Raw genomic sequence first — 144,179 nt, forward strand, 5'->3', positions numbered from 1 at the left:
TTGTACCCAAACGGCCTTCAGTGCCCAACACAGGCCTTCATCAACACATTACTGGACATGATCCACCCAGAGGGAAAGGAGTCATTGGAGATGGTGCAGAAAAAACCGAGCATCGCATGCAAAGCCCTACATGTGGGAATACAGATGCCACCCCAACCTGCGGAGGTTAGGCTGAGCTTAGAAGAGCAATGGAATTACCTACTACTGGCCGGCCTAACCCCACAAGAATTGGATGCACTAGGCTTTGAAGAAGGAGTGCAACTAGAAGACCGGCAAGGGGAGGAGGTTGACCTTGAATTTGTTATGGGGAGAATCAAAGAAGAGGTAATCCCACAACCCCCCTCGCTGCATATCCAAGAATAGCAACAGATTGATCCATCCATGGAAAGACAAGCCGCACTAAGGGAGAGACAGAGAAAATTAGTTGAAGAAACCAAGAAGCAGTTAAGAGCCAAACCGGTCGTGCTGCCATCTGCACCCCTCCCGCCGTGCCTCGATGACCTCCCTATTGGATTCCACGTGGAGCTGGTGATTTGGAAACAGCAAGAAAAAGAAAAAGACCCATTCACCTTCAGCTTCCTCTTGCCTAACAGCCTGCGAAGGGTCCTACCGATCAAGGTGATGGAGGAGGTAATCGCGACTAGCGGCCAACTGGGATAGAAATGGCTGGAAGAAAGGGAGAGGACCCCCACTTTGTGGGGAAGGGAAGAAGCAGAGTTTTGGCAAGACAAGGTGTTCGAAATACCACATACTATACAAGGCTACAACTGCCAACCCCTATGGAGGAGGTGAGTGTGCGACATTAGCATGCTCGCCTAGATGGCTTTTTGTAACACCATGCCCTATGAGAGGAACGACCCCACATTCATGGTGTATCCTCGTAGGGTAGGTGTGGATTTTGTTGCCACTCTCCATGGGCGTCATGATTTTCCCATCATCTACAACTCCAATGCTGCCTCCTTCGAACATGCCCTCCTTTTTGACTCGGGACGCCTAAATGATTCCATGACGTGTTTTCTCACGGAATTCTCTTCATGCCCTAATCTAGCCTTTATATCTACCTGTAATTATCTTAGGTTACTTAAGCTCCTACTCAAGCAGGACCCGACCCCACAAGAGCGTGGCTTGCCTCCCCTCTTTTTTGACCCTAATGCCATTGATAGCTGTGCCATGGCGCGTTTAATGATGAGAGCTAGCCTTCTCCCCTCCTTTTTCCTAGCTCTCCGAGAGGATATGAATGACAGGTAGTTCACTAGGTGCAACCATCCCTTCCTCTCCACCACCTCCCTCCACGTCCGCATGAAAAGGAAAGGGTACATGCAAAGCCATCAATTTTTTAGCAAATCCATCCGACCCCCTTCTCTGCCTAAATCAGACAAGGAAGATTAGGTACAAGCTATCATTCTACTAGTGTAATACTATTCCCAAAAAAAAAAAGAGAAGAACAGAGAAAAAGAAAAAGAAAATGCATCCAAGGAAGAGCAAGCAGAACATTACACATGGAATGGACAAAACAACTCACTTACAGAAGCACTTAGCACCACGTAAAGCACGATCACTGCACCTAGGGGTCCTCAAGTTAGGTGTGCCTGGTGGCTTCGATCGGCCGGCTCCGCTCCTAACCCTCTAGCCCTTTTTGCTCCCCCACTTTACGCTTAGGGCCCATCAAGGGCATGCCATACCTAGGGAGGTCACACTCGCCTATGGTTAGACCTGTCACCCTAAGCTACTTGCACTGCATCTCTTGCACGAATGGGACCCCCAAGCGTGGGATATCACCCACGCTAGCCTGTGGTTAGACCCAACTCCCCATTCCACCGGCGGGAGCACAATGCACTACACAATAGGGTAAACACCCCCCTTAGGTAGAGCACCGCACCCTTTCCTTCCAAGCATCACAAAGGTGACCAACCACCAACTTTGGAGGCCCCCGTCAACCTCTTGCTATCCATTTGGCTTCTCCAATAAACCTTATTACCATGCTTCCATGAGCACCCGAGTCTACACGTGGCCTGCCCTTACACGACTACTTCGCCAACGGCCTCTTAAACCCCAACAATCGCCAAGACTGCCACGGGACTGGCACCCGTCTCGGAAGGGGGTAATGTTAACCCCAAGCCGAGAAGGCGGAAGAATGAATGAAAAAGTGGGAAGAAGATGGAAAAGAAGCAAAGACACGCAAGCGGCCTCTAAAGCTAAGTCGGAGCCAAAAGCGTGATTTTATATAAAAGGCGCCTCAAAAACTCCAAAAACTCTTGTAAAAGAGTGCCAGGCTCCCTCCTGTGCCACTTGTAAAAGAATAGATGGGTATAGGCTTAGGGCATGAAGCAAGAAGAGAGAATTAGAAAAAGGGACCTTGCCACAATGACCGATCATGTAAAAAGGGATGGGCATCCATGGGGTTTTAGGGTTTGTATATATAAAGTTCAAAAAGTGAATGGAAGCTCATTCTTTGGTGTGTGGCTAACAAGAGCTCTTCTCTTCTTCTCCTCTTCTTGCTTGTGTGTGCTCTTGAGAGAGGGAGTGTGAGAGTGTGAGGGAGTAAGTGTGTGAGAGTGAGGGATCAAGAGGGTGAAGCTCTTCACCATCTCCTCTTCTCTTCTTATCTTCCCTTCTCTTGTGCATGTGGCTATGGTGGATGGATCTTGGAGATGGAGGAGGCTTGAGGATGCTTGAGCTAGCATCTAGGATCGTGGAGCTACCGGGGTGTGCGAGAGAGAAGGCAACTCATGTCGGCATCAAGGTAAGCTCACTATACTCGTAGGATAGACGGCGCATCGACTATGTGAGAGGTAGCCATTAGAGCTCGCTTGGAACACTTGAAACAATAAGTGGTTCGTGGGTCTTGGCAGTTGAGCGAAAGCTCCCACAATTAGGCCAACCTTATGAAATTTTTGTAGCTCCTCAAATAGTCTGTTCCTTAGCTCAAAAGGCATATGACTCACTTTTTGTCGAATAGGATGGCTACCTTCCTTCATGGGAACATTATGCACAACCAAAGACTAGGAGGAATACCCCTCGGCTCTAGGCAAAAATATCACAAAATTCTTGGATCAAGGACACATAGTCCTTCCTCTTTGTTGAATCGAGCATGGATCCTAATTTAATCTGTCATGGCTCATCCAAGATACTGAGATAATTGGTCTACCACGTGACTCCTAATTTAATTGGTCTTGAGCTTCTGTATCATATCATAAAGAGTCACGTGGTAGATATCTCCTATAGTGGACTCCTCTCTTGATTCATTGCTTAACCAAGTCTCACTACTAGAAGGATCCTCTAATGTGTCTAATTTTTATCGAAGATAAGGGTTCTCTCTCGCTTTGAGGAGATTTAGGATATGCATCCACTACTACGCATCTGGCACCTCTACCAAAAATCAAACGACCATCGGGCATATCAACTTAACAGTTAGATTCCAAGATCCATGGCCTTCCTAATAATACTTGATAGCTTGGCTGCACTACAAATCTAATAACCATAAAGTCCAAAATACATTCCACATTAGCAATAGTCATGCGGATTTTGGTAATGCAACCTTTCGGTTATCTTACACTGTCATTAGCCATTTGGAGAATTATGAAGACATCCTTTTTTATTTCCAATTCCAATCTTCCCATCAATTCTGAACTCATAATGTCGATAGAGGATCCTAAATCCGCTTGGGCAATGCTTTTCAGCATGTTCAAACCATTCATCTCCCACATGAGCTATTCCCAAGGGTTTGATGATATATCTAGTGCAAAGGATCTTTTTAAACTCTTTATGCACTCCTGGAGATAACTTGATCAGCTGCACGGGAGATTCACATCAGGCTTTACCTCACAAAGATAATTGGCTAAGCCATATTCATGATAATTAGCAATGATTCTCTTTTTGTGCCACACCATTCTTTCTCTTGGTTATGCTGAATAGACTTAGGTGTCTCTTTCTTGGCTTTTACCTTCTTTGGCATCTCCTTATTAGAGTCGACTTTGCCATCATCAGCAACTTTTAGAGGACCGGCTTCCACATTAGGGTTAAGGTCTGGCATCCCCTTATCATCCATCCTATTTAGCATTTGCCTCAATAGGTTTTACATTATCCTTATTGCCTTCTTTAACCTTTTGTCTTGATATAATGGCTCGTAAATTGGAAGCCTCAACAGTGTTGACATGCACAGCTTTGATAAGGTTGACACCACTACCATTAGGTAGTTCTTCTATGATAGCTTTGCTCCCTCATTTTGCTAAAGGTTATTCCCTTATGCTCAATGATTAATTAGACTTGGCTGCTTACTCCCTTGCTAAAGAGAGCTGATCTTACTCCAGAAAGTACTATCTAGATGGTCGGACTTCCCACATATGTTGCATTTGACATTAGGGAAGTTTCTTGGAAATTATTGACCACCACACTACTTACAACTAGATCTTGATGGACCACCCTCTTTAGGATGTTGACTTCCTATCAAGTTTTCCTTCTTCTTTAGGAAATTAACATCTATAGTTATTTATCTATATTCTTTCGTTATCATATTATATAATGCTTCATCATGCCCTTAACTTTGCCAGGAAAATTTGATGCACTAGACTCATAGCTGTGATTATCCACTTGCCATTCAGTTGGCCTAACCAGCTGGTTAGGGATCGACTGCTGATTAGTTGGCATGACATTGGGGTTTGTCATTTGGCTTCCATTATTTAGTGGGGTCATTTGGCTAGCCATCGGCATAGAACCATTAGGAGGAGATGTCAACACGGGCACATTCTGCATTATGCTTCATCTTCCATTTGAATTGGTCATAGGTATACTAGTAGCACCTTGACTTCCACTAATCAATGCCAAATTATTTCTAGGACCTAGAATAAAATTAAGGTTTGCCCTAAATGTGTAGGCCACACTTGTAAGTGCGACTCTACCTTCTTTACTAGTATAATAGTAGTGTCTATATTAGCAAGAGCAATGCTAGTCAACTACACTTGGACATTGAAGTCTAATCCATGTAAAAAGTACTGCAGTTGGGTAATAGGTGGAATAGGAATAGAGTTTTGCAATTTGCGAAATACTTCTTTCAATTTCTTGTCATACGCTTGAGCATTCTCATGGGGCTCTTGACATATCACATTCAAAGCATGCATTCAATACTCACCACCTCTCTTAGGGGAAAACTCACTTTAGAAGGCTGTAAAGAATAAGTTGATCATGGTTATGGTCCTAGCTTCCAAGCCATGATACCACATTGCAGCTCTTCCTTTCAGAGTTATGTTGAAAAACATCATGAGATGTCCTTCATCCTGAATTCGATAATTGAACGTTAATTTCTAGAACTCACTAATGTGGAGCTCTGCATTTTCCTCTGCTAACCCATTAAAGATGGGTAGAGGAAAACCTAGGGCTGGAAAATCCGGTGTTCCTATAGGTATTGCAATAGGTTACGCCATCATGATGACCAAGTTTTCTCTAGGAGTTTATACTAAAGGGATTATACGCCCACTTAAAGTACATTGACTTTTCAGGGAAAGGGGAATGCTAGAGCTTCCTCCCCCCTAACGAATAGACTAGGATATTAATTGGGTCAACAAGACCTCTCTTTCTAAAGGATATCAAACTACTATACTTAGGAGAATGCCTCCTAATGATCTTAGCTCACTTTCATCTATTTTCTTGACGTTCTTCGCTTGTTGATGGTGTCTATTAAAAAAAAAAGGATCTATTTCAATGCTCTTTGGCATACACTGAACAACTAGTCCTACTAACCAAGATTCAAAGACTACCACTTATTAGCAGCTTCTTTCAGCAAAAACACACCACCTGGCATGACCAAAAATGGGCGTGATACTAGCTCTAGGGCTCGCGAGCTTCCTATGCTCACCAAACCACCTTTATGCCCTTGCAGCCAAGAGCATCTGGAGGCTATACACTAATCTAGCTAGAGCATGCATCTATATTGATTTGTACTCCAATGACTTTTTCCCTTTCCAACTCCAAAAAAGGGAGTATTTCACACATACAGGTGATCAACACCTTGTTATTCACACATATAGAGCACCTCCTAGCCAATCATTGTGGCTCATATGGCTCTTCTACACCTCGGGGATTGGCCCAAGGATGCACCATCTAAACATAAAACACAATCATAACATTGTTCACTCTTTTGATAAAGCATTCCAAGATATATTTTTGTTTCCTCACTTAATTAGCCCCTTCAAAGAAAATTGTACTATCCTATAGCTCAGGGATCCTCACATTCTCTCATTGTTGATCAACACTTTTAGCAACCAATTGCAATGCATCTAGGAGACTTCTTCTTTCTTGATACCATGTATAAGAATGTAAATGCAAGGTGTAATACCATATAGTGTTTAAACAAATTAACCACAAATCAACTAATGTATAGTGTAAAAAATGTTCTTTCAATGACTTCCTTTCTAACATATTGCTTCATTGCTAAAAGAAAACATTGAACTAATCCCTGTTATTGTCTCTTTAAAAATACGAAATGAACCCTATATGCTTCATTTCAATGCACAAGTACTTATATTTTCATATAAAATTTCTAACATTTTCACTTCTTTATGTATTCATTTATTATGTAGAGTGTTTTCTATGTTTGATGATATCTTTTCCATAAAAGCACCCTTAAATGACCACTTTAACACACAAATGGGTGTAATTTGAGGCCAACATCATGCTCTATAACCATTATATACTCATGAACCTTTCTCAAATTTTCAGTAAATTCTCTTAAACTTAAACTAAATTTATATTTATTTATTTATTTATTTATTATTTAATTTAATAATAATTTTTTCCTATTTTTAAAATTTATAAAGCTTATGTGGATTGTGATTCAGTATTATATTCAATATAACTCCATAGAAACACCATTTGAACCATAAAAACCCATAAAATTGTCATTTTTTAAACTTAATCTCATATTACGGGTTTAAGGTTTCGATTTTCATTATGTGAATTTTTGAAAATTACTCATTATTTTATAATTTCAAATATATTCAAACATATTCAACCATGATTATTTTTCATCATAAGAATGAAAGATTTATCGTAAAAATTCAATACAAGATGCTTACACTATAATTTGCATACGCACAAATCATATTTCAAAAACCAGAAGCTACTAATGCTCTTTTATAGCCACTAATGCCTCCTTTATGCTTTCTTGATCCATCTCTCGTGTCTCGTTACGAACCGGTACCCATTCCTCCTCATCCTCTCAGCCCATATAAACTATGTTTTCATTTGATACGTCAAATTGCATGTGGTCTAGAGCTAATTGAAGCATGCAAAATCAACATATTAGCCCTTGGAGGAGGAAAGATGATTTGAACACTTGTAAAAATTAAATTTTTTGATGGATTGAGAGGCTGCCAAAAAAATGCCCCCCTTCCCTCTCCCCCCCCCCCCCTTTCATCATGTTTCTTCATTGCATGCTTTTTTTAATCAAGCTTAAGCTCTTAACTTGCAAAAAAGCCAGTTCACCCTCGTGCATTCACACTCTCTTATAAGTGGTTTTGGGCCAAACAGAACCGCAAATGACCTCAGATTTGCGATCTGACTAGAAGAATAGCTTTTGGCATCAAAAACTATTACCCTAGCATTTGTCACTTGCTTTTTGGCTTTTGGATTAGGTAGCTACTTCAAAACACCAAACCTTGCAGCAATTAAATGTGGGGTCAAATGGGCTCTGATCGAACACTTGCATTGGATTCCTGTGGCACCAAAATGCATTTAGGAAAAGTCTAGCTCTTTGATTCGTGATCAACACATTTTTCACCAAAAACACCTCTTTTGTAGCTCCCAAGCTACTTTTGTGCTTTAAATTTTTTCTCTAAAATTCAGCTCTCACAAGGATGTATGCAAATGAGCTTGTGAGTTCAAATAAATTAGTGCAAATGAATTAGTGTGTACGAATGAATGGATGTTAATGAGCTATGTGTGTGTGTTGTTGTAAAACATGTGTCAATTGAGATCAAAGAAAATAACAAGAGCCAAAAGCAATTTCCTTCCTTCACTACACAAACTACCAAACAACTATGATTATACAAAGATGATGCATTTTCAATCCACAATAGTGTGACACAAATCATTGAAGTAAAAAAAGTTTGAGTCTTGAGTTTTTGCCTTGCCTTTTGTGTTTTGTGTTTTGAGTTTTAAGTTTTGTGTATTTTTAGTTTTACTTACTCTTCTTCCTTCAATGCTCACACTACCAATCATCCATAATAAGAAAGTTGCATCTACAATCTTGATACATGGATTGTTCAAGTAAGAAGAGTTGAGTTTTCAGGTTTGAGTCTTGCGTTTTGTGTTTTGTGTTTTTGTGTTCTTTTCACTTCAATACACACACAACCCAATAAGCATAACAAGCATGATGTATCTTCAATCTAGAATAGTATCATATGGTTTGTTTAAGGAAGAAAATTTAAGTTTTGAGTTTTGCATTTTGTATTTTCTTATTGTTTTGTGAGTTTCATTGTATTTTTGAGTTTGACTTTTTTATTTTTATCTAGTCTAACAAATCTAATATTTCTAATCTCAATTTAATGAATTGGTTCCTCTAGATTCGACCTTCTTAGACTAGCCACATTCATTTCAAAGTATGCAATTCACAAGTATGGATGATTGATACACCATCAATTCCATCCAACCAAGCAGACAAGCCTCTTATTCCACCACATGGTAGGAGTATGAGAACCTTGGTGATTGCACCATCCTTGGTCCTGTGACAACAGAATCAAAATGTTGAGCTCAATGTATAACATTGAGACATTGTGTACGAACTTCTATTATTTTAGAAGTTACAATTCGCTTCGTCGATCATCTCTCACCTTATATCTCAAAACTCCGCTCTAACTAACCAATCATCCTCCTCTCTATCCCAAGAAGGCAATAGCATGAGACTAGCATTGAGGTATAATGAACTCATCTATCTTACCTTCCTTCGTTGTAGTTTGAAAGCTTGAAGGCTCAAAAATGGTTTCACGACCCAAGAAACACAATCCAATAGTTGCTCTATTGTATCCACCATTGAGCATATCAACAAGTCAAAAAGCTAATAGATAAGAGAAAAAAGAAAGAAGATGATAAAGAGCTTCACCTTCCCTTAATCCCTCACTCAAAACACCTCTCATTTGCTCTCTCTTAGTATTGTGATAACCCGACATCCCGACCTTATTTTTCAATCTTATCGACTTCTCGCAAAATGGACTTAAAGAACTCTTGAATCATTAAAAAGAGAAGATCTTGAGCAAAATGACCCAAGTATCATAACCTAACATTTTCCCAGATTGACAAGGATCGTAGCCATTCGTCACGAAAGTTACGTGTGAATGAGAGTTGTGAGCCATAAGTCGAATTTGACCAAATAAATTTTAAACTTGGCAAGTAAAATAAATCACAAAGCTTTAAGCTTTAAAGCTTAAAAAGCTTGAAAATAAAGAAGAAGGAGAAGAAGAGGTCGTGAATAGGTCATAGCCCCCCCACCCCTATCAATGTGGCATTATCTAAATGCATCAAGATGTCAAGCCAAGTAGCTGGGAGCACCCAATATGTAGTAGGCATAACCAAACTAGAAGCAAAATTGCTTCAGCCTTGCTTATTCTAGCAGTAAATAACCTCTATAAATTGAGCAAATTAGTGCTCAAACCAGGCTCAAATTGATAGCCAAACCATAGGCATACATTCCCTGACATATAGGCATCATCCGGGGATAATCGGGCATCAAAAAACGTCACATGTACATGTAAAGATCAATGACATGGTGTTGCCCTATTTATGATAAGCGTGGGACTGTTTAAACAATCCATGGTTAAGCTAAATCAGCTCCAATCTCAATGCCAACCATAAATATCAGTGCGCCCAAACCCAAAGCCAAGTGTCGGGAGGCTTCAAAAAGCCATAACCAAGTGCCAGATAAAGTAAATGAGCTGGGGGCTACTGTAAATGTCTAGGAGATGCTAAAATCAAGCCTGCTAATGTTTATATAACCAAGAGGAGCTCAAGATGAAATCCCCAAGTCATGTGCAAGCTTCAATAGGTTTCATAGATCATTGCCTCCATCTGGGACAAGTAGATAAGCCACTTAAATTGATTGTATGTAATGTGCATACCAAGCATGTGTGAGGCATGTCCCATATCCTTCATCTCAAAGCTCTTCTTGAGTGAGTCTTTAAACCATCCATTTGAGCATAAGCACTCGCAACTATAAGCATATCATCAACATAAAGCACCGAGATCATAAGGCTACCATCTCATGAGCCTTCTTGGTGTATAGATGTGGATCCATATCACTACATGAATATCCTTGTGAATGCATAAAACCATCAAAATTATGACACCACTCCCTAGGTGCCTACTTAAGCCCATAAAGACTCCTCTTCAATTGGCATACTAGGTGTTTCCTTGTCTTTCCACAAACTTAGACTCTTGCATATAAATGTTCTCATGCAAGTCCCCATGTAGAAAAGGCATCTTAACATCCATCTTATAAAAATCCAAATTCAACTGAGCAACAAAGGCCAAGACCAAGCATAGGATAGTCATCTTGACCATAGGAGAGAAGATCTCATCAAAATCAACTCCCTTTTCCTACTTAAATCCCTTAGCAACCAATCTAGCCTTAGCATGGTAATGGGGCTCTCAATAGAAGACTTGAGAATGATGGGAATACTAGTAGCTAAAGAATTGATTCCAACCACTAAAAAACAACTACCCTCACCTCCATTGTTCAAGGTGAAAGAATGGGATTCAATGGATACTATAGCATCAATGCCTCAAAAGATAATACACACTACAAGTGCTTAAATGAACCTGATCCCTTGGAAGTAATGATAGATGCTGAGAAAAAAAGAAAGAAAATGTAGAAATAATCAAGAGAAAATTTGCTACATCATTCCAACAAGAGCTAGACATTCTATTTCCACAAAAGAGGGAATACAAACCTATCAGTTGGGATAGTGAGATCTTAACACTAGAACAATGGGAGTTACAAGATTTTGCTATGCAACTTATATTTTATTTTCCACAAGGATATGAGAAGTTACTCTCTCTTAATGTGGTGCAAGAAATATTTAGAGTGGGCATATTGCTAGCAAGAGCCAGCTGACTATGTAATATCCCCGTGCCCCCATAGGAACCCCCCCCCCCCTTTTCTTATTTTTTTCGAATTTTTTTCCCTCTCCCTCCCCCCGACAGTACATCGGGGAGAGAGAAAGAGGGAGTGAAGTGGGAGAGGGGGGCATGCAGCACAGGTGGCGGTGGACCGCTATGCCCCCCCTCTATAAAGACCACCCCCCCTCCCACTCGTCAGGCACAGGTTCCCCCCCCCCCCCCCAATTGTTGTAGGCTCCACCCCCTGCAGTCATCCTGTCCAGCGGCCCCCTCCAGCATCCTCAGGCCCCTCCCCTTTCAATAACGACAGACGATGCCCCCCCTATGATCATTGTTAAAAAGAAGAGGAGAGGGAGTGAGGAAGGAAGGGGAAGAGAGAGGAGAAGAAGAAGGAGAAGGAGAGGAAGAGAGAGGAGAGGAAGAAGGAGAAGAAGAAGGGAAAGGAGGAGGAGAAGAAGGAAGAGGGAGAGAGAAGAGAAGACGAAGGAGAAGAAGTGGGAGAGAGAGAAGGAGGAGAAGAGGGAGAGAGAGAAGGAGAGAAGAAGAAGGATGGGAGAGAGAAGAGGGAGAAGAGGGAGAGAAGGAGAAGGAGAGAAGGAGTGGGAGAGAGAAGAGAAGAGAGAGAGAGAGAGAGGGAGAGAGAAGAAGTGGGAGAGAAGAGAAGAGAAGAGGAGAAGAAGTGGGAGAGAAGGAGAAGAAGTGGGAGAGAAGAGAAGGAGAAGAAGAAGAGAAGAAGTAGAGGACAAGGAGAGGGAGAGAGAAGAGAGAGAAGAGAAGAAGAGGGAGAGAAGGAGAAGAAGAAGAGAAGTAGAGGATAGAGAGAGAGAGAGAGAGAGAGAGAGAGAGGGGTGAAAGTTAGAGATTATCTCTAGCCAAGGCAATTTTCCAAGTCACGAACACTATCAGACTTTCATCTCCCTCAATCGGTTTGGTGACCACTTGCAATCCGCCCTTGAAAAAAGCCACCACATCAAGGACCCAGGGTGAAGGATTGTGTATGCAAGATGGCTCCAAAGAGGAAGCTTACTAAGAGTACTAGCGTGAAAGCCGCGGTTGAAGATAGAAATGCCAGTGGAGTCGCAACCAACCGTAATATCTCGTCACCCTCTCTCCACATCCAGGTGACCCGGAAAACTCGAAAGGAACTTCTGTCCTCCATTATATGTATAATTAAATCTATAAGCATGATTTATCACATGAAATGGAAGGAATTTCTAATCTATTCCCGCATAGGATGCAAACTTATTAAGGCTTAGTACGAGTCATATAATGTTCAGTTGAGGTTATGACATAGTTTGCATCCTAAATAAGTTTATAATCAATATCAAAACTGCTCTCTTAAACATCTAAGTTGTCCTACACTATGATATATCCATTTAGGAATCTAATACATACTTAAGAAATTTCCTATGACACAATAGTTGTTGTGATATATGTTTACCTTTGCAAACACCCGCACAAGGTGGATATACTAGGGTCTAGAGGTTATCAATGCATGAACTTCTCATTGCATATCACTTTAATGGGGCTAATAGAGTGGAAAGGTGATAAGAGTGGCTATTGCATTGGTATGCTCCAGGCGCATGAGGAGTGAATGTGACTAGAAAAATTCTACATAGTATCACACTTGAAGATGGAAGGTTAGATGATGTTGCATTTACTTAAAGTTGATGTCCAAGTAATGACCAACAAGGAAGGTTTATTGCCATACCTTGAAAACTTAAGAACCCAACTCCAAGGACTTAGTCGTTCTTTTCCAACAAAGGGTTGTCCATCAAAGGCTCTATGGTTGTGAAACTCAATGAACTAGACAGACTGTCAAGTAAGTCGCAACCATTGAGGGCCGCGCAAGACGAAAGGACCTAGAAGAAACTTGTTAAATCGACCCTGTGAAGCCCTAACCCAAGGGGGAGAGAGAACTTTAGGATAGTTGATTCATGCTAAGCATGTTGCTCGAAACTGTTGAAATGGTTTTAACGAAGGTTGGTCTTGTTAAAGATGGATTGTTGATCCAAGTTATGCTTGGTTGTTTGGAAAGGTTATAAAAGTTTTTTGGTACATCCAAGTTAAATTCTGGTTGTGCATGCAATGGGATTGCGATGCCTTGAAGTAAGAGGTTGTGCATTGATGTGGTTTTGGATGCTAATCCAAGTTGTTTGTGATTGATGATTGCATGGCTAGGTCTGAGATGACAGATTGCCATGGAAATAAAAGGGATGTTTTCCCTAGTAATTGTTATTAAGCTAGGTGCTTCAGTTGTGGTTGATTTCCTAAAGGGATAATTAAGGAAGGATGGCGCTAGCTACCCCTCACGAACCACCAAACCCTAACCAAGGGGGTTGTGAATCCGCACAGGGAATGTGGACCAAACCTGCCACGAGAGGTCTCTCTGTGAAAATTACATGGCATAGGAGGACGCTTGGGTGCTAGTGGGGGCTCTAACCGTAAATCCCAATGGCTCCAGGCCCTACACAAGTGTTGTATGTGACCCGAGATGGGATCTCAAGGCCTTGATACTAGTTACAAGGTGAAATCTTGGTAGGATAAACCTTTTGGTTTTATTCCCGGAAGACGGAATGATTTTTTTATGCGGAGGCAGAAAGGAACACTTAATTCTCCTGTATGGGCAGGAGACACACATTAATTTGAAGATAAGTTAAGGAAGTGTTTGATCTTGTTTTATCTTGTCTTCGTGTCTATTCCCTAAATTATGTAAAGGAACCTATGACTAACGGGTTAATTAAGGAAGCTGCCTTTATATGTCAAACATGATGTGGTAGGTAATTAGATAACTAAAACAACCCTCGAGGAAAGCGTGGTGGATGTGACCAATGGGTCTATCCTACGGCACGGTGGTCTCAGTTAGCCGAGAGCTTTCCTCAAAGGAAATGTTAACGAGAAATGTTAGAAAAAAGTCAGTCTATGACCTTAGACAATGTTGGCTAGGAACCCGGACTTCAGGTCGATCCTAGTGGGAACGGCCAGATAAGTTCCGTTGCAGGGACAGACTCGAGAGACCCCAGTTGGCAAACCCCCTGTCATTCCTTGTGAGTGTCGGGCGGCATCTTCTAGTTATATCTCTCGATGGACTGCTAGGACGTGTCCCGCGATTTGAGGAGCAAGCACATTACAGACTACTAGCATAACAAGGTGTTTGAAGTGCCCAAGTTAATATAAGGCTATGAGTCTCACCAAAATGGACATGAAATATCATAGCTATCAGTATGGATGAATGGAACACATTTTGTAGCACCTTACCCCTTGAAAGAGGAGATTCCACCTACATGCCGTATCCACAAAGTCATGGGGTGGATTATGGCCTTGAAAACATGGGAGGTATGAACCCCTAATCTTCAACGTCAATGCCCATAGAGAGGAAGACAACCTCAATTTCCAAAAAAAAAAAGATTTGGTGCCCTCCTTTAAGAGGTTTGGATTATGATCTTCAAATTACCCGGATCCACCCTTTGTCACTACATGCAACTACTCCTCACATTATTTAACCAAAGGAAAGTAGTAGAAAAAGAGGGTTTGCATGCAATCTTTTTCGATGTAAATGCACGTATTTAAGATATGTTATGGCAAAAATATTCATTTGAGCAATCATGTTATCAACCTATTGTTGTCTTGAGCTACTTGAGGATATAAATGCTAGCCTTTAACCCCCAATAAGTAAATATAGGTGGCTAGGCATAGGAGGCCTTTAGTCCCCAACAACCTCCCACTTAAAGGTGAATGTGCCTTAGTGAGGAGTGAAAATGTAAAGAAGCAAAAAGTACAACATACATAGAGTACAATAGGATGAGGAAAGATATCATATCATCCTATGCCCATGAACTTCCTAAGGCATACCATTCCACTAGGAGATGTCTAGTGAGTAGATTTGCAAGATTCATATGCATAGGGATCTTAATAAGCTCAATCGACCTATCATCTATCACCTCTTGATGAAGTGATAGCACACCTCAATGTCCTCTGTCTTCACATGGAAGACTGGATTACGGGCCAACTAAATGGCACTGATCAAATCGAATATAGTGTAGGAGTCATAGTCATACCAAGAGCTATAACCAAACAACCATAGGGCCTCCTTGCAAGCCTCAATGGTTACAATATACTCATCCTTAATAGTATATAAGGACATTAAAGAGGCCCATTTAATGGTGGGTTCAAATCTTAACAAAAATGAGCTACTTGCTACATCATAGTAATCTTCAGGGCACATTTTAAGAGTATAAGAAAGCGGGACTAATAATATTCCATTTTTCATCATTGTTGCCTCAAGTTGAAGAATTTATCCTTCTTCTAGATTTGGTAAGATGTGGTTAAGTATCTATCTTGGACTACCACTTTAATCTGCTCCCAAGTACGGGAGGTTTTGATGACGACCTTGTTACAATACCATTGTTTCCACCACAGACAAGCTCTAGTGGGACAAAGTTGGTGATCATAGCTTGATTGGATACACTTGTCCCAATAGCAAAAAAGTAGTCATCCATTTGTTTGATCCAGGTCTTAGTGTTGGTTTCTATTATGGGACCCTCTCTATTGAAGTCTAGAGATTTTACATGTTTTAGTAGAAACTTTTTCTTCTTACTAGTCAAACAAATTGAATGGAGGTGGGAGGGTACTTGAAAAAGTTTGATAAAGTTGACACATGATTATTCACATCATAAAAAGCTCAATCTTTATTAAATAAAATATGTAAATGCTCATAGCTTTTGAAAGAGATTTTTAAAACATTGATTAGAGACTTAGACATGGAAGTTGAGGATGGATATTTCTTTATATATAGGAGGCTTCTCATAGACTCTAGAAGGTGATATTGATTGGGTTATTTTGGGAAACCTTTAATAACATAATTGTTTCATTTTGGTTTGCTCGAATGTGTTTTCCTATCATGAGGGATGATATCGATTATTTGGTCATAAATTTACTGATCTTGATAGATAATCTAATCATTTACATTTATTATAGCATTAACTCTAAATGCCTCAAACATGAATATTTTGATAAGCTTCAGCTCTTCCATCCATCAAAATCTCTTTAGATTAGTCTAGAGGTATGCTAGCCTTTCAATGTCAATGAAATAGCACACGCCATACTAAGGCCAATGCTTGTCCACATAATATTGTGTGTGGAACAGTAGAGACTTTTCAAGTTCTTCATAAAGTCTTCCCATCAAGAGAAGTCTCACAAATGCAAGGTGAATTGATACATAGTGTGAAGATTAGGAAATTATACCATAGTTTGTTTTGAATATATTTGCAACAATGTAAGTTAATTTAAATCACAATTGTTTTCAAGACAAGATTGCTCACAAAAAAAGAATATACACTAACTATATTATTCCATTATTTATCTCTCATTTATATACAAGGGCTTTACTTAGAAGCCATGTGTCTCATACAAGATCAACCATGAAATTTCCCTAAGGAAACTGTGTAATACTTAGGTGGCTCACTCACAACATGCAGGGTTGAATACTCTAAAAAGGAGATTAGGGAATCCCTCCACCTAGTATTAAAAGCTTGGAATTGGTGGGAAAATACAATGTGGTCAGGTCGAAGGACCTAGGTAACTCTCCTATAAACCTACTAAGCTCAATTCATGGCCTCACCCTCATGGTACTTGATCTAGAGGGACCAAGGTAAAAGTTAAAAATCTAGACAATGTTGAGCCTTTTGACCCAATGAATCCTCCACATCTCATACTCTATGTTGTCATCAATACATTCAATACACAAGTAGTACTTGGGAGCTATTATATACCATCCCATGCACTACATCCACTAGCATTGTGTTGAAGAACTAGTAGCAAGGTGGGATGAAGATCCAATTCATCATTTGTAAAAGGTGCTCTAGCAAGGGTAGGCTACACTACAAGCCTACTTGGTAGACTAGGGGGACCATCACATGAAATTTTTCTTGCACAAGATCTCAAAATAAGTAAAAAGTATATTTTTCCTCATTATTAGGAGATTTATAACATTTTATAAAGATTTTATTACCTTAATATTTTCCAAGGTTAACAGTCAATATATTGAGCCTTATATTTTATTTCTAACAAAAGAAATTATTTTAGTTTATAAGGATTTGAATAGCTTAAACCAGTATTTAGGAAAAATAGGAATGATAAGTTTGCTAAGCTCAATAAAATATTTGCAAAATGAGGAACTCTTTTTAAGACTGTAATGAGGTAGTCTAGGTAACTTGATATTTTTAAATAGTGTATGAAGCATTTATGAGGCTAGTTTTCAATGCACTTAGGATCCATGACATTTTGAGTCATAAGTATACATATTGATTTTAATTGGTAATGTGATCATTCAGACAAATAAGAACTAGGGGGTCTCTTATTTTGAAGAACCAAAAAATGTGAATCATGCTAAGTTTTTCAAGAATCACAAGTCTCTTTACGTCCTTCTCAATATATCTTACTTTCTCAGTATCTACTAGGTAATTTCCATTCCACAATTTCTAACTTTTAGCTTGGTTTTTTGACCATTCAAATCTAAGGATAGCCTTGAGGGTAAGCAAGGCAACATTGCATCAAAACTGGAAATTACTTAATTCACAAGATGCTTGAAACACCTCATGGCTCAAAGGTTGATCAAAGTAGCCCTCTAAGAAATCCTAACTTTAATCGACTATCCGTAATAACTTATTTTGTAAGTTAATGTGATTATTTATATTTAAAAATAATAACCACTAATTTAATACCATTTTCATCTATATACCATACTAAAATTTACAAACTGATACCACATGAAATGTACCCAACCCTAAATCATAGTGGAGTAGTTCGGTAGTTGTTTAGGGATCTGGTCCTAGTCATCATCATCCATGCTACTCATGAGCATGTGGACTTAGGTGACTAGGTATTTTGTAGATCTATCTCATAAGTGAAGCATTTGGCCTCATCCCATGAGAATTGGCTTGTAGGTTCCTATTGACACATCTATGGTCTCTACACTAGTAGTTACACACACACTCACTCACACATATCCTCTCTCTCTCTCTCTCTCTCTCTCTCTCTCTCTCTCTCTCTCTCTCTCTCTCTCTCTCTCTCTCTATATATATATATATATATATATATATATATGTGAGAAGCTTGTGGAAGCACTATAAGAGACACACAATCATACTCCGATGTAGTCCTAAGATGCACTCTTCTAGCTCCTCTTCTATGTCTTCCCTAGGGTATAATTGCATCCTATACACACAGCTAGTATTATATTAGTGCAATATAATTTCATGTTTCTGTGCAAAAAGTGAGTCTACCAATGATTTGTTGTCTTGATCTTGTAAGCAAATCCCTTGCAATAATGGAACTCTATAGGAGCTCTCCACTGATAGGTTGAACTTCAATAAAGAAAATAAAAGAGGAAATATTGGGCTTCTTAAAAGTGGAAGCAACAAGTAGCAATGGTTAGCTCTGAGATGGAATGCAATAATGGGGTGCTCAATGAATGAAAGAGATGTAGGATATGTCAATCCATGGTAGAACACTTCGAGAAATTAACCATTAGAATGGATACATGTGCTAAGAAGGAAATCTTGATAAAGCTCTTCAACGTCCTTGGTTCCATGCTATGCAATGTAAGTCAAAAGAGTTGGGAGCAATTATATTGAGAAATATTTGCAACATGTTGAATCATGTGAAGATCCCAAATTTTTTAGATAAGTTTTTTGTAAAGAAATCAATGATGTTGTGGTTGATGAATGGAGAAAGTGGGGAAAAAATCATTGATATCATTATATCTCAAGCTATCAAGCTTACGGGAATTCACAAAAGAAACTTATATATAGTCAAATATCACATAGCAATGGCAAATAAAGGTGACGCTTTATTCCTAGACTTAGTCTTTCAATTTTAGATGGATACTACAATGGTGTCTCCCAACAAAAAGGATGTTCATATATATAACATCCAATTCACCTTTTGGAGAAGCCTTACATAGTGATTTGTTTTGTGCATACCATGGTTTATTGGTGCTACAAACTAGTTTAGGTGTTTTGCATCATGCTACAATGCTAAGAAGCTTTGAAACTTTTACTATTCTAGTCTCTATTGATTCAAAAATGTAATTTCTTCAGTATATCTTTGTTTTTTAAGCAATGATGTTGGTGAATGATAAAAGCATAGGTGAAACTCTGACATGAGCATAGTGCTAGCTACCAAGCTTGTGGAGTCTATGAAAGAAACCTTTACACGACCAAATATCACTTGCAAGTATAGGGGACCAGTTATAAGTGGTGGATACCACTTGTAAATTTTAGAACTTGGCTATGACCTCTTTCTCCATTCATTAAATGAATAAAGAACTACTTTTGTATGTAAGTTACATTTTTTTAGAAAATTTAAGTATTGAGATTCTCTTTGAGATAATAAGTACTTTCAAATTCCTACTTTTAAGTGCCAAAAAGCAATGTCCTAGACATTAATTTCTAGTGCACCTATAAATGCTTTCACCCTAATCTCATTACCCTCCTCCTAGCTTGATAATAGCCAATGTTTATGAGGATAGCCATCATGCACAATAAACACCCACTTGGACTTGAATGTCCATGCCACCACAACACCATGTCAACTCCATGCTCTCCACAATGAGAGGAAGATAAGTAGCACAAGCCATGTGTCCACAAACAGATAATGAAGAGGGAAAGAAGTTAGCATGAGCGTTGTATAAGCCCATAGAAGGGGATATGTGAAAGGAAGGAAGACAAATGGCTAGTGCTATTATCATGATAAGAAAATAGAGAAAGAAAGAAAGAGAAAGTAAGATACAAATAGGGAGAAAAATAAAGATAGAGATAGAGAAGAAGAGAGAGCTATGGGCCAAGCCCATAGTGGAGATACAAGAAGATAAAAAGTGAGCCTCATTGAGCCACTTCGAGTGTATGCTAGCCTCCATTCTCTAAGAAAAAACTTGTCAAAGAATTTCTATGCATCCATTCTCTTGTTCACCCTTCTTAACTCTCATAATCATCATCGCGCTCTATGCTTTGCCTAAAGCTAATTATCCCCAATCACTCTTATCTCTATCATCCCCCATACTCCCATCCATAGCCCATTATCCTTCTCCTATCACTACTATCACAACACTTTCTTCACACAACCCTACTCTCTTTGAGAAGTGTAGCCAAAGAGCCACCACTCCACCACTTCTCTTGAGCCTCACAATCAAAGTATATATTCACTACTCTTACTAGGAACCGTTGAGCAAGCCTGATCAAAGAAATGGTGCAAGTAGTTAAAGAGTCAAAGAAGGAGATATCATGGTACCAAAGAGGAGAACAATTGGAATTGGTCATGAAGTTGCACAAACAAGTAGAGCCCGTGAGGAGTGCATCTATAAAAAATCATCTATATAACATGCACTCAAAGGGTTAAGAAATGACCACTCTTTACATGGTATAAGGCCATAAAATGACCCTCAAATGACCCCTTTTACTTAACTTATGGGGTTTTCTCAAATTATAAATTAAAAATACATTTTGTAAATATAATATTGTAAACTATACTAAATAAAATACTCTTTCCTTTGAATTCACTTGGTATCTTACATGTTTTATAAGGTAGACTCGCTAGGGTGGAGCCCTCCATCTTCAACCAACATCTAGGTGCCATGTTTTCTTTATAAATCAAAGCAAAAAGATGCACAACTTAAATATTGGATTGTAGCCATCTTGGAGTAAGAATTCCCAATGAGATCTCTTGTTTGGGAAGAGGAATGGGATATCCAAACTAACCTTTGGGAGGATTTCCACACAAGGAACATCTTCTTGTTACCGTTAGTGCATCCATGATAATAATAAATAACTTGAGTTCAAGTTATTTGTTGAAATGTAGGAAAAATTGATCATAGTTGAAATAAATTATGATCTAACTGTTGTCAAAGCTATTGCAATTCTTAGACCCCACCTTGAAAGTATGATCTTAATTCATAACTATTGTAAAGAAAGGATATCTTCAATGTACAATTCTCTATATGAAAGACTCTACTCAAAGAGACCTTTCTTAGAAGATATGCAACTACTCAAAACCTCATAAAGGGGACTATCCAAGAACATGTTTTTTATTCCATTTGGACATTCCTTAGAGTAAACCAAGGGGGAGACCCTAGCAATTGTATGCAACTAGACCAAGACTCACATCAAACCCTACCACTCAAACAAGACTATGGTTAAGTAGAGATAAAAGTAGAGCATTTTTTTCAAAGGGGCTGCTTGCCTCTCAAAATGATATGGAAACATTGTTTTTTCCTATTTGTGCTCACCAAGTAAACTTAGAAGGTTGCATCCTATGTAGACAATTTTATAAGGGACATGACTGACTCCCCCAAGTCACTTGTCAAAAACTCCCTCACTAGGAACCATGTGCACTCCACTTGCTAGGACCAATTGTGCAAGCAAGAGGTCTTTCCATAGAGTTAGATCCTATTTGGGAGGCATGTAGGGAACCAAGGGGATCTATAATAATCTCAAAGTGCACTAAGAATAAATAGGTCCCTATAAGCTTGACATGATCGTATCTTGGAAGGCCTTATATCAATCAATAGATGAGAATGGTGGACGGCCTTTGGATGGAGCTCAGATTATGAGTTAAATATGGCTAATTGTGACAAAACTATTGTGTGATCTTTTTGTAAATAAAAGAACTATTTTAAGGGAACATTTTCTCTTATATTTGTGTCAATATTCTAGGTTACATGTATGAACCTATGTCTAACAAGCATAATTAAGGAAGGTCTATTTGTGTTGGTATTCTAAGTTATGTGGATCAACCTGGGTTTAATAGGCCTCATTAAGGAAGCTATCTTTAAGTGTCAAAACTAATATGGCAGAATAATTGCATAACTAAAGGAAAACTTGCATGAGTGTGGGTGAGTGGAACGAGAGAGAATTGATTCTCGATGAGTTTGTCTTATAGCTCGATAGTCTCAATAAGTTGAGAGGCTTTTGATTGCAATGGTGGATAGGATTAATTAGAGCTAAGCATTAAACTGAGCTAGGATCTAATCTGCATGTTTTGCAATTAGCAATAGGCTTTTTTCAAGGGTTAAATCCACCCTTGGACACCCACTTGGAAGCAATGAGGCCAAGCTACCTCAAGATGATCTTATTAGGGTTAGACTACTCATAATTTTATCAAGAAAATAATGCCAAAAGTTTCAACTAGGGATAGACTAGTCAACAAAATGGATATAGGGATTTCTTGAAAAGAGGATGGCCTAAGCAACAAACCAAGGAAAAAGGGAAAGGCCAACTTTGCCAGTACCTCAAATCAAGGTGGTAAAGCTAGTTGATGCTTCAATTGTAATGAGATTTGACCATTACTTAAATTGAATGGGGTTGGAAGGCAAAGACAATTCGATAAATCAAACTCAAATAAAATTTTCACATAGGAAAGAAGAGAATGAGTTGCACCTATCCAAATCCTCAAAGAAGAAGATGAAGGACCTTCCATGGAAGATAAGATTGAGAAGGGAATAGCGCATGACACCATAGATAAGTATTGGGCCAATTGGTGATTTCTCATAATTCAAGATCATGCCAATCACCAAGGTAACTCCTTTAAAGTTCTCATTGATTGTGTAAGCACACAATTTGGTTGAACTAGCTAATGGAAAAGAAGTGCTTTCTACACACCAAACTAAGAATATTGAAATTCAATTGAGTAATGAGTCAATTAGCATAAGATTATGGGTCATGAACCTGATAGCCCATGAGTTTTTTCTAAGAGTGGATTGGCTTATCTCCAACTATAATCACATTCATTGTAGCAAGGGACAAGTCTCATTACAAAACTCAAAAGTCAACCTTTTAATAGTACAAGAGAAATCAAGCAATCCAAAGATCCAACTTGTGGAGGCTTCTAGAATTACCCAAGGAACAAGGAAAGGACTACGAGTCTATCTTATCAAACTCAACAAGGTAGTTTAAACTCAAAGCAAAGAGGAAGAACTATCATGGATGAAGGAGTATGTAGACATATTCCTTAAACAATTGGTTGAGCTTTCACCTACAAGGGAATTGAACCCTATAAAATGTATATACCTAGAAAATTGACAAAAGAAGCAAGCCAAGCAAGTACTTGATCAAGGGTATGCCCACTCAAGTAACTCTCCATGGGCTGCTCTACTTTTGATCCAAAAGAAAAAGGATGGAACTCTGACTCTACATCAAATACAAAGGCTTAACTTAGGTCACAATTTTTTTAAAAAGTATCCAATCCCCAAGATTGATGAGCTTCTAGAATGATTATATTGTGCAAAATCTTGTCAAAGATTAATATAAGGTCAAGGTACTATCATCAATGAGGAAGATATCCCCAAAACATCCTTTGACAAAAGAAACAACTACTATGCATTCATCATCATGTCTTTAGCAAAAGATATAGGTATTATATATTCATTTTGTCATTTCTTTTGGATTGACAAATGCCCCATCTAGCTTTCATTAATTGGTACATGGTTATCCTTGCTTACTCAAAGGAAAAAAAGTATCACATGCCTCACTTATAAATCATATTGGAAACCTTAAGGGCCTACAATATCCACACTAAGAAAACCAAGTGTGCATTCTTTAAGAAATAAATTAAGTATGTTGGATATAGAGTTTTGAAGAAGGAATTGTAGTTGACTTGGAAAAGGTCAATGATGCCTAAAAAAGACCATCACTACAAAGAATCAAAGAAGGAATTCCTTGGATTGGCCACTACCACAAACAATCAAACAAATCAAGGTATTTCGTAGATTAACAAGTTAAATTTCCATATTTAATAAGGGCTATGCCTTAATACTAGTTCCACCTACAAATTTACTAATGAATTAGACCTATATTATTTAAACTCCTATTGTGAGCAAGAAAACTTTGAAAAACTCTAATGCTCCTATTCTAAAGTTGCCAAATCTTGGCAAGGAGTTTGAGGTGATGAGCTATGAAGCTTCAAGCAATAAGAGAGAGTTTGGTGTGCAAAAACTCCAATAATCAAAATGTGTGACCTACCTTCCCTTATTGTATTGCCACTAAAAGAATAAAGAATAAAGTGACATCGATGGGCACCCACCACATATAGTGTACAGGTGTGTAGATAGTGTATACATGTAAATATAGGTGGCTAGGCACAAGTGGACTTTAACCCCCCAACAACCTCCCACTTAAGGGAAAATGTGCCTTAGCGAGTGAGGAGTGAAAGAAAAACAAATTGAATCCGAATGAAGTGTAGGGGTCATAGTCATATCAAGAGCTGCAACTAGATGGCCTAACCATAGTGTCTCCTTGCAAGCCTCAGTGTTTGCAATATACTCAACCTTGGTAGTAGATAAGGCCATTAATTTGTATACCCTAGAAATCCAAGAGATAGCACCTCCAACATAGATAAAGACATACCCAAAGGTGGACTTCCTACTCTCTACATGTCCTGCATAATTTGAGTTTGTGCTCAATTTGTGTAACCCACAACTCCTATATCCTGACAACCAAGCAAATGCACATATCTACATTGCCTTTAAAGTATCTCATGATACCCTTCATGACATTCCAATGGCACTTGCTAGATGTAATTATATAGTGTGTCATAACTCCCACTGTAAATGCTATTCATAGGAGAAGTGGCTATCATAGCATACATCAAACTGCCCACTACATATGCATAGGGAAACTTGGCCATTTGGCCCTCTCATCATTTGACTATGGATAATTGGCTTGATTAACCTTCACATGAGAAGGTAAAGGATAGCCAATAGGCTTACCATCCTACATATGGAATTGCTCAAGTACTCTATCTATATAGATATTCTATTAGGGCTCAGATTCCACTATATATTTGCTATTTTATACCTTAGTATTAGTATGCATGTAGTCTTTTGGATCAGCATATGTAACACAGTCCTTATACTTTATATGATGTTTCACCTGAAAGTCAGGGCGCAGGTTATAAACATCAGGTAGTTGTATTCAAGCAGCTGCTTTTTTATTAGAAATGGAATACGACTGAGTGCAACACTCAGAACTGGCAGGGCTGATGTTTGATCCCATTATCTTTTGATTGTCTCTTGAGTGTTAATGTTATTCTCTTTCAAGTCTGCAACATATATTGCTTAGGAGATCATTTTTACTAAGAGGTACAGCTCATCAATCTAAGAAGTCTTTAAAATTTAATCCTCTACCACCATTGCGGAGGTCTTATAAGCGGAACATAATGAATCCAAATCAGATTGTCAACCCAAAAGTTAGAGCCTCTAAGCTTTTAGGAAAGAAAAAAGAAGACCCTAGTGTCATATGGACCAGTTTGAGACAAGATGGACAGCCCGTGGCTTCAACCAAATGTATGGGGACCAGGTCAAAAAGCAACAACTTGCTGCCACCTTTTAGGAGAAAGCTATGGAATGGTTTGCCAGTTATGGTATGGCAGCCTTCAATTCATATGATGCTTTGAAAATAGCATTTTTAGGCAAGTTTTGTAAGGACAAAACTCTGGGAGATATTCTAAGGAAGATCAAGAAGATCAAACAAAAGGCTATGTTGGTGGAGGAGATTTGGAATCCTATTGCCAATGTAGAGATGGTTCAAAATGATACATTGGACACATTGATAAGGGCAACTGTGAGAGTGGAAAAAAGACTTGGTACCTCTAGATCTAAGAATAGTAAAGATGAGGACTCTTCGGACTCATATTCTGATGCAGATTCAAGGTCAAATTCAGACACAGATAGTGATGATGAGGATAGTGATTACAGCTCCGATTCAAATGATGATTCAAGTGACTCTGATGAGGATAACTCTAGAAAGAGGAGGGATAAGAAGAAAAACAAGAAATCAAGATCAGTCAAGACTAAAAAAAGAAAGCAAAGGACAAAGATAAGAGGAAGTCACAGGATAGCAAGTTAGATAAAATGATAAAACAGAAGCTAAAATATTTGGGTATTTTGGAAAGTAAGAAGAAGGAAAGGCATTGTGAGATATGCCAGAGAAAGGGCCATGAGACTAGGACTTGCTGGTATAATAATGTCAGGATGGCACAGCAAATGCTAGTAATGCAAGCTAGGCCAAGACCTATTCAACTAGCTATATTAAATCAAATTATTCCTGACACCATGTCACAGAGACCCTTCAGAGGACCTAGAAGAATGCAGGCTAGATAGCCTTGGGAAAATTTTTAGGCACATCAGCAAACTACCCAAATGGGAGCATGCCACTATTGTGGAGGTCAAGGCTACTTTGTTGGACCAAACTGTGAACTTTGGGCAAGGCATAGGATTGAGAGAGGAATGCCAATAGCAAGGTCCTGCAATGATGAAAGACCTACAAGAGCATCTCATCAACAGCATCCACCTGCCCCAGTTGCAACAATCCTTATAGAGTTACCTGATCAAGATGAGAAAAGGCAATCTCTTGATTGTACAAGAACTGCTAGCTGTTAGACAATTTAGCTATAAGAGAAGGTTCAAAGAGAGGCAAAGGAGTATGCATGTTCATTTTGATTGTTCTAATTGAATTGAAATAGAGGAATGTCAAGAGGAACCAATGGTTTTAGCAATAACTAGAAGTCAAGGTGGTATGAAGCTTGATTGGTAGGAACAAGAGAAGATAAGAAAAAAGGTAACAAAGCAGGTGAGAAAGATGCAAAAACTTGTTGAAAAATGTGAAGTTGATCAACTTGATGATGTAGGGAATTCACGTCTGCAGAGACCTGAATTGCAAGAGCAGTTTTCAGAGATTTAAGAGTATGCTCCTAAATAGTAGAACCAGTCGCCTGAAGATCAGGAGCACTTTCTTGATAGTATTGATGCTCAAAAATTACAGCAAGGAGGCGCGGAAGAGCTATTCCAAGCTTTAGCAAAGTGTTCTCTGCATTTAACTTTGGAGCAAATCTTAGATCTAGTACCGGGATTTAAGGAGAAGTTACTTTTGAAGATCATGCACTAAAGCAACAAGAAGTGCTTGAAAGTATAGCATTTCAGGATCAAATCATTCCTGATTGTCAAGCAATGATGCCAACCCAACAGGAAGTGGTGGATTATAAAGTACCTACCATTCAGGTTGAGTACGCAGGTAGTAAGTATGATGATGTTCTATTGGATGGAGGTTCATGAGTTAATATACTTCGTGGACATACATATTTGGCAAATAAGCAAGAAGAGTTATTGCCAGCCCCATTTCAGGTTCGGATGGCAAACCAAAGGAGGTTACAGCCTTTGGGTATTCTTAGAAATCAACGAATTCGAGTAGCTGGCCTAAAGTTTAGGGTCAGTTTTGTGGTCTTGAGAATCTTTGAAATTGGGGATTCTTATACAATGCTTTTGGGGAGGCCGTGGTATAGATTGGCTAAACTCAAGCAGGATTGGGGAAATTATTATGTCTAGATGTGTTGAACTATTAACCTTGCAGCTGAAGTAGAGGATGAGGAGGAGGAATTATATCTTCAAGCAAATCCTTCCGTAGTTCTAGTTTTGAAAATAGATGTTGATGGTATTATACAAGGGTATCAAGAGCAACCCAATATGGTTGGAGATGTATTTATGGAGCAGCAACCTATTGAAAATGCAGGTCAAAATCAGCCTGCACAGGAATCAAAAGGTTTTCTTGAAGGTTAGGAGAATCCTAAATTTCAGAACATGTCAGGGAATGAAAGGAATAAATTAATTCAAGACCGAGGCACCTAAAGTTTTGCAACACGAAATACCTGATAAACAACAAACCGGTATGGATAGTTTGATATGAGCATATAATGAGAAGATCAACAAGAGTGGTTGAAGATGAGGTTCAGGAGGTTAACATGAATGTTGAAGATGAGCTTAAACCTATCAAGATCAGTATTTTTGTGGAAGATAATTTCAAGCAATATCTAATTCAGTTGTGTAGAGAGTTTCAAGATATTTTTGATTGGGATTATACAGACATGAAGGAATTCGATCCAGTTGTGTGTCAGCACAAGGTAAACTTGAAAAAGGATGCTAAGCTTGTTGTTCAAAAGAGGTATAGAATGAATCCTAATTATGCAAAATAGGTCAAGGAAGAAAGTGACAAGCTTTTCAGAGTTGGATTTATCAAACCGGTTAATGAGGTTACTTGGTTATCTCCTATTGTGGTAGTGCCAAAGAAGAATGGGAAGATTAGAGTTTGTGTGGATTACAGGGAATTAAATGCAGCAATTCCTTTTACCGATTCTCTTCTGGATGATGTAGCAAGTCATGAGATGTATAGTTTCTTGGATGGTTTTTCAGGATATAATCATATTAGGATGCATCCAGAATATATGAATAAGATAGCTTTCATTATAGAGTGGGAAGCTTATGTTAACACAATTATGAACTTTGGGCTGAAAAATGGACTACCCGAATTTCAAGGAGCTACTCACAAAACCTTTGAACCATATTTAACAACTTTTATCAGAGTATTCATTGATGATTTTTGTGTAGCAAAACAGAGCACTTAAAACACCTTAGACTATGCTTTCAGAGATGTAGAATGTTTGATATGTCATTAAATCCTTTCAAGTCAGTGTTCACAGCCAAAAAGAGGTGTGTTGTTGGGTCATATCCTGTCTGAAGAGGATATGAGTATAGACCCTAGAAAGATTGCAATTGTGCAGAAGGCTAAGGCTCCCAGTAATGTGCAAGAAATCATGAGGTTTGTGGGGCAGGTTAAGTGGCATAGTAGATACTTAAGGTACTTGTCACGTATCTGTTCTCCTGTTACAACTCTCACAAAGAAAGGAATGAAGTTTGTTTGGAGGGAAGATTAGGAGAGAGCTTTTAGTGTTTTGTAAAAGATGTTGGTGGTGGCTCCAATTTTACAACCTCCAATATGGGATTTGCCTTTCCATATTTTTGTTCATGCATCTGATTTGGCTGTGGGAGTTGTTCTTATGCAAGATAAAGTGTCTGGGGTGTACATACCAATTTATTATGCAAGCAGGAGATTGAGTGTTGCGGAGAAGAATTATTAAGCTATGGAAAGGGAAGCACTTGGAATAGTCTTCTCGGTGCAAAAATTCAGACATTATTTATTGGGAAATCGGGTTGTTTTCCATGTGGATCATCAAAGCATTGCTTTTTTTTATTAATAAGCCCCAGACAGGTAGATTGGCTAGATGGATGTTGCTGCTGCAAGAATTTGATTTTAAGGTTATTCGTACCCCTGGAAAAGTGCATGTCATTGCTGATTATCTAAGTAGATTGCAAACTAATGAGCCTAAAGCAGGAATTCATGATCAATTACTTGATGCTGAACTTTTTGAGGTTCAGGTGCTTGACCCTAATTCCTAGATGCTGCATTTCTTGAAGTCGGGAATTATGCCTGCACATCTTTCAGTAGACTAGAGAAGAAGGTTGGCATTAAAGAGTAGATTATTTCAAGTCATTTTGAACACACTCTATAGAAGGGGAGTTGATAATGTATTGAGACAATGTGTTTCTAATTTTGAGCAACCAGCAATATTGCATGAAGCTCATTCCCGATTATCAGGAGGTCATTTTTCAAGAGGGATTACAGGCAGGAAAATTTTGCAGGCAGGTCTTTGGTGGCCTACTATGTTGAAAGATTCTCATCAATATGCCAAAGAGTGTTTGCAGTGTCTGAAGGAAGGTCAACCACTTAATAGGGATAGGATGCCAGATCATCTTGTATTACCACTTGAACCATTTCAAAAATGGGAAATTGTCTTTATCGAGCCCATCAAACTAGCAACTAAACGGATAGGTTATAGATACATTTTGGTCTACACTAACTATGCTACAAAGTGGGTAGAAGCTCATGCATTAAAGGATAATAAAGCAGCAAGTGTGGCCAAGTTTTTATACTCTAATATTATGACCAGATTTGAGTGTCCTATTGAGCTAATTAGTGATCGGGGAAAGCATTTCTTGAATCAAGTGATCAGAGAACTGACTATTAGGCATATGATTCCACACAAGAAATCTACTCCCTATCACCCTCAAGCTAATGGTCAAGCTGAAAGTTCTAACAAGATTTTACTCTGCATCTTGAAGAAAATTGTCAACGATAACAGGGAGGATTGGGATATTAAACTTGATTCAACATTATGGGCCTTCATGACAGCATATAAAGTTGCCACATGGCTTACACCTTTTAGGCTGGTTTATGGTTTGGAAGCAGTGGTTCCTATGGAATTTGTAGTTCCAAGTTTGAGACTTGTTGTTATGTATAAGATGGATCCTAAAGAATCAGTGCAACATAGACTAGAACAACTTTTGAAATTATAAGAGGACCGGATATTAGCAGCTTATACTACGGGTGTCACACAATAGAGGAGACAGGCATGGGTTAATAGGCATGTCAAGAAGAAAATTTTTCAAGAGGGAGACTGGGTTGTAGTATATAACTCTCGCCTTGGCAAGTTTCCCAGTAAGCTGAAACTCAGGTATGCAGGTCCCTTTGTTATTTTCAAGGATATGGACTAGGGTAGTTTTTTGCTGCAGGACTTGCAAGGAAAGATTTTATACCCTGAAGTGAATGGGTTTAGGCTTAAGAGGTTAGTACAACCCTATTATTCAAATGTTCATGTTATCATTCAAAATGGGACAAAGGAATCGGTTATTAGTAGTTACATGTATGAATGGTCTAAATATTATGATGTTGAGGTGACACTTAGCACAAAACAGGGTACACTGAGAGAAGACTTGGACTTTGGCATGCAAATGGAAAAGGGCATGTGTTCATTTGGGAGTTTTTCTCCTTCTCCACTCTCAACTCATTCTCAGTTTGAAACTCTCACTGTCATGGCACATACTCACCGCTCTTTAGCTTGAAAGCTATCCATGACCAAGCATGGCGGCCAAGAGGATGACGATGGTGAGCTCTATGTGGCCAGTGATGATGACACATCGGTGCAGCAAGGAGATGAAGAGGTAACACCATCGAAGGCTCCATTTTCCAGTCCTAGTGTTGTTGGAACTCCCTTCATGGACTCTTTGAATGTTGAGGCCGAGGTTCATCGGTCGTGGTTGCAAAAGATCGGATTGTATGATTATGCTCGTTTGCCATGGGATTGGTGGGCATCGAACGTGCATGCCTCCATACATATGGATATTTTGAGGCACTCAAATTGCAAAATTGCAGGTCATCTTGAGTTGACCCCTGCCATTGTCAGTCAAGTGTTTACACTTCTTATGAATGATAATCCGATTGCATATCGGTGCATGGAAGACCAGATGCATTATGTTTTCGGTGACCTAGTAGGGCCCATGAATATTTATGTGTTAAAACACATTGATGGTGTTAAGAAATTGCAGTTGCATTGGTTTATGGAATGCTTTATGATGTTCATCAAGACAGATAGCATTTCTAGAGATACGTATGGGATTATTTACTATACAGAGAATTTAGGGATGGCAAATTGGGCAGGCCTTATGTTTGGGAGGCTTATGGGCCTGACATTAAAATTTCAAAAACCAAGAAGGTTTTTCAAAAATCTCAGATGGGTTGTTTTCTAGCAGGGTTGTATGAGCATGCATGGGTTTTGTATCTAGAGCTTACGGCTGAGTATTTGTCGTTGAAAATGGATGTTACTTCTTTGGCCGAAGATGTAGTGGAAGCCGATCATAAAGTTGATGTTTCTCATGAGCTTAAAATTGTCAATGATGCTCATGATATGTTTGATGGTGATGTTGGAAAACATGTTATTTATCATGACTTGAAACAGGTTGGATATGATGAGGCATATGCCAAGTAGGTGGCTTTCGAATTTGTTAAGGGAGACCATAGAGATGCAGGTATTTAAGATGTACTTCATGTTGGTAAGCAGTATGATGGGAATGCTTCTAAAATGGATGGTAATTTTTATGCAAAGAAGAAGCATAAAATTGGGAAGATATGGTTGAGGAGTAGGTCAACATCAAAGGAGAAAAAGCAAGATACTAGTCTTGATGCTCGAAATCATATTGGCAATGACTTTGGTGATCAGCATGTGGCTGAAGGTACAGTAGAAATACCTTTAGGTTCAACTGGTTGTCAAATGTATGATGGTCAATTTGATAGTCTTTTTAATGATGTTGGAGTTATGTAGAAACTCATGGCATACTTCCAGGATTATGATAAGCAGAATGCTCAGATTGCTGTTCGGGTTACTAAATTGCAGGATCAGTTGACTTTGCCAGGCAGAAGGAAATTGAGGAGTTGAATTAGAAGCTACAATAAAAGCAATCAGAGTGTGAGGCACTAGAATTGGATCTTGGGGGTTAAAATTGCAGATATGCAGCAAATTTTGGATAAAAACAAAATGTCTACTACGCTTTTTGAAAAATGGACTAGTGAACTTAGGATGCAATGTTTGGAGGAGATGCAGTATTTTATGGGGAAATATGTTCAACTTCAGATTGATTATCAAATGCTATTGGAGAGATTTTAGCCATTGTAGGGAGTGGAAAAGAAAAATTTGAGCAGTGTTGAAGTCGAAGTGGATGCTTCAATGATATTGAAGTCTGACTTTGAGGATATTAGAAATGCATTGGTGGATGATATCAAAGTTGCATGGAAAATGGTTGCATATAGGTTTGATGGTATGATTTCTTGGCCTTATCATATGCTTAAAAATGTCTTTGTGTCAATAGATTATGAGGATCTCATGCATGAGAGAGATGCTTTGAGATTGAAAGTGGAAGAATTAGAGACAAAATGCATGGATCTAAATTCAAGATTGGAGAAGGCATTGGATGCAAAAAGAGCAAGTGAAGAGCATGTGGCTTCTTTGTTGCAGCATAGAGATTTTTGGTCTGATGAGCATGATTCTATCATTAATGAGGTGGTTCATAAAATTCATCAAGATTTTTCTATTATGGATCATGGGATAGTTCAGAATCATGATGTCAAAGCCCTTAGACTACTGAATATAAATGTCCTCATGGAAGTCCCTAGTCATCTTGACATCCATCTAATAAAGATCCAAATCTAATTGAGCAATCAAGGCCAAGACCCCTGGCTTAGGGTAGTCATCTTGACCACTAATAAAAGATCCCCTCAAAATCAACTCCCTTTTCCTGCTTAAAGTCCTTAGCAACCAATCTAGCCTTATATTGTCGGCTTAGGGTGATAAGGGGTACTCTTCAACTTATACATCCACTTGCATGGCAATGCATTCTCTTCATTAGGCAAGAAAACTAAGTCCCGTGTATAGTTCATCGACAACAAATCAAAATTAGACTACATCGTCCTCTCCTAAGAATGAGAATTACCTCTGTGCATAGCTACCTCATCATAGGTAAGTGGCTTAGCAAAGACTGTCACCACCATGATGTAATCTATAGAGGGATCATAGCAATCAAGAGAGCATAAAGCTCTAACAGAGTGTCTCAAAATTGGTTATGGGACTTGTACACCCTGTCCTCTTTGTGCAATATCATTATCCTGCACACAAACATGTAAATCCTAGGCCACTATATTCTCACTGGGACTAAATGTCTTGTGATGGGAGGCTCCTCCTAAAAGATCACCCTGTGTACCTCAATCACCTGCTCTAGTCTCATATGCATCTTACCCTCATGGAAGATAATATCATGGCTATAGATAGCCTTCTAAGCCTATGAATCCCAAAGACAATAGCCCATTTCCCCTACATCCCCATATCCAAGAAAGATGCATTTGATAGACTTAGGATCCACTATTTATGCTTGTCTTTGGGAATATGGTAGAAAGTCTCATATCCAAAGACTAGCAAGTGTGTATATGCGGGAGGTTTACCAGCCCATACCTTCTCTACAACTCTACCTCCAAGACTAGTGCATGCGGATCTATTAATGAGATGCACTATAGTAGTAACTGGCTTAACCCAAAAGTGCTACATTAAGTTTACCTGACTAATCATTTTATGGACTCTTTCTTGAATACTCATATTCATGCACTCTCTACAACACCAATCTGAGGTGGGATGCATGGGTTAGTCAACTAATGCTTAATACACCTCTTATCACATAGCTACTCAAAAGCCTTAGAGACATAGTCACCTCCATTATCAGATAGGCATTTTAGTCTATACCCAAACAAGTTCTCAACAACAACGAGAAAGCATTGAGACGTAGGCAAAACATCTAATTTCTATTTAATAGAATAGGCCCAAACCTTATGCGAATAATCATATGTGAATACAACAAAGTACTTCGCACCACATCTGAGGACTGATAGGGCATGAGGCCACAAATATCTAAATGTACAAGACTAAAGGCTCACCCACATGCATAGAACCGGACTTCTTATGCAAATTATGAGTCATCCTACCATACAAACAATGATCACATGAATCAAAACAAGAATAATTAAACAGCAAGAGATACTGCAAATAGGTTAATACTTTTATTCCTTTCAAAAACATGTGCCCAAGGTGACAATGCCATAAAAATACACGTGGAAGACAAGTCACAATCAAAACATGGTTTCAAAAACAAGCAAAGGATGGAGGTTGGGAACTTTGGCATCTCTAGCAAAAACAAAATTGCCACAAGTGATCTTCCATGAAGAATTACCAAAAGATATGTGGTACCTATCATCATGTAACTATCTACCTAAAATAAGGGTGTTCATCAAAGCCGAGACATGACATACATCATGAAGCACAAATGGAGCACTAGTATCAAACTGAAATCTAACATCACCTATGTCAATGATATCCAATGCAATGTCATCTTCCATTCTAACTAAACCGAAAATAGTACAATGGCTATGAAACCAATGGCAAGGTGAGGTAACATGAAAAGAAACCTCGAAATCAAGAAGCCAACATTGAGGGTAAGCAAAGAATGCATTAGTCAACTAAATAGCATCAAGAGATGAAGCTACAATAATGTAGTCATCATAATTGTACTCTTATGCATTTATTTCATTTATCTTCACACTGGACATAGATACATTCAATGGACTTCTGATTTTCTTGTGCTTTTCCCTTATCTTTCTCATTGTGCCTATCATAGTGCATTTTATGGCACTGTATCCTAATGTGACCTTGTTTCCTGCAATAATGACATGTCAAAGAGGACTTATAATCACGAGACTTACTATGAGATTGCCCACAAGACTAAGACTTGTCATGTTGGGTTGTATCTCTACCACAATTATTATTATCATTTCACCATTTCTACCTCTAACAGTTAGTGCATGAGAAGTGGGGGCTACATCAATATTCTTCATATTTACTTTGTTGTTAGTAGAGCGCTCTCTAGATTAGTGCATTTAAAACCACCCTCAAGAGGATAAGCACTCCATAGGAGTACAAAATGTATTGCATGACTCTAGTTGATATCCTAAGAGACAAGTTGGCCAAAAATAGAGTGGAACTCATTCAATTGAGTAGACATAGGGGTGTCCTCCTTCATACAAAGGTCCACAAGCTTCTTCAATCAATACAACTAAGATGCAGGACTCTACTTGTCATGATATCAAGGATCTTCTTCCATAAATCATATGCACCACCCTCAATAGAGATAACATTGAAATACACTTGCTCAGAAAAATATAGTATAATAGTGGACTTACATAACTCATCAAGCTCATCCTAGTCATCTCTATCCCAACCTTCTAGCTTTATATCCTTAGTTTTTAATGGCCTAACTTGATTCTTCTACATCAATACTTGCCATATTTGTGTCTTCCATTATTGGAAGTTATTATCATTTTCAATGTAGCGACGTGTTGCATGGTTCTTTGTTTTTGGATGGACAATTAGCTCATGTTGTTCAATGGTGGCCCATGAGGAACTCCAAGATGTTTTGAAGTAAGCTTGTCCCATTTGGAAGTGGTAAATTTTCCTTCACATCTTTAGCAGTTTCTTCCTTTGGTCTTGCACTCTTTGGGATAGACTTTGGTGGATTCTTACTTCCATCCTGCAATAGACATATAGCTTGCCTACTATGGGATACAAGAAAACCTTGTCCCACCAAATACATTTACTAGGCATTGTTTTAGGTGTATCTACTTAAATCACTTGATCTCACTTTGCAACCAAGATCTTGAGGGGCCACAACATTGAGTGGATTTCTAAGGTAGAGGTACCTATGCAAGGGCATGAGTCTTAGGTTTTATCTTAGCAAGAGCATGTGTCTCCTCTTGGGTTATCGAGCAAAATGGGCAAATAGATTTGCATGATGCTATGCCTAAGAGCGAGCCCATCTTAGCTATTAAGAACAAGCTCCAATGGGAAACTCCTTGAATGATTATGCTAAAGTGTATCAAGAATTCCATTGGACTCCAATGCAGGCACCCATATCCAATGTTATGTTTTTCAAAGATGAGGGAGAGGATTTTATTCTAAACCTTGATCATCTCACACACCACAAGTGGGTGTGGCCAATAAAATTACTCTTAATTATATCTTGTGGTTTAATGCTTGGGGAAGATTGCTGCTTCAAGGGGTGTTTCTCATAAGTAATAGTAGCAATATCCTTCTTGAGTTACAATCACTCGTTTGTAGACAGCCGATCTTATGGATGTCATTCATAGTAAGATGGAGAGGTTTCAAGCAAACAAGTTTGCAAATGTAAAAGGGAAAGCACTCCAGCAATAGTTTTAACTCACTTGCATATTATGAAGCTTGCATTAAGGAAATTAAAGGGTGTTTCATCCAATAGTACATAGTATAGGATGTGGATAATCTTTTTTGGAGCATTGTGTGGCCTTGCAATAGGTTGGGGAAAATTCTGATGGCTTGGCCACTTACTCTGAAGTAGTTGAAATATAGAGTTCAAGCTCTTCAAGATGAACATTATGCAAAATACAAACTATTGGCCCAACTAGATACTTTGCATGAAAACAATCGCTAAACAGATAAAAAATATGCAAGCAAAATCTTGTCAGCTTACTAGATACTTAGGGGCTATGGCTACCCAACGTCAAACCATCATGCAAATTTGTTTAGATTACTATATCACTTGGGCAAAGGTGGAGGAGGCCTTGCCCCATCTTCCACATAGGAAAAGCCACGGATGGCCTATCGAATGAGCTATGTTGATTAGCTTAAGGACCCACTAACTCAACTTTGTTAGTAAGTTTAGAGAATAGGCCAAATGCCATTTGATTGGAATATTGCAATTCTTTGATTGTTATCAAAGATTCCCTTCCATTGTAGTTCACAATAGCAGAGGCCCATTTTTATTAGGGGATAATTGTATAAAATCTTATTTGAGATCATTACAAACATGCTTTAAATTTTTTTTCCACAATTGATACCCCATGACAATATGGTTTCATTTAGGGACAGAATATTTCACATAATCTTTTGAATGTTCAATTGAGGATAGATTATGCCATAGCTTCTAGTTAGCAAGTTGTTATGATTGAAAAAGATTTTGATCATGTTAGTTGGACGATTAATTTCTTCCATGGGTTTTGGCCCTCAAATTACTTCTCTTATCAGTACAATCAGTTGTGATAGAGTGGGATGAATAACACTTAATTGGATGGGGGATTGAAGTGAAAGGTGGAACCCAAGTGGAAGCATGAGCAAGCGAAAACAAGAGAGATGCAAGCTATGGTGGATGGAGCAAGAGAGTAAGAGAGAGAGATACAATATATGGGAACTCCAATAGTCACAATGTGTGACTAGCCTTCCTTCAATAGTCACTAACATAATAAAAAATACAGTAATTGTGATAGGCACCCTCCACCTATAGTGTATAGGTGTGCGGGTACAATGTACAATGAGTAAATGTGGGTGGTTATGTACAAGTACCTTTGCCCCCAACAACCTTCCACTTAAAGGCAAATGTGTCTCGATAAGGAGCAAAAGAAAAAAAGAGAAAAGTACATGTACATAAACTACAATAGGATGAGGAAAGGCATTATCTTATTCTACACCCACCATCAATCTCCTAAGGAAGGTAAAGCGTCCACTAAGAGACTTTTAGTAAGCAGATCTATAATATTCTCATCAATCTAGATCTTAACAAGCACAACAAACTTTCCTCTACCATCTTCTTGATGATGTGATAATGCACCTCAATGTGATTTGTCTTCACATGGAAGATCAGATTCTTAGCCAACTGAATAACACTCATAGAAATCCAATCTAGTGTAGGAGTGACAGTAACACTAAGGTTTGCCACTAGATGTCCTAGACATAGGGCCTCCTTGCAAGCCTCAGTGGTTGCAATTTTCTCTACCTTAGTAATAGTAGAGGAGGTTGTGCATTTCTGTACCTTGGACATAAAAAAAAATAACACATCTAGCAAAATTAAAGATATACCCAAAGGTGGACTTCCTACTGTTTGCAACTCTTGCATAGTCGGAGTCAATGTAACCTACAATTATAGTATTCCAGCAACCATAGCAAATGCACATATATGTATTTCCTTTCAAGTACCTCACGATACCCTTCATGGAATCATAATGTCTCTTTCCAGGTTAAGCCATATAATCTGCCACAATTCCCACTACAAATGCTATGTTAGGACGAGTGGCTATCGTGGCATATATCAAACTACCCACTATGGAGGCATACAGAACCTTGGCCATCTTGACCCTCTCATCATTTGACTTCTGACTGTGGCCCTGACTAACCTTCACATGAGAAGGTAAAGAATAGCCAATAGGCTTAACATCCTACATATGGAATTGCACAAGCACCTTTTGTATGTACACCTATTGTGACGGGTAAATATGTAAGCCTACCCCATGTCCTTCATTTCCAAGCTCTTCTCGAGCTGAGTCTTCAAAGCGTCTAGCTTATCATGAGCTCTTATAGCAATCAACATGTTATCGACATAAAGCAACAAGATAATATGGCTACCATTGTGGGCCTTCATCTCAACACTCTTCTTTATCTAACTCATCATGAGCTCTTATATCAATTAGTATGTCATTAACATAACGTAACAAGATAATAAGGCTACCATTGTGTGCCTTCTTCATGTATAAACAAAGATTCATATCACTGCAAGTATATCCCTATGAATGCATAAAAGTATCAAACTTATGGTATTGTTACCTAGGTGCCTACTTAAGGCCATAAAGGCTCTTTCTCAATTTGCACTCTAAGTGTTCCCTACCATTTTCATCTCCATCTGATAACGGTCTAGATCTAACTACACAACCAAGGCCGAAACCAAGCATAGGATAGTCATCAAAGTCTTCATCAAAAAGAAAAAGACTTCATCAAAGTCAACACCATACTCCTGCTTAAAGCCCTTAGCAACCAATCTAGTTTTATATGATGGCTTGGGGCATCCGAGGGTACTCTTCAACTTATACATCCACTTACATAGCAATGGATGTTTTCCACTGGGCAAATGAACTAAATCCCATGTATGGTTTTTATACAGGGAATCAAACTTAGACTGCATGCCACATGGCTCTCTCCTAAGAGTGACTATCACGTCTATGCATAGCCTCCTTATAGGTAAGGGGCTCATTGGAATCTATCATCATAACATAGTCTATGGAGGGCTCAAGTCAATCAAGTTGACATTTATCTCTAGTAGACCATCTCAAAATAGGTTATAGGGCTTGTACATCCTATCCAACATCATGACCATGGGTCACTAGAACATTTTTCTCTTGCAAGTTCATTCTACATACCTCTGCTACTTGCTCATGCTGCTTATGTATCTTCTCCTTATGAAAAACAACATCATGCCTGCGAATAACCTTCCGAGCTTGCAGACCCCATAGGCGATAGCCCATCTTACCTACATACCCATAACCTATTGTAATTGTCCTTGGATACATGGCAAAAAGCCTCATATCCAAAGACTTTAAGATGTGCATATGAGGGAGATTTTCCAAGCCATACCTCCTCTACAACCTAATAGTAAATAGTAGTATATGGGATTTGTTTATCAAATTTGCAATAGTAGTAATTGCCTCAATCCAAAAATGTTGTCGTACACATGCATAACTAAGTATACTTTAGACTCTTTCATAAATGGTCCTATTCATGCACTCGATAATACATTCTAGAGTGGGGTATATGGGGTGGTCAACTATCACTTAATACCTCTCTCATCACAAAGTTACTAAAATGCTATGAAAACATACTCACCCCATTGTCAGACCTTAGGCACTTTAGCCTAGCTCCCAACAATAGCAAGCCAATGTTGAAAGGTAAATAAGACATCTAATTTCTATTTAATCAAATATGCCCAGACCTTATGCAAATAATTATTACTAAACATAACAAAGTACTTCATGCCACCCAATGATTGACATGGCAGGGACCACGTACATTAGAATGCACAAGAGCTAGAGGCTCACCCATGCATCTATTGCAAGATTTCTTATGAGCTACATATTTGCATGCCATAAAAGGACTCTAAGGGAAATGTGCAAACGTTCAATTCCAGGAACCGGGAACCCCTAAACTAAATTATGTTGTTTGGCACATTGGTTACCCTAACCTTGCTATATGGAACCCTAATATGAAACCCAAGTCCTTACAAAAAGACTTGAAAGAATTTTGAGAAGCCGCTAGTGTGCTACTTGGTCACCCACATGGTATGGAGTAAACCATTAGTACCCCATGAAATTGTTGAAGAGCAAAGACAGAAGTAGCACCTGTGGTTACGAAGGCCTTATTTCAATTAGTGACTTACTCAAAGGACATGGGAGCTCCCTAAGTATAGACCCCATGCTTGTCATTGACTTCCTTCAAATAACGATCATAAGAATAAAAAAATTTGTAATCAAGAGGTGGAATATACTACAACCAAGTAAGCATTTTCATCTTTTTAAAGGGCATGTGCCCAAGGCGATGATGCCATCCAGACACATCGTATACAAATAAAGGATAGAGATTGCCAACCTTGAGCAAATACAAGATTTCCACAAGTAATCTTCCATGCGCAATCACCAAAAGATACATAATAGCCTATATCATCCAACTATGGTCAAAACCTTTACATGACATACATTATGTAGAGAAAAATAGCTATTTGAGGAAAATTGCAACTTTACACCCCCAATGTTAATAATATCCAATGAAAAGTCTAGATGCACACAACCTATCATGTTGCGATATTACTAAACCAATCCCTATGTAAGGTAACATGAAAGGAAGCCCCTGAATCAAGTAGCTAACACTGAGAATATGTAGTTGAAGCATTGATCAATTGAGAAGTATCAAGAAAGGAAGTTGCCAAGATGTACTCATTATTTGACTTTGGCTGCATTGCATTTATTTGTTCAATATGTACACTAGGCTTACTAGGGAGAATGTTGTGATCATTGGACTTTCCTACACTTTGCCCTTGCCTTTATGCACCTATCATCATGTATCTTATGGCACTAGTCCCATAGTAATGACATGTCAGAGTGGACTTACGACCACATGACTTATTTGCAAGTTTGCCAATGAGACTGAGATCTCTATGAGTCTCTACCACAATGATCATTATTGCTCTTACCATCATGTTTGCCCCTAACAGTCAATGCATTAGAAGTGCAGGAAGCATCCACATTCTTTTTGTTTATCTCCTTTGTGAGTAAAGCACTTTGAACATCCTAGAGTCTCAAGCCATCCTTAGGCATATTAGCACACATGGTTATATGGAAAGTGTCCCATGATTTAGGAACTATCATAAGTAAGAATAAGGGGGGTAGATTGTCCTTGAACTCAATGGCCTACAAGTTCAATTGGTTGAAATCAAGCAATTCATTCAAATGCGCGGACATACTAGTCTCTTCCTTCATGCAAAGGTCCATAAGTTGTTTCAACCAAAACATCTGTGATGCATGAATAAACCTATTTGGACAATGATAGTATAACGGTGGATTTACATAGCTTGTCCAACTCATCTAATCATCTTGTTCAATGCCTTCTAGATTTACACTCTTGGTTTTTAACGGCCTAACTTGCTTCTTTTGGACCAATACTTGCCATATCTGCATCTTCCAACAATAAATGAAAATTGTGCCATCAAGCTTTTCAATATTGAAAATAGCACTATCGTTTGAAGAACTAGCCATAATGACAAGAAACTACTGCAAACAACAAGAGTATGAGTTGCTATAAATTACTGCAAAACAACCCCAAAACTCAGCAATAACAACTAGGAACAGGGGGAATGCAAGTGTATAGAGTTGTCCACCAATTGCAACCAAAAAAGACTACTACAATCAAGTATTGGCTCTCCAAAAGAATGTTGTAAATTGCAAGTATAGCACTGCTACAAAGTAAATCCAACTGCTTTTAGAGAGCTGAAAAATTGCAAGTACATCACAATTGTAAAGTAAATCCAACTATAGGAAATTTGATAATAGAGCAGACTCCCATTACTAGAAATATTTGGATAACAACCTGGATATGCAAAGTACAACTAGCAGTGAAGTGTTAGATTACCCAATAAGTGGAGTAACTACCTCTAATAACATCTAAAAGCATTAACATAAAGTTAAGACTTGCTCTGTCTTAGAGTGCCCAAAGCTCAAATGCATAAAGTATCCAACACACGTCCATTGAATCAAATCCAGAATGCTCAAGAGCATAATAAGCCTCAATACATCAAGATGAAAACGTATGGGAAGCCCAAGCGTATCAAGAATATATCCAAGAGCATTACATCCAATAAAGCTTCATTGCGCCTATGAGTCAGTAAAGACAAAAGCTCAATGCAGTTGACCAAAGATCCAAGTCATCAAATGTACCTCAAAACCAAGTGCCAAAGCATACCATGATCACATCTGGGTGCAAACACAAATGCCAATCATCAGCACATGTATGTGGCATACTTGAATAACATCATGGCATAATATTCATAACTTTGTAATGAAAAATGCTTACTATCTAGAAGTATACAATGGTGAAATATTGTCAAAATCTGAGCTATGCCAGTTCAATACAAGTTATAAGAACCTTAATACATCCTCATAATGATTCGAGCAACAATACACGAGTAATAGGCATCAATAGAATCAATATGCATCCAATACAAGTTGCTTTGGAGTGTTTATAGCAAGTCTGCTATGAATATACATCAATAGCAGACCAAATACCACTCCAAGAGTGATCCAATGTCAAAACTAATTGATGCCAGGAGTGATGTCAAGCCTTTGCCCAATGCCCAAGAGTGCTAGGAGTTGCAGGAGATTCCAAGTATGTTAGGGAAAGAGCCTGATATAGGAGGCACAAACAAATGTTGAACAATCCTAGGGGTTGGGGGGCTACGCTCGCCACAATGGGGAGCTCAAATAGGTAGCTTTCAATGCTAGGGAGGGAGTCAAATGAGTGCCCAATGATTGCCAATTAAACATGAGGTCAAACAATGACCAATGGGCTACTGCAAGTGCCAATGCCAGGGAAATGGCCTGAAAAACAAGTGCAATCATTGTAGGTCACATTGAGTGTAGAACTACTATAGCCTGGGTGTAATGACCATCATAGGGGAGCCTTAAGAATGCTCCAAGGGATCCCTGGAAGGTGGCAATACAGGCTAGAACAAGCTGCATATTACTATTTACATTGGATAGAAGAAACCATGATTGCCTTAAATCTTGATCTGTAGGTATCTACGAGCTAAAGCAAATCTAAAGGAGAAGCTCCTTGAACCAATGCTTTGATACCAGTTAAATGGTGGAGTTCAAGTGGAAGCACAAGCAAGGCCAAAGCAAGAGAGATGTGAGCTATGGCACGCACACACACACACACACACACACACACACACACACACACACACACACATGCGGGAACTCCAATAGTCACAATGTGTGACTAACCTTCCCTTATTCAATAGTCATGAAAGAATCCAGAATAAACTTACATTGATGGGTGCCCTCCACTTGTAGCATATAATTGTGTAGGTACAATATACAATAAGTAAATGTGGGTGGTTAGGCATAGGTGCCTTTACCCCAATATGAAGAGATTATTCTCATTTGATCCCTTCATTAGGGATGTCCCCTTAGTCCTTTCTATTGACATTGGTGACTCATTTGATGTTGTCCCTATTGGATGAGCTAGTGATTGATGGTGAAATCATTGATTTGGATCTTCCTAGTGAGGCTAGACTTTTGCAACAATCTCTTGTAATAACAAGTTTATGTATTGAAAATCTTAGGGCTTATCTCTATGTGTGTGAGACTCAAAGTTGCACCAACAATCAAGATAAGTATGAGCGGCCTATTTGTTGCCATTTCTTCCATGGATATGGAAGTCATCGTAAGAATTAGTGTAGCCCATCCATTTTATGCTATTGAAAATGTAAGGAAGTTGTTTGGGTCAAGTATGGGTCTCTTTGGAATATGCTACTATGCCAAAGTGTTTGGATGGTGCTGCCTTGTTGAATACCAAGATTCATATGAGAGCTTTATGGATGGCACTATTGTAGTCCTTATGTGTATTGCATCATTATTGGGTAGATGATGCCATGGCTTTTAACAAGAAAATCAACATCTCACATGGTCGCTCGGGCCTCTTGGTGGCATGCTTAGAATTGTGACTCAAGTAGTCACAACACCACAATCATTTCTTCTTTACACTTGATTGCCTTGTGGTAGAAGATCCTTCTCAGTACATGGCATCCCCTTGAATCTATAAAGGAGACTAATTCCTTGCATGTTGAGGTTTTGACCACATCTAGTTTGCTTAATTGGCTTGATATGCAGACGGTGCATGATAAGTTTAATAGGGTGGGATGACTAGGTCTGGAATATACGAGATACTCCTTGGTCAATCTTGGGTTTATTCTTTTCACCATATTTGTCACTATTACCTATTGGCACCTCGAGGTTATAGGTTGATTTGTTTAAACTCGGAGGAATGACTTTGGTGGCATTCTCCTTTACTTGCATTTCAACCTTCATCCCAATGGTTGGAGCAAACTTTTGTGAAACTTGATGATTTTTCAAAATGATCAACTAATCAAGTCTATCATAAATGGTTGAGGATAAGTGATGGGGGTGATTAAGGAAGTAAAAGTTTGGTTTGCTTGGGATAGTAAAGCTAAGAGGTGTGATTGGTTACTTCAATTGTGGAGGTCTAAGCTTCCTTACCATGAAAAAGTTTTTGTACGGAGGCTTCTTTTGAGGGTCTCCCTATAAGGAATATGCCACATGGTCGTTAAGATATTTTGTGGTAAATGTGTCTTCGATACTACATGTAATTAGACTCCAATTCACCTTTTTATCTCTTGCCTAGTTGTTGGATAGATCTAGGGTTCCATTTCTTGAGTATGGACTTTGGTGACACATCAATGTACTACCATCCATTCTTGGGTTTTGGACAAGATGCTATTCACAGTCACTTTACAGGAGATTTACAACCACAACATCCCTATCATTTTCATTTTTTGCATTGGATTGGTCTCTGGCACACTTGTATTTTTGATTTAGTCTCAGGTCATTGTAATGTGGGCCATGTTTGAGGATTGTTACTATGGCTAATTACTTCCATGGTTTCACTTGGTGTGATCTTTAGAGAGGTGGCTGCTCCATGGATGGATACTATTTGTACCACCCTAGTTGTACTGGCTTCAAAATTCCCTCCTTCTACTCTTGTAGCCTTGTGTTTTTTGTAGTCTTTTTGGTCCCATATGTTGTTTGTAAAATATTACACGACGCAGCGAACAGAATCTGAGAAAGAGATAGAGAGTACACAACAGATAAGAGGAGAATCAGTAAATTCTTTAACTCCAAACAACTGATACAAAGATGGCTCTGTCCACCCGTGCGCTTCCACTGTGTGAAGCTTAGATGGCGATCTAGATAGAAGATAGGTGAAGAGTTTAAGGCTAGCTGGAACAACAACTCTGACTGGGTGAAAGATGAGTGAGAGATGGCTGCGAAGAGGTTTAGCTTTTATAGCCCGCGAAGGTCGTTAGGTCGGCGTGCTGACCGACCTAGCATATGAGCCTCCACTAGTCGGCCAGGGAATATTCCAAGGAATATTCCCTTTACCATCGGGCCGGGGGCGCTGCCCCCGAACCCCCGCCAGGGGGGTTGCTGGCCCCCCTATAGGGCCCCCTTTTAACTCCCTTACCACGCAACTCAATGCAATGTGCCTCGAGTTGCCACCAGCTTAACCACTCCGTCTAACCCAAAGATTAGACTCACAACAGTCACCTTTTTGCCATCCGGTCACATAGACCTCATCTGATATACAAGTCAGGACTCAACCAATGTCCGGGCTCACATTTGGCTTCTCCTCATAATGGGGGCCTTACAACTTTGAGCACCATGGATCATTGGTAGCACCTAATGAGGGTGGGGCATTGATCATATCTAACAGCTTTCTAACTATCTTTGACTGTGCTTGATTAGCTAGAAGGCCCTTTGTAAATATTTCAATTCATTTATTCAAACTTCTTCATGGAGAGAGAGAGAGAGAGAGAGAGAGAGAGAGAGAGAGAGAGAGAGAGAAAGAGAGAGAGATTGAGTTTGAAGCCCCTTTAATAATAATTATGTTTTGAATGAATGGTAATGATGATTTGAAAGCGCTAAAATTTGGAAAAAAAAGAAAAGAAGGTAGAGGTTTGGGACAAAAAAAAGAGGTTTGGTCTATTACCTAAGCTACAATGAAATTCATATATTAAGTAGATGCATACCATGTAGGCTTGATTCTTGCCATATTAGATATGGATCAAGCTTGGTAAGGGGACTAACTATAGAACACTTAAGAGAAAATATATATTTTTGGGGGATTTCACATTTTGTAGTTTTTAAAAGATTTGAATATATGAGCATGTAGGGGGTCAAGAGGAATTGAATGAGTCTAATATTAAAATTATTGTTATAAAAATATTTTATATAATTAAAAATATAAATTTAAGAGACAAAAGTACAATTGAGGGCCAATAATGTAACACTTTTTGTCAAATCAATGAGTGATACTTAAACAAGATTCTCAATATATTCTTCTTTTTTTTAAACATCACTACCCAAAAATGTTTGCCTTTTGAGACCCGTTTTTCAATTGGCTTCATTATTCACATGGATGTCTGGTTGGCGTTGGGGGCTCGGTAGACCGTCTCGTAAGAGAATAGCTTAGGTTTCATAATTCAATCTCTAACAAGACCTTCTAAACGAGAGAGAGAGAGAGAGAGAGAGCGAGAGAGAGATGGCAGGTCGAATTGCAGCAACTCGAGGCCTGGGCCTGCTTCGCGGTTCTTCTGATTCGCTCTTTAGACAACCGCATGACCTTTTTCCTCCTCGCCTCTCTGCTCCAGGTACTCTTTTTTTTTCCCCCATGTCGGTCTTCTTCCTTCTCTGAAGGAAGTGTTTTGCCAAGTTATATCGTAAAATAACGACAGTACACTCACTAATTTTGACGAACATTAACATTGTGACCAACCAGGACTGGTAATTAGGAGATACATTGTCCTGGCTGTTGTAACAGGAATGTTCTTTAAGCTATAAGCTTTGATTGCACACATTGCAGATCGAGGTTGGGCAATATCCACCAGGCGTCAAAGGAAAGGGAACCTGATGAAGAGGGGAGTGATAATATATATATATATATATATATATATATATATATATATATATATATAGAGAGAGAGAGAGAGAGAGAGAGAGAGAGAGAGAGAGAGAGAGAGAGAGAGAGAGAGAGAGAGAGAGAGAGATGTGTCCACAACATATCCTTTTATGAGGTTTTTTGGTCCTAATGTACAAGTAAAACCTTTTAACTTAAAAAAATCTGCTAGGCCTATTTGTAAGGAGCAAAATTAGGTAGTAGTATCAATGCAAGCCTTGATTTTGGTGGCTCTAACACCCCCTTTAGTATTAGATTTATTGCTTTATTAAATTTAATAGCATGAAGCAATAAATAGAGAGTAGGAGCTCCCATTAAGAACTTTCATGTGGCAAGGGTGTTGTTAAAGAAGATCATTAGTAGTTGAGAGCGGAGCAAAATGTAGTCCATGATAGGAGTCTAAAGAAGAAGAGTAAAATAGAAACACTTGTAATCCAAGAATGTGAAGCTCCACCAAAGAGGAAAGCTAAGAAGGAGAGAAATCAAGTTGATAGTTGAAGGTGCTTGAAACTTGACCTTGAGAGAGAAGCCATGAGCTTTGTCTCCATTTTGGTATAAATATGAAGGTGTGTTTGATCTTGGGTCTTAAGAGAGGAGGCACTCCTTGTCTCCATGGCTGGACAAGATGTGGATGTGTAATTGCCAAGGGATGGTTGAAAAACCAAGGCTTTCACCTAGGTAGATTCTATGGATCTTAGGTGTTGATACCAAAACTGGTAGATGAAAAAGGTCAAGGCTTTGTGCAAAGGCACGCGAATGTCCACATGTGGAGGGAGTGAAACACATTCCTCCAATGAAGGAGGTTGTAGATCCAAAAACTCATGAATGACAACCTTTGAGTAGTTTGAAGAAGATGAAATATATTCCAAGAAAAGCCAAAGAGGATATTTGGGATTGACAGCTCTTAAGTAGGGAGCATGCAAGTATTAGAGGTGACCTTTTAGTGCCGAGTAGAAGAGGGATGGGATGGGAGGGAGGGTTATCACAAATGATCTCTCCTTAATGTCCATAGTGAAATTTGTGTCTGTGGAGTCATACAAGGGAGAAGAAATGTGCAGTTCTTGTGGAGCCATAGATAGTTGACAACCATTGTCTCACAATGAAGTGGATGATAGAGATGAGATTGCTTTACAACCTTCACTTCTCAATGGAGTGAACTGTGGAGTTGAGGGTCATGGTAGACATTGAACTTGAAGATGAGTAGAGAAAACTTTCATAGCTTGTTGCGATAGTCTCTTTATATTATATCTCAAAGTTAGGGAATAAATGAAATGCTCCATTGCCTTCGATTGTAGTATTAATGCCTCTGTGTCTTGCATATAGAGAAGCATGACTTTCACTCATCACTTTAGGCCTCAATTGCTTTGTGACACATAACTAACCATGCATTATAAGAAAGCCCATCTCAAAACACATAATACTCATGCCTTTGGACATTGCAAGGCTGAGCATAAACATTTCCAAAGTTTGAATCAGTAGCATATTATACTTTCATGGCATCATCATAAACCATAGTAATTACTGAATTTTGAGGCTTTCTAGACAATACATTAGCCACCATAATTTTTCTATATGTGCAATGTGAAAGTAAAACATAAAGAGAATGTTTGCCCATCTCATATGCTTCTCAGATAGCTTAATCTATGTAAGAAAATAGTGTAGGGTCTGATGATTTGTTTGCAGTGTGAAATTCTCCCAACAAAGATAGTGTCTCCATATAGATAGTGCATGAATTACCGAGAGCAATTCTTTCTCATAAACCTACATATTCTTCTTTGTAACATGGGAAAAATGACTATTGTAGGTAACCACATTCCCACCTTAAATCGAAACAGTCCCTATGTTGTTATCACAGGTCCACATGTATCACACTATAGAACAAATGACTTTCTGAGATCTGGCAACACAAGCACTAGATCTAAAGTTATTTGTTTCTTTAACTTGTCAAATGCTGAAATTTCCACTACTGTCCATCTAAATGATACACAGTTCTTTTGCAAAGCATGCAATGGATAAGCAATTTCAGAAAAAGTTCGAGGCAGTGATTCAAGACCGCGAAATGTTGGACAACACAAGAATCATTCTTTGAAGAGTACCAGAGCAGGGTGATGGCCATAGCTATTGGTTCAATCTTAGTAGAGTCTATACGTACACCATTAAGCGATACAATGTGCCCCAAAAGTAAATCTCATATAATAAGAATTTACTTTTCTCATGATTTATGACGAGCTGATGCTTCCTTAGCTCATTAAATACTTTGTCTAAATGTTTGCGATGCTCCTCTTCATTCCTTGAATAAACAATCGTGTCATTAAAGAATGCATCAATAAATGCTCTATCTATATATCTCAAATGTGGCCATGTGTATATTGGTTCAACCTTGGCAAGGTCTATACGTATACCATCAACCGATACAGTGTGCCCCAAAAAATAAATCTCATGCAAGAAGAATTCACTTTTCTTATGATTTATAATGAGCTGATGCTTCTTTAGCTCATTAAACACTATGTCTAAGTGTTTGCAATGCTTCTCTTCAGTCTTTGAACAAACAATTGTGTCATCAAAGCATAGTGACAGGAAACGGCCGGAACGGTCCCCCGGCACGCAGAATCGCCGTCCCCGGTATGTTTCCGGCTCGGACCGCGTTTCCCAAAAACGGAACGTTCCTTGTCACGTTTCAGATAGGGTGCTGCATTCCCTGTCTGAAACGTGACAGGGAACGCCACGTGGCAAGTGCCTGTGCCTAGTTTTCGCCCGCGCCCTGTATTATTCTTCGCGCTGTTCCATCTGCTCCCGGCTGCATTCCGTCTGCTCCCGCCTGCGTCCTGCCTGCTCCCGCCTGCACCCGCCTGGCCCATTTCTCCTGCAGCCTGCTCCCGCCTCAGCCTGGCCCAGTTCTCCTGCCCTAGGCCCAGCCACCTTCTTCCTTCTCTTCCCTCTCTTCCTTCTTCTTTTTTCTATTCTTTCTCCTCCCACCTCCAACCTCTTCCTTCTCTTCCTTCTTTTTCTTTCTCTTCTTATTCTTTCTTCTCTTCCTTCTCTTCTTCCTTCTACCTTCTCTTCTTCCTTCTAACTTCTCTTCACTTCTCCCTTCTCTTCTTCCTTCTTCCATGAATCTTCTTCTTCTTCTCCCTTCTCTCCCTTTCCCTTCTCTCTCGACTCTTGAGTGAGTCTTGACTCTTGAGCCTTCTCCCTTCTCTCGAGCCTTCAATAATCAATTTTCAGCCTTCAAATTTTCCTTCTCTCGACTCTTTAACCTAAGGCCTTCAATTTTCAGCCTGAAATCATAAATGGCTTCATCTTCCCGCCCCGCTCGTCGGGTTGGTGGTCGAGGAAGAAGGTCTGATGATTGGTCATGGTGGGAAGAAGTAAATGCTGACCGCCCTTTGAGTGGTGGAGGATCTCGACCATGGACTTGCAAGCTTTGCCCATACAAGCGAACTAGTGGAGCAAACAAGGTAATCCATTGAGCCGAGCATTTGTATTTCAAATTTTTATTGATTTTAATTTTTCAAAGTTACTTAAATATTAGAATATGGACTACCAATTGCCACTTGTTCCATTTTAAATTTTAATATTTATGCATAATCAGGTCCGAGCTCATCTCCTACATGAGCCAAATTCAGAGGTGCAGTTTTGTCCAAATGTGACCTTGGAGAAGCAAAGGGAGCTTCGTGACCGTGTAGCAGGTCAACAAGCTTATCTTGCATCTAGACCACGACGTGTTGCAGTTGACCCTGCAACTTTTGTGACACCATTCCCATCAGATGCATCTAGAGCAGGGTCAGTATCAGGAAGTGCTACCTCCACACCTACTACAGGCATTGCATCGGCCATGGCATCAACAACACCACATGTTGTACGTAGACAAAGCACACTTGATGCTAGTTGGGATCCCAAGAAGAAGGAAGAGGTGGATACATCAGTGGCACGCTTTTTTTATCATGACCACATTCAGTTTCGTGCAACCAGGTCAGAGTATTTTAAATTGATGTGCAAGAAGATTGGTGAGTATGGCCCTTCGTATGTACCTCCATCATCAGAGACCTTACGCACCACTTTGCTCGACAAGGAAAAGCGCCTTGTTGAGCAAGCAGCAGTGACTAGAAAGAGTATGTGGGCTAAAAATGGAGTTTCCTTGATTGCTGATGGTTGGAGTGATACACGCAAGCGATCCATTCATGGTATGGTTGCTTATTCTCGTGGGGAAATGTATTTTATATCTTCACATGATGCATCGGGGACAGGAAAGTCAACAGATGTACTTGCAGCAGAGTGGGTTACAGTTGTTGAGCTTATTGGCCCAGAGCATGTTGTGGGATTTGTTGCAGATGGAGAGCCTGCAAATAGGGCAGCAGGTGCTATTATTCAGGGATATTATCCACATATCACAGTTTCATATTGTATGGCTCATTGCTTGAACAACCTACTAAAGGATATTGATAACCTGTCATGGATTGCACCTGTCATAGAGCAAGGAGCTCAAATGGTTAGCTTTGTTTTGAACCACCAATTTCTTCGCCATCACTTTTCTTTGCGGTCAAAGAAGACACTTTTAAAATACTCTGATACCAGATTTGCCTTTAACTTCTTGATGCTAGGCAGGTTAAGAGAATGCAGTGGTGCCTTGAGGCAGTTATTTCTTAGTGATGAGTTTACCTCATCAACATTGGCAGATACTCCTACAGGTATCTTATGCTTGGAGAAAGCAAATAACTCCACTTTTTGGGATGATGTAAAGCTGATAGATGCTATGGTATCACCCATTGTACATTTATTGAGGGTTATGGATGCTATGTAACCTTGCATTGGCAAGGTATATGAGGCTATGGACAGGTTGAATGAAAAGTTGCAGGAGTTGACACCAAATGATAAGGCGTATGAGGAAATACACCATTTAGTTGTGACGAGGTGGAACTCCTATAGCTCACCCATGCATGCAGCTGCATTTGTTGTGGATCCTGAGTTCCAGGGCAAGGGTCAAGAGAATGACAGTGAGGTTATGGATGCATGGAGACTTATATTGTCTCGTCTAGTGCTTAATCATGGCACTAGACGAAAGATCAGAGATCAGCTTTCATGTTATAGGACCTTTCGGGGTTCTTTTGGTTGTGGGGATGCACAAGAGGATCGCTGTAAGATTGGGGCAGCTTTGTGGTGGGAGGACTATGGTTCGGATGGTCCTGAGTTGCAGCAACTAGCCATCCGTATTTTGAGTCAGTCTCAGTTAGCTCCTCTTGTTTGGAGCAATTGTGGAGTACCTACGCTCACATTGCTTCAAAGAAGAGGAACCGTCTTGGTGTGGAGAGGGCAAACGATCTAGTATTCGTTAGTGCTAATTTGAGGATGTTATGTAACAGTATGACAACAAAGCCTGATCCATTCACAGAGTGGGAGATGCAGCAAGAAGAGGAGACACATGCTGATGTTGAGGGAGATGCAGCAATTCATGGTACACATGATGATGAGGCTGGCACTTCAGGAGTGGCTAGAGCAGCCTCAGAGCCCCATCATGATCTTTGATTTAGCTTACTTATCACGAGTCTCATGATACATGACACATTTACATTATATATGATATTATGATCATTGATGACACTGTGACACTTGGGTTGTTGACAGTTGTGCCATGTCGATATTATACTTGTACTTGAGTCTTGCAGTCTTGCAGTTGCCCTTTGGGCTATTTTGGCATGCGGCATGCCGCATTTTGCTTTAGTCTAGAGATTAGACTTTATATTTGCAGTCTTTTTTGGGGCAATGAGCATGTTCTTTCAAAGATTAGACTTCAATTTCATATTTGTAATCTTTTAAGTTTTTTGGCAATGGTACCATAGGCATGTTCTTTTAGCTTAGACTTTTAAGTTTAGTTCATTGTTCATTGCTTTATCATTTATGATTTTTGGCATATGTATTATGGATTTTATTATTTATAATTGAATAGCTTACCTCTTGAGCCTTGTAAGTTGCAATTCAATTTCTAATGAGTAGTTTTAGAATAATGCATGATATCTTAAAGTTAAAACTTAAAACTTAAAATGATTTGTCCTTGTGGATTATATACCTTGGTTTTAAGTTTTAACACTCCAGACTCCCAGAGTCCACATGGATTATCAGTGAAATATTAATTTTTTTTCATGAATTTTGATTTTTTAAATGCCGTTCCCGTTCCCCCTCGTTCCCTAGGTTTGGCGTTCCCGTCTCCGTCCCCGTTCCTGTTCCCCGTTTCATGTTTCTATGCATCAAAGAATATATTAATAAATGCTCTATGTGGCCTAAAAATCTATCCATCATGCAATTGAAGGTAGTCGGAACGTTTGAGAGCCGAAATGGAAAACTTATACAAACCAGGGGAAGTGTAAAGGGCTGTCTTAGGCACATTCTCAAGCCTAATACATATTTAATGATAACCACTTTTTAAATCTATGCGGTGGAGAATGGTAGATCCTTGCAATCTATCTATGATGTCATTGATCATAGGAATTGGAAAACGATTCTTGACTATAATCTTGTTTAAGGCCTTGTTGTCATGGATATATGCCATGGATGATCCTTTTTTACACCACCAACACTAGGGAGAGAGGTGTTGGATTGAATCAACCTTTTTTCTAACAACTCATTAACTTGGTTCATAATCTCCTCCTATTGGACTCCATTCACCCTATATGGTGGCTTATTTGGGGTAGTATTGCCAAGGATCAGATTGGTCCTTAGGTCTTTCAAGTGGTAGCTGCCTTGGTAATGACTGTGAGAAACGATAATCATACTTTCTCAAAAATGCCATATGATCTTTGTCTAACTTAGATATATTACCCATAGTTTCATTATTATCTTTTCATTTGCAAATGCTAAGTAAGTTGAAATGTGATTTTTCATTACCTTGAAAATAGTAGAAGTGGACTAGTGGGAATTTCTTTAAGTTTTATATCAAAAGTACATATTTTGCCCTTATGTTGAAGAGTAACCTCTTTGTCATAGGTATTGATCACTATATGCACACGATGACATTGAGGCATACCAAGCAATACATTACAACCCTCCAAAGGTGCTGTGAGAAAGTCTTCACTATATACATAACTTTGAATGTGCAATGCAAGAGCGCGCAATGGAAGAGAATCACAAACAATGAAGGAAAGCTGAATACAATGAGGATTGATCAATCCCTATATGCAACCCAAGGGATTGGTGAGGGCACCAAGTTAGGTTGAATAATGATAATAGTATTAGAAATAGATGCAACAATGGAATCATAAACAAATTGTGTAATAAACTATTGAACACAAGGACAAAAGATAAAAAAGGGAACATTGCAAAGAAGAAAACTCAGAGGAATGCTCGGGAAATGGAATATCAAACTCGCGACAATTGTATACAATAGTGAGTCGCTGGTTGTGTGGGCACTGGCATTGGCTCCTCTCTCCATCCACCAAGGTATGCACTAGATTTGCACAAGTGATGAATGAGAGGTTGTGGAGGAGAAGCATGAATAAATAGGCCAGAAAGAATGCAAATAATGCATCAGGTCGGCTAGCAATAAATGCCCAAATATACATCATACAAGCCACAATAAAATACCTAAAATAGCTAGTAATACTAGGCATTTATTGTGGCCATACTTCTGAAGAGGTCTTGCAAGAGGTAACCACCTGCAGAACTTCTTTAGAAATACATCGAAGAAGAGGAGAATAGACACACATTATCTATATCCCATGTAAGCACAACTTCCTCTTGATTGTCCTCATCAAATGACACAATCTTCTAGAAGTGGAAAAGGACATCAAGGACGTGGAATAGCTCCACAAACAATGTATCATAATTGCTTCTCTACAAACCAGACTTTCATAACAACACTCCATGTTAGATAGACATCCACCTAACTTATTATTAGTGGAAGTGCATGGACGAGCCATATGGAGAGGATAAGAGAAAATAGAAGCATGAAGGTATGGAGAGAGAGAGTATAGCCAACCAAACAGCAAATATTGCATAATAATAGAGTTTACATGCTATATTCACACAGAATCAACTGTAGAAAAGGGAAAACAGCCAACAAACAGTCAAAAGGCAGCAAATGTGGTTGCCCCAGCCTGCAAAGGCATTAAAATGTAGTAAACAAAAAAGCTGAACATCAAAATGCAGGTTAATTAGCAATAAAATAATGCAGAAAATCAAAATGCAGCTTGCTGGACCAAAACGCAGCCAACAGAGAACAATCGCTAGGCTGTAGACAGTGTGCAGCAGTTAGGAAAAGTCAAGGATCAACAGGGGCAGACTTGTAATCAACAGCAAATAGCACTAGGAGCGGAGATCCTGAAATCTGATACCATGTCAAAAGTAGGTGTAGCAATGGAAGCATAAACAAATCCTGAAATAAATTGCTGAACACAAGGACAAAAAAGAAAAAAGAGAACATTGCAAAGAAGAGAACTCAAAGGAATGCTCGAGAAATGGAATCCATATACCAAACATGAGACAGTTGCGTACAATAGTGAGTCACTGGCTATGTGGGGATTGGCATTGGCTCCTCTCTCCACCAAGGTCTGCACTGGATCTGCAAAAGTGATGAATGAGAGACTTTGAAGGAGGAGCATGAATAAATAGGCCAAAAAGAATGCAAATAATGCATTGGGTCGGCCAACGATTAATACCTAAATATGCATTATACAAGCCACAATAAAGTGCCTAAAATAGCTAGTAATACTAGGCATGGCCTAGACTTACTCATGAGTAGATAATACTGCTAACAAATAGCACATGTTATGGTGACAAAGACGGTGATGGTGATGGAGATGGAGAGTGTATAGCTTCTTGTCCACGATAGAGACGGACAAGATTGCAGCCACCTGATGAAGCATCTCCAAAAGATAGAAAAAAGTGATCTGCCCAGCCAGTGTGATTGCTATAGATGGCAGAAAAACATAAAAACTGGCTGATTGCTTTAAATGTAGTCTGATTGCATTTAATGCACCTGCAAATGTTGACATGGCGAATTGCTTTTTGTCATGTTGAACTCTTTTCTCAAGATCTCCTGGGTTTGATCAACTTCTTGTGAGTCACTCCCTGTGAGAATCAAGTCATCCACATATAAGATGACTAGGATACACTTGTCACCCTCAACCTTATAATAAAGGTTGGGGTCATGATTTGATCAATGGAAGCCCCTTTGTAAGAATAATCAATCAATCCCCTAGTAACAAGCTCAAGGAGCTTGCTTCAAGCCATAGAGGGCCTTTTGCAACCTATGAACGTGGTCCTCCATCCCTTGCACAAGAAAACGGAAGGTTGTGAGACATAAATCTCCTTCTCTAGGACGCCATTGAGAAAGGCAAACTTTACGTCCATTTGGAAGACCGTCAGTGGTGTTGAGTTGGAAGAGCCAAGGTAGCTCGAATAGTAGACATGTGAGCTATAGGTGTGAAGATCTTGGAGTAATTCAACCTTGTTTTTTGGGCAAATCCCTTGGCAACAAGCCTAAACTTATACTTGTCCAAGGATCCATTTGCAAGGTACTTTGTCTTATAGATCCACTTTACACCAATCACCTTACGCTTCTTGAGACGTGGAACCAACTCCCAAGTTTGGTTTACTCGATAGAGGAGATTGAGTAGCCTTCGGTTCCTGCAATGCCCCTATTTGGGATCAAGACTTCCCCTCACTAGGTGAAGGTAAATCCCCCTCATCTGAAGAGGAAGGCTCCTTGTCTAATGGCTCAACACACCACCCCCCCCCCCCACCACCATAAGAAACATAAGGGGATGGGGATGTTGGTAGTTGAGTCAGCTCATGAGTGAGTTTGGGTATATATTTCAGTGGGCTGGGCATTGTAGTATTTTTTAGATATTTTTAATTGGTCATTTTTATGGTGATTTAGGCATTTATTGTTGGCTCCTTCACAATAAATCATTCATCACTTGTAGATTCTAGTGTAGGCCATGTTGGAGAGAGGGAGTTGGTGCCAATGCCCACTCAGCAAGTGCCTCATTGTTGTACGCAAGTGTCTTGTGTTTCCATTTGTTGTGTATATCTCATAGTCCTCCCTCTGTGGTGTTCTTTTGTTCTCTTTTCTTTCTTGTTTTACAGTCTATTAGAGTAGTCTTCTACGCTTCCATCACTGCACTTGTTAGTACTAACGCCAACTCATGAGTGAGTTTGGGATGTGATTTAGTGGGCAGACATTTTAGATGTTTTTTGGCATTTTTAGTGGCTATTATGGTGAGATTTATGGAATTCATTGCTAGATGACCAGCATTAAATGGTAGTCAACTTGATGCATTTATTGCATTATTTTTGGCCTATTTATTTGTCTCCCTCCTCCACAGTCTAGTGACTAGACATTCATCACTTGCAGATTTTAATGCAAACCCTATTGGAGAGAGGGAGCCGATGCAAGTGCCCACGCAGCCAATAACTCACTGTTGTATGTGGTTGTCTCGTGTTTGTTATATGGATTCAATTTCTCGAGCATATCTTTGAGTTCTCGTTTGTAGTAATTTTGTGTGTTCTCCTCTCTCTCTTTTGTATTGTGTTCAATAGTCTATTTCAACATTCTTCTATACTTCCATTGTTGCATCCACTTCTAACATGGTATCAGATTTCAGGATCTACATTCTGTTGTTGTCTACTGCTGATTACTGATCATTTGTGTCTGCTGTCTACTTTTCTTAGCTTGAGCGACATTAGTCTATAGTCAATCAGCATGTCTACTGCTCCCAATTTTGCGTTTTCATGAGCAAAACTTGTGTTTATTGCATTTAATGCTGTGGCAGCTTGCATTTTGACATTCTGCACTTGCATTTTCAGTTTTCTAATCTTTTGTAACAATCGGTGGACTAACATGTTTCTATTTGCTTTGGATACCCTTAAGCAAATGCGTCAAGGGTTCAGCAATATAAGCACAGTCTTTTATGAATTTTTGAAAAGATCCAGTAAAACCTAAAAAGGATTTTACTTGTTTTATGGTCCTCGGAATAGGCCAATTGAGCACTGTTCATACGTTTTCGGGATCAATCCGAATGCCATCGATTGAGATGACATGACCAAGGTATAACAACTCTATATGAAAAAATTCACACTTGGATAGTTTGACAAACAATTGCTCTCGCCTTAAGAGACATAAGACAATATGCAAGTGTTTTGCATGTTGCTCCAACGACTTACTATAAATAAGGATGTTGTCAAGGAAAACAACTATCCACTTTCCAAGGTATAGATAAAATAAATCATTCATCATTTGTTGGAAAGTTGAGGGAGCATTGATCAATCTAAAAGGTAGCACCAAAAATTGATAATATGAAACCAACCTTCCTTTTTGTGTAGGGTGGTAATTCTTGATCAAGCACTTTATTATTAAATAAATATAAACTGAAATGCACAATTTACCTTAATATTCTTAGACAATAGATACCCTATTGGTCATAAAATTGGGGCAACTTTCGATATTTCTTTAACTTTATTGACTAATGGATTGGGTATAAGCTGAGATTTCACAATCTTCTTAGCTAATCCAAAAGCCCCTTGTTGTAGATGCAATCAGCACACAAAATGGGTAAATTGCCCCTTGAATTTCACACATGACTTTCTCTAATTGGATCTCAAAAGGCCAAATGCTGGCCCAAATTCACAGTGGATGGCCTAGCATCTGAATTCCTTGATAATTCCACAAATTTCAGCTGCTGAATTCAATGTACAATGTCTTGTAGTGATGGCACGAATCTTGGGGTGGCTGCTCAATCCTAATTTTTGCAAAAATTTAGGGATTACAGCAGAATTCCCTTTGTTGTTTACCAAATTTGGCTAAGATTTACTTCAAATGGCTGAGATAAGTTGAGATTTTTTGAGAGTTGATTGAAGAAGGTGAGAGAATGTCAAAGAGAGAAAATTCAAAGATTTTTCGTGGAGAAACCCTCCAATTTACTTGTTGCTTACTTCAACTAGCAAGAAAAGTAGTCGCCTGTGTAGCCTGGGAGTACCAAAATTATTGTCACTAGCCAGCTGTGCTGGTGATGTTGCTAGCCCTTGATGTACCTTCTCTTGTTATGGTCTGCCTGCTGATAGCTGTAGATGGTTGTTACTTGTTGCTCATTTCCAACGCTTGGTATGATAACTAGATACGTGGGTTTTGTCTCTCCACCACTCAGTCGATATTACCCACGTGGAGTCTACTCAATCGACAAAGAAAGAGGAGCTGTTGTTTTGGAGAGATAAGCTATTGTTTTGGAGGAGGTGCTGCTGTTGCTTTCAGTATGTATGCAGTCCCGTACATAGTCTTGTATGCAACTCTGCACACATAGGCTCTCTTAACCTTGCTGGTAATATTCTCAGCCCTATCTTGCCATTTTTTGTAGATTTGAGAAAAAAAAACACAAAACCCTAATTTCCAAATTTGGGGGTTTTTGAAAATTTTTGTAATTTCTCATCCATCTAGCTCGTCTCATATCTAATTTTGAAGAAAATTTCAATTTCTCACACTTCATGTCAATAAAAGTTGGGATTTTCGGCTAACTTTTCAAATTTCTAAAATTTCTTGAAATTTCTTTAAGGAAGGTTGGGGATTTTGCTTGATTTGAGTTTTTGTGCGTGGATTTCTGTCGAAATTGCCAACATTGTGCAATTTCTTCGACATTGGTACGAGAAACTTGGGGCTTTTGAGTTTTTTGGCTTCAACACACGAGAGGCGGTTTCTGGTTGGTGGTTAATGTTGGCACACATCTCCAGGTGATATTTCTACAGAAATTCAAACTGTAAGGTATAATTTTCTTCAATTTCTTTAAAATTTTACGAAGAAATTTGGGGCTTTTGGTCGACTTGCATTCCAAGGTAGAAATTAGGCAGTATAGCAGTATTAATTTGTTGTGATAGTTAGATTTGGTAGTAAATTTTGGGAATTTTTAGACAACTTTGGTGAGACTCAACATTTAATTGCTATAAACAGTTTTCTTTTGGGCACACATTTCGAGGCAAGATGGTACAACATTGTATTGCTATTATTTTTTGGTGCTGATTTGGGTGACATTGTGTACACTTTGGCATTTGTGTGATAGTTTGGTACTTGTTTCGTAATCTCGTGAAAATGATTTGGTACTCTAAGGATTACATGCCATGCTTCAACATTGAAGTATTTGGCTGTAAATTTTTTGTCTATTATTGACAGCATGGCGCGTTAGGGGAATAATGATCAGGGTAGCATTCTTGGTGTCCTCACTCAAGAGGACAAACTTGATGGCACAAACTATCCATGGTGGAGTTTTATGGTCCGCAACCTTCTTGTTGCGAAGGACTTGTGGGACTACGTCACAGGTGATTTGTAGTGACGAGGAGGTATTGCATGTCAGACACCTTAGTATAATGCTTGAGGACAAGTTGCTAGTGGTGGTGGTGCTACCCCTTCTTCCCCTCCTATCGAGGATTAGAGAAAATGGGACTCCAAGGATGCACACATACTTTCTTTGATTGCCTTGTCAGTGAAAATGGCAATTATTCCACACATTCGGTCTTATGAGACCTCAAAATCAGCATGGGACATACTTGAGTGTATGCTTGCATTCCACAATGATTTATTGATTGCTGTAATTAAGTGCCTAATCAAGGAATTGCCATCCTCTTTGAGAAGGAGGTTGGTTTTATTAAGCTCAAATAATTTTGAAATTTTTTACATATGTTCATCGGTCACAAAACGTTTTGGAAAAACGGATTGAAAATTAGCCCAAGTCATTGGATTAGATTGTAGGCCCACTCATTAAGCCCATGTCTTCGCTTGTAACACGATTTGTATTTGCTTGATGCATTGGGCATCATCGAATTGATACAAATCAAAATATGCTATCCATTTGGCCAATCATGAATTTACGTTTGTCTCATCACATTCCTTCTTCTCCCCTTTAAAGGGATTGGGGTGAAATTGAATAGACATCGTCCTTATGGCTACGGGCACAAATGGAAAATGGGAAGTGTGAAGCTTGGCTAATTACTATTGCATTTATTTTATTTGAGCTCAGAGACTCTCCATGAGGGACAAATCTCCCTTTAGAATTTACCAATTTTATAGGCAATTCTCAATATTTTAGTTAGTTGGTTTGTAGTGGGAACACAACTACATTAATAAGTTGTTAGGTCTTACTTAAGACGTATTGTACTTTCATTCTATCATTCTAGCACTTGCATCTTTTGAGTGTTCAACCAATCATTGTCTTGTGTGTAAAGAAATACTTTGATACAGAAACTCAAATAACAAACGTACGACAAAGCATAGACTGATAAAATAACATAGTTAGGGTTAGGGTAACTTAGAGACAATGAACATAGAAAATAACTAAAGTGATATAATTGTTGAATATACAATGCTCATGCAATAAACACACTATGCAGTGAATGAATATTGAACCTTGAACTCCTGTATCTCAAGGCTCAGGGCAAGGATAATGAGCTGGAGAGTGTGTCATACTCTGAACGGATCCCTAATTGCACAGTAAGGCAGCCTTTGGATGTTGAACACCAGCAAACGCAGCAGTGAGAAGTTGGATCTGATGCAGACGGCAGTGAGGAGAGAGAAAGACTAAAAACGCAGGCAAGACAGCCTACAGGAGAGAGAGACTAAAAACGCAGGCAAGACAGCCTGTAGGAGAGAGAAAACTGCCAAACACAGGCAGAACAGCCTAGTGACAGCCTATAGGAGCTGGGAGATAGTTGGAGGAGAGAGAAAACTGCCAAACGACAGCTGCAGCAGCTGGGCAACAGCCTGCAGGAAGCAAACACAGGGTTGTGATGACTTGCCAGGCTGTAGGGTAGCAGGTCTGTGCAGGAACAGTAGTTGCCTGGCTGGGATCAGCTTCAAACTGTGTGAAGAGGGTTGGAAATCAGGCGCCAACTGATGTAGACAGCAATGGACAACTTCAGTTGAGATGTCCTTTGCGAATGAGGTGTGGGCAGCAAGTTGAAATACCTGAAATTTGCAAAGCAAGATTGTGGGCTGAATGGAGGGCAGTATACTTATTTATAGAAAGTTTGGGCCCTCCCAAGTGGGTTTGTGCTTATGGGACACAAAAACTCTCTAGAATCACGTTTCTTTTAAATAAACTAGGTTTCTTCATTAATTAAGCAAGATTTGGGGCTGTTTAAGTAAAGCTAATGCATTTTTAGCTCAACACCCCCTCTCAGGCCCAACAACGGTGCCACGAGAAAGATCTTTTACCCCAAGGCGTCCCACCCCAAAGTAGCCAGAGTAGTAGACAAAGGGTGTGCGTCGGCTGCCCAGTGGCCTACTAAGACTACAGAGGCGATGGTAATCTTACCATGGGAGCCCAAGTGATCACCTCAGAGAGGTTAGGGTATCGGAAGCAAGCTAGGGAAAAAGTGCCTTGAAGACTGCCATGGTTAAGAATTGATTGGTTGACCGCTTTGGTCAAAATATATGCAAAATTGTCGGACGTGGGCACAAACTCTAGGCGGATGGTGCTTAGTTGAACTTGCACATACGCCATGAACTATCCTTTTTCTGCACCAAAAGCACTGGAGAGCAGAAAGGAGATGAGATGGGCTAAATCAGCCCTTTTTCTAATAGCTCATTTACCTGACTCATATTCTCCTCCTGTTGGGCTGCACTGACTCTATAGGGTGGTTTATTAGGAGGGCTACTTCCAGGGATAAGGTCTATGCAATGATCTTTGGGTCTTTTAGGTGGTAGTTGCCTTGGAAGTGACTGAGAAAAGCAATGAGCATACATTTTCAGAAATGACATGCGATCCTTCTCTAATTTAGACATATTCCCAACATTCTCACTATCGTCCTTATCCTTAGCAAAAACTAAATACGTTGAAAGACGATTTTTCATTACTTTAGAAATAGCAGCTGCAGATACAACAAGGATAGATTCCCCTTTCAACTTTACATCAAGTGTGAGTGTCTTTCCCTTATGTTGAATAGTGATCTCTTTTGCATATGAATCAATCACTGCATGCATACGGTGGCACCATGGCATACCAAGCAACACATCACAACCTTGAAGTGGAGCAATGTAAAACTCTTCGCTGTCCACATGACCCTGTATGTGCTACCGAAGCTTTCCAATGAGTGGTGTGACAGGTTCTGCGTGACCCTTACATGCCATTCCAACTTCCCCCATGGCTCCCATCTCATCCTCTTTGATGCCTAGACGGGCTGCCATGTCAGTAGAGATGAAGTTGGCTCGTGCACCATTATCAAAGAAGATCAATGCACACTGATCCCTAATTTTGCCCCATGCTCTGCACAACTCAGTAGCATCATCATTGGGCTGATCACTAACAACATCGGGCACCAATCCCACTGATGTTTTGGGCCTTTTACCCTTAGGATCTCCCTGATTTTCTGATTTTGCAGCTTGTTGCCTATTGGGACAGTTCTTTGCAATATGACCCTCCTGTTCACAAATAAAGCATTTATTTGCAGCCATCAATTCCCTACGTTGTGCCAATATTTTCGAGCCCTTTCTTTGCTGTTTTGGCCTCCTTTCAGGCTGGTTTTCAGATATGCCCCTTTTCTCAGCCTTAAACAACTTTTTATTCGGCTTCTCCCTGCTCTCTTGGAAGCTCGAATCCTTTCCACGCAGCAAATTATCGGCTGTAGCAGCAGTCTCTATGAGCTGAGACATGCTAGACACGGTGGATTTTATGCAAAAATCCCTGATTCCTTTGGGCAGCCCATATACATATTTTTCCACTTGCTCATGAAGGGGTACGGCACGATAAGAAGTGACGGGCAGCAATGCATCCCAAAACTTCTTATTGTATTGCTCTAAATTCTTGCTTTCCTTAGCATCAAGCTTGTTCCAAGTTGTCATGATGTCCACCTCAAAGGTAGTAGTCAACCAATTCGATGCAAACATTTGCTTGAATTGTACCCATGTTGACGGTGCTCTACCTTGCATCAAGAGCGTGGACCACCATTGCAATGCGTTCCCCTTCAAGAAAGTGGCTGCCTTTCGAATCTTAGAGGATTTGGTGAAGTTTCCCCCTGTTGCATCAAATTGCTGAAAGAAGGTCAAAGCTTTCAGCCTATCTTGTGCACCACTGAAGGACTCAAAACTTCACTGCTTTTCCATCCTCATCATAGTCTTTTGCTTCCCCTTTGGGAGTCAAGTTGTCATACACTGGCTATTGCAAAAAGGGTGCATTTGCTGTATTTACATCATGATCAAGCCCAAATGAAGCATTTGGATGACCAGCAGTCATTCCTTGAGCCCCATAAGCATTTGGGGGTGCAGATGCATTGCCAAACATTCCACTTTGTGCCCCAGGCATCAAGCCAATGCTACCATACATAGGGTTTTGCACATTTTCAGCCATACCCGAAAACAATGGGCCTTGCACACCATGCATTGGCTGATGCATACCATAGGGATTTGTGCCATGCATTCCCGTATGCGGCCCTTGGCCAACCATTGCATGAAAAATTGTGCTACCACCAAAGTATCCTGGCTGCCCCATCATAGCATGCATGCCTGGCTGTCCAAAATCCATTGGATTGGCACTTCCATAATGGCCTTGCATTTGCATTCCTTGCCCCATAGATACCAACTGTTTAGCTTCATTGGCCTCTTTAGGAGCTTTAAGTGAAGGATTTGGCACTACCTTTGGTGCATCTTGCTGTCCCGAAGGTGTAGAAGTTGACTTCTTCTTGCCCTTGCTGTCCTTCTTTGGAGCATTCAAAAATCGGGTGAGCTGAGGATCCTTTACCAATTTAGCAAAGAGATTTGTTGCTGTCCTCATCCGATTCTTGAACTGGTCATCAAACGCCTCTTCACTTTGCTGGTCATCTACCTCATGACGGCTTGAAGGCCTTGCATCTTGCCCAACAACAACATTTTCAGCTTGTTGTCCATCATGAGAGCCTTGTCCAAGATTAGGCATTGCATTTCCTTCATTCCCATGAGAATGTCCATACTGAGAGGCATCATCACTGCTTGATTCCATCTCACTATATGAAGACATGTTGCTGTAATTTCTCAGCTGAGCACAAAAATCAACACTAGCACAAAGCTTTGGCTTGCAATCAGGTGCCTCGGGCTCACCAAATCAAGAGATTGAGTGATTATCCCGGCAATGGAACCATGCAACGAGCCTTCCTTCTCGGATAGGGTTGTTTAACCTGATTAAGCACTTAATTACAGCAATTAGCAAATGAACATAAACTGAAATGCTCACTTTATCTTCATAAACTTGGACAGTGGACACCCTGTTGGTCCCAAAACTGGTGCCCCTTTCGGTATTTCTTTAATTTCAATTGTTGATGGATAAATTACAAGCTGAGATTTCACAATCTCCTTGGTTGATTCAAAAGTCCCTTGCTGTTCCAATAATCAGCAAAGCATTCGGGAAAATTGCCCCTTGATTTTCACCCAGGACTTGCTCTAATGGAACTCCAACTGGTCAAATGTTGCCCCAAATTCACAATAGATGGGCTGGCATTTGAAATCCTCACAATTCCATGAATTTCCGGTGCTGATTTCAGTGTACAATGCCTTTAACTGATGGTATGGGTCCCAAGGTGGCTAGTAAACCCTAATTATTGCTTTAATTTAGGATTTACAGCAGTAAACTGTCATCGACCTGTTCACTGGAAAGGGCGGTAGTGTACAACCAAAATATATAAATGCTTTCACCCAATTCACAGTCGCCCACTTTACCTGAACTTAAAGACACAGAACCAAGAAGAAATACAGGAAGCTAGAATGCTCCTGTTGCGACACTGACACCCTGTTGGCCCCTAAGTCAGGCGCCCCTTGCGTTATTTCTTTATTCATTAACAAAGGGATAATCCCACAATAACCTGCCTACAAGCTGTCCCTGTACAAAATGGAGAAGGAAACACAGTTCCAACCCGATTTCGACACCATAACGGCAGTACAACTTGACCTGGTCATTATCCCTACTCAATAGGTGCCTCCATACACCTAAACACACTCAATGAAGTGCCTGGTAAGAAATTCAACATGCTGAATTTTCTGGTTTTTTTCTTTAAACTGCTCCAAAATACATGTACAGTGTCCTTGGAGCTTCCTTGAAGCTTCTGGAGCAAATAGACACCAAAAATGTCCAAAAACCTAAACTTGCAAAAATATACAGCAGGCTGTAATTTCCTGTTTTGGGCCCTGTTTTACCTGCCAATCACTTGTGTGCGTAGCCAGCGGGCTCCCGCACCTTATGAGCCACTTGCCCTTTGAATCTTGCGAGATTTCACGCGAGAAATCTCAGGAAAATAGCGTTTTCCACACAAGTATCTGCTTGGGAATGCAATTAGCAAACCCTGTACCTGTTCAAGAGGCTCTTGCCTCGGCAATTATGCATAAACCCACAACCCTATACATGATCCATCTGATCAGCCCACAACACTGTACATAATCCATCTGCTCAGATAAGGAGAGAGTGACCTAGGAGGAGTAAGCTCAACCTCTGTACATGAGTCAGAGATGAAGAAGTACCCTCCATAGCTGATGTATTTGCAGCAGTCTGCCCTCAGCCCCATGAGTTCCATGCTCCAATTTGCCCCTCATGCATTGAAACTCGTTTTTGTGCTGCTCTCTCTCTCTCTCTCTCTCTCTCTCTCTCTCTCTCTCTCTCGGGAATTTATGCCCAAATTGTGACACATGGCATATACGTAACAATTATCCTGTTTAAACATTTCGGTCTAAAATTCTCTATGATCGGTGCAAAATTTGACCTCGGCACAACCAGAGAATTAATCTTCGTGCAAAAACGAAGATAATGACGCGAATAGATTCTGGGGTCCAAAAATAGTAACTCCCTAAATTTTAGGAGCTGCTTCCATTGTTTCCCCACTAGTCTTCTGACCATCTTTGCAGACTATTGCTACATCCAAATTTGCAATGTAGCTCAAGTGAAAGTGAATTTCCACTGATGACCCCACATGGACTAATCTCTTGCAGATTTGTCCATCTTCACTTTGAACTAGTCTCTTCCAGGCTAGTTCTTCAACACACTTGTCCATATATACTTTCACAAGTCTCTTCCAGGCTTGTCAATCTACAGTGCCATCAATCTCTTCCAGACTTGTACTGGACCTTAACTGTCCAGTCTTGACTCACTGGACATTCCTGTCCGTTTCACATACTGGCCATGCAACTCAAGCGTTTAGATTTCAAGAGGGATCCTTCCAAAAAGAAAAACCAAATAAAGTAGTAATAAAGAAATCAGCAAAAAGGTAATAGTTGTCACAGTCTTGTGACAGTAAACTCTCTGTTGTCCACCAAATTTGGCTGTACTCTGCTGCCCATGGCTGAGAATTGCTGAGAATACTTGAGCATAGACTGGAGGAGATGAAAGAATGCTGTAGAAAGAGAGAAAATCAGCTGAAATGTATCTTCTGATTCGTAGCTCTGATGACAAATTTGATGGCACCAACAGCTTTAAAAGGGGGGTAAAACATCAGCTCGGCTAGTTCGGTTGGCAAGCCCTCCTCTTCTACCGCAGCCTCTCTTGAGGCGGAAGAGAAAACCTGCTGCCCCCTATCCTGTCGCGGCGTGCGATCGAGCGCCGTCGCCTCTCAGAGCCAACTCTGATCACCTCCTCTCCCTCCATCAAGCTCCGAATGGCTGCCATTCAGCTTCCACCACCCTCCAACAGCCTTCTCCCTAGTTGCATGGAAAAGTTTTGCCAAGTGGCAGCCTTTCTAATGCATTTTCAGCCATTAAATTAATTTTTCAGAATTAATTAATTCTGAAAATTAATTTCAGCTCTTTTGACCCTGCTCAAAATTAAACATGCCCATCTGGAATGAAATTGGCTAGGCCATTTGCAACTTGGAGTGGTTCCCAACCTTTGTTGATCCTTAGACTAGCATTAATTAATTGATTAATACTAGTAACTCAGAGACAATGAACACAATGAATAAATGAAATGATATGACTACTAATAATACGATGCTCATGCAATAAACACACTATGTAGTGAATGAATATTGAACCTCGAACTCCTGTATCTCTAGGATCAGGGCAGGGGTAATGAGCTGGAGAGTGTGTCGTACTCCGAACGGATCCCGAATCGCAGCAAGGCAGTCTTCGGATGTCGAACACCAGAGGAAATGCAGCGGTGAGAAGCTGGATCTGATGCAGACAACAGTGAGGAGAGAGAAAGACTAAAAACGGAGCCTATAGGAGAGAGAAAGACTGAAAACACAGGCATGACAGCCTGCAAGAGAGAAAAAGACTAAAAAAGGAGCTTGCAGGAGAGAGAAAGACTGCAGTGATTGCACATAGGAGAGAGAAAACTGTCAGGGCGGCAGCTGGAGCTTGCAAACGCAGCAGTTTGTTGGCGTGGCACGCTATACGATAGCAGTGCAGATGAACAATAGTCAGTTGCTAGGTAAAAATAGCAGCAATCAGCGTGTGGAGGGTTGGAAACAGGTGCCAGACTGTAGGGAACAGTGATGGATAGCAAGGGCTGAGATGTCCTCCGTGACCGGGGTGTGGGCAGCAAGCTGGTAACACTTGAAACCTGCAAAAACGAGATTGTAGAAGAGTGGAGGGCTGGCTGCCAATTTATAGAAAATTAGAGTTCTAGATCCTCTCCCACTTAACTTTCTCGATCCGCTCCTCGTTTTAGGGTTTTGGCTAAAATAAGCATGTTTTGGGGCTGTTTAAGTGGCTAGGTGCATTTCTTAGCACAACAGCACATGTGAGGTGCAATCGGGGTTAGAGTAAATCTACAAGCACGGGACTCAAGAAAATCATGGGATGTCAAAGGCAAAAGTTGCTATAAGTTATGTTGCATAGGTACTTGGTGGTATCTGGTGTCAATTGTTGGCCCAGGTCATTCATTTGGCCATAAGTGTCGGATGGTGACACTAGAGAAGTGGTGTTTAATGGTACCTAACGCCAATCTGATGGTCAAAGATGACGTAGAGACACTCGGGAATGGAAGTTGCCTAGCCAATTTAATTATTGGCTAGTCAGATTATTTTTCAGGGCACCGAAATAATTATAAGATTAATTTTCAGTATTTAAATACTGAAAATTAATATTTAATTATAGCTAATGCTGGAAAAACCATTTTGGAAGGCTGTCACTTGTCAAAAATGCCCATGCAAGACTGAAAGATGTCTTTAGAGGTTGGAGAGAGGCATTTTTAGTGTATCCAGGCTGCAAGAGAGAGGGAGGAGATGTTGCTGGTCTGATTTGCAGCCATTGGAGGACCTTCTGAGGCGGTCAGGGTAGAAGAAGACCAATAGCATCTATAGGCTGTTGAGACAAGGCAACAGGAGTAAATGACCGATTGTCTTCAATTCTTTGCATCTACAGGTTGTTGAGATAGGGCAACAATAGTAAATGACAGATTTTCTTCAGTTCTTCGTGAAGAAAGTTTGAATTTTCTCTCTCCTCAGCATCCTCTCTTATCTCCCAGCCTTTCTACAGCCTTGCTCCAAAGATTGCAGCGTTGAGATCACCAGAGGCTAAGAAATTGCTAATTTCTTTGTTGTGAACCCTAATTCACAGCAGAAATTAGGGTTTAGCAGCAGCCTCGAGAAGTGTGCCAGAAATTAGAAGCTCCAAGACTTGGATTTTTCAGGGATGAAGGTGAATTTTAGCTAAATTCAAGTGGAGGACTAGCCAGCTATTGAATTTGGGGAATTTCCATCGTCTATGAAGTAGGTGAAGGCCAATTAAGTGCCCGAATCAAGGGGCAAAGTAGATTGAAGACTTGTTGGCCACTTTGGACAACAAGGGGAGTTTGGATTGCATAGTTATCCCACTAATTACTATATTCATGGTTAGAGATACCCTTGAATCATTTTGTGCCAATCGTGGGACTTCAAACCAGATAGTTTCTCCACATCTCTTTTCTTTTTCTTTAGAAAGGCTCCCTTGAGACATCTCATACATCCTGTGGGTGTTCGAAAGCTATATATTTGTTCCTTGATTATTTTTTCCTCGTTCTTTGACAACATCCAAGGTGCATGGGGTAGCTGAATCTTTCCTCTGGGTCCAATGCGTGGCCAGGCTCATCTCATGCGATTAATGTTACGTAAATCCTCCCTTACATTAACTAAATCACGAGCCCCTATCAAGTGATCCCATAATGTAGATACAACATTTTTGAATATGTGCATGGGGTCCAACAGGTGATTGATCTTGAGTTCAGTCCAGTACGGAAGACGAAAAAATATAGAGAACCTAACAAACAAACAATATGTTATGTAAACAATTCATCATGCTAAATACTTTCAAGTCAATCGAGAGAAATGCACTTCTTACCGACTCATGCCGAGTGGAGGGTGGCCATCGGCATTAATCCATCTCTCCTTCCAATCTCGAATGGTTAGAGATTGTGGAGTCATTCCATTAGTAGGGAGAACATATTTGGGATGGTCAATAGGAAGAAATCGATGATGATTGTTGTAGATAACCTTCTTTAAACGTGCTGGCCTAGAGGAAACTAGAGAGGGACCGCAAATAGGACATGCATGATATCCTGACGTGGTTAAACCTGAAAAAACAAGTGAATTAATAAAATGCAATTGATTCAAGTCTTGAATTTCAAATATAGAGTTACATACATGTACTTGAACACTCTCCGTATCCTGGAAAGTCGTGCATGGTCCACAACAACATGGCCTTCAATGTAAAATCTCTAGAGGATGCAGATGCACTTGTATCTTGCACCTCAATACCTTCCCATTACATTTCTAACTCTTCAATCAAAGGCTGTAAATGTCCATGTTTTTTACCTTGTGCTTTCTAGGAATCAGAAGGGACAACATCACATGTCCCTTTTTAATTGCCATGGATGGAGGAATATTATAGTTCACCAATACCACTGGCCATACACTGTATGATGTGCTTTTGATGCCAAATGGATTGATTCCATCCATACCTAAACCAAATCTCAAATTCCTTGGCTCTTCTTTGAAAACGGGCCACAAATTATCTATATGTTGCCATGCGGGTGCGTCTGCAGGGATCCTCCATTTTCCATCACTTGAACAATGACTAGCATGCCATGACATGAGCTTTCCAATAGACTTACACTTGAACATAAGTTTTATACGTGGAACAATCGGAAAATGTCGCAAAACCTTACGAGGCACATCCATTGACTTCGCTCCACTTCGTATCTTGATTCGCCACAAACAGGACACTCTCGTGCGAACTCATGAATCCCGCGAAATAAGACACAATCAATTGACACATGCATGGATCTTGACATAATCGAGGCCTCCCAGAGATGTCAAGTAATGTCTTGCTTGCTCTCTCTTAGTTGGCAATTTGTTTCCTTTTGGAAGCATTTGTGATAATAACCTACATATATTTTTAAAAGTGAGTTAAAAAAACCACCAACATGTATTTCTGTCTGATTTCAAAATAGAATAAACAATTAATATTATGATTCATATGTAAGCCACAAAAGGGAGTTTCATGTACGTTGATATATAATTCCCGTAACATAGACATGCAATCTTAGTGGTAAAAAAAAACAATGAATACCGGTGATTTTTCTCGGTCCCATTCTCCATACAAGCTAAGGTGTGACATTGCAATTCGACGTGCTCGAAAAATACACCCTCGACAATGATCATACATGCATTTAATTTTTCGTCGTAGCCGTGCATCTCGATTATGAAGACGCAATGTTTCATCCTCACTTGAGGATGTGCTCATTGACTCACCAGCTTGCACCGCACTAGGTGATGACGACGTCGACATGATTAAACCTAATTCATGACAACATCAAAATATTTGTCATTCATATGTTTACATAAGATCTTAATTTTAAATACACAAAAATAATCATAAATACATTAAAACTTATGATAAGAATTCACTATCAAAACTTATCTTAAAAACAAAAAATTATGATAAATCAAATGCGCGTCTATATCCGCGTTTAACTACGCGTCTATATTCGCATCTATATTCGCGTCTATCTGAACAATAGACACACATATACACGGGAAAATAGACACACACGTCAAAATTCAAACTATACTTAAATCATTTCTTTTCAAATTGCACATTTCCTTTTCTGCGTTTTTTGCGGTTCTGAAGCTTGAGTTTAGCCGACATGCAATCTCTTCATGCCTCACCTAGCCACTTTTTCTTCAATAAAGTGAAAGAAATACCGAAAGGGGTGCCAATTTTTGGGCCAATCGGGTGTGCATTGTCCAAGATTAGTAGATAGATTTGTATTTTCAGATTTGCATTTATTGTTGCTGCTGTAATTAAGTTGTAATTAGAGATTTACCGCCCATCCACGGAAGGAAGGTTGGTTACAGGTGAAGTATTGCTTTATCAAGGATGTACTTAATAGCAAAAGCATTGAGCATTGTACTCACGAAGGGTCTTCCACCAAATGCCTTACCTTTAGGTGGGAGTTAGTTGGGAATAAAGGGCCATTGTGCCTTTTATACGCGCTCAGGTGTGAACACACCCTCAACACTTGTACTTTAGTACTTTACATATAACTATCACAAAAACCTAAAAAAGGTACAACTCTTTGTACCCACACGTCATGCATCTCACACTCTCTCACCCTCTATTGCTGCTCACTCTCTCTCTTTGTCTTCGCCATTGCCATTGCTGAATATTGAACCTTCATCGAGCTTCAGTTACCACAATATCACCCTTTAACATTGTGCCTTCCACATTCCCACAAGTGAGTACTTCTTTTCACCTTGGGAGCTAAGATGGGCACGGATTTCTGTCCTCTGCTTATGGTTGTTTGCACTTTCTCTTTCTCCACACCATATTCCACCTAACCTCACTTCATTGCCAGTTTACACCACAATATATCTTTAGGGGAAGTACCATTCTTTAACATTTTGTCTTCCACCACAAGTGAGCACTTCTTTTCACCTTGGAAGTTGTGATGGGCATCCCCTTCACTATCGCCAGATAGTCACTCCCCATTCATCAACGTTCCAAATTCAAGGATTTCTATCCTCTGCTTATGGTGGGTCATCACATACTTCTTGGGTCACTCCTATGTGGGAATTTCCATCTTCTACTCCACGTGTCTCTATCTCTCCTCCATGGGCATGTGGTCACAATGCCCATATCTAGTCAATCCCATTCCCACCTTTGGATCCACCGTGCACACTTCCTACATGCATGGTGGGTACTTTTAGGATTCATTCTCAAGTATACTCCACTCCCCCACCCTATCCACCCTATCCCTATTACCCATCTTTTCCATCTCCTAGCACTACCACTCCTTTTACAACAGCCAAGAATGTAACAAGTGTTGAAATAGCGGGGTCTTGTTGAAAAACCACATCATTCTGTACCATTTCTCTTCTTCATTCCCATTTTTAGTTTCTATTTCCAGCCCCAATAAGGCTTTCTAGGGCCTTCCAAGAGAGTTAGAGTGCTACTCTAAAGACTTTAGTGAGCGAGACTCAAGACTGTTCATGCTTATTAATTCACCACCTCCCATTCACTCTTCACCACTCTCACTCACTTCTTTTCATGAGACTATCTCGCTCTCCTTTCCTTCCACCATCTCCATTTCTTCTTGCTACTAGCATACGCAAATCTCCATCGATAGGGCTATGTTTGTGGTGATAGGCTTTTCCTTCTCTATTAGCTTCATTATCCACAAGTGGCGATTGCTTCCTTAGGCTCCAGATGCTTGCATTTGGCAGTCTATGCTTCTTCTCCATCTTGGCGTCACTTTCAGAGACTCCTCTTCGACAACAATCTCCTTGCTCTAGGCAACACCTCATCATCCCTATGTTTGCTGACTCAAAGGCTTCTTCAGCAGTCTCCCAACTCCAAGGCATTCTTTGTGCTATGACATCCTTTAGTGGGGGACTCCTCCTCCTCTAGTTTCAAAGGGGGACCCTACTTCTCTTGAAGTTTTTCACAAACCATCTTTTACTTTCGAGGTTCGGAGCAGTTTTACCTCCACTAAAACCCAATATCTAGAGGATCTATCTTTGATTAGGGCCCTTGGATTTTCAGCAATAACTTTGTGATTAGACCTTTGTATTCCTTCCAACATGGTGTAACAGAGTTGGTGGCTTCTCACTCAAGGTTGTGTTTTAAGGTTTTACCACTCATCTGGTCTCTTGACTATCTTCACAAGTCTTCTTTCATGTGGCATTCTCGGATTACAAGTGGATCTTCTTCTTCACCTCACCCCTCTGTTGTGCTAAGAAATGTACTTAGCCACTTAAACAGTCCCAAAACATGCTTATTTTAGGCTTATTTTAGTCAAAATCCTAAAACGGGGAGCGGATCGAGAAAGTTAAGTGGGAGAGGATCTAGAACCCTAATTTTCTATAAATTGGCAGCCAGCCCTCCACTCTTTCACAATCTTGTTTTTGCAGATTTTAGGTGTTACCAACTTGCTGCCCACACCCCGGTCATGGAGGACATCTTAGCCCTTGCTGTCCATTACTGTTCCCTACAGTCTGCCGTTTATTTCTAGGCCTCCACACGCTGATTGCTGCTGTTTCCGCATGGCAACTGATAGTTGTTCATCTGCACTACTGTCATACAGCCTGCCACGCCAGCAAACTGCTGCGTTTGCAGGCTCCAGTTGCTGCCCTGACAGTTTTCTCTCTCCTGTCTGCAGTCGCTGCAGTCTTTCTTTCTCCTGTAGGTTGTCCTGCTTGCGTTTTCAGTCTTTCTCTCTCTTGCAGGCTCCGTTTTTAGTCTTTCTCTCTCCTGCAGGCTGTCTTGCCTGCGTTTTCAGTCTTTCCCTCTCCTATAGGCTCCGTTTTTAGTCTTTCTCTCTCCTTACTACTGTCTGCATTAGATCCAGCTTCTCACTGTTGGGTTTTCTGGTGTTCGACATCTGGAGGCTGCCTTGCTGCGATTCGGGATCCATTCGGAGTACAACACACTCTCTAGCTCATTATCCCTGCCTTGATCCTAGAGATACAGGAGTTCGAGGTTCAGTATTCATTCACTACATAGTGTGTTTGTTGCATGAGCATCGTATTATTAGTAGTCATATCATTTCATTTATTCACTGTGTTCATTGTCTCTGAGTTACACTAACCCTAACCCTAACTGTGTTGTTTTTATCAGTCTATGCTTTGTCGTACGGTTTCTGTTTATGCTTTTGTGTTAGGGTATTTTTCTTTATATTGTATCAGAGCCTGGTACTCTTTGAGAAACCAAGGCCTTTGATCTGAAAGCTCTTCGCAAGAAGCAATAACAACAGTAGGTTCAAATGACTTTGAACACATCAACATCGATTCAGTCTCCAGATCAGCCCATGCCGAGAACGAAGCGAGAGTGGGCCGATCAGCTTGCTCCACAAAGTTCCGACATGGTGGGAGAAACATCTGAGTACATGGAAGAAAAGATAAGCAAGCTGACCTCTGAGGAATATAAACTGATCATAGCCTATCGACAAAAACATATTGAGGAGCTCGATCGAAGGATTGCCCTTGAAGAAAAACTTCTAAATGAAGGTATGCATGGATTTCACTCTTTATATGTTGCGCGTAAGTCTGATGATGTTGCAGGGCCGTCGAGACCTCCATCGAGGATAGTCCTCCCTCTTGGAGAGCAAGATCCGGAGTATGTTCCATTTTTTAAGACTCTTCCGTCCTCTCCGGTGCAAGGTACTTTTGATTCGTCTTTTGTGCCTTCTTCTTTTACCTTTTCTGTTTTTCAATATACTGGTAGAGATCATGTGGAAGAAAGAGTCTAGTTTGTTGACCACGGAAAAGGTCCTCTAGAGGATCAATTCTTGTATGTTAATATACGTCGTGGGGATTATAAGAAAAAGCCAGGTAACTCTTTTTCCGTCCTTCCTTCTTATCCGTCTACTTCACATAATCAGAATAAATTTGGTGTTCCTTTGACTTCATTACATGGTGTATCATCATCTTCATAGTTTCATTTTCAGTCTTTAAATGATAAAAATGAATAAAAAGAATCTGCACCTTATACACCTCACTTTCAAAACCCACCCATCCCACCACATTCTTCTGTTGCTTTACCACTTCCATTTAGACTATTTACATTTCCATTTCAGATACCTCATGTCGCACCGCACATTACACTGGGGGGTTATGGGAACATAGGCACATCCTTTAGGACCTCATCCTTTCCTCAGCCGGGTGGTGTTCCACCTACCTCATACACACTTTCGGGATCATTGCAGCCTGGGTATCCCACTCAGTCTCTCCTGAGTGTGGATCATTTGTCTCCACAGTTTGCCTCCATGGCATTGCCTAGTGGACCTTCTGGTCATAATACTGTGTCCCAACCTCACTTTGGATAAGGCTATTGTGTCTCAGTGTCTCCACCTACACCGGCACCTTATGGAAACATTCATGTTCCAGTGCCTCCGCATCAATTGGCACTCATTGGACACTCACAGCCTACTTCTGCCTACCTACCTTTTCCCCCTCCTTACTCTTATGAGACACTCTCACCTCCACCATCTTTCCCACCATCATCTTATTCCATCCACCCGAGAATGCATTTAATGACAAGACTCGTTTTAACGGATCAAACTTTACTACTTGGTCGAATTTGATGAGACATGTCCTTGATTCACAGAACCTATGGGATCTAGTGCAGGGGTTGGAACCCCAATCCGATCTCGCATTTGTTCCATACGAGGTCGTCCGCTCATGGAAGGCTAAGAATGCCTCCGCTATTGTCGAGCTGATGCAGGGCTTATTGCCTGAGTTTCATTCTCAGCTTCATCATTTTGACTTAGCGTGAGAGCGATGGGCACACTTGACTGACGGCTATGCGGATCGAGATAAGATCCGTCGTATTAATCTTGACCATGAGCTTCAGCTTTTCAAAATCACTGACCGGGATGACTTGAAAGTCAAGTTGGCTGAGTATCGGCATCTCCTCGCTGAATTTTCCACTACGGGGACTCCCAAGTCCTCTGACGATCAGTTCACATTGTTCCTAAATAAACTTCTCAAGAAATACTTCAATTTTGTGGAGAGAATAGTTTCAAAGCCTACCATGTCTACATTCTATGAATTTGAGTATCAGTTGTGGCGTTACGCACGGTTGTTCAATCAGTTTCATATGAATTCCTCTTCAGAGGGGGCTCTTCTTGCTCATTCTCAGAAAGGGCAACAAGGGAAGGGCAAACCAAACCAAACCTCCACTCAAAATGAAAATCAAACTCAAAAGCTAAATCAATGTGGGGATTCTCAAGGAAACTTCCAGTCACAACTCAAACCTGGGTGATAGAATGTACCTAAAAAGAATAGGTATTGCCAACATTGTCAAAAGACTGCCCATTTTGACGACGAGTGCTGATCAAAGGCAGGAGGCACAGCACCAAAACCTAAGTTTCAGACCCCCGCCCCTCAGTTAGGCAACCCCCAGCAGGGGAGGCAGGATGATGGCAAGGGGCAGTTTAAAGGTCAGACTCACACTGCCACCACACAGTTATCTCAGTCGTCAACATTCTCAACTCCAGAGGGCTTGTCTGACTGGTCTGTAGAGGCCCATTTCGTCTCCATAGAGACATCAGATGCGAGTCTCGTCCACATCTGTGAATTGCCTCCCGACGAGGTTACTGCAGAGGCCCACTCGTCACAGCCGAGCACTTCAGCTTCAGTTTGGATTGTGGACAGTGGAGCTACATATTACATGACTCTTATAGATAACATTTTCCGTATCCGAGCCCTTGCAGTCGTGCGGGTCCGTGTAGGAAACAACTCTTCGGTCAAGATTCAATCTCAAGGTTGCGTCGGTTTTGCCACTGACAAGGGTTCGGATTTGGCTTTGTTGGACAATGTATATCATGTCCCTCAGCTTGGGGTGAACTTGTTATCTGTTCAGCAGCTTTGCCGGTTGGGGCGAGCAGTTTTCTTTACAGCGACTACAGTCAAGGTCCTTGACTCTCCGACTAGTTTAGTGATTGCTCGCGGTGAGGCACAGCCTAATGGCCTATACCACATGACACACTTTTTGACCAAGCCGACTGCCGAAGGCTTTGTGTTGCATAGCTTCCAGACCTTAGCCACATCTCGGGAGCCTACGCACAATGAGCGTCTTTGGCATTTTCGCTTAGGGCATCTTGGTTATGACTCACTTTATGAGTTGTCATGCCGTGAGATGGTTGAGGGCCTTTCACGCCTGAAGCTAGCTCGAGATGTCTGTAAAGCCTGTCAGCTCGGCAAGTAGCACCGTATCCCATTTCCTCAGTAGTCTACACATAGAGCTGAGGAGTCTCTTAGATTGATTTACGTTAATCTTTGTGGACCAACATCCACTGCTGCTTCGGCGCGATGTATTTATTTTTGATAGTGGATGATCATTCTCGATACATGTGGATGTACTTCCTCAAGCATAAGTCAGATGCTTTTACATATTTTTCTGCTTGGGTGCTGCTGGTTCATAACCAGACTGGTCGTCGTGTTGGGTACATGAGGAGTGATAGCGGTGGTGAGTTTATCTTCCATAAGTTTTTCGAGTTTCTACAGAAGCATGGCATTTCTTGCCAGCTCACCTCTACCAACTCCCCCTCTTAGAATGGAGTCATAGAGCGTATGAACTACACAGTCATGGAAATGGCACGCTCTATGCTATTCGTAGCAAAGCTTCCTGAGCGCCTTTGGGTCGAGGCTGTTAACACTTCGGTGTACATCCTCAACCGGTGCCCAATTGTGGCTCTTCCTCAGAAGACCCCGTATGAGGCATTTTTTGGCTCTCGGCCTGTTATTTCCCATTTTAGAGTCTTCGGGTGTCGTGCGTACACACACATACGCCTGATAAGATAGGAAAGCTTATTCGCGAGCTGATCTCCTTATTCTTGTGGGATATTCCTCTGAAGCGAAAGCCTATCGTTTGTTCGATCCTCGGACAAACAAGGCGATTGTTAGGTGGGATATTGTTTTTGACGAGAGGGATATCCTAGGACAGCCCTTCGATGCACACACCTATCGTTCTATTGTAGGAAGACTTCTTTGGTTAATTTGCACTAGGCCAGATTTAGCGTACTTAGTTAGCATACTCAGTTAGTATTTCACAGCACCTAGGATGTCACATTGGATTGCATGTCTTCGTATGTTGCGTTATTTGCGGTGTACTTTTTCTTATGGCTTGACATATGGTTCTGGTTTATGTTTGCAGGGGTACACTAATTTTGATTGGGCTGAAGATCTTGACACCCAGTGTTCCTATGACGTCTACCTCTTTACCTTGGGCACGGCTCCCATTTCTTGGTTCAGTCGTAAGCAAGAGACGGTGGCGGCTTCCACGGCTGAGGTTAAGTATCGGGCTCTCTTCGATGGCACCACCGAGGCCATCTATCTGAGGAGTTTACTGATGGCGCTTCATTTTCCATGTGACTCTTCCACAGTTGTCTACTGCGACAACTAGAGTACCGTTGCCCTTGCGGGCAATCCGATTATCACACCACGGACATGGCATGTGGAAGTCCACTTCCACTTTTCCAGAGAGCAGGTTGAGCTAGGCACTATTCGCCTAGAGTTTGTGCCTTTATCAGATAATTTTGCAGATATCTTGACCAAAGCGGTCAACCGGCCGATTCTTCAATACTTGCTACCTAGGATGGGCTTGGGTACACCCTCCCCTACTTCTTCAACTTGAAGGGGAGAGGATGCCTCCCTCTTGCTTTCCCTTCCAGTTTGAGAGGGGGCGGCTCCTACTCTTGATCGTGACACTGATGATGCTTACAAATTTTTAGACATTACATTCACTTATTCTTTTGTATTGTATTATGGGCATTTGTAACTTCATCCGCACTATCAAGATGACCTGATTGTAAAAGGGCACTTGGACAAGTGAACACTTCCCCTGCGAGGGCACTGTCCCAGTGGCATCGTTGCATAGCATATTGCATGAGCATGACATCTTGCATCTCCCTTTGCATTACCCTATGCATTGGCATTCTGTTCATGTCAAGATGCATTTGTATGCATTTATCCCTTTTCGGTCTTTTGGAGTGGTTAACTCTAGGATCCACCATATTTGTAGCATAACACATGGTAGTTCTCCTAAAGGCAGTTTCTCTACCCTTGCTTGCTTTGCTTGTCTTGCTAAGCCCACCGTTTTTTTTGCCTCTTACATATTCAACACATGATTGGCACATATACTTACTTTTATCATCCTTAGGCACTTATCCTCGTCAATGCGAGGGATTAGCTTGCTAGTTTTGTAAATAACTTGGGTTTAAAACTCTCTTTATCTTTTCCTATTTGTCACTTAATTGGCCGCTGCCCCTATATTACTTATGCATTAAAAAAAAAAAAAAGTCCATTGTTGATTCCATCCGCCTTTGTTGGCCTTGGTAGGCCCTTGGGCAGCCGACGAGCACCCTTGGTCCGATGCCTTGACTTCTCTGGGGTGATTATTTGGGCGCCCTTGGTAAGATATCCATCGCCTCTGTAGTCTTGCTAGGCCACTGGGCAACCGACGTGCACCTTTTGTCTGATGCCCTAGCTGCTTTGGGATGGGACACCTTGGGGCAAACCAAAATTTAGGCTAGCCTTTTTTTCTTGCCCTATTTTGGGCTTGAGAGGGGTGTTGTGCTAAGAAATGTACTTAGCCACTTAAACAGTCCCAAAACATGCTTATTTTAGGCTTATTTTAGTCAAAATCCTAAAACGGGGAGCGGATCGAGAAAGTTAAGTGGGAGAGGATCTAGAACCCTAATTTTCTATAAATTGGCAGCCAGCCCTCCACTCTTTCACAATCTCGTTTTTGCAGATTTCAGGTGTTACCAGCTTGCTGCCCACACCCCGGTTACGGAGGACATCTCAGCCCTTGCTGTCCATTATTGTTCCCTACAGTCTGGCGTTTATTTCTAGGCCTCCACACGCTAATTGCTGCTGTTTCCGCATGGCAACTGACTGTTGTTCATTTGCACTACTGTCATACAGCCTGCCATGCCAGCAAACTGCTGCGTTTGCAGGCTCCAGCTGCCGCCCTGACAGTTTTCTCTCTCCTGTCTGCAGTTTTTGCAGTCTTTCTCTCTCCTGCAGGCTCTGGTTTTTAGTCTTTCTCTCTCTTGCAAGTTGTCTTGCTTGCGTTTTTAGTCATTCTCTCTCTTGCAGGCTCCGTTTTTAGTTTTTCTCCCTCCTCACTGCTGTCTGCATCAGATCCAGCTTCTCACTGCTGCGTTTGCTGGTGTTCGATAGTCGGAGGCTGTCTTGCTGCGATTCGGGATCCGTTCGGAGTACGACACACTCTTCAACTCATTACCCCTGCACTGATCCTAGAGATACAGGAGTTCGAGGGATTTATTCACTGTATAGTGTGTTTGCTGCATGAGCATCGTATTATTAGTAGTCATATCATTTCATTTATTCACTACGTTCATTGTCTCTGAGTTACTCTAATCCTAACCCTACCTGTGTTCTTTTTATCAGTCTGTGCTTTGTCGTACGGTTTCTGTTTATGCTTGTGTTAGGGTATTTTTCTTTATACTCTCTTTTGTGCTCCTTTTTGGGCGGAAGCAGGGGTGTTGAGAAACCACATCATTCTATACAGTTTGCAATCTTCATTTCCATTTTTGGTTTTTGTTTCCAATCCTAAAAAGGCTTTCTAGGTTCTTCCGAGAGAGTCAAAGCGCTACCCAAGAGTCTTCAGTGGTTGAGACTTGAGACTGTTAATGCCTATATATTCGGCACCTCCCATTCATTCTTCACCACTCTCACTCACTCATTTTTGTGAGACAATCTCTCTCTCCTCTCCTTCCATCATCTCCACTCCATGCTGCCAAGCGCTAATCTCCTCCATCCATAGGGCTACATCCATGATGACAGGCCCTTCCTTCTCTGCTAGTGTTATCATCTACAAGTGATGATTGCTTCCTTAGGCTCCTTGCGCTTGGCAGCCTATGCTTCTTTTCCAATCATCTCCAGAGGTTGCCATGATTTGCGTTTTGCAGTCTATGCTCTCCAAACTCCACCATTAGCGTCACTCCCTAACAATTGGCGTCAGTCCTTAGGTTTGTATTTGTAGACTTAGAGGCTTCTCACCCTTTGATGGATATCTTCCTACTCTAGGCATCACCAATCATCATCCCTGTGTTGTAGATTCAGAGGCTCCTCTTCGATGGCAGTCTCCTTGCTCCAAGCGAGATCTAGTCATTCGTGCCTTTGTAGACTCAAGAGGCTTCTTTAACAGTCTCCTTGCTCCAAGGCATCCGTTGTGCTATAGCATCCTTGTATGAGATTTACTTCGTTATTTCATTCGTTTATCTGAGTTTCTCTTCTTCTCTCTTCTCAGTGTTTGTCGTACACACACTGTGTTTTTCCTCGCAAGCCCTATTCTCTCTCTCTAGTTGTTCAGTCATTTCTTGATAGGTCCTCGAGACCTAGTCGGTCTAGAGCCTATGACCAATCCTCAAGTGGCTCACCCTCATCACATCCATCAATGGAGAGCCCACAATGCCACAACCCATGTTGAGTTAATGCAAAGGTTGCTCCTAGAGTTGCCACTTTTAATTATAGTATTTTCCCCTTGCATTTGAGCATTGGAGTCATCTCATTGACTATTATGCAACGTAAGATTGCACTTGATGTATCAATCTTGCCTTTGAGCTTTAAAAGTTTTCCATTAAGAAAGGGGATGATCTGAAAGTCAAATTGGTTGAATATAGGTGATTACTTGTGTTGAGTTTGCTACTACTAGCTTACCAAAATTAGATGACGACCAAGTTACACTCTTTTTAAAGAAGCTTCTTGAAAAGTACTTCCACTTCATCCAACAAATTATCTCATTGCCTCGATTGCCAACCTTCTATGGGTTCGAATGTTAGTTCTTGCGTTACTAGGGGCTGCACTACACGATAAAGTTCACAAGAAGTCCTCCACTTACTCTTATTTGAAGAGAGTCCAGTTGCCTTTTCTTGACAAGGGAAAACTGGAGGTGGCGAGCCCTCACAAGATGTGAAGGCAAGCCAAAACAAGGGTGATATCTCTTCGTGTGAGACAAAAACAAAGAATCAAAATCCATCTGACAACAACTCCCTAAGAAAAATAGCTTTTGCACACACTGCCAAAGATCGGGCCATGTGGACAAGGAGTGTCGTACCAAGGCCCACGGTCTTTCTCCTAAGACACCTCAACAGACTGTTGTGACTACATCCACTCTTGTTGGACAATCCAGTGGGGCTATACTTCCCATTGCTGCTCCATCTACTCCTCTTCTAGAGGCCGCTGGACATGTGGCACGCGAACAACCTCAACAACCTCTATCTTTCAGTTCTCTTGAAAGATTAGCTAATTGGTCTGCTAGCTCTTCATCTATTGCACTCTTTGCATCCATTCCTACATCATTCTCTGCAGCTCCATCTAAGACCACTTTTCCACCATCCTACGTGTTTCATTGGCAGTGACCTGTTGATCGATGTATGGGATGGAGGCCACATCCTAAGTTTTCCCTCCTTCAATCTTCCTCCTTCTCAGCACCACACAAAGACCAACACACCCGTGCTTAGGTTTTGTGTTGAGGTGATGCTTGTGCACAAGAATTTTCAATGGTTTTGATAACCGAGTTCGGGGAGCTGTCAATCCAAACCACCATCGAAGGACGAAATCTTATACCCCAGATAAGCATTTGATTGTTGATTGCTAATACTCTCTATCTATTCAATATTTAATGTTAATGTCAATTTAATTTAGTGCTAATGTAACATTAAATGTTATTGTTACATTAACATCTAATGTTAGTTTTCTTTTTAATCTCAGCGTTAAGATTAAATGTTATACTACCACTAATTATGAATGTTGGGCGTTGTCGAGAGAGAGAGACTATGATTATAAAGGAAGAGACTAATTGATAGTCACAGAGTGAGAAGAAGATTGTTATCATGGAGAGAGAAAGGAGGAAGAAATTTGTTTGCCAAAAAGAGAGAGAGGGAGAGAGAGAACAACTTGGGAATAGTCATGGAGAGAGAAAGGAGGAAGAAATTTGTTTGCCAGAGAGAGAGAGAGAGAGAGTTGTTGACTCTAATTGAGCAGGGAGAGAGCGAGATGCTTGTGTGCACAAAATGCCTTTCGACAGTCTCATTGGTTGACTTGAGAGAGAGGGAGAAGCGAGTTCATGGTTACATGAAGTCCAACATGGACTCCTAGTGTAACATCTATCCAACAGACAAGATGTCGTCGACGAACGGATTTAAGGCTTTATGGCACTTGCTGTAAAGGAACTGCCCGGGGGGGGGGGGGGGATTGGCAAGTTTCTTGCTGTATGGGCTGGGGGACGGTGACTCCAATTAAAACGTGGCATAGACGTGGAAGGCAAAGCATTCAATATTCAATTGCAGTCAAATTCGTTTCTGCTACCTATGACTCTCTCTCCCACTATTGACTAGAGCTCTCCCCTTGTCCCTTCACGTCCAACCACCCAAAAAAAAAAGAAAATGGTCGAGTTTTGCATTAATTGTAGAACTGTTTCTGCTTCTACTCTCCTCTATCGCACTCCTTGAGCTCCAAATTGTCATCTCTCTCTCTCTCCCAAAAAAAAAACCTCTCCTCTTAATGATACCATGTCTTGTCACAGAGTGTCTCCCTTGATGCGTCGGTTGCCATTAAACCCGAGTACATGGAGGATGCCGAATACACAGAGGGGCAACATCCCAAAGCCTCATCTTCCTTCAAATTGGACGGAAATTTTGGAAATGGAGAAAGAGAGTGTGTGAACACAAAACAATGAGCAAGAGTGGGCAACTATTCCACACTCAAAAGATACAAGTGCTAGAATAATAGAATGAAAGTACAATAGGTCTTAAGTTAGTTAGACCTATCCCTAACTCAACTAGAGTTAATTTAGCTCTAGAAGTAGTGACACAACTTATTAATGTAGTTGTGTTCACACAACAAACCAACTAACTAAAACATTGGGCATTGCCCATAGAAATGGCAAATTCTTGGACCCTCCTTGCAGTGCCAATGTGGTAGAAGTACAGGAAGATCGAACACCAAAGGTTGGCAAGTTCAAGGATTTTCGAAAAGCCTCAAACTTCTCACAAGAAAGTGATTTGGTGAAAACGTTTGCAACATTCTCTTGAGTAGGGACATACATCAAATTGATCTCTCTTGCATGGCATCTCTCTCTCACATAATGGTAATGTACATTAGTGTGTTTCGTGTAGATCTTGATACCAACAATCCACACAGCCATATACATTCCACTATTGCGATGAAGGCTGCCTTGTACTCACCCTTACAAGATGAGGTAGCCATTGTAGGCTATTTCTTACTTAGCCATAAAATGCATGAACGACCCAAAAAGAAAGTGTCCACTAGTAGATTGCCTAGTGTTTGTATCACCAACCCAATTTGAATCCCTATAAGCCTATAATGCAAGTTTACCCCCTTGGGAAATAACAATGTATGTGACTGAGTACCTTGCAAATATCTAAAGATCCACTTAATAACTTGCCAATGTACTGTGTGTGGGCTATTCATATACTTGCTCACCTAAGATATTGCATACTGAATGTCAAGGCGTGTGTTGCAAAGGTAAATAAGGCATTTGTCCAAGGTCCAACGTGCTCAATTTGCATAGAAATTGCACTACAAGTACATACCAAGAACAAATTTGATCCAAATTTTACAAATTTTGCAAAGGCCCCAAATTGTACAATGTCCAATGTGTTAAAATTTCAAGAAATTGTACTTGTCCTAGTGCAATTTCTGCAATTATATGAAAAGCCCCAATTTCTAAGACTAGAGAGAGTGCAAAATTCCACAAATTTGATCTAAATGAGTAAAATCTTCAAGCATACACCAAATCTCCAAATTTCAGGAGTAAATGCGTGCTAGATCTTTGAGATTTGTCAAGCTGTGTTTAGCATGTGTGATAGCCTGCAGAGCCCCTTTTAAAAATAATTTCTTAAAAAGAACTTGTCGGGAGGTTGGCCGACCTGCATTGACATGCCAACAGCTGGCCATCACCAGTCGCTGCCTGCCTGCATTGCCTGTACCTACCAATCGCCTGCCTGCCTGACATGATCTCCTGCCTTCACCTGCCTCTTGCTTGCTTGCCTGACGGCTGCTGATTGCCTGCGCTTGATTGCTGGACAGTCCCATGGCCTCACTCAGACTGACGACTTGCTGTGGCAGCTTGGACAAGCTCCAGAAGCGCGGTCGAGATGGCCTTCAGCTCTGATACCAGTTTGTGGTGACTAAGGCGCAGTGAAAGTTCAATATTCAGCAATGGCAACGATGAAGAGAAAGAGAGACAGTGTGAGCAGGAGTAGAGAGTGTGAGAGAGTGAGATGCACGATGTGTGGGTACAAAGAGTTGTACCTCTTTCAGGTTTTTGTGATAGTTATATGTGAAGTACTAAAGTACAAGTGCTAAGGGTGTGCTCACACCCAAGCACATATAAAAGGCACGGTGGCCCTTTATTCCCAACAGATACTTCCTCTAATAATGTACTGGGGTGTATACTAGCAATGAAGTGAGGGTAGGTGGAATATGTTGTGGAGAAAGAGAAAGTGCGAGGAGTGGAGATGGAGGATTCAACTTCTAGTGTACTGGATGTAGAAGTGGACTGCAATTTGAGTTTTTGGAATGAAAAAGAGAGGAAATCAAGGTGTGGATCAAAAGTGGGTGGGATGGGAGGGATTTAAGAAGAATGGCTTACATGCTCAAAGGAAATAGATGATGTAGATATACTTGATGAAGGATGTTTGGTTTGAGAGCCCCCTCTATTGAAGTTTACATATTGAAAATTATTTGAATCCTACACACCAAAAGAAAAAATAGGAGAGGGTTTTGATTCATATGACTCAAAAGGGGTTGTATGAACTTGACTCTAGGCTTGGTTGAGATGAAGAAGATGGGTTGCTAGTCAAACCCAAATGTCGTATGTCTTCCATGATTAGAGAGGTGATTAATTTCACCAACCGGTTTGGATGTAGTAGCAAAGTTAGTAGGAGGGGTGTAAGCTTGACTACATGTGATACAGAAGTACTCTTCAAACTCCTCCTCTGTCAGGTGACTAAAATCTGGAACAGAAGAAAAAGAAGGTGAAGGTGAAGGTGGGGTGTTATATAATGCCTCTGCATGGTCTCCAATGATGGAGAAGCATGATAAGATATCGTGGGATCTTGACAAGTTGTCTAAGTCATTATGAATCAATTATGTCATTCTTGTACCTTGCACAAAACCAAGCTTCCACAATATTCCCAAGATACTCTTTTCAAGAGCATTGGCTTTGATACCATGTGAAGATATACTAGGGGGTAAACACAGCAATGTACCTCTGATCAGAGGCTGGACTCTGTGCACAGAAACAACAGGCTGAAATAGTGTTTGATGTGGCTGGCAATGACTGGATGATCAGATCGCAGCAGATGATGATGTTGCCAGTAGTTGACATCAGCATGGATGAAGGCGCCAGCGGCAGGAGCAAACACGGATGGAGTGGCAGTAGTCTCGAGGGTTGGTGGACAGGCACGTGGGAGGAGGCTAATGGTTGAAATCTGCACTAGAGAGTGTGAAATCTGCATAGACGGAATAAGGCTGAATGGGGGCAGCCTGTCTATTTATAGATGTGGAAGGGCGCTTCAAAAATTAGAGTTTCCATTGAAGTCTCTCGAACTGCTCCTTGTTTTAGGGTTTTACTCTAAAAGAGCATTTTTTAGTATGTTTTGGGGCTGTCTAAGAGGCTAATTAGCAAGTAATGCATATTTTACCTCAACAAGTATGGCCATGACTAAAACACAAAGACTTAGATAGTGACGTGCAAAACTCGAACCCTAAATGCAAAATGCAAAACGCAAAACGCAAATAGAGAAGAGAGAGAACTTTAAAGTGAATAAATGAATGCTGTAAATGAAGAAGCGAAAGTACAAGGCGCTCAAGGATAGAGTTGTCCAATAGGGAGGTGTTGATGTGTATCATCCACTGGAGATAGATTTCCAAGTGGAGTAACCACGAGTCGGAGCAGAGATTGATGAAGAAAAGTGTTGAAAACACAAAAAGACCTAATGTAGATGATGGAAGCTGATCACTGGTAGTAGTGGGAGGTTGGGCAATAGTGTAGACAACATAGTAGTAGTCATGGGGTTTTGGACAGGTAGTGGAAGAGGGCTGATGGCTGAAACCTACAAGACAAGGATGGGGCTGAATGGTGGGCAGCCTATCTATTTATAGGTGTGGAAGGATCCTCCCAAATTAGGGTTTTGCATGTGGGGCATAGAAACTCTCTAGAATTGCTCCTTGTTTAATGACTCATTTGGTATTTACTCTTTTGGGGCTATTTTAAATAGCTAGTCAGTTGGTAATGAATTTTTAGCTCAGCAGGGGCATGGTCTTTAATGTCTTGTTACTGATGTGTTGCATATAAGCTGTCCTAAATGACATGCCTTTTAAATAGACAAATTATAAAGAATTGCAAAACATTTAATATATGGAGTTTTTTGGTGAGAAGTTTCTTGGCTGTTAAGGAAGCAGTAGTGCTTTTGGGCTGATGTAGGTTACTCGATTGTCTTACAGATTTTTGTTGTGCAGCACCCTAAAAAGATGCTTGTTTGTTGCAGGTTTTTTCCAGCAGTGTCGAACATTTGTGCAGCTCAAAACGAAGCTGACTGTTGCTGATAATTCAGGTGCTAAGATTGTTGAGTGCATTAAAGTGATGAACCAAACTCGTTTAGCTCGTTTGGGGGATACCATTATTGCTTCTGTAAAGGAAGTTTTGGGCCGTGGAAAGGTTAAAAAGGGAGAGGTGGTGTATTGTGTTGTAGTCCGTGCACGCATGGCCCGACGTCGTGTTGATGGAAGTGAGGTAAGATTTGATGATAATGCTTGCGTTATAATCAACAAGCAAGGTGAGCCTGTAGGGACTCGCATTATGGGCCCTGTTTGCCATGAGCTTCGGAGAAGGAAGATGGTCAAAATTTTGTCTTTAGCAGAACATGTTGTCTAAACTTCTTGCACCTGCTATGGTTTTTTGTGTACCTGATGTGCAAGTCATGGAAAAGCATGATGCATTGACTTGCCTCGGTGTTAACTTGATTGAAGGTGTGATTATTATCGTTGGTTCTTTGGGAAAAGGAGTAAAATGGTTGCAAATCGATCACACTGAAATGCTGGCTGATTGTTACTGGAATCCTGCTTGCACAAAGTAGCTTTTGAACTTCTTAGCCTTTTTCACTTTTTTCCAAGTTGCATGAAATGTTTTCCATGACATTGGTTGATGGAGGCAAGGTAAGATTTGATCACAATGTTCTCATTATAATCGACGATCGACAACAAGCATGGTGAGCCTATATGACTGGGCTTCGGCAAAGAAAGATGGTCAAAGTCTTCTAGCAGGATATGTTACTTGAACCTGCAAATAAGTGGCCCTGTGGCACTAGAGCATCTGCTCTTGGAAGCACATACAGAGCTTTGCATATCCCGAATATGTGGTCCTGTGGGATTAGAGCATCTGCTCTTGGAAGAACATATCGAGCTTTGCATATCCAAAAATACAGGGCTCACCTGCAGCTTTATTGGTCCTCTCAGCACTTGAAAATTTGAAGTGTTTCCTGTTAAATGATATCACTGGTATTTGGAGTTGTGCTGTTATGGAATTGAGGTTTGATGTTCACACCAGTATGCATAGGGAATATGCCAGATCTTGAAGGTGACCTTGATGAATAATACATGAATCAAAATTGCTGATCTCCTAAGTGGAATTTTGCAAACCCAAATCAACCTTGGTCAAATGCTTGCCAATGCTTACTCAAATACTGGTTGATTGTACGTTAATCTTGTGTACATGGAGTGGATCTCCTTTGCTCTCTACCTTTTTAATCTTCATCTCAGCTCTCTCTGATTGATATAAAAGTTTCAAACCTTGGAAGAGACGTGGTTTTCTGGGTGTTTTTAAAATTTTTACAAACAATGTATGGTGATGGAATATCCGAATCCTTTCAATCAGTAGAGAGTGAAGTTTTTGGAAATTGTTGCCATTGATCAAGAATAGTGCGCATATACGACTGCACGAGGCTGAAGTAAATGCTCTTAAAGCCTGAAAATAAAAGCAAAACAATTAAGATATCACATCAAAATCAGGCAACCATAAGTGCAAACCTATCGAATCTTACTTTTTGTAGCATAGCCAACACCTTCAGAAATTATATCAGACTTTTAGCATCTTAAAGTATTCAAATAACTGAAGGGATTTTATTATCTTTCGCATTTGGCATGAATTTTGGATCAGGCTTTCAATGGTGTCAAACATCATGTAGTGTAATGAACCACTTTGATTGAACTCATCACTAATTGCCCGTTGATGGGGTTCAAACAATTGTTTTTCTTGATTGGCTTAGTTCAAGGTACCATAGATTGCAAAGACCAAAAAGTTGAGTTACTTGTGTAAATCCCATTGCCGATAGGTTGTACTAAACATGAAATTGTGCCAATGTTAGGTGTCCTTTGATTGTTATATTCTTCATTAAAGAACTTTCGTAAACTTGATACATTTGAAGGTTGCCTACAAGGCTGAACAACCATTTACCACACCTATGTTTGCATAGATGTTCATTTGTACATACACATGGACATTATCTATAGCTATTTTGCATTTTGTCTAGTATGAGTAAGAGCAAAAGTATGAAAATTTTATCATCCCTCAAGCATATTCAATTACATCTTTGTTCTACATGATTTTATGCTTTGTCAGGGTAGGTTTGTGTATTGTTTGGAAATGACTTCCATAACTAAATTCTTTTAAAGCATTCTAATGTCTTGCACTTATGTGTGCATTTAAGCATTTAATATGTTTGCATTTAATTTATGATTGATACATTTACTTCATTTTCTCACATGTTCGTGTTTAATATTGGTCAAAGTAGTTTTTGTCATTTTTTTAAAATGCTAATCTTCATATTATGTTAATTTCAAAGAAAGGAGTATATTCAACAAGTCGGTATTCACAATTTTGAAATGTGTTTGTTTTGCAATTATGTTTTATGAGTTGCATTGTGAAACTTGGAAGGATTGTTTTTTGTGGCATGTGGCATATGTTGTGTTCACTTTCTTTGCACAAGCTTTAGCTTACATCTCTTCATCCTCTCTTTATGACCTCTTTTTTATACATTTGTGAATCTTATCCATTAGTGTTGCCATCATCTCTTTTTCTCTCTTCTTATTCATGGCCATGCTTAAATTTTATTCCTCCACTAAGATGTAAAAGTGAATTGTAATTGGTTGGCTAGTGTCTTTTGGCACACAGGCAAAGGCAAAGAAGATGAGGGTTGTAGTAAAAAGTGGAATTAAAAGATTGTCAAAATCTTGTGATTATTGATTTTGTGTTTATATGGCGATATCATCTGTCTTTGTCTCTTTATTTCAAGTCATGTGTAGTGTGCTTACATAGTTATCAAGGGTGTTTACACAATTATCAAGGGGCCAAGATCTCAAGCCTACCCATATCACACCCATATTCATGGTGGTGCTATACACATACACCACTCTCCCCTTGCTATAGACCTTCATAGGACTTCATGTTATAATTTATCAAGAGGTATGAAAATGGCATGGTGGAAAGCATGCAAGATGTATCAATAATGAATATTTGTATTCATGATATTGAAAGATACAACATTGAGGTACATCTTGCGACTACACCCTTATGACAATACACATGTGAGGGTTCACCATTGAGCTTGGAAAATCATATGGCTCAATGGACTAGTGTTCTCAATAATATAAGGGTGATTGTCTCTCAACTCATTTTAGGGTCTTAGTATAACTCATTCTATTAAGTTAGCTAGTGTTTGCAGGCTCAGGGTTTGACCCTTTAGTGGGGTCTTTTTGGTCTTAATGTAATTTTTTCAATCAAGTTGGTCAATGTTTGCCACACTACGACTTGGAGCTCTTAACATGACTTTCCCTATCAAGCTAGCTAATGTTTGCCTATCAAGACTCTTATTCTTTATTCATTTTTATTCTAGTCCACCCTTGACTCAATTACATTTGAGTGAAGATTTCAAAGTTCTAACTTTATTTGGCTTGGGTCTTATGGCTTTGTATACTAAGCTTTGTGGGTACGATCCCAAGTTGTCATGTTGTTGGGTTAAGGTGTGGTGATTGGGTTGCCACCATGTTATGCCACATCTTAAGGGAGGTATCTTATTGGGTTGCTCCTTGTGTAGCTTCTTTCTTCCTTCTAGCCTTTGCCTTGGGCCTTGGGGACTTTGGTCTCTTAGTTCGTTTGCCAAGATGCTTTGCCCTCATCGCCAAGTCAAGTACTTGGGTTGTTTTCCTTAGCCTCTTCACTGGATCTTTCTTGCTTACCATGAACTTAGATAAACTAGTTGGTTTAACTTGTCACTTCATGTGGAGTTGAAGTTCTTTGGGGGGGGGGTATGGACTAAGTCTTGGATTGATTCTTGGCATTGGAAGTAGAGGTATCAAGTTGGTTTTGGGGTGGCTCCTAGCTTGGCGAGTCACGATCCATAGGATTGGATATGATCCCAATGGGTTTCATAGTCCAAAGACATTCACCTTAAGAGTGAGTTGGAGGGTTCTCCAAGGCTCAACTAGTAAGATTTCCTTCCATGGCCGTAAGTTACCGACCATATTGCACATACTTCCTCACGCTCTCCCATCTTCGAGGCTTTGTTCTTCGACTCATCTATCAAAGCTTATAAGGATTCGCCTCCTTTGGGTTCAAAGGTGTGGCCAATGACTCTATTTTGCTAAAGTGCACTTGGTTTCTACGTTGGTTCGATTCTGTTGGGATGGGGTGTGGCCTTGGATTGAAAGCAAAGGTTGCTTCGTTCTTAGCCACAAGCTTAGCTTGGGGGGTTTTGGGGGCATCTTTATTCTCATCTCTCAACTTGGCTCTAGCAACTTGTCTTTACTTCTTACTGTTTGGTTTTGCTTTTTTCTTTTGCTTCTCATTCTTATTCACTTTCTCTATCTTTTCTACCTCTTTGCTACCTTCTTTGCCTAGATCTATCTTTTGTTCCTCTTCTTCCTTCTCTTCCTTGTCTACGTCTAACTCATTTTCCTTCTTTTCTTCTTTGACCTTCAAGCCTAGATTTAGCTTGGCTTGCATAGCTTCTTACTCAACTTGTTTTTACTCCCTATCTTCTTCTTTTGGCTTTCTAGCTCTTCACACACTCTCTTTTAAGTTGGCTCCTACACCTCTTTCTACTTGCTCATTCTTCTTTCTAACTTTCTTCTTCTGTTATTCTATCTTCTCTATGGCTTTGTCTAGCAAGTTTGTCTTTTGTTTTTTCCTATCATCATCTTCTATCTCTTGCCATATTCTCATGATTCTCTTCTTCAAATCTCTTTCTAGCCTATCATCATTGAACTTGGTAGGGTTGGCTTGTTGTTGGGGCTCAGGTTGTTGGGAACAAGGTATTCCAATAGTGGGGATGAGCTCATTCTCTCTCCTCTCTTCCTCTTTGAGTTGTCAGGTGAGGTATTTCAAGATCAAGATAAAGCTCATCCTCTCCCTTCTCTTATTCTTTGCATACTCCTGCTTCTAATTCTTCTCTTTGGATAAAGCACACTTCAAGGAATGAGCAACCTAGATCGCACAAAGTGGGTAGGATGCCAATGGAGATGCAAACCTTAATTCATAGTGGTGGAAGCCCTAAAATGAAAAAGGCTTGCAAACCTTAACCCCAACCTTAAAATGGGACATCACTCTAGAGAGGTGACCTAACCCTAATCCTAATTTGTGTCTATATGAGGATAGGAAGTCTCAGTTGTATCTACCCTTTTGATGCATCCATGTTGCGAAAGCTCTATTAGTGCAACCATTACAATCTTCCTATAATATCATCTTGTCTCCATTGTGAGAATGACTAAGAGAGAGCAAGTGAGAGGTCTGTTGAGCGAGTGACTAAGGGAAGGTGAAGCTCTTCATTGCCTTCTTACTTTTCTTATTTTTCTCTATTAGCTTCTTGACTCGGTGTGCTTAATGGTGGATAGGGAGGAGCGAATGCATCACATTGTATTTCTTAGGTCGTGAAACCATCTTCAAGTCTTTAAGCTTTTGGACTATAATACGAGAAGGTAAGATAGGAGAATTTACTACACCTTGACACTAGTCTTATGTTCTTGATTTCTTGGGATAGAGAGGAGGATGCTTGGTTGGTTTGAGTGCAATGTTGAGAGACAAGGTGAGAGATTGTCACCAAAGTGAGTTGCAACTTTTGAAACAATAGAGGTCCATCGAATGTCCAAATTATTGTGTGTTTGGCCCAACAACTTCTTATGCCATCCATTTGGTTATATTAACAAATATGGATGGATCATCTAATGAAATCCTTGTCCTTGACAACTAAGACATGATTTTCAAAGGTTTCAAACACATCATAGATGTGTTCACCTCACATCAATACTATGTCCGAACTTGAGTACAATTGTTACCTATCACTGCCACTTTACCCACCATATACTCTCACCAATTTTATGTTCTTTCTAATCTTGACCATTATATCCTCTTGAAGGACTCACAATACAACTAACAACATCTGTAAATATATCTTCAACCATTGACATCCACTTTATGTATATATCATTCTTGAAAACTTGAAAATAAGGTTCAATTTATAAAACCCTTGGAATAACACGTGTATATGCTTATAAAAATTTGGAAAATAGATTTATCTTGAACTAATCTTCATGAATGTCCAGTTTGTAGAACATAGGAACTTAAGACCTAGGCTATAGGTACTAGTTAGAATTTTTGGGGACGTTTATGTAATGGTAAGGGTTTTGTAGGTATACCATGAGGTTGTCTACAGATGCACCTATATAGGGAATAGTAGTCCCTCAAGCTCTGCTTATGTTGTGCTTCCACATGTGATTCCCTAGGCTCAATGGTGAACCCTCACATGTGTGGTATCATGAGAGTATAGTTTTGAGATGTGCCTCAATGTTGTATCTTTCAATATCATGAATATAAAGATTCCTTATTTTGATATATCTTATGTGTTTTTTCATGTGCCATTTATGTGCCTTGTGAGACGACAGGTTATGACTTGAAGTCCCATGAAGGTCCATAACAGTTGGTATTAGAGCAACTCTAGTATAGAGAACAATAGCTTAATAGGGGAGTAGACTCATGGATGTAGAGGAGATCCTAACGCAATGCAACATGACATGACATAATGTAGGGTGATGCCTCACATCACGACACCACCCTCTCGAGTGTGTGATACATGTTGAAAAGTGAAAGCGAACATGATGTGGCAACAAAGTTGAGAGGGAGCCAAGGCGTGATAGGGACACGTGGCATACCTTTCAAGATGATAGCTTGGGTAGAGATCAAGCTATGGAGGGACACTTCTTATGAAGAGGAAGAAGAGCTATGTCACTAGCTCACGACTTTAAATGAAGAAGAAGAAAAAGAATAATAATACTGGCAACAATCAAGAGCTGATTGCTAATTTGAAGATCAATATCCCATTGACTATTATCTTGAAGAAGTTGGATACTACTATCTTAAAGAATACCCCATCAACTACTACCAAGAATAAGAATACCTCTACAATGAATACCCCCCCAAAGGAGAAGGATGCTACCCTGAAGACTATCTACAAATTGCCAACCTAAAGAAGAAGCCAGGGAAGCCCAAGAAAAAGAAGAAAATATATAATACTATGTGAAATAAATAAATGTACTTAAAATGTACAGCAATAAATAAATGTACATAAAATAAAATACACACTTTACCATAACATTCTTGGACAGTAGACACTGTGTTGGCCCCAAAACTCGCGCCCCTTGTAGTATTTCTTTAGCTTCATTCAATGAGTACAACTTGAGATTCTTCAATCTCCTATTGCTAACCAATTTCTCTTGCTGTCATAAATGACTAGCAAGCCTTTTGGGTCATTTGCCCCTTGATGCACCTAGGATTTCTTCTTCCATTTGACCCTTGGGTGGCCAAATGCTGCCCAAATCAATTCGGGATGGGCTGGCTCCTGAAATCCCTTGATAATCTTCAATTATCAGCTCTGCTGATTTCAGTCCCTTGAGCCTTCAATATCTGGCATGGATCCCAAGGTGGCTACAAAACCTTAATTTCTGCTGTAAATTAGGGTTTACTATAGAAATTACAGATCAGCCCACCAAAAATGGCTGAGATCTCCTCCAAATGGCTAAGAATTGCTGAGAATGATTGAGCATAAGCTGAAGGAGATGAAAGAATGCTGTAGAGAGCGATAATTCTTACATTTGTCGCGAAGAACTGATCAAAATCAACTATTGCCTTGCTGTACCAACCCCAAATGGATGCACCAACAATAATAGGAGCATCAGAGACTGTGATCTTCAGGAGAAAGTGCATCCAACAGCAATTGCAAGCTTCCCAATGTTAAGAATATGCAATCTCCATCACCAAAATGGTCTCCAATGGCTGGGAAATGACCCCAAAAGCTGGCATCAATAGTCCAACACCTCTTCCCAACAGCTCCCAAATGAAAAAACAAGATTTCCCTCTCCCTTCAGCCCTGTTTAACCTTTCCCCCACTTGCATGGAAAATTTTTGCCAAATGGCAGCTTTCTTAATCCATTTTTAGCAATTTCTAGCCATTTAATTAATTTTTAGAATTAATTAATTTTAAAAATTAATTTAGCCCTTAATCCATGCCTAGAAAATTGACCTTGCTCATCCAAAAATTAATTGGCTAGGCCATTTGCAACCCAAAGTGGTCACATGCATTAATTGACCTTTGGACGAGCATTAATCCATTAATTAATGCCTAGTCCCTAGTGTCACCACTAACACTTCATGTCCAATTAATGATCCTAGGGGCAATCTGACACCAAAATTCACCTAGAATCTACTAATGTAACTTGGTACAACTTTTGCCCTTTGACACCCATCTTTTTCACAAGGTCCTTCGGCCTTCAATTGTGAAAAAGTAGCTTGCACCTCACATGTGCAACACATGTACATCATTTAATTGCACATTTGATTAATCCTTTAATCAAATGTCAAGAGGATGGACATGAGAAGAAATCATAAATGAGTTGGGATACAAGAAAGAAGATGAAGATATGTGCACATGTAAGAACGATAAGCCCTTGTACCCATAGGTTGCAACCCAACTTGAAGAAAAACTTGTATTGGAAGAGATAAGACTGTGACAAGCGAGAGGAGATGTGTAACCACATGAGTTAAGAAATACCTCTACCGGTTTAAGATTAAGGGTGAGGTCAAGATGGTACCTTTGAGGCACAAAATGCATTTGATAATGAAGATGATGATAGGGATATAGATGAAGAGATAGACTTTGAAGATGAGAATGGAAGGGTGAAAGCACATTGGGCAAGGCATCTGCTCCATGGAATCAACACACCTAAATAGACCTAGCGTATTCTATTCTAGTCACAAATCCTTGAAAGTAATATAATGAAGCTCCACAAAATAATCATCCTTTCAAAAAATAGTATCTACACTTGCACTTTGACCTTCAAATTTAGCATTCTCCAAATATCATTAACATTATCTCCCTCCAAGATGTGTGATAGTCCCATGGCACTCATGTCAAAGGTAAATGTGAAATGTTGGGAACAATCGATGAAGTAGAAGTCATGATGGAGAGAAATAAATGCTATAGATGAAGAACTATGGATGGTAGCAATGATATGCATGCTAATGAAGACTAGTATTGAAGAAGATGATGCACCGATCCATATTGTAGATGATGTCCAAAAAAAGGTGGCCTACTAATGGAAGATGATGGCTACATGAAGGATCATTGAGGGCACTGTTGAAGAAGAGGAATATAGCATAGGATGATGAGGTTACAAAGGCTACTGATGTAGATGGTTCTTTAGTTCTTCAAATGGTCTTTCACAAAAATCATGCAAGCCAACTCATGCCCTCCCTAAGGGGTGTGTCTAGCTTATTTATGTAGTGGTGTGTGTAGGTGTAGGACTAGGAGATGCCTAAAGTGTTGTTCCACGCTTGACCCAGTTTTTTGTAAAAAGTTATTGTATAGTGTGAAACTTAGGGTGATAGGTTATCTAGCAAGTTGGGTTGTCCTGCCCTTCATATACCGTGAGATTGTGTAGTGAGGAAAGGGCTAGGGGGTTAGAGACAGAGCTAGACAACCGTGTTGGGGGTAAAGGTCCCTATGCCTATGCCGCACATTTATTACTACATTGACAATACCCACACACCTATACACTATATAGGTGGTGGTACCCATCATTGTCACTTTATTGTTTATTCTTTTAGTGACATTTGAATAAGAGAAGGCTAGTCACACATTGTGAGTCGTGACTGTTGGAGTTCCCACATCTTGAGTCTCTCTCTTGCTCTCTTACTCCATTCATCATAACTCACTTCTCCATTACTTCTTCTTACTCGTGCTCTCATTGAGGCTTCTCCCTTTAATTGGTATCAAAGGATTGGTTCAAGGAGCTTATCTTAAGTGTGCTTTAGCTCGAATTTGAAACATACAACTCAAGGTTCAATGGTTGCTCCTAATGAAGGTATGCATCAGTCTTATGCTTCATAGCCCTCTTCCTAGCTTGTGTGGGCTCCTTCTCGACATCAAGTAGACTTGAATGAGCTTTAGTAAAGTGCTCCAGTGTGGCTAGTAGTAGCATCAAATAGGTTAGCATGGACATCCCAAATTAATCCTTCTTTTAATCCTCCTCTTCTTAGCATTGACATCGAAAGTTGTTTACTCTTTGCAAGACAAACCTGCTATCTACTCTATGTAGGATAGACTTGCTTGTTGATGTCTACTCTGTGCCAGAGAGAGCTACCTACTATTTACTCTGTTCAAGATACACTTGCTTTTTACTCTATGTGTAGGACAAATTTTTTGTCTACTCTATGCAAGATCGACTTGCCTGTTGCTACTCTGTGTAGGACAGACCTATTGTCTACTTTGTGCAAGACAAACTTGCTATTTCCTTTATGTAGGACAGTCTTGCTGTGTTTACTCTATGTAGGAAAAACTTGCTATTCATTGCATTGCAAGACAAATGTGCTGTTCACTATATTGTAGGCACAGACTTGCTATTCACTACATTGAGGATAGACTTGTGTTTATTGTGTTTTTAAGACAATTCTGTTGTTAACTATTTAGGAGAGACCTACTATTAATTACTATTTAGGATATATCTACTATATATTATCACAACAAGCTATTTGTTTGTGAATATTATACCTCTTACCATTTGATGCTATTTGAGTACTCCAGTAGATGTATTAATGTATGACATTGATGCTATGCACCTAGTATGCTTAGGAAATGTCTTGAGCTTTGCATTTGACCTCGGTTACATGTATTAGATCTTTGACCGATTACTACATTAATAATTGATATTATGGGCTTGAAGATTCTCTTGGGTTTTATGCTCTCGACTCTACACGATTTATCTGGGATTTTGGATGGCCATGTACTTGATGTATTGAGCTTGCATTGCTCATTTAGCATTCAATTTCGTTCTAGTTGGAGTCACTTGAGCTACTTAGCTATTTTGCATTTGAGCAGAGCTTTGGGTCTATGGAGGTGAGCCTACTTCAAGGAGATTGTGGGACTTAGTTGAGTTATGTCTATGCTCTTGTTGAGCCAAACACACCAACAATTGGGAATTTGGACGGACTTCAATTGTTTCTAAAGTTCTAACTCACATTGGCAACAATCTCTCACCTTGTCTCTCAACACTCCACTCTAACTTACCAAGCACCTTCTCTCCAACCCAAGAAAGCAAGAACACAATACTAGCTTAAGTTGTAGTGAACTCACCTAACTTACCTTCTTGCGTTTGATGACTCGAAGGCTTGAAGATGGTTCCACAACCATGATCAACACAATCCAATGTCGCTGCTCCTTCGCATCTACAACCAAGCATACCAATGAGTCAAAGAGCTAGTAAATAGAAGACAAGGAAAGCAAGACGATGGCAAAGAGCTTCACCTTTCCTCAGTCCCTTGCTTAACACATCTCTCACTCTCTCCTTCTCAGTCCCTCTCAACATAATGAAAGCAAGATAATAGAATGGAAAGATAGAATAAAAATCTTGAGTAGTCACATTGATAGAGCTTCTACAAGGCACGACTGTGCCAAAAGGGGTGAATACAATTGAGACCTCCCACCCTTATATAGACCAAGAATTAGGGTTTGCACCCCTTTTGCATTTTACATTTAGGATTTCCACAACTGTGAATTAGGTTTGCACCCTCTCTTGGGTATCCTATCCACTTAGTGGGCTGCTCTAGGCCAGTCAATCATCATTGCATGCTTCAACCTTAGCCTAATTAGACCATGCCTAAGGAATTCTAATCACACATATATGTGCGCAATCCATGCAACACTTGCGGGTGCGATAAATACAACTAGGGGAGTTAAATACGATGTGCACGGTTGGCTCTCACAAAATAATACATCCATGATAATATGATGATGTCCATGAGTACAAAATAATACATAAGTACCCAAAATAATACACTGAAGCTCCCAAAAATAATAATCCACCAAAAAATAGTAGCTGACACTTTCACTTTTGTAGTCTTATCAAAATATTGTTAACATTATTCCCCCCCTAGACGAGTGCTAGTCCCATGGCACTCATGTTGAAGGTAGCATGCTGTAGCTTGCATTGAAGAAGATGTGAAATGCTAGGAACAAACGATGAAGGAGCAGTGGTCATGATGGTGGAGAAATGAATGCTGTTGATGATGAAGGTTATATTCCTTATGCTAATGTTGGTACTGATGATATTGCTGGTACTAGGGTAGACAAGACTGAGATTGTTGTTGGTGACAAATACTGTAGAAGATGATGTTGTTGAAGATACGGGATTGTTGGTCCTTGTGATAGAGACAGCTTGAATGGTCATTGGAGATGAACGAGAGATTGCAAAGGATGGGTGATGTGGTGTTGATGTAGCAATGATGATGTCGGATCCTCCACAAACTATTGTACTTGCAAAGGAAAACCTCATGTGCAATCACTTCCTAGGGAAAAGTGCTAGTCTTTTTTTCTGGTACACAGGACATATGAAGATGTTGGTTTGGGAGATCGGTCGAAGCCTAAAGTATTGTCCCACATTTGAGGACCCAAAACGATGAATATGTTATGGTGTAAATATGCTGTGAATGCACGTGCATACATAGGCTAATACTTAGGTAGAAGGCTAATCCATGGGTTCTTCTATTGATGATGGCAGATGAAGTAAGGAATCTTAAGTTGATGATGATGGAAAGAATTGTCGATCCTGAGGGAAAAGGGTTGTTGATGAAGATGCTATGGAGACACTTATGGGGGATGGATAGGAGTTAGAGATTCCAATGTAATAAGCTCTTGAAGCGCATGGTTCTCTTGTCCATTAACATAAGTGGTAAGTGAGCTAATTGATGGCTTGATATGCTAAAGAACTTGTTTCACCTTGCTTTGGAGGTGATTTATTGCAGCCACTAAGATGAATAAAATGAAGGGATGAAATGTACAAATGAATTAAGGAGTCAGGTCTAACCTAGGCAAGCCGAGACTCCCTATGTATGTCTTGACCTTGATGTGCCCTAAGAAAATGTGTGGAAAAATTAAAAAAGTTCTAGAGGGTTAGAGACGGAGCCGACCGACCAGGGTCACTGGACACATCCAACTTGAGGACCCCTAGGTGCGGTGTAGAGCATGTGCATGCATATATATATATATATATATATTCTCTATTTTTTCTTTCTTTTTCTTTGGGAAAGTCAAGTAGCAAGGCTACGTGACACAACATCAAATCTTACCCTTGCTTCTAATACTACAATTATTGAATCTTTATAAAATGATGTGGCACAGAGTGATGTATATAAACCTTCTACTAACCTAGACATAAAGCCATGGCTAGAAGAGGTATGCTTGTGACTACAAATCCTAGGCCCAACACCACTTATGTCCCTAGTAACTCACCCCACCAGTTAATCCCGATTGAGATGATTGAACCCTAGGATGCTCCCGAGGAGGTTATCGAGACACATCTCCAAATCAGCCCTACTAAACCTAACCCTTCTTTTAGCATCAACCCATTGCTAGTATGTTGACCATTGAGTACCATGCCTACTCATTTGGAAAAAAAAAGCAATTCCTTTGAAACAAAATGCCTACTCCAATTTGAGACCATATACACTAGTGATGCCAAGTTGTTTGCAATTATTGATCTAGGCTTTGCTAATGATGAGACAGTTCAAGTTGCTTCTAAATGGCATTCCAATTGGGAGGACAATCAACATCTTTTCGATAAAAGCCTCTTGATTCAAAAGGAATATGTTAAGACTCTCCCTCTCACGAGCACTTCCTATCATGCTAATTTATTCCTTTTTATGCTACTATGACCAAAATCCAAGACCAATCAATACTTAATGAGCTTGAGCGGAGTTGTCATTCCTCAAATTTGTTCTTGCAAAAGTGGTTTTCTCATCAACTTGAGATTGCTTGCAATGGCAATCGTCTTATGACCACAACTGAGCAACACCATACATTCAGTATACTTCAAGGTGACCCAACTTATTGTGTGAGACCACTTCACTACACTCTATCATCCTAGCTCAAAATCTTGCCTTGCCACGAAATGCTTTAGTTTGTCAAAGCTGGTTTGTTCGGCAGGTGACCATACAATTGCTACTTGCTTCTTTAGTAGATCAGCCAGAGATGCTGCAATCAAAGCATAATCTTTGATGAAAATCCTATACCATCTTGTCAACCCAAGAAAACTATGTATTTCTTTGACAGAAGTTGGTGTTGGCCATTCTAGAACGTCTTTGACCTTAGCTGTATCTACTGAAATTCCTTCTGCTGATACAATGAATCCCAGAGTTTCAATCTGTCGTTTGAGAAATGCACACTTCTTCTTCTTGGCATAAAGCTTATGTGCTCTCATTGTTTCAAGAACAATGCGAAGCTGGGGTTCATGCTATTTTTCCTATTTAGAGTAGACTAGGGTATCGTCAAAGAAGACGAGTACGAAGTCATCAAGATAGGGCCTAAAGATATCCTGCATCAACCTGTTGAAGGTAGCAGGAGCATTTGTTAGCCTGAATGACATCACTAGGAATTCGAAGTGTCCATACCTTGTACTGAATGCAATTTTTGGGATATCTTCTTCCTTGATCCTTATCTGAGAATATCCATATTTGAGATCTATCTTGGAGAAGATCTTTGCTCCTTGAAGGCGGTCAAGTAATTCATCTATTCTTAGAATGGGGTATTTATTTTTGATGGTTGATTGATTCAACCCTTTGTAGTCAATGCATAGACGAAGTGTTCCATCTTTCTTCTTTTAGAACAACACTGGAGCTCCCCATGGTGAAATGCTGGGACAGATGTAGCCTTGGTCTAACAGTTGCTTGAGTTGCTCTTTCAGTTCAATAGCTTCTGGAATGGACATCTTATATGGCCTCTTTGCGAACTGGTGCAACTCCTGGTGCCAGTTTGATTTCGTGGTCGACTTCCCTTTGAGGAGGAAGTTCTGTCAGATCTTCAGGAAATATGTCTGCATATTCCTTTAACCATGAAGATTCTTCCCCAGATTCCTGATTCTGATCTAGCTTATTTAGTTTAATTAGATAGACAGGTAGGCCCTTTCTAACACCTTTTATTATCTGTGTTTCTTTTGCTAGCTATATTTTTGGCTTACCAACCTCTCCTTGAGTCGTGACTAGTTCCCCTTCAGAATTTTGGAAGGAGACTTGGCCCTTCCCACAGTGGATGTGGGCATCATTGGGTATTAGCCAATTCATTCCGAGTAAACATTCTTGGACACCTAGGGTCATTATCCTGAATCTCACTGAAGTTGGCTTCCCACCCAGTAGGAATTTCACCTTAGCAGTTTGCCTATTACAAGTGACCTCACGACCATTTGCTAATACCACAAGTAAAGTAGGTGCATCTATTGTGGCTATCCCTAATCTTTTTGCACATATTGATGAAATAAAGGAATGTGTATTGCCACAGTCAATCAGGGCTTTGAAGCTTTTACTCTCATAATCTAATGGAGTTTGAATCACCGAGAATTGGCAATTCGGACCCTTCTTGTGAAGAGCGGTGTGAACCGTTGCCCTCTCAATGTCAGCATCCATGGATGGATCTTCTTCATCGTCCAACTCTTTGTCGGAAACACTGGAGGTTCTCCCTCTGGCCATGATGGTGGTTCCTTGGCCATGAGCGGCTCTATTTTGACCTTGGAATTGCCCTTGGCGATGTCCTCTGCTAAGCTTGGGACACTGCCTCTTGAAGTGTCTGGGCTCGTTGCAATAGAAGCAACGTGGGTTGCGGTCATTACTTTTTGTAGGAACAAAGTTGTTGACATCGTTGGCCCTAGCTTTCTTTCTTTGGCCCTGATTCTGACCTTGCGCTCTCTTGGTCTGGGCCTTAGACATACCCTTATTTTGATCTTTATAAGGCCAAATCTTGTTGTTCCTTGGTTTGGTCTGCACCTCCTGTATTATTGGAGCAGCTTGAATGAGTGCGTCTTGTAGGTCCGTTAAGCGCATTGATTCCAATCGCGTGTTTATGGGTGGATTCAACCCAGCACTGAATTTTGACACCTGTTGTGTCATATCCATTGGAGGTGCGTACTTTAGGAGTGAAATGAACTTTGAATAATATGCATCAAGGGATAATCCTAGCTGCTTCAAGTCATAGAATTCATTCATCTTTTGGGTGCGGTAGTTAGGTGGTAGATACCTCCCTCGCACAGCTTCCTTATGCTTATCCCAAGTGACTATCCCCTCCGAGATCGCTTGGTCTCTGCACCACTATTTCTACCAAAGTCTCGCTTTACCTATAAGCTTAAGTTTGGCGAGCATGGCTTGGTTAGCAGGTGCATTTTCTGCTACCTCAAAATAGTCCTCCATGGACTCAATCCAGATCTCGGCGTCGGCTTGAACAGTCCTTCCATTGCCATCAAACTCGGGTGGCTTAATTTGTTTGAGAAGGAACTTCTTCTCTTGAACCACAGTTGTACTTAGTACACGAGTCGGACTTGGAACTTGCGCTTGGGGTTGCATTTGGACAATAAGATTCTTTATGTTAACATCTTATCAAACGTTCCCCATATTATGTTAATACGACTAGCATAGCTTTTAGCCAAGTGATTTAATCACTTAACACCTTAGCTAACATTTACAATCAAGATAGACAATAGTAAAAAGTCTTATTCATTCATGAGGGCATAACCCTTTGACTACATTTTTTTTGGGTAAGTAGGACAAGCTGATTGATACATCAGTTTGGGAAAAATAGGATTGTGTTACAATCAGCTATAGGGATGGAGTAATAACATGGAGTGGGGTCATGGATTTTCAGAAAACGATAAGTCATAGGAAGCCTGAGATATCCCTTCCTTTGATACCCGTTCTTCTCATAGCACCCTAACACTTTGATCCTGTCGGCAGAGATCACCCGGGTCACTTCTTCTTCATAGACGTACTTGTTCTGGCTAACATGCAAAGTTGTGTTTGCGTGAGCTTCGACAAAGATGAACAGCTTCACGATCTTTAAATCCTCCATCCACTTGATTCTCTTCAAGTTGGTCTGAAGGTACGGGAGTCGGTGGGCTGCTATGTAGTATATTCCTGAGTCTCCCGTCCATCTCCATTCCGCATATAGGGGCAAATGATTATAGATGCAGTCCAGAATATTCATCATGCCAAGCCTCTGGCAATAATTCGAAGCATGCATTACAGTCATGAACATGACTTGGAACACCAAGAACTTGCTCCATGCTTCGTGATTCTACAACCCAGCATCCATAAGTGAGTAGAGAAATGTTTTCAACAAAAAAAACTGCTCCATTCCACTCACCTTCCCTTAACTATCCCCTTATTCCCTTTATTTTCCTCCATTAAGTTCCCTTGTAATCTTAGATCCTGTTGGTTCGCTCTGATACCAACTGTAACGTGTCCGCTCGGTCGTTTGTGGGACACGCCTTAGCAACCCATCGAGAAGAGGGTCTATAAAGCTCCGCCTGGCACTCATTAGGAATGTCACAAGGTTTGCGATCTAGGTCTCCCCGAGTCTGCACCGAGCGGAAGTGTCCAATCATTCCCACTTAGGATCAACCTAAAGTCAGGGTTTCTTTCCTATCAGCAAGGTCTCTGGGAAGTAGCTAGCGTCGAGCTCCAGATGAACCACTTTGCGTAGGAACAACAGAGTCGAAGTGGATTCATGCTACACTTGGTTCATGGAGAATGGGAAACGAGAGGGATGCGAAGCTCAACCTCTCTGCCATAGGGCATAGTCCCATTCCTTTCCCCTAAAACAGCATAAATCGGGATTCTAACCCTATTGATGCTAGGTCTTCATAGTCTCGTTATCTCGTCTTTTGAGGAAAGTTCCCAACTAACTGGGACCACCCTTTCGTAGGACCTTGACCTAGGTCAAGACCTAGGTCAAACCTAGGTCAAGTCCACTGCACTTTCCTCATTTTGCTTAGTTATCTAATTATCTACCACATTATGTTTTGACATGCAGAAGCAGCTTCCTTAATTAATTAACTTAACCACTAGTTCCTTCACGTAACTTAGGCACTGACACAAAAACAATGTCAAGAAAGTTCATTTTTCTTAAATATGTGTTCTTTATTTATCATAATTCCAGAGTACATCCAATATCATGCCCGAAGGCTATCCCAACAATCTATAGGATTGCTGCTTCAAGTTCCGCCCGTCAACTAGTACATGGGCCTCGAGATCCCATCTTGAGTCACGTCAGCCTCTTGTGCAGGATCCGGAGGTAAGGAATTTATAGCTAGAGCCTCCCCTAGCACCCAAGCATCCTCCCGCTCCAAGCAACACCCACGGAGAGACCTCTCGTGGCGAGTTAGGTCCATATACCAGGCGTGGCTAACAACCCCCTTGGATAGGGCCAGGCAGACAGTCGGAGGTAACTGTTCCTGCCTCTCCCTCCAGGCTTTTAACCTGAAGCATTAAGTATTTTTCCTTGAATTAGTTCCTTGAGCAAAGGAGATCAAGTAATGTACCTAAGTGTACAATCACAAACATTTCGGAGGCTGTTTGTACGAGCAACTGCTAAGTTGTGATTCCTTTTTCCCGGATGCTCTCAGCATCCAATCCTGGATCGTTCATGACTTGACGAGATCCCAATAGTCTCAAACAAGATCATGCAAGCAAATGTTCTTGGTAAGTTAACTCATTTTGTCTTGGTCTTCCCCTTGGGTTTTACCTTACAGTATCTTAACCCTAACTCAAAGCATTGAATGGTCAACCAAGGCAACGGACATGCCTTATTCACAACCCAACCAAGGGTCTTTTTTTCTTCTAGTTCTAACCAAGTTCAGTTAACACACTTGGCAACCCAATATTCTTCATCTAGGCCTTCAAGATACAGTTTAGATGCATGCGTCCCTTCCATCTCTCTGTGTGGTACTATACAGAGTTTTCTAATCATCCTTACCCATCATGCACATTGTGCGTTTAGTATATTTGTACATCCTAACGACCTTTAACTCTGGCAACGAATACTTATTCTTAATGCACCGGATCACATGTGACTTACGTATATGAAAGTCTAGGTTTCTATCCATCGGTGTAATTGCATCTTACGAATGGAAACTAACATTTCATGTGTTTCTTTTAATCATGATTGCAAAGCATGAATCCTAAATGACTATTCATGCACTGAACTGGTTTAAAAGCTATTATTTTATGTGAAATAATGTGAAAACCTTATCATTCTATGTGTGTAAAGGCTATCATTTCATGCATATAAACTTATGTGAACCCCATACTCTACCATTTCATGCATGGAACTTAGCACTTAGAGTAAACAAAATTCCTAAGACTTGTTCTTGTTCCATGCATGTAGCTAACCCCTTTTTTTTTTCCACGAGAAATAATACAGAATTAATTATAATGCTTATGATATCTAAAGAACTTGGGTTTGATTCGTGATCGTAGGGGCATTTGTTGCATTGGTTGCTCCGCTCGCCTCTCCTGCATTACCGGTACCAATGGTAGCTTTGGGACTTACTCTTCCCGCGACTTTCTTTTTGGGAGCCATTTGTCACGCGGAGTTTGGATAGTCCTGACCTTAACGGGCCTTCAAGATGACAGGCTCGGGAAGGAAGGGTCGTGAGAAAGTGACCTTCGTTGATGAGGGGGTGGCTTGAAAAAGATGGCTTCACGAACACGGATCCTTGACACGGCCCTCGATACCTTCTCTACTCACCAACCCTCACTCCCTCTCTTTCTCTCTCTCTCTTTTCTTCTTCTTCTCTACTCCTTTCTGTCTCTCCTTCCTCTCCTTCTTCTTTTCTCATCTTCTCCTTCTCTCTCTCCCTCTCCTTCTCTTCTTCTCTTCCTCTCTTCTTCCTCTCCTTCTTCTTTCCCTCTTCTCCTTCTCTCTTATCTCCTTCTACCTCTTCTTCTTCTTCTTCTTCTTCTTCTTCTTCTTCTTCTTCTTCTTCTTCTTCTTCTTCTTTTCCTTCCCTCTCTCTCTCCCCTTCTCTTCTTCTCTCCCTCTCCTCTTCCTCTTCTACTTCTTTTTCTCTTCTTCTCCTTCTTCTCTTCTTCTTCTTCTCCTTCTCTCTTCTCTCTCTCTCTCTTCTCTTCTTCTCTCCCTCCCCTCTTTTTTGCTCACCGGGGGGGGGGGGGGGGGGGGGGGCTATTGCTGCCGCACGGAGGGGGGGAGGTTTCAGCCGTTTGACGTCCAGGGGGGCGCTCTGTTCTATGCAGGGAGGGGGGAGCCTCCCCTTTATAGGAGGGGGAGGAGGGTGGCATGGCCGCCACCCCTCCCACTCAGGGGGCTGCATGCCCCCCTATACCATCACTTCACCCCCTCTCTCTCTCTCCCCAACGTGTTATTGGTGGGGAGAGAGAGGGGGATAAAAAATTTGCACTAAAGTAATTTTTTTTTCATTAAGGGGGGGAGTTCCTATGGGGGGGGAGGCACGAGGGGGGAAAAAAAGCATGGGGATATTATAGCCTCTTACAAGGAGAAATGGAAGTATGAGATCAGAAGGTTGATCACAAAAAATAATAAAACTTGGCGCACAAGATGATTGGTGCACTAAGGTGCATACAATGAAGATTTGAACATTGAGCCTGGATATTAAAGTACATTGTTGCATTGTTGATGAAGTTGTTGTTGAAGAAGAACCTAAACTTGTTTATGAGGATTGGTATGATCATTGATGAAGCAAATTGCAATTGCTCCTAAGGAAGTAGATGGCCATTAGATGTTGTAGTAAAGGTATGGTGTCATTGAAGAAAGCGAAACCTCATTGTTGATAAATCTTTAAGTTTTGTGTTTCTTCAGTGAGGCTCAAAGATAAACTTGTTATCTTGATTGGCCTTTGATGTCTTGACGTGATGCCTCTTGAGCTTGAGATATTTAGGAAGGTTCTGATGCTAGTGACAACTTCAAGTCTTTAATGTTGTTGTAGCGTACGATATTCACGGAAAGCTTCTATTGTTGATGATACTGTCTTCAAGCCTTGAGGTTCATTGCATTGATTTATCATCTATTGTTTTCCTGCATTCACTTGGTGAAACTGTGAGAGAACCATGCAATGGATTCAAGGAATTACGAACAACTTTCTTCTTTCTTGAATTTCACCATCACAGGAGGAGTGAAAGGGTCTTGAGCTTGTATCTATTGTTTTTATTTTTTACCCTCGCATAAGATGTAGTGTTTCTTCTAAAGTTACAGGGACATTTGCACTTGTCAGTGCAACAAATTGAGCTAAAGAAAAATATGTACAAAGAAACTAAGACTAAAAAGGAAAAAGAGTTAGCATTCTACAGTTTTGGGATCCACAAGTCGTAGAAATTAAGATTATACTCCAATTCGGCAAAAGCATCTAAGTCAGGTGGTTTGGTATCTAGTCCACAAATGTAAGTAATTAGAAGCAAAGGAGGGTCGTGCAAAGCGATTGGCAATGTGTAGTTCCTCTTCGATTAGGATCTTGTCAAGCAATGGGTGGTATATCAACTTTCATGGCAAGGCAAGATTATGAGCTAGGATGATAGAGTGTAGTGAAGTGGTCTCACAATAAGTTGGGTAACCTTGAAGTATACTGAATGTATGGTGTTTCTCAATTGTGGTCATAAGACGATTGCCATTGCAAGCAATCTCAAGTCGATGAGAAAACCACTTCTGCAAGATCAAAGTTGAGGAATGACAATTTTGCTCAAGCTCATCAAGCGTACTGATTGGTCTTGGATTTTGGTCATAGAAGCATAAGAAGGAATAAATCGGCATGATAGCAAGTGCTCCTGAGAGGGAGAGTCTTAACATATTCCTTCTGAATCAAGAGGCTTTTATCGAAAAGATGTTGATTGTCCTCCCAAGTGGAATGCCATTTAGAAGCAAATTGAACTGTCTCATCATTAGCAAGGCCTAGATCAATCATTGCAAACAACTTGATATAAGTAGTGTATATGGTCTCAAATTGGAGAAGGCATTTTGTTTTAGAGGAATTGATTTTTTTTGCCAAATGAGTAGGCATGGTACTCAATGGTGGACATACTAGCAAAGGGTTGATGCTAAAAGGAGGGTTAGGTTTAGTAGGGCTGATCTGGAGATGTGTCTCAACAATCTCCTCGAGAGAATCGTGGGGTTCAATTAGCTCAATTGGGATTAACTGGTGGGGTGAGTTAGTAGGGACATAAGTGGTGTTGGGCCTAGGATTTGGAGTCACAAGCATACCTCTTCTAGCCACTGTGTCTAGGTTAGTAGAAGGTTTATATATAGCACTCTGCACCACATCATTTGATGAAGATTCAATCAGTGTAGTACTAGAAGCAGGGGTAAGATTTGGTGTTGTGTCACGTAGCCTTGGAATAAACCATTCATAGAAATTAGGATTGTATTCTAATGAAGCATGCTCATTAAGAAGTTGTGGGTCATGGGTGAGACAAAAGATATATCTAATGACATCAATCATCATATCTCATTGTCCTAATCGACTTGCAATGTGTGTAGCTCCTCCTCTGAAAGAAGTTTGTCACACAGGGGATTAAGTTTAGCCAATTTAGAAATGTTGATACCACGGACAAGTGCAAGCACTTCGAAAGATGTAGGAGCAACATATGTAGGATCATGCATTCAAAACCAAAATGCCATTCTTTGCTCAAGAATAGTCATTAGGTGGCTACCATATCGTGCAACTAACCCTCGATTAGAATACTGTTTCCATTCAAACTCACATTGTCCTTCTGCTTTCTTAGCCAATGCTATAACATCTTCTCTAGTTGCTGTGTACTTCCTAGTGTAGAACACATGAATTAAGCGATGCTTCTCTTGCTCTACCTTAGTCATTTACTTTATAACTTCTCCGATGACTGCAAGGTAAATCCAACAAATTTGTGATTGTTGTAACCATGTCAAAGGATTTTCTAAGAGTTTTTGATGTTTAGTAGTCTGAATTCCAAGGTTGACAGCATGAACATAAGCACGAGCAATTGAAGTCAAGAGTGTTTCATCTAGTTCATGAAAACTTGTAGCTTTTGATTGATCTTTGTGTTGCCCCCTCTTTTCTAACATCTCGATGATCAATCCTTTAGCTGGTTTCCAGTGTATTGGAGCTTTTGGTCGAGAAGAACATGACTTGTGAATCAATGGGTTCATTACGCTCTGTGTACTAGATTCTATATCCTTGTGTGAGACTAAAGTACTAGGGTTTCAAGGAGACTTTGGTTGTTTTGAAGAACTAGCAACAACCTAGGGTTGTTGCTTATCAACACTTGAGGACTTTATCTCATCTTTCATTGGACTTTCTGTTTCAGCTTGAGCAGCCTCACATGGAAGTGGCTGCTTTTCGGCTCCAAATTTTCCTCCTTGCTCAATGAAGTTTTAGAAACTACTAGTTCCTTGTGTGGATTAGTAGCAACTTCAAGTGGTTGCTCTTTTGGAATTGTGGGCTCAAGTGTCAAAGAAACTAGCTTGTCAGTCACTAACTTATATGGTGTTGTATCCTCAAGTATCTTGGTCCATGACCTAGATCTGTGTGTGGGTCTCTTTTGCTTTCTCTTAGATTTGGATGGAACTTGGTCTGTGGTCACTAGAGGTGGCTTTGCGAGTGGTTATGATAACCAAATCTAACAATTTCTTGCATAAAACCCTTGAGCATGGAGCAATACTCTGGGCACCCATCGCGGCCTTGTGCTAGCTCTCCATCGACACTTTCGATTACTTTCCCTAAGTCTCTTTTCCCTTCTAGATGCAGTTCTATTCCCAATAGCTTGAGAAGCTGTGGTAGTGTTTCTAGTAGTTGTGGTCGTTCCTTTGGTTCTGAGAGGGTTTCTACTGAGCGGTTCTCTCTTGTTCTCATGTGCATTGAGTAGTTCATTAAAAACTCTTTGGGCTATCCTCTCTAGGTAATTGATGATCTGACTTTGAGACAAGCTTCTTGCCCTTCTATAGAGAAGAGAGAAGATTCCCTTTACTGAAAGTAGTGACTATCTCCACGTTTGGTAAGCTTAGTTGTATATGGTGTGCTTTGTAGTCGAGAATGCATGTGGAGCATGCTTGAAAGGTCTTCCAAGCAAGATTTCCTTTTCCATATCCTCTCAATTTGGAAGCACATAGAACAATGTGGGTATGCTTTTAGTATCAAGAGTCAAGAGAATTTTACATCATCCTAAGAGGGAATAGGCTGATCCTCCATATGGCTTGATAGCTATATTGGTCGGGACAAGTTTAGGTTGTCCGATCTCAGTCCATACCTCATAGGTCAAGATGTTGTAATTTGAACCTTCATCTATGAGAGGGTCAATGATAAGCTCTCTCTTGGTAGTTAGTTTGTCCTGAAGATATGTAGGAGGGATTAGCTCTTCATCTTCTGGGTCTGTGCTTGTGGCTTGGACCTATTGTATATTAGTCATAGTAGACCTCATTAGGGTACTACATGAAACCTTGCATGTTGGACAGTCATGATACATGCGAGTGATGCTACACTCAATGCATCTAAGGTCAACCATTGGAAATTTATCTATCACCATCTCGTTTGCTAGCTTTGGCCTAGGCTCTTGTGTTGCTAGCTCTAGCAACATGTGAATGGATAGACAGATGGGAATATTCACTTGTTTGTGTTGACTCATTAGATTCTATGACTTCGAGACCTAAGGTTGAGTCCACTATGAGGCATGTCAACATAGTGTAAGGCTCTTAATAGCCAAATGACAAACTCTTCAACTCTTCCTGCAATGGTCTTGTGTGGTTCTTGGTGTGGGTGTTCTCGTTCAACTCTCTAGGCTTGTCAACTCTTCTTAGATTTTGCAACTTCATTTCTTGGAGTTCTTATCCTTCAAATTTGTCTCTCGTTGGTCAACTGGTCTTGTGATCTTGCACTTAGTGCAAGATTATGGGCTCAGTGGTTGGCTTCTCCTATCAATTGTTGCGGTCTTGGCTCTTTCTTTGAATGGGGTTCAAAATGATTCAAAGGGGGCTTAGTACTTATGGTAGCTTGGTTGATAATATTTTACTCATCAAGCCCTTGTAATGATTGGAATGGAGCACATGATGATGGCAGCTTGGTTGGATGATTTCTCCCCTAACTTGCAGTGTGCCCTATATGTAGATGTGAAAGTGACTATTGTGGTTGTGTATATGATCCTAAATAACCTAAGGTAATGTTAGCCCGATAGTGTGTGTTGCCAAGGTTGCCTAGATGATATGTGCAATGTGTGCTAGGTCCTTGCAATATGATGAGGTGGTTACTTAGTTTAACAAGCTCCTTGTTTTGTTCTTAAGTCATTAAGATATTTAGTTCAAATGCTTGATTTCAAAACCTACAAGTTATCAAGGCACTTTGCAACACTTTGATTCAAAAACTTGCAAGAGTGAGGTGTGCAAAAGTAGGCTTTCCTTTCCAATGCAATGTGCATGGGTGCAAGAAATTCCTCAAAGTATCACAACCATGTCTTGCTAACAATATGGCAAGTAAGGATGACACTTTGATGCAAATACGTAAAGCAAGAGGTTTAAATTTAGAATGTTAGTAAGACAATTATGAGTGAGCCTTGAGGCATAGTGTGTGTGTGAGTGGGATTGTGAGTGAGTGTGGGAGTGATTGGTTAGTGTGAGTGAGTGAGTATGAGTGAGGGATAAGTGAGGTCTGAGTGTGAGTAAAGGATAAGTGAGATGTGGCTATTAGTGAAGGATAAGTGAGACGTGAGTGTTATGGATATGAGTGTGGATATGAGCGAGTGAGTATAGGTATGAGTGTGAGTGAGGATGAGTGAGGGGGTATGGTGAGTGGGTATGAGTGAGGGATGAGTGAACTCTATGAGAGTGGAATCCACGAGAGTAAATTCTACGCGAGAGTGAAGTCTGCGCGAGAGTGAACTCCATGAGAGTTAACTGACCTCATGAGAGTGAACTCCGTGAGACTTAACTCACAAGAGTGAACTCTACGAGAGTGAACTCTGCGAGAGTGAACTCGCCTCACGAAAGTGAACTCAATGAGAGCAAATGCGCATGAAAGTGAAGTTTGCGAGAGTGAACTCCGTGAGAGTGAACTCTAATGAGAGAAAGAGTGGACCGTACGAGAGTGAACTCCCCGAGAGTGAACTCTAGTGATAATGAACTATAGTGCCTAGTGTAGGTGTACCCTAGTGCCACTAGTGTGATAGTGAATCCTAATGCCTAATGCAAGAGTGAACCTCTACTTAACTTTGTGCAATGCAACATGCTAAGTGTCTACATATGAGAATGTGTGTGAATGGTGTGAGTGCTAGAGTACAAAAGCCACACAAGAAGTCCAATAAGAAGAGTATGAGTTTGCATTTTGTGTTTGAGATTTGAGATTTGAGTTTTTTGTGTGTATTTTTTTAAAAAGCTTGTGTTTTGTGTTTTTTCTATCCTAACAATGCCTATCTTCACAATCTCAATCAATGAACTGGTTCCTTTGAATTCAGCCTTCCAAACCTAGCCGCATGGGTTTCGAAATGCTAGCCACTAATGCAGATGATGGGAACCCCATCGATCCCATCCACACCCATGCACAAGCCTCCTATTCTGCCACACAGCAGGAGTGTGAGAGCCTTGGTGGTTGCACCATCCTAGGTCTTGGAAATGGGACCAAAATGTTGAGCCAAATGCACCAACAATTGGGACTTTGGACGGACTTCTATTGTTCTAGAAGTTGCAACTCACATTGGTGACAATCTCTCAACTTGTCTCTCAATACTCCACTCTAGCTAACCAAGCATCCTTCTCTCCAACCTAAGAAAACAAGAATATAAGACTAGCTTGAGTTGTAGTGAACTTGCCTAACTTATCTTCTTGCATTTGATGACTCGAAGACTCGAAGATGGTTCCACAACCATGATCAACATGATCCAATCTTGTCACTCCTTCGCATCCACAACCAAGCACACGAACGAGTCAAAGAGCTAGTAGAGAAGATGAGAAAAGCAAGATGATGGCGAATAGCTTGACCTTCTCTCAGTCCCTTGCTCAACACACCTCTCACTCTCTCCTCTCTCAGTCACTCTCAACACAATGGAAGCAAGATGATAGAATGGAAAGGTAGAATAATAGAAAGCTTGAGTAGTCATATTGGTAGAGCTTCCGCAGGCATGGATGTGCCAAAAGAGATGAATACAATTGAGACCTCCCATCTTTATATAGACCAAGAATTAGGGTTAGGGTTAGGTTTTGCACTCCTTTTGAGTTTTGCATTTGTGCCCCTTTTGTGTTTAAGGTTTGCATTCCTTTTGCATTTTGCATTTAGGGTTTTCACAACTGTAAATTAGGGGTTGTACCATCTCTTGAGCATCCTACCCACTTAGTGGACTCTAGGCTATCAATCATCAAGGCATGCTTCAACCATAGCCTAATTAGACCAAGCCTAAGGTATTCTAATCACAAATACATATGTGCAATCCATGCAACACTTGCGGGTGTGATAAATACAACTACAAAAGATAAATACAATGTGCATGGAAGTGAGTTGACTCTCACAAAATAATGCATCTATGATGATATGATTATGTCCATGAGTACAAAATAATACAAAAGTACCCAAAATAATACACTAAAGCTCCACAAAATAATAATCCACCAAAAAATAGTAGCTGACACTTTCACTTTTGCAGTCTTCCCAAAATACCATTAACAACTCTCTAGATGCTATTTGGATGTAGTTGTTGCCTAGTGGGCTAATTGGATTCATGCTTTGAGTCAGTACCTATCTCTATCAGGTTTTCATTGATGTATTCATCCTCCTTGGATATGTATTGAGTTTCTTCACACTTACTCAGTTAGTCATGTATCTAGTAGTTCTCTTTTGTTATCCTAAGACCTACTATATGTATGATGGTTATGCCTATTAGATGTATTCCATTGTGACACATTGAGTTTGATAGTTCTCGCTATTGATCGCATGCTCATTGACTACTACTTGTTTGTTCATATCCACTTCTTGCAGGATATACCTAGAAATTATAGATTGGATTCTATAAGTTGCTTGCTCACACTTGGCTTTGGATTTACTACTGTCATTATTTTTAGCTTGCTATAGTTGTAGGTTTATGCATCATCTATGAGGATATGCTTTGACTTGATTGTCATTATTTGATAGTTAGTGGATAGCCCTTGCATTTGTTGATTTCATTTGTTTTGATATTATCTTCGTCTCAATTTTGGTCTGTTTTGTTGTCATATACAATAACCTATTTGTTTTGGACTATGCTTTCATTCATTTCATTATGGATAATGGATCAAATAATAGTACTATCTTCAACATTGACAAGTTGGATGGCACAAATTACAACCATTAGAAAGCACAAATCTAGCAGGTTCTATTGTAGAAATTCAAGATTAAGCCATTATGACATGAGGGTGTAAAACGCAAATGCTTTGATGCAGAGGATTAGGATGAGCTGGATGAGTTGTGTAAATCTATATAATCATTTATCACTCTCTAAGTAGGTTTTTAGAATTATATATCTAAAAGGTAGACCACTTGGTACTTATGGGAGAATAATTTGTGATATCTATGACAAAAAAAGTCTTGCTTCATAGATGTATTGGTTGAAGCAACTCATGGACCTTTGTATAAAGGAGGAAAATTCCATGTCCATCCACTTGAATGAATTTCATTCTATTTTCAACCACTTGTCTTCGTAGGGGATTGACTTTAAGGAGATTCTTCCTCCCTTATTCCCATTGGTTACATTGCCTAAGTCATGGGACACATTCCATATTGCTATATGTGCAAATATGCATACTAATGGACTAAATGGGGAGGATGTAGAGGGTGCACTCTTGAACGAAGAGGTTAATAGAAAGAATGTTGACGCTTCCCATAGTTCTTATGCTTTGGTAATTAGAGGAAATAATGGTAAGAGCCATAATAACTACCGTGGGAGAGACTCTTAAAAGTCTCATTTTGAGTCACGTGGATAGTCTTGTAGTAAGTCCTATGGCTGTAAGTCCACATTGATTATCATTATTGTGAGAAGCAAGGTTATATTCGACCACAATGCCATAAAATGCATGATGACAAGCACAAGAAAAAGGGAAAGGGTAAAGTGTAGGAAAAGATTGATGATTGCAGCATTGTCCTTAGCAAGCCAAGTGTCAAGATGTAAAACATGAATGTAGTGTAGATTCATTCTCATGATGATTACATACTTGCAATTGCTTCTCTTGATGTTTTGTAGTTTCTCGTCCACCTATGCTCAATATTTTCTAATTGATTTAGGGGCTTCATTTCATGTTATCCCTCATCGTTAGAGAGTGATTCCACTCCTATCACAACATGATAAGATTTGTTAGATTGGTGGCATTAGACACTGTTGGTATTGGAGAGGCCCACTGCAGTTTCCTTCAGGTGATATGTTTACTTTGCATGATGTACACCATGTTCCAGTTTTGACTAAGAGCTTACTTTCTATTGGATAGTTGGATGGTGTAGATTATGTTGTCTCTTTTTGTGATTCCTCATGAAAGATTATATGTGGGAAGTTTGTCTTGGTACGAGGTGCCAAGTCAAACACTCTTTATCCCCTACTTGTATCTAGATCTATTGACCACATGTCACTCAAGGAAATGAAAACACTTATCTATTTGTAGTATCTTCCATCCCTTGAGTATAAATGTTTTGATTCTTGCGATTATTGTCTTTATGGCATGTAGACTTGTAGTTTGCATAATAAGTCAAGTATTACACACATGGGTGAGTTTATAGCTCTTGTTCATTTTGATGTTTGTGGGCATATGCCTTACAACTTGTTAGGTGGTGTGAAATATATCATTACTGTCATTCATGATTACTCATGTAACTAGGTCTTGGCATACCCCATAAATTAGAAATTAGAAGTCTTGACTATGTTTCAATGTTGGCTTGCTTTTGTTGAGAATTAATTTGGGTATACACTGAAATATCTACAATTTGACAATGGAGGCGAGTATGTATCTAGAGTCTTTGAGTAGTTTTGTGATAAGAGGGATATTAAGCGTGAGTTGACCACCCCATACACCCCACCCTAGAATGGTATGACTGAGTGTGCGAATAGGAAGATTCAAGAGTGAGTCCATAGTATGGTTAGCTAGACATGCTTACCATTGCACTTTTAGATTGAGGTAGCTACTATTGCTGTGTGTTTGATTAATAGTTCCTCACGCACTGCTCTTGACCATTAGGTTGCTCGGGAGGTATGGCCTAGAAAAACTTCATCATATGCTTATTTGTGTATCTTTTATTGTGATGCTTTCTACCACGTTTCCAAGGACAAGTGCAATAATTTGGATCCTAAGTCCATGAATATATATCTTCCTTGGCTATGGGGATATAGGTGAGATAGGCTATTGCCTCAGAGATTTGTAGGCTTAGAAGGTACTCCATAGCCATGATGTTGTTTTCCATGGGAAGAAAATTCATAAGTAGCCAAACCAGGTCATTGAGATATGTAGGGTGATATTTTAGGAGGAGCCTCACATTATTGTACAACCATCTAGATAGACTGCAACAATAGGCGATACTCCAATGGCCTAGGATCATGATATTAGATAGAAGGTAGAGGCCTGACAACCTATTTTGAGACAGTTTATTTTAGATAGACGTTAACCTAATCGATTTTCCCCCTTTATGGATTATGCTATGGTGAAAGATGTTGTTGAGCCTCTTACATATGATGAGACCATGCATCGAGGTGATGGTTAATCTTGGAAGAGGGACATGCAATCATGGTATGACTCACTATCGAAAAATCATACATGGGGTTTGGTTTCTATGCCTAGTGAAAAGTGTACTTTGCCATGCAAGTGGATGTATAAGTTGAAAAGTACCCCTAGATGCCCAAGCCAGAGTCTATAAGACTAGATTGGTTCCTAAGAGTTTTATGTAGGATGGTGTTTACTTCGATGAAATCTTCTCTCTTGTCATCAAGATGACTACCCTACACTTAGTTTTGGCTTTGGTTACATAGCTAGATTTGGACCTTGATTAGATGGATGTCAAGATGGATTTCATACATGGGGACTTGCATAATGAGATTTATATGCATCAACCTAAGGGCTTTGAGGCGAAAGGCAAGGAACACTTAGTATGCAAGTTGAGAAAGAGTATTTATGGCCTTAAGTAGGCACCTAAGAAATGCTACCACAAGTTTGATGCTTTTATACATTGATAAGGACATACTTGTAGTGATATGGATCTGTGTTTATACACAAAGAAGGCTTGTGATCATAGCCTTATGATTTTAGTAGTCTATTTGGACAATATATTGACTACTAGCAACACTCTCAATGAGCTAGATCCCTTGAGAAGTTAGCTCAAGAAGAGCTTTGAGATGAAGGACATGGGACATGTGTTAGAATATCAAGCTCCCATTACTCTCTTGTCAGTATGTATGACCGACATTAGCTGTGTCTAGCTGTATCAACAAGTGTGGGACATTAAATAAGTTGGTGGTCTTAGACCCAATGTGAATGGTCCTACAGACCTTAGTACTATTGTATACACTTATGCTATGTTAGTAGTCTATGAGATAATGGAAAAAGAGAGAGAGAGCACTCTGCTTTGACTGTTGTCTCTTCACTCTTGTCTCTGTCTCTGAATCTCAACATGGTATCAGAGCACCCATGACTGGGGTATGTGGAGTGCGTGCGGGAAGAAGATCTAAAGATTGACCTGCCAAGGTTGAAAAGAGAAGAAGGGCTGTCTGCCATTGTCTTTAGGTATGCATTGGTTTATCATGTCTCCATTTGGCTCAAGTATTGGTTGAGGATTGTCTAGCTCTTGTCTGGAGCATTTGGAGGTGCTATTGATCACATTAGAGAGGGCATTAATCAGTATGAAGATCAAATGCTATTGTTGTATACTCCTAGGTAGTTTGCGTGATTGCGCCATCTAACGTAATGGATCCCCATGACTTCTTGTGAAGGAAATGATCAGTACTAAAGTCATCTACAACTTGGTTGTACTCTTTGGAAGGCACTTCATCACCCTGGCATGCTGGTATATGAGCATGAGCTCATCTAGGAGTTCTGCAAACTAATTACAAACCTAGAACAGAAGCCTGAACTGTTGTGTATAGAGTATACATAGCATATGCAACACATTGGCAAGAGCTTTGAGCTCCTTGGCATGCTCAAAAGGACCTATTGGAGCACATACATGCTATGTAAACATATGTATTGGATTCATTGTCTTGCATAGTCTCTTGAAGCTCCTTGTTCATGAGTTGTACGTCAAGAGCGAGAGTGGGCGGCAAAGCGATTGATGGCTTAGGGTCTACAGGAGGCTCAAAGTCCAACTCAAACTCAAGATCCTTCATCTCATCATCTATTGCATCATTATCACTCAATTCCTCTTCCTAGTGCTCTTCTTGTGCTAATATTGTGAGTGAGTGGGGCTCTGTAAGCTGAGTCATCCTCTTGTAGACTCTCTTGGTTTGCCTCCCCACAGGTGGTGTCAAACACTTGTCATCCTTGAGGATCGATAGGCACAACTTGCCTCCATGGACTGGGAGAATCTTGTTGAGATATCGAGCTCCACTCGTGATATGCCAGGGTGACGGTTGTGCATTTATGTCACCGACTTGTCAATTGCAGATGCAGTTGGTACACCGCCCATGAATAATAGCTAGATGACAACTATCCTTATCTACTCTAGTTCATGGCTCAGTTAGTATGCCACCTTAGTTAGTTGAGTTTGGTTTGAGACCCATATATAGGGTTCTTCTATTTCTATGTACTTGAGCTCTTTTGGCTTACACAACTAAGAAGAGGAAAACTGTTTTCAGCCTCCACCTTTGTGTGTATTCCCCCATTGTGCAAGCAAGAAAGCTACAAGTGAGACTCCTTCCTTCTCTCCCACAATCTTGACATGGTATCAGGGCCTTGTTCGTGGTTAGGAGCTCAAGAAAGCAAACCAAGTTCGCGGTGTTCTGGTAAGAGGACCAGTGTTGCTTTCATTTTTCTGTTTTGGGAGCAAGTCTCTGCAGGTAGCACAGTCGAAAAGTGCAAGAGTGCATTGTCTCAGATTGAGACGCTCTTTGCGGTGTAGCAAGAGGGTAGTATATGCTGCGGGATAGGGCTTTAGCCCTAGGTAGCTCTGTTTTTTTGATTTGAGGCCATTTCAGGGCCTTTTTTGGAGGTGGAAATTTTTTGCACGCACTCAGGAAAAGGCCCAGTTTTATGCTGTGCGACCACTGTTCTACAGGTCGGTGAAAAGTTACTGTAGAAATTGCATCGTATGCCTGTGCATAGAGACATTGGGAGTTACAGAATCATCCTTGTTGCCTGTTGATGCAAAATCGTCACTAGGAAGCGATTGTGTGGTCAAATACCACTTTCGTCAGTTTTGCAGATTTGCCCTTGTGAGGCTGAAGCTGTGTTCTTTGTAGTGACAGAATTTTTTGCAGTGTTCTGTAATGGCGTCAGATTCTCTTTCACAGTTTGTCACTGAAAAGCTTGAAAAGAACAACTTCCAAGCATGGAAGCTTAGAATGACGAATTTCCTTATGGGAAAAGGATATTGGGAATTCGTTGTAGGAAATGAAGAAGAACCAGTTCTTCCTGATGTTCCCAATCAACAGCAAATGCAGGCATTTAAAGCATGGCATGAGAGAGCCAGGAAAGTTATGTACTGGCTGTCTATTAGCATTTCAGACTCTATGATTGTGCATATTCAAGATGCAAGTATGCCAAAGGAGGCATGGGATACTTTGTCAAAAATGTATAGCACAAATACGTAAGCCAAGAAAATGCAGCTCAAGCAAGAGTTGCACAATGTGCAAAGAGAAAGTATGAGCATCAATGACTACCAGATGAAGGTGAAGAAGATTGCAGATGCACTTGCTTCCATTGGGTCGCCAGTGGAAGATGATGATTTAGTTTCTGTGACCTTGAATGGTCTAGGAAAGGATTATGCACAGTTCCAAACATCCATTTCCATCCGTGAAAGATTTCCTAATTTTGAGGAGTTGATTGCTCTTCTAATTTCTGAGGAGCAGAGAAATGGTAGTGCATCTTCTTCAAGAGGAACTTCAAAAGAAACTGTCTTCTACTCAAATGCTGGAAGAGGTAGAGGCAGAGGTAGAGGAGGCCAATCTGGAGGCCGTGGTAGAAATCAGAATATGCAGCAAACTCAAGAAAACCAGTCCTATGGAGGAGAACGTGGTAACTTTAGAGGCAGGGGGAGCCAAAGAGGTCGTGGTGGATGGCAAAGAGGCCAAAATGCAAACGACAATGTTGAATGCTACTACTATGGTAAAATGGGTCATATGGCTAAAGACTGCTATAAAAAGCAGAATGACATCATGAATGGAAAATTGTAATAAGGGAATTATGCATCTTCTAGTAGACAGAGTGATGACAAAAATGAGCATTTGTTTATGGTGTAGCACATAACCAATTCTGTGACAAGTGTAGAAGAAAGAAACGATGTGTGGTATGTTGACTCAGGTGCATCAAACCACATGATAGGTCATGCAGGATGGATGCAGGATGCAAGGAAAATGGAAAAACCAGGATTTGTGGAGACTGGTGATGATACTGCACATCATATTGTGCAGATTGGAAAAATTCCTTTGTCTATGCAGGATGGGAAAAAGAAATACATGTCGGATGTATTTCATGTCTCGAATAGCACCAAGAACCTGGTATCTGTTGGTCAAATGGTTGAGCAGGGCTTGCAGGTCAAATTTAATTCTCATGGATGCTTTGTTGAGGATATGAAAAATAAAGGTTCCTTGATAGCAAAAGGAAAGATGAAGGGCAGAATGTTTACGTTGGATGCAGACATGCTTGAATTGAGTGCAGCAATGTTTGCACATGGGACCGGTGTAGTTGCAGATATTGATATCTGGCATAAACACATTGGTCATGTTAATGTACAACGACTTAAATCAATGCAAGCCCAAAATATTGTTGCAGGATTACCTAAATTCAAGGTTGCAGAAATGCATAAGGTATGTGAAGCCTATCAATTTGGAAAACAGGCAAGGAAACCATTTCCTAGACATGTTCAAGAGAGTAAGAAGCCATTGGAATCACTCCAAAGGTGGAGATGCTCTTGCAAGTCTGCGAAATCCATAGTTTGCCAATAGTTCATCACCGACACACAATGATCTAATGGCATTGACAAGAATATATCTTGGAACATCTCTACTCATGTATCCTAGTTCATGACCATTTTCACATTCCACAAATGTGCAATTGGTTCTCGTGCTTCTTCCACAACTGTTATTAATTAGACCTGCTATGTTTCCTTGCGTGTATGGTCTCCCATCTACATAAAGTCTCTATCCTTGAGCATGAGTGATGCCTCTATATGAAAGAGAGGCTGCATTGAGGCAGATACCATAAGTGCTCATGACTGCACTATTGGTGCCATGGACCCCATCCATATATGGGTCCGCAAAAGCACATAAGTGTCACCTCTGAATCAGGTGGAACTTGTAGGTCCATAAGTGCTCATGATTGCACTATTGGTGCCATGGACCCCATCCATGTATGGGTTCACAAAAGAACATAAGTGTCACCTCTGAATCAGGTGGAACTTGTAGGTCTTGTGCAATGAAGAGGCCACGTCCTCATTTAGAATACTAGAAGGAGCTATCATGTAGCGAGCGCCCCAAAAGCTAAAAATCTCTCCATCTCTAGGAAGTGATCCTCCTTACCATCCTCGATAGAGCCTGCGATCGTACATCTGCACAAGAGATCATAGATGATCAGGCAATGCATAATCATGAGACATCTCGCTCTTAAGTCTAGGAGGTAGGGGCTGTCGCAAGATATCAAGTTGCAGTTGCTGGATTGCCTGACCAAGCCGTGTATGATAATGACGAGCATCTTGGCCATAGATGTCATCTTCACCATCAAATGAAGTTGCATATTTCTACATGTATAATGTGATGATTACAAATATGTACCTTCGACACAAATGAAAATAATGAAAATAAGATGTAAAGAACACTAATCATAGGCCGATGTCGTTGTGGTAACATTGGTGCATGAACAAAAACACCATATTTTGACTCATGGGAACGACATTGGAATCACGGCCTCCAATATGATACTTGACATCTATGAGCACTCTCTAGAATTACAAATGCCGCATGACCACCATGACTGTAATGCGGAGGTGATGCTGTACGAGAGGAATTTGAATCTGCATAAATAGAGATTAAACTTGGTGCTGATCTTTTTTATTCATTGACTCACAAATAGAGCGTGTGTGCTAGTGTGAGAAATATAAAATCAAAATAATATATTGACACTCTTTTTTTAAACACAACCAAGAGGTATGCACATGATCCCAGCAACAAGAGGCATGCTGGATTTCTCGAGTTGTGGACATACTTCCATCAGGAGTATCGTTTACGAGTGACATTTCCACAGCAGAGAGTACATTTTTAATCGCTTTATTGAAGTATTTTGACTTCAAAATTCCTATAGAGTTAAAATTGTATAATATAAATTTTCCTTTGATTTCAATGAATTGATATAGGAGGCATCAGCGGGCCACAGTCTCGAGCGAACATAGATCTCACCTGTGCATCGCATGGGGAGAGATGGTTTTGTTGCTACTTTTGTAAGTATATGCCATAGGTTTTTATTGTGTTTGTTATTAGAAGCATAGAAGAAAGAAAAATAACCAAAATAAGCTAACTTTAGATATGTTTTTGGACAGACCAAAGATTACGATCGTCCCCCAATGGCAGTAAAGATTTAGACAGCGACATCTAAGGGGTATAGAGCCCTTCAGAGGAGGCTTCCTCTGGCATGCCCTTTTGTGAGTATCCATTCTAGTACTTTTAGATATTTTTTCAAGTACCTTTTAATGACATACCCATGATATTGTATATATATTGATATATATATATATATATATATTGATATATATATATATATATATATATATATATATATATATATATATATATATATATATATATATATATATATAATGCTCATTAAAAGCTCATGTATATATTGATATTGTATATATATTGATTTATATGTGTATATATATAATGCTCATTAAAAGCTGTTTTCTCAAGTAGTAAAAGTAAAGACAAGTTTCCAAAGTAGCTGGTTTGAATGTTTGAAATTTATATAAAATGTTTGTTTTACAATTAAAGTATTTAAAGGAATTGATGGTGGTATTTTGAAGGGTATGAAAAAATTCCAACCAATGTACCATTTTTTTGGTAGCATTAGAGATGTGTGTGTTTCAAGGTAATACCCTAAGTGTCTAAGATGTGCGTCACGTGTGTTTCAACGGAATACCCTAAAATAGTAGTGTCTCATGTGTCGTTCATTACTTTGTAAGTGTTCATTTTTGAAGGGCTAGTCCATATTTTCTTATGAAGGTCTCTTTATGATCTTGCCCTTCCACTTGAAGGTCACTTTTTAAAATATGGCCTTCGAATTATGTGTGCAATAAACATTACCTTTCAAGATCTAAACTTTGTGCAAATAAGCTTTTTAATCAAAATCACTTAACAATGATAAAATTCTAATTCATGTGTAAGATAATTTTTCCATTCAATTTATACTATACATATTCGATTTAATCGACTCTATTATGAATCATTGATATAGCCTTAATAACTAGGCATTGGGCAATTAGATTAATAATACAATATACTAATTTTTAAAGTAAAAAAGTGCCCTTTAAATGCAATGCTAGAAAATTTTTGCATTTCTCTAAGAAGGGCAAAATTTTTCTTTTGCCCTTCTAATGCTTTGCTTGCAATATTTTGGAATTCTACAGCAGGTCAATAATAGCCCAGAAGGGCTGTGCAACCTTAAAAAATGAAATGACAAAAGCCTCTCCAGTCAGCAGGTCAATAATGGCCCAGAAGGTCAATAATTTAAACACCGATATTAATGGCCCAGAAGGGCTGTGCAAGTTGCAACCTTCCAAAATGAACCTTGGAACTTGGAACTTGGAAGGAGCATGGCATGACTGACAAAAGCCTCTCCAGTCTCATCACTCGTGAGTCGTGACTCGTGGCCCTGCCAGTTTCCAAATAAAAGAAAGAAGCCAACGAGTCACTGGGGCTGTGGATATATATCAGCAAGGGCCCCACGCTCTTTCACGGGTTTGCCCGATCGTTGGGTGAGTGTGGGGCCCACAAATTAAAAGCCCCCTAAAAGGTGCATTGGTCCCGCCCGGAGGATCATTCCGGATATCGAACCCTCTACCCCCGACCCCACACATTGAAGCCTTAAACCACGTGCCCGCGAATCACATTGGTAACTTGTAAGAGATTTATATCTCGTTTTGAGTTGACTTTCAAAAAACAAAAAGGTTAAGAGACCGGCAAGCAACCGGGAGTTTACCGGCACGTCCCCATAAAAGCGGGACCCATGCTGAAATTTATCTTCGGCCGCTTCTTCCAGGTAACCCCCCGCCACGCCCATCATGTGCAGCAGCAGCAGCATCTTGCAGTATATTGCATGCACGTATACGGTACAACCTATAACATTTGCGCGCGAGCACACACAGAGAGAGAGAGAGAGAGAGAGAGAGAGGAGATCTTCGTGTTCTGGTTTAAAATGGTTTATCCATCGAAGACAAACACAATCATATGTGTGTGTCTATAATGGAGGCGCTCACAACTGTCGGGACGTGAGGACCACGTGAGAAGAAGATAAAACAGAGATCGACAACATCATGCATGATCATCCTCCTATCCTTGCCTTCGTAGAGTTATAGCATGCCACCTATTAGAGTAGGACTCATAATTAGGGCCTTCTTCGACGTAGTGTGGATGCATGCCACCTACGTGGGCACATGCAAGCGATGAATATGTGTCTGTCTGTTTACCATACATGCCTATTGCCTCCTCACGTAGTCGATTAAGAGGACAACAGTGCTTTTATCAATCTTCAGTTTTCTCAAATAATTGATCATAACCCTATATTCAACCAAGGTATAGCAGGCTTTCCCTAACATGAATCTTGGATCATGATCTAGGTGGTGAACCATGGCCTTGATACGTAATCCATCTTGACAGCCATCAAGAAATTCAATGACCTTCCCACATCTGAGAAATCAAAGATACCCTTCGGTAGTGCTGATAGTGCTATCACAATGGTAACGGGTACTGGCGGCACCCCTGATTGGAAGTATGCACTTGTCATTTGTCGTCGCCCAGGCGTCTGTGACGGATTTGATACTTCACCTGAAATTATAAGGTAATGTTGCATGTCAAAATTATCACAATCTAGTACATCAAATAACTAGTTGTAGTTTTTAACTCATGCCTGTCAAGGTCAGCCTAAATGAAGGCATCAAGAGGCATTCCCCATGCGACCCATTAAAGCATAATCCTTTTGAATTAATCTCCTTTCCCACAGTGATGAAGAGTCCTTTTGTAAGGTGGACTGTGATATGAGGCATTCATAATCATTAGCTTTTCACTTCATGATACTCCTTCCCATGATAGCGGACCTTGCATTGGCATTACCCATTGTTGTTCTTCACAAACCTAGATGTAGACGAAAATTTTTATGTATACACGTCCCAAAAAAGCTATTGAGTAAATAAATGTGTAAAAGCAAATTGTACTAAGAGCCTTCTAAACAGTATACATATTTCAATACACACAAAAATATTCATCTTAGCATGCTTCTTGTTTTATAGTTCTCACCTCGTAACCTTTTCACTGTTTACGTTCATGTGTTTGAAAAGGAAGGAGATGCTAGAATATTAAGTCACCTTGGATAAGCTTGCAAGTGTTATTTATCAAGCAATATTCCAAAGCTTAGGGTTGAATAAAGATTACATCAAATCTTCAGTCCTTGGATTGGAGCGGCTGGTTTTGGTTACTAATTCCTACCCACCGTGCCTTGATCCTAGCTTAGATTATGGACAAAGCTCCCATTCAGATGTTAGTAGCCTTACCCTTCTCTTGCAAGATGATGTTCTAGGACTACAAGTAAAGAATGATGGAAAGTGGGTGGCTGTTCGACCAATGTCTAATGCTTTCATTGTTAATCACTACAATAGGAATGAGGCATAGATGCGCAAAGTCGGGCACGTCTATCATTGCGTCTATATGTGAGTGTAAAAGAGTGTGTAAATAGACGCGAATTTTGTGTCTATATATCCGCGTAAAGAGACGCGAATATAGACGCGTCTTCAGACACGTAATTATTTAACCACCTGAAATTGGATTTAATATAATTAAAAAACCAGAGTTAATAATTATTTTTGCATTGCTCTCTAATGAATGGCAGTTCCTCCAGTTGACAAGCATGATATAATTAATTAGCAGCAAGCGACAGAAACCTTATTATACAATTAGTAGCAAGCATTGCATGTATCTAGTAATTTCTCTACTTGAAGATGATAAAAATTACTTCCTTTTTATTATGAAAAATTCAATTTAGCTTTAAACTTGACTATTGATTCTTGAGTATGCACGTGTGCACATGATAAAAACCATAGAATTAAGAATACACATTGAATCATTAAGCAAATTAAGTATGTTATAGTGAATGATCCATCTCATCTTCAATGAGATCAGCCCTTGCTAAACTATCTACTTCTAGGTCTATGTTACCAAGAGGTAACGAAACAAATAAGTCTATCCCACTATCATATGTGTTGCTATATTGCTCAATAACTTCATCAATATCATCGACAATCATATTATTGTCCTCTTCTGTGTTTCCTTGAACATCCTCGCGAGGATCATCTTGTACTATATCATGCATATCATCCATTATGGTGTCATCATGTACATCATCATTAATTGTTGGATTGTCATCTGCTATCTCTATGTCGGTAATATTACCATATATTGGTTTTGAATGATTAGATATAGGGATGATATACTACCATCGGTTATTGTTTACCATTGGATGATACACAACCTGTATTTGAAAAACAAAAGCAAGAAACTTAAATACTTATTATTGTGTATATGTATCACATGTATACATATAAAAAAATTAGATTTTGCATATATACCTGCTCGTATTGTTGAGGTAGTACTAATGTGTCATTCTTGTTTTGGTGAAATTTTATAGAGTCAATGATTACAAAACCACTTGGATGACGTCTGATTGTGCAATGCCCACCATTTGTTATCACTTCTTTAAACCACTTCACATCCAGTACATATATAAAGAATCGTCTGAAGTCAAGCTTCAGAATATCTTGGATCAAGCCACAATAACCTTCCATGGTACCATTGGCATCCTCGAAGTGAGCAAGGACACCACAATCTTGGGTATTTCTCTTTTCATCTATACGTTGAGTTCGAAGATGTTTACCCTCACACCAAATAGCATTGAATAATGTGCACTAGTAGTAAAAGATTAAGATCAAACATGTTAATTATTTATATAAAATATAACTTATAGAAACAAATTAATTGATAGTATGTCTCACCTTTGATAAGCAACCTCGTGCGTATTCCCACTTTTCTTGAGATATATTAACTTCCTCATGCAACCAATCTATATCAATATGACGTGGAAGCGCATTTAGATGATTTGAAAATGAGACATTACGTCCATATTTGGTGCGAAATGCTTGTCTTTCGCTTTTTCTTCTTGCCCTTGCTTCATTATATAGTGTCACCCATTTGCTCATTACATAACTATTGAGCACACAAAAACTATTTAACTTACGAAGCTCATCTTTTGTTAGCACTTTACTCATTCTTTTTCCTTGAGGTATTATAGAGGTCATCCTCAAGACTTCATCATTTTTGCATAGTCATGGTTGAGAGGGGTCCACTTCAGCAAGATATTCAGAGATATAAACAAGGGATGATTGCACTAACCAACCCTTAGCCATGCTTCTGTCAGGCCGTGCTTTTTGCCTCACAAAATCTTTCAAGGTTTTCATGAAGCACTCAAGAAAAAACATCCACCTTGCATAAACTGCCCCACAAAGTGCGATCTCATTAAATCAAATGTACGAGTAAATGTAATTGAGTAGTCAAAATGGATCAAGGAAAAATTTCCTCCACCAAACAAACCACCTCAACAGATAATACTTGAGTATCTTGCAATGTGTTTGGATCAATTTCCTTCGAGCTCACGTATTTGTCAGGATGTATTTGACAATTGTTTATTTTTGTGTAGAAATTCAAAGATATATAATGAAAAAATACAATGTATACACACCTCACAAGCTTTCCCATCTTGTAAATGATATCACGTACATCTTTGGATACACAATGGGATATACTAGTAGGAAGTACGAACTGAATGTAAATAATATTCATAGATCAAATGATTAGTTGAGGAAAAAGTCATCATACCCCAAAGTTTACACATAGTTACTCCATTAATTATTATATTCATGGTTAGAGATACCCTTACTTGAATCATTTTGTGCCAATCGTGGGACTTCAAACCAGATAGTTGCTCCACACCTCTTTTCTTTTTCTTTATGAAGGCTCCCTTGAGACATCTCATACATCCTGTGGGTGTTCGAAAGCTACATATTTGTTCCTTCACTATTTTTTCCTCGTTCTTTGACAACATCCAAGGTGCATGGGGTAGCTCAATCTTTCCTCTGGGTCCAATGCGTGGCCAGGCTCATCTCATGCGACCAATGTTACGTAAATTCTCCCTTACATTGATTGAATCAGGAGCCCCTATCAAGTGATCCCATAATGTAGATACAACATTTTTGAATATGTGTATGGGGTCCAACAGGTGATTGATCTTGAGTTTAGTCCAATACGAAAGATGAAAAAATATAGAGAACCTAACAAACAAACAATATATTATGTAAACAATTCATCATGCTTAATACTTTAGAGTCAATCGAGAGATATGTACTTCTTATCGACTCATGCCGAGTGGATGGTGGCTGTCGGCATTAATCCATCTCTCCTTCCAATCTCAAATGGTTAGAGATTGTGGAGTCATTCCATTATTAGGGAGAACATATTTGGGATGGTCAATAGGAAGAAATTGATGATGATTGTTGTAGATAACCTTCTTTAAACGTGCCAGCCTAGAGGAAACTAGAGAGGGACCGCAAATATGACATGTATGATATCCTGATGTGGTTAAACCTGAACAAACAAGTAAATTAATAAAATGCAATTGATTCAAGTCTTAAATTTCAAATATAGAGTTATATACATGTACCTGAACACTCTCCGTATCCTGGAAAGTCATGCACGGTCCACAACAACATGGCCTTCAATGTCAAATCTCCAGAGGATGCAGATGCGCTTGTATCTTGCACCTCAATACCTTCCTATAACATTTCTAACTCTTCAATCAAAGGCTCTAAGTAAATGTCCATGTTTTTTACCTTGTGCTTTCCTGGAATCAGAAGGGACAACATTACATGTCCCTTTTTAATTGCCATGGATGGAGGAATATTATAGTTCACCAATACCACTGGCCATACACTGTATGATGTGCTTTTGATGCCAAATGGATTGATTCCATCCATACCTAAACCAAATCTCAAATTTCTTGGCTCTTCTTTGAAAATGGGCCACAAATTATCTATATGTTGCCATGCCGGTGTGTCTGCAGGGATTCTCCATTTTCCATCACTTGAACGATGACTAGCATGCCATGACATGAGCTTTCCAATAGACTTACAACTTGAACATAAGTTGAATACCTAGAAAAATCGGAAAATGTCGCAAAAAGTTACGAGGCACATCCATTGACTTCATCTCCACTTCGTATCTTGATTCGCCACAAATAGGACACTCTCGTGTGAACTCATGAATCCCACGAAATAAGACACAATCATTGACATATGCATGGATCTTGACATAATCGAGGCCTTCCAGAGATGTCAAGTAATGTCTTGCTTGCTCTCTCTTAGTTAGCAATTTGTTTCCTTTTGGAAGCATTTGTGATAATAACCTACATATATTTTTAAAAGTGAGTTAAAAAACCACCAACATATATTTGTGTGTGATTTCAAAATAGAACAATTAATATTATGATTCATAAGCCAAACTGAATTGATACCTACTTCAATAGCGCATTCAAACTCACATTACTCCATCCATATATTGTTTGCAAGTTAAGTATCTCGAGGGACGCACGAAGAACGGAGTACGTACAACCTTCATACAACGGAGTAGATGATGCTACGTATAGTGGATCATCTGGCTTTGTAGAGTGACCTTATCCCTGAACCGGTTGCGAAAATAGATGGTGTACCATGTTGTCCAAAATCTCATCCTCTACAACTTAATGGGGCATTTTATGAGGGCTACTATCATTGTCGTCAATCTCCACTCTTCTTGAAGACTCTGCCTCCTCACATCGACGTTTTGCAGCCTCTCGACACCCGAGAGGGAGCATCTGAGGATGTGGCACTGCATTCTGCTCAACCACAAAAGGGAGTTTCATGTACGTGGATATATATTAAGTAACATAGACTAGCATTCTTAGTGTTAAAAAAAAACAATGAATACCTATGATTTTTCTCAGTCCCATTCTCCATACATGCTGAGGTGTGACATTGCAACTCGACGTGCTCAAAAAATACACCCTCGACAACAATCACACATGCATTTAATTTTTCATCGTAGCTATGCATCTCGATTATAAAGACGTAATGTTTCATCCTCACTTGAGGATGTGCTCGTTGACTCATCAACATGCACTGCACTAGGTGATGACGACGACATGATTAAACCTAATTCATGACAACATCAAAATATTTGTCATTCGTATGTTTACATAAAAACTTCAAGTTGGCGTATTAATTATTCTAAGATCTCAATTTTAAATACACAAAACTTATCATAAATACATAAAAACTTATGATAAGAACTTACTATCAAAACTTATCTTAAAAACAAAAAATTATGATAAAAGCTAAATGCGTGTCTATATCTTCGTTTACCTACGCGTCTTAATTTGCGTCTATTTATGCGTCTAACTTCACGTCTATACGCGTGTTTATGTAAACTTAGACACGCATATACACGCGAAAATAGACGCAAACGTCAAAATTCAAAAGATACTTAAATAATTTCTTTTCAAACTGCGCCTTTCCTTTCCTGCATTTTTTGCGGTTCTGAAACTCGAGTTTAGCCGACATGATGTCTCTTCATGCCTCACCTCCTCATGACTCACCTCTTCTTTCATTTCAAAGAGACAAGAGGGAAAAAAGGAAAGCCAAGGAGAGGAAGAAAGGGAGAACAAGAGAGAGGAGAACAAGAGGAAGAAGAAGCAAAGGGAGGAGACAACAAGCAGCAAGCAAGCATCAAGGGAGAGTAACTCACCAAGGAGAGGAAGAAGGAGAAGGAAGAAGCGCCACCACCTGCCACACCAAACACCCAAGGTGAGTCCTCTCTCTCTCTCTCTCTCTCTCTCTCTCTCTCTCTCTCTCTCTCTCTTTCTCTCTTTGTCTGTGTATTAGGATCTATGATTGCATTTTGTATAGCACAAATAAATCATGTATGGCGGTCGTCGGACTGAAATCAGCTGATTGAGCGCGTTTGCCAGCACGTCTACATTTCAGTACAGACGCAGGGATAGATGTGAAGCTATGTTTGCTATCATTGTGTCTGAGGCCGCATCTCAAAGCACGTGTATTCTGCGTCCGAGACGCGAGAATACACGCGCTCTACACAGAAGAAGATTTGACTTCAGAGTCGCGTCTCTAGGCGCGTGTATCCTACATGTGATACATGGGAATATACGCGCCCTGCCCAGAAGCTTTGACTTTAGAGTTGCATCTCCAGGCGTGTGTATTTTGCAGTCCACATGCGAGGATACACGCACGCCAAAAGATTGACCTAGAAATCGCATCTGACAGTGCGTCTATACTGCACCTCAGATGCGAATATACACGTGCTCTAACCAGAGGGTTGACTTTAGGGATGCGTCTGAGAGCGCGTCTATCCTGCATTTTAGACACGGTTATAGACGCGCCAGCCAACTCTGATAAAAAACAATTTTCATTGCCTAAACGTTATTGTGCTTATTATGTTTCTTTATATTGATAACTAAAGCAAACTAAGAACAAAAACATAATGGGCATGGGGTGTAGATCTAGTTTTTTAATCAAAAATATATTTTTGCAATGATGAATGTGACCAATCCCATGTTTGTGTTTATAAATTTTCTTGATTCATGATCAAATTTTTAGAAGCTTTAGCCTTCCAACGTAGTGAATTAGGTAGCATTATACTTTCGATATCATATAAGAGAATTTGAGAATCTTCCAAGCTCCACTTTCAAATAAGGAGTAAAGATTTGACCAAGTGGCTAAATCTTAACCCCATATTTGAGAGTGGGACTTGGGGGGATTTCTTATATAGTATCTAGGAAAATTTTCACCTCCAAGTGGCTTAATTTAGGGAATGAACAATAAGTTAGTATTGTTATTTATTTCCATGTTTAATGTTCAAAGGCCAATGAATGAGAAGCATTAGCACTTAAGTTTTATGCTCAATGTCTAAAGAAAGCTAGATTATTAGTACTTTCAAGTGCCATGAGCATCCATGTATTTTTTCTATGGGATTTCCACACCTTTGTTTCACTTAAATGGACCTTAGTAAGTGCTTGCAAAATACACTTGAAGAAAATGAAAATGTGTGAGTATCAAAAGCCTTCTCTTACATAATGATTCTAGGGTCACTGAATGATTTTCCATAATTAATGTTGGATTGGATCAAGGATTATGGCTCTTTGAAAATGTTTATGTGTGGATGAAGGTAATATATGATTTTTTGTATGCAAACAAATGTGATATAATGGAAAATGAGAAGTCAATGAATTATTGGACTACAAAACACAATAGAAAATGAGCCATATTGGAAATTTTTATTTCTAGAATTGTACGAATTTGTCTTTTTTCTATGTTTTTTTTGCAGATGTCGCATCCTGGTTCATCTAGAAATGACCCGGATTTGGATCGCATGAATGATACATTGGGCTTGTTCGGTAGAGGGGTCAATGCATTTTTTGGAGGTTTTCCTAGTAGGGAAGACTTCATGGAAGAGATGACCAGACACCTTGGCCGCTCTCCCACAGTAGACGAGGTGTTCAGTGTCATGTCTGGAACGCCTCTGACATCTTTGCCTCGCACTACTTCCCAAACTCCAATTGCAGGTACTCCATGTGTAGTACCTGTACATGCATCGGCTGAAGCAAAAGCGTCAGCCGACGCACGTGCATCTGCAGAAGCACGTGCATCCAACGAGGTAGAAGGTAGTCGACATAGAGGGAGGAGGGAGAGTCAAGGGGGAGGATGAGGCTTGTGTGGGGGTTGCAGCTTAGGAGGTAGCGAGCGATCACACTCACCAGAAGATCACGTAGAGGAGCCAATACGCCAGTACTATAGAGTTACAGATACTGGTGACATCTTCCATGATGATGAAGGAAGGGACGTAATGGAATACATGAGGAGCGTCGTGCATGCGGCATATAAAGATTGTTTTGTCTACTTCAAAAATTAGAAAAGCGGCTTGTGGCAGGAGGTGTTGAGGGCAGTCCGTAGGAGGTACCCAAATCCTGAGGTTCAGTGATTCTCGAATGATTGGGGACACACAAAAGTGAGGGATTTGCTTCACAACAAAAGATCCCACCTCATGATATGCGCCAGGGACTCACTGTGGAGACAGGAGGAGAGGCGTGGAGCCTATAGCCAACCACCTATGTGCCACTGCATAGAGCGGAAGAAAGCCAAGAAGAAAGCAACAGAGAAAGTGAAGAGTCACCAGCACATAGAGGCGCGACGCATCCAAATGGAAACCATGGGATCTCGCATTACGGAACGGGCGGCAGAGAGTCGTGGGAGCCAGAGTTTGTAAGTATATTTTGATTTCTAGTTTTTTAAAATTTATATTTCTTTCAATTATTTATATAATTTGTTCTAATACATTGTGTCTCATAATTGTTTGTATATATCATAATTATTTTGTAGACTACTATCGTTGGTAGGATACCTACTCCTAGAGAGGTAGGTTACCATCGAGACCATAACCGCGCAGCCACATGGCTTCACTTCTATGAGGAGGGTCTCATCATTGAGGACCAATACAACCGGGCTATGAGGATTCGACAGCCAGAGGAGGTATGTTTTTCTTACTTTCCTATTAAAAGTATAGCTAATTATAACTTTTTCTCAACCATGTGTACGTAACCAACCTTGATCTTTTGTGTGTGTAGGCGAACCCCGATGTGGAGCATAGCGAGGAGTAGTAGCCATGGTGGTGCTAGCGAAGATGTTTATTCTTTAGATTCATAGAGGAGCACCATACCTCCTCTATGGCCTTGTTTTCTTGTATATCTATTATCCATCTTTGAGCCTACTGCTTGCGGCCACGCTTTGGGTCGCAAGCACTTAAACTCCCCATGTAAATGCTTTTTATCTATAATGAATACATGGACATTTGTTTTCAATTCTTGTACTTTCAGATCCATTGTCTTTTTCCCAAATGCACAATTTGATGTATGGGAGGGGGAATTTTTCCAGTTCTGTTTTGCGCGTCTATTTGCGCGTCTAAATTACAGAAAACGCGCGTTCATAAGCGCGTCTAAAATGCAGAATACACACGCTCATACACGCGCTACATAATTCAAATTTAAAAAAAGAAATTAAATAATTTTTTTTAAAAAATGAGATTTTTTGTTTTGCGTTCGCGTCTATGGGCGCTTGTAAAAGCACGTCTATGGGCGTGTCTATATGCCCGTCTAATTTGCCATGTAGATGCACTGGTAGACGCACAAAAAAAATTAAATAAATAATAATTTTGGTTTTTTCTGCGCTTGTATTCACGCGTGTATATGCACGTCTGTGACACGTCTATTTCTGCATGTAAATTTCTTTATACATGCGATTATAGACGCGAGTTTGTAGACACGCAAATAGACGGGCGGGTAGACGCGCTCGTAAGATTTTCTCTATATTCAAAAATCACGTCTAGAAGTGCGTCTAAGAGGCCTTTTTGTTGTAGTGAATGTTGCAGATCAAATTGAGGTATGCCTACTCAAATAACCATTCTAGTTCTTGTCAAAATGATGGATGTATGTAAGAAAAGAACATTTTTTGCAATCATTTGATTACGTTTGTGAAATGGTTCTAATGTTTGTAGATATTGACTAATGCAAAGTACAAGAGTGTGGAGCATCAAGCAGTCGTGCACAAGGATAAGTCAAGGATTTCCTTGGCTGCTTTCTTTGGACCACAAGAGGGAACCAAGGTAGCACCTCTTCCAGCCCTTCTTCATAAAGATAATCCTCCAATTTTTCAAGAGGTTGTCTTTGGGGAATATCTTAGAAACTATTACACAAAAGATCTACCTCTTCAAAAACCCATTATGGAAATGTTTTTCAAAACTTTTTCCTAAAAACTTTGAATGAAAACACCCCTAGATTCTTGATGAACACACATGCTACACATACATATGTTAAGGTAAACCCCTTGAGCTTTTGATTAGGTTAGGTACCGCCTAAATTAGCACTAGTACAAGTCTAGTCTAACATGTAGAATTTATGAATGATAAAGGTAATTAGTAAACATGTAGCATAAGAAGAAAATATATTTAATGATAAATTGTGAGAGATTGTTTGGACCAAACTGAATGTATTACCAAACGTGCACATATAGATATAAGGAGTTACCTATTGGGGTTCCTTATTTAGTTGACCCTAGAGAATCAAGCTCATTAACTTACATTCATTCACCAACCTAAGCAATTTGGGCTCAAAGTTAGCTTGTATAAGTGGCATTAGGTTGTCACAATGGGAAGCATATTACATACGACAATAATAGCTTGGCCATGGGGCTAAGGTAGCATATGCCATATTCTAGGCTAAGATCACATCCATGTTAGGATTTTCCATATCCCTTGAACAAGATTGTACTAGCTTGGCCATAAAGCCAAGGTCTTAGGTCCCAAGGTTAGCTTAGGTAGTGAAAACCAACTTTGTTCTATGACAAAGATCAAAGGGAAACATGGCATATATCAAAGGAAAATGTTAGGTTGGGGACATCCCATACTCACGATGAGAGGATGATGCTAGCTTGTCACAATGGCTGTGCTTAGAGGATGCCACTTAGCTTTTCCTTGTGATAGGATCAAAAGATGACTATATTAGCTTGTTCCTAAGGCCAAGGTGAAGAGATAGTATATGTGTCTCTCTACGACATCTACTCATAGCATTTACCTTTTAATATTGAATTGAAGTTCTATACCACACCACTATTTGTTAAGTTTGGTATTTTAAGGGTTGCAACAAATGAAAATATCTAGCCAGCTAAGAACAAGATCTTATGTAGAATGTTGTTGGGGAGCTAGATGAGGTCCTCTTTAGGCAAATCATTTTTGAGATTTTAGCTCTTTGGAAAGGCCTCAGTTCTACATACTTGGTCTTCAAGGTAGCCTCTTAGATCCTTACAAGGGTAGAGAAGAGCTTAGGCATGGCCTAATACATCCTAAACTTATGTAAACATTTTCTTCTTTTCATATTACACATTTATGTGCACATTATTTAAAAAATTGGATAGGGATTATGAAATCGAATAGGAACCTAGGTGACATTTTGTGAAATATTTCAATTATGGATGATATTTAATGTAAAATATTGGTCCTCTATAATACCTTTGTCACATTTTACAAATGACATCAGCTATACAACATCTAGCATACTAGTCTCATCTAATGCTTTTTTTGCTATACAACAGTGATGATAATCAAACATTAACATTACTTTGCCATGTCAAAACTAATGTGATGAGTGGGTGAATTATCTAGAATCCTTACATATGGCAAGATAAATAGCTAACCTAAGGCATATCTCCAGGGGTATGGCAATTATCATGTTGGTGAATTCAACCCAAGATTAAATATAAGCCATGCTATTAGGACTAACAAAAGGCTTATAAACAATTAAGAATAAGCATAACTAGTCTAATGTCTCTCCCTTAGTTGTTGCAAGGTTGAGAAGGCCTATAATACATTTCTCTATTTCTTAAAAGATTTTGGAAGAAATAGAACTCCTATTAAATAAGATGATGCAATACCCTTGTAAGGCTCTAAGGTGTCAATTGACTTCTCAAATGCTTGAATTTGGGCATTTGGCCTTCTTTCTCTATAAGATTTTGTGTGCAAAAATGCAAGGGAAGCTAACTTCCATGACTGTTCTTGATAATGGTACTATCCATATACTAATCTAATAAAGAAGAAGAACAAGTATTAGGCTAAAGGCCATAGGCCAAGCAAGTGCCCCTTGTATATGTACACATGTACATCCGTATGTAAGCGAAGGAAATGAAGAATAAGGGTAATGAAATACCCCAAAAAACCTCTTGTATGGCTCTCTCTCTCTCTCTCTCTCTCTCTCTCTCTCTCTCTCTCTCTCCCCCCATTAACTCCACATTTAACTATTTCTTCATCTCAACTATTATGGGAGATATGATGTCTCAAAAATGCCCTATAAAAGATTCCAAAGATAGAAAATATTTTAGGAAAAAAACATTTTTAAGGTTTTTCAAAAAGTTGTATTGTGATAGATAAACATATTTAAAATCATAATCATAATATTATCATGGCTTACCTCAAATGTAGAAATGTAGGCCACTATAAAGGTAAGGATATTGGACTTAATGAAGATCATACATTCTCTTGATAAAAGTAAAAGTGGGTATCGTAATATTCTCATGGCTTGCATCAAACCTAGAAATGTAGGCTACCATAAATGTGGCAATGATTGAATTAATGAATATCATACATTCTCTTGATAAAAGTGAAAGTGATTATTTAATTTGAAAATTTTTGACATTTGATTACCTCCCTCCATCCTCCTTCTCTTCTTTCTTTCTTCTCCTCCTTAGTACTTACTTCCTCATTCTTCTTCTTCTATGAATTCACACAATTTTTCCACTCAAAACTACAGATCACATCCTTAGCTATGAATTAGTCATCTAATGATATTTAAAGTACTATTAAAAGAGATATCTATCATCTTCATGTGAGCTAATGTAATATTTCTGTTGAAAAATATTACGAGTCCGCGTGAGTTTCATGCAATTACAATTCCGGAATTGAAGATATGGACGGTGCGATCTTTATGTTGTATATAACATGACCCTCCACTAGCAAAAATCGAGACTAAGGTTTAAAAAAACCCTCATATTCATGTGAACCTCCTCTTGGGAGGAGGTCAAGAGGATAATTGTTAGATTTATTGCAAAATTTTTTAATCCTCTTCCTCCAAGCCGAAGCGTGGCTGAGGGAAGAGGATGGGGCTATAATGGGAAATTGTAGTGGTGGAAGAAGAGAATGCATGCAGGGTCCACGTGGGGGAGGGAGGCCTTTCCCCCCTTTGTCCTATATAAACCCTCGCTATGGGGTGGAGGAACGGAGGGTGGTAAGGCTAAAAGGAAAGGAGGGAGTCGTAAGGCCTGAAGGGAGATTCTGAGCGTGAGGGGTGAAAGAGGGAGAACGACGTGCTGTGCGCCAGCTGTCGTCGTACGGGAGGAGCCACCGCCTACAACCTGAGGCCGCCGCTACCATCGCCATCCAGTCCACAAAGATCCGTCAGAAATTCATCGTCCCCTTGCGCCACGTGGCCATCTCAGGCCTGGAAGCTTCTAAGGGGCGCTTTTAAAGCCCCCTTCCTATGGAATTTCATAAGCCCTTCCCAAGCGGTCTTTAAACCATTCCTTGCACCCCCCTATATAAACCCTCGCTATGGGGTGGAGGAATGGAGGGTGGTAAGGCTGAAAGGAAAGGAGGGAGTCGTAAGGCCTGAAGGGAGATTCTGAGCGTGAGGGGTGAGAGAGGGAGAACGACGTGCTGTGCGCTAGCTGTCACCGTACGGAAGGAGCCACCGCCTACAACCTGAGGCCGCCGCTGCTATCGCCATCCAGTCCACGAAGATCCGTCAGAAATTCGTCGTCCCCTTGTGCCACGTGGCCATCTCAGGCCTTAGAAGCTTCTTGGAAGCTTCTAAGGGGCGCTTTTAAAGCCCCCTTCCTATGGACTTTCATAAGCCCTTCCCAAGCGGTCTTTAAACCATTCCCTGCGCCCCCCCAAGCCCCCCCCGGCGGCATTTAAGCACCCTTTCCCCCCTTGCATCCCCTATAAAGCCCACCTTAGCTGGGTTTTTTTAAAAGCCTTTCCACAGCATTTCCATAAAGCCATTCTCGTGGATTTTCCCCCCACACAAGTCCTTTAAAGCCATTTAAACCCCCTTCCTGTGGATTCACACTAGCCGATTTTTTTAAAAAGACCCCTTTCTTCCCACTGAATATCCGTAAGCACATTTTACCCCCGGGTTTCTTTAAAACCCCTTTTCCATTACAATTCCCATAAGCCCCTTTAGATTCTCAATAAGCCATCCTGGCTTTGAAGCAAAGGAGAAGTTTATAAATCCCCATTTCTGCAAAACTATACAACCCTTCCTAGCCGGAATTTCAAGAGAAGAAACTCCCAAGCTCTGTTTTCGCAAAGTTTTTGAAAGAACCCAATCACGAATCCCTCTTTTTCAAAAGAAAGAAGGCCCAAAGCTCCGAACCCTAAGGCCTTCCAAAGCCTAATTCCGCAAGACAGTGCATCGGTCAAGGAAGCCGAATCTCAAAGGGAATTGCGCGTACAAGGGAGAACAGGCCAAGATCATAAGACTGCGGCCAAGGCAAGAAGGTCGAATTCAGGATGGCCTCTAAAAAGGCACAAGGCACAACCGCAGGAGGATCATCTCCTAACATTCATGTGGATATTTCACCAAATCCACAAGTCCAGATTTTCTTCCTAATTTTGGTTTATGTCGAAATATTACAATTGTGCATGGATAATTTATGGAATTAATTCTTAGCAAATTATTTTTTAAATGCATTGCAAAGTAACGAAATAAGATCAACTAATGACCATCATTTCAAAGTCGAAAATATTGTAGTAACTTCGATTATGCATGGAAAGATTAAATCGCATGTCGCATTATTAGACATCTCTTCCTTCGCAATGATTCATTAAAGAACATTGCTACTAACAACCGTAGGAATTTGCAAGGCATGGAAATGATTCTAGGGCTGCATGAAGTAGGTTAAACTCTAGTCAATTGGCATAAATCTCAATCAACTACGTAAGTAGTTAGGAAAGGTTGTGTAAAGCTCATTCAGCATACGAATATTTCATTCAAAAATGAAGTTAGGGAAAGGCTGCATGGTTCGTTTTAACATAAACCCTAAAAGCTTAGCAGCATGAATCATGAATGCATCAATGGAAATTATGCCATAACTTAACATACGCTTTGATTTAAACAGAAAAGTTAGGGGTTGTAAATCTAATCATACGTAGGCAATGAATCGTGTGCTTATGAGAATGGTATCGTAATGCAACTAGTTTTCCCCTCTTTGATCAAGACAATATCTTCGTGAGTAGACAAGTAAATTGTTTTATCCTAAACACCTAAACCGCGAAGGAATCGCTTAGGAATGGTTAAATCGATGCAACATACCCCAAGTGCTAACTAGGGTTTAGCACGTTGAGGACGTGACCTAGTCGCACTTATTGCCAAGTTGAAACTCTCATACCCTAAAGACTTGCCCACATTCACAGAATGTAGGGACAATAGGACATACTCGCAAGAAACGATCTAGGGTTTTCTACCCTAAGGATCACTCGCTAAAAAAGATGAAACTCGGATGGAGTTGGAACCCTAGGACCGACGATGTTGGCCTAGTGCAATCAGGAAGGGATGGGATATGAAGACACCCTAACCTTGTTTCCTATCTAATCATTATTCCGTGATTAGAAGACACCGTTTGATGGGTAAAATAGTCCCATGGATTAGATGCGACACTTGTGCAACAAGTTGCAAAGTTGCATGATCTTGTGGTTTGATCATACGAGAATGGCCAATTCCTCGGAATGAGATTGGTAGATTCTTGCACAAGTTTATCTTGCAAGAGGATGAGTAGTCGTCCTGGTATAGTACCTTTCTTGGAAAAAGTGACCAAGATAAGGGGATTAGATAATTGCTTGGAAGCAAATGACCAATCAATAATTCAAAATAACATATTTACTGTTAATAGAACTTAAGGTATTGGTCAAGTTGGGTTAATAGGGTACATCCCTAACGATCGAATGGTGGATGCATTCGTAGAGAAGGATTCACTCCTTAGCAGTGGTCAAATAAATGACCACTGGAATTGATTGTGCTTGTAACAGTTTAGAAAGCACTGTTTGCATTGTTTGCTCAAGGAACTAAAGGAGGAAAAGATATCTAATGCTTCAGGTTGAAGGCCTGAAGGGAGAGGCAGCCTCAGTTACCCCCGACTGTCTGCCTGATCCTAACCAAGGGGGTTGTTAACCGCGCCAGGTGGACCGATCCCGTTGCGAGAGGTCTCTCCGTTGAGCGCTACTTGGAGCGGGAGGATGCTTGGGTGCCAGG

At 40.1% G+C, this 144,179-nt stretch overlaps 1 protein-coding gene and 1 pseudogene across 1 annotated transcript; both read left to right on the top strand.

Moving 5' to 3' along the window:
• The first annotated feature begins 46,960 nt into the window (after window positions 1-46,960).
• Window positions 46,961-90,317, top strand: LOC148040380 (uncharacterized). Its single transcript, XM_087699024.1, has 2 exons — window positions 46,961-47,209; window positions 88,965-90,317. Exons 1-2 carry the CDS (start codon window positions 47,101-47,103, stop codon window positions 89,348-89,350), a joined length of 495 nt encoding a protein of 164 aa, XP_087555150.1. The 5' UTR covers window positions 46,961-47,100; the 3' UTR covers window positions 89,351-90,317.
• LOC148040381 (uncharacterized) lies at window positions 50,641-51,957 on the top strand (annotated as a pseudogene).
• Window positions 90,318-144,179: the final 53,862 nt, after the last annotated feature.

This window comes from Lygodium microphyllum, chromosome 2 (assembly GCF_053477565.2).
Source record: "Lygodium microphyllum isolate KBCC chromosome 2, Lygodium_microphyllum_v1.1.10, whole genome shotgun sequence".
Classification (NCBI taxonomy): Eukaryota; Viridiplantae; Streptophyta; class Polypodiopsida; order Schizaeales; family Lygodiaceae; genus Lygodium; species Lygodium microphyllum.

Bases quoted from the DNA above. Each gene is read 5' to 3' on its own strand.
- LOC148040380 (XM_087699024.1), top strand. From the start codon at position 47,101: ATGGCAGGTCGAATTGCAGCAACTCGAGGCCTGGGCCTGCTTCGCGGT. The intron at 47,210-88,964 runs GTACTCTTTTTT...TGTTTGTTGCAG, and splicing joins TCCTCGCCTCTCTGCTCCAG to GTTTTTTCCAGCAGTGTCGA.